At 38.9% G+C, this 121896-nt stretch overlaps 10 protein-coding genes across 17 annotated transcripts in view; 4 read left to right on the top strand and 6 right to left on the bottom strand.

Moving 5' to 3' along the window:
• Positions 1 to 5480: 5480 nt before the first annotated feature.
• ass1 (argininosuccinate synthase 1) lies at positions 5481 to 23795 on the bottom strand. The gene is given in 16 exon segments (XM_055153831.1): positions 5481 to 5904; positions 5978 to 6043; positions 8148 to 8304; positions 10184 to 10315; positions 14203 to 14267; positions 14552 to 14636; positions 17035 to 17125; positions 20815 to 20845; positions 20940 to 21010; positions 21711 to 21785; positions 21875 to 21931; positions 22252 to 22440; positions 22570 to 22589; positions 22592 to 22637; positions 22806 to 22922; positions 23605 to 23795. Coding segments are annotated over 15 exon segments (1236 nt in total). The 5' UTR covers positions 22908 to 22922; positions 23605 to 23795; the 3' UTR covers positions 5481 to 5855.
• A 709-nt stretch (positions 23796 to 24504) lies between these two features.
• On the bottom strand, positions 24505 to 32809 carry surf4 (surfeit 4). Its single transcript, XM_055153833.1, has 6 exons — positions 32581 to 32809; positions 30792 to 30978; positions 28025 to 28101; positions 27861 to 27904; positions 27549 to 27735; positions 24505 to 25568 (listed from the first exon to the last, which is right to left on the bottom strand). Exons 1-6 carry the CDS (start codon positions 32626 to 32628, stop codon positions 25302 to 25304), a joined length of 810 nt encoding a protein of 269 aa, XP_055009808.1. The 5' UTR covers positions 32629 to 32809; the 3' UTR covers positions 24505 to 25301.
• A 303-nt stretch (positions 32810 to 33112) lies between these two features.
• On the bottom strand, positions 33113 to 36047 carry surf2 (surfeit 2). Its single transcript, XM_020925220.2, has 6 exons — positions 35802 to 36047; positions 35498 to 35649; positions 35106 to 35209; positions 34196 to 34381; positions 33998 to 34119; positions 33113 to 33925 (listed from the first exon to the last, which is right to left on the bottom strand). Exons 1-6 carry the CDS (start codon positions 35874 to 35876, stop codon positions 33833 to 33835), a joined length of 732 nt encoding a protein of 243 aa, XP_020780879.1. The 5' UTR covers positions 35877 to 36047; the 3' UTR covers positions 33113 to 33832.
• A 38-nt stretch (positions 36048 to 36085) lies between these two features.
• On the top strand, positions 36086 to 37169 carry bbln (bublin coiled coil protein). The gene is made up of 2 exons (XM_020925249.2): positions 36086 to 36411; positions 36520 to 37169. Exons 1-2 carry the CDS (start codon positions 36324 to 36326, stop codon positions 36759 to 36761), a joined length of 330 nt encoding a protein of 109 aa, XP_020780908.1. The 5' UTR covers positions 36086 to 36323; the 3' UTR covers positions 36762 to 37169.
• Positions 37170 to 37187: 18 nt separating this feature from the next.
• On the bottom strand, positions 37188 to 43493 carry ciz1a (cdkn1a interacting zinc finger protein 1a). 4 transcript variants are annotated; one of them, XM_055153830.1, is made up of 16 exons: positions 43377 to 43493; positions 42755 to 42977; positions 42010 to 42137; positions 41712 to 41929; positions 41533 to 41641; positions 41368 to 41461; positions 41050 to 41138; positions 40904 to 40965; positions 40640 to 40819; positions 40417 to 40547; positions 40237 to 40330; positions 40042 to 40155; positions 39834 to 39971; positions 39366 to 39441; positions 39122 to 39243; positions 37188 to 39047 (listed from the first exon to the last, which is right to left on the bottom strand). In XM_055153830.1, exons 2-16 carry the CDS (start codon positions 42907 to 42909, stop codon positions 38619 to 38621), a joined length of 2139 nt encoding a protein of 712 aa, XP_055009805.1. In that variant the 5' UTR covers positions 42910 to 42977; positions 43377 to 43493; the 3' UTR covers positions 37188 to 38618. The 4 variants fall into 4 exon arrangements, with proteins under 4 accessions (XP_055009805.1, XP_020780820.1, XP_020780822.1 ...); XM_020925161.2 differs by having other exon boundaries at positions 43342 to 43482; XM_020925163.2 differs by having other exon boundaries at positions 40904 to 40941; positions 43342 to 43482.
• Positions 43494 to 43897: 404 nt separating this feature from the next.
• Positions 43898 to 72483, top strand: dnm1a (dynamin 1a). 2 transcript variants are annotated; one of them, XM_055153457.1, is made up of 22 exons: positions 43898 to 44091; positions 47226 to 47299; positions 47520 to 47669; positions 47742 to 47945; positions 48381 to 48479; positions 49709 to 49869; positions 49944 to 50086; positions 50165 to 50300; positions 50910 to 50977; positions 52592 to 52730; positions 54440 to 54526; positions 54802 to 54872; positions 54994 to 55045; positions 55621 to 55632; positions 56632 to 56745; positions 67347 to 67456; positions 67562 to 67673; positions 67924 to 67938; positions 68048 to 68218; positions 68292 to 68533; positions 69209 to 69412; positions 71585 to 72483. In XM_055153457.1, exons 1-22 carry the CDS (start codon positions 43931 to 43933, stop codon positions 71643 to 71645), a joined length of 2586 nt encoding a protein of 861 aa, XP_055009432.1. In that variant the 5' UTR covers positions 43898 to 43930; the 3' UTR covers positions 71646 to 72483. The 2 variants fall into 2 exon arrangements, with proteins under 2 accessions (XP_055009432.1, XP_055009431.1); XM_055153456.1 differs by lacking the exon at positions 52592 to 52730 and adding an exon at positions 51474 to 51612.
• A 3488-nt stretch (positions 72484 to 75971) lies between these two features.
• Positions 75972 to 87879, bottom strand: golga2 (golgin A2). Of its 3 annotated transcripts, XM_020925116.2 has the most exons (27): positions 87767 to 87879; positions 86806 to 86952; positions 85502 to 85570; positions 84978 to 85127; positions 84703 to 84749; positions 84551 to 84614; positions 83538 to 83597; positions 83185 to 83265; positions 82894 to 82932; positions 82747 to 82809; positions 82570 to 82663; positions 82377 to 82483; positions 82244 to 82302; positions 81982 to 82123; positions 81794 to 81883; positions 81575 to 81682; positions 81412 to 81499; positions 81187 to 81329; positions 80547 to 80765; positions 80303 to 80416; positions 79582 to 79806; positions 79325 to 79516; positions 79038 to 79233; positions 78795 to 78956; positions 78614 to 78720; positions 78339 to 78519; positions 75972 to 78265 (listed from the first exon to the last, which is right to left on the bottom strand). In XM_020925116.2, the coding sequence occupies exons 1-27, from the start codon at positions 87812 to 87814 to the stop codon at positions 77997 to 77999; spliced, it is 3264 nt and encodes a 1087-aa protein (XP_020780775.2). In that variant the 5' UTR covers positions 87815 to 87879; the 3' UTR covers positions 75972 to 77996. The 3 variants fall into 3 exon arrangements, with proteins under 3 accessions (XP_020780775.2, XP_055009575.1, XP_055009576.1); XM_055153600.1 differs by lacking the exon at positions 85502 to 85570 and having other exon boundaries at positions 87767 to 87829; XM_055153601.1 differs by lacking the exons at positions 84978 to 85127; positions 85502 to 85570 and having other exon boundaries at positions 87767 to 87829.
• Positions 87880 to 91355: 3476 nt separating this feature from the next.
• Positions 91356 to 94856, top strand: hspa5 (heat shock protein 5). Its single transcript, XM_020925086.2, has 9 exons — positions 91356 to 91510; positions 91903 to 92055; positions 92144 to 92375; positions 92453 to 92590; positions 92673 to 92785; positions 92868 to 93258; positions 93348 to 93585; positions 93666 to 93833; positions 93911 to 94856. The coding sequence occupies exons 2-9, from the start codon at positions 91940 to 91942 to the stop codon at positions 94468 to 94470; spliced, it is 1956 nt and encodes a 651-aa protein (XP_020780745.1). The 5' UTR covers positions 91356 to 91510; positions 91903 to 91939; the 3' UTR covers positions 94471 to 94856.
• Positions 94857 to 95300: 444 nt separating this feature from the next.
• rabepk (Rab9 effector protein with kelch motifs) lies at positions 95301 to 97974 on the bottom strand. Of its 2 annotated transcripts, none has more exons than XM_055153245.1 (8): positions 97764 to 97974; positions 97324 to 97441; positions 97104 to 97258; positions 96869 to 97024; positions 96631 to 96795; positions 95985 to 96110; positions 95762 to 95911; positions 95301 to 95692 (listed from the first exon to the last, which is right to left on the bottom strand). In XM_055153245.1, exons 2-8 carry the CDS (start codon positions 97374 to 97376, stop codon positions 95484 to 95486), a joined length of 1014 nt encoding a protein of 337 aa, XP_055009220.1. In that variant the 5' UTR covers positions 97377 to 97441; positions 97764 to 97974; the 3' UTR covers positions 95301 to 95483. The 2 variants fall into 2 exon arrangements, with proteins under 2 accessions (XP_055009220.1, XP_020780746.1); XM_020925087.2 differs by having other exon boundaries at positions 95985 to 96134; positions 97764 to 97968.
• A 1510-nt stretch (positions 97975 to 99484) lies between these two features.
• The window catches only part of rgs3a (regulator of G protein signaling 3a), a 56068-nt gene continuing 33656 nt past the window's right edge, over positions 99485 to 121896 (top strand). Inside the window, exons 1-15 of the mRNA XM_055154192.1 lie at positions 99485 to 99577; positions 100325 to 100375; positions 100540 to 100596; positions 100674 to 100770; positions 100912 to 100980; positions 101949 to 102009; positions 103235 to 103315; positions 108710 to 108784; positions 115605 to 115686; positions 115805 to 115910; positions 116038 to 116461; positions 117661 to 117700; positions 117908 to 118215; positions 118548 to 118625; positions 119914 to 120025. Of these exons, the coding sequence (XP_055010167.1) occupies positions 99499 to 99577; positions 100325 to 100375; positions 100540 to 100596; positions 100674 to 100770; positions 100912 to 100980; positions 101949 to 102009; positions 103235 to 103315; positions 108710 to 108784; positions 115605 to 115686; positions 115805 to 115910; positions 116038 to 116461; positions 117661 to 117700; positions 117908 to 118215; positions 118548 to 118625; positions 119914 to 120025 (1720 nt within the window). The 5' untranslated portion in view covers positions 99485 to 99498. The remainder of the gene's footprint in view (positions 99578 to 100324; positions 100376 to 100539; positions 100597 to 100673; positions 100771 to 100911; positions 100981 to 101948; positions 102010 to 103234; positions 103316 to 108709; positions 108785 to 115604; positions 115687 to 115804; positions 115911 to 116037; positions 116462 to 117660; positions 117701 to 117907; positions 118216 to 118547; positions 118626 to 119913; positions 120026 to 121896) is intronic.

The following is a 121896-nucleotide window of genomic DNA, read 5'->3' as shown; positions in this document are numbered from 1 at the left end:
TCCACAGTGTGTTTACATAAATAGTTGGGAATTTATAATAATAGAAGTTGTACACCACCACTTTGTCCCACTGAGAAAGTGATTGCATTATAATTGCCACAGTTTTGCTATGGGCAAAACATTTCTAAAGGCAGGATAAGAGACCAGGATAAAGTTTCATTGTTAAATCTCTGGGGTGTTCCAGCATAAGTTTTCACACAGGAATAAATTAGCAGCAGCATAAGAAGAATAAGTGGTCACCATCTGAGGACATATATTTTGCAATAGGGGTGTACCGTCAAGCTCACAAAAAAAAAAAAAAAAAAAGTTTCAACAGAAACAAGGAGTAACAATGTTTTAGTCTTGCTTATTGCTGGGTTTCAGATGACATCAAAGCAATCTATAGGGAAATATTAATACAAATGGGGGAAAGCAAAACATTTATATTGCTAAATCATGTTGTAATACAGTGAGTTCTTGGGTTTAGACAATAACTGAAAATTCCAGGGTTTGCATTTGTGAATTTACCTTTTGGATATTTCATGGCAAAGTACAATGCCATTAATAGGGAAATCTAGCCCTTGTCCCCCATCTGAGAGTATGACATTGTCACATTTTAAAATCTGAAAACCACCAATATAATGACACATCAAGTTCTTTTTAATGTTTATATTATGCATATTATATTACGCCTTACCTGCTCAAAAACATACATACCTGGATTTGTATTTTGTTTCACTCACACATGTTTGAGTAACCCTTTATTATTAGTCTGTACCTTTAGTTCAGTAGAGATTGCCAATTCCAGGGCTGAAGCGATCCAAATGATTGTAGTAAAATGGTACAGAGTATTACAACATGGCATCACCAACTCACACCATGATAACAGAGATCAGAAAATACTATAATATAGGCCCTTAAAGTATATGATATGATTGGGAAAAAGTAGTCAGTATTCTAATGTAATGCTAGAAATGATCATTCACTTATGATTACTTATTATTACCTATGAAATGTGCTGTGAGAGGCTAACACAAGCATTGTATGCATTAAAAGACCGTGACGGACAACAAACAAACAGAATAGTACAAAAATAGTGTACTTGTTTTTACCTCCTCCTTTACTTCCTTATACTCACTCCCCCTTTTGGGGCCACTTTTCTTCAGAACGGTATCTGTATTTTAAATGATACAATTACAAAGCATCCTGTGGTGACAATTACGGATGTTTTCCACTGTTTCACTCCACTGGGACACTATGACCCCTCCTAGCCTCTTGTATGCCACTCCTGGCTTCTTTCTACACCTGTCCCATTTTCCTCAAGATGTTTTTTTCTTTCTTTTCTTGATAAATGCTTGCTTTGGGGTGTGATGTATCTGCGACTGAGAGGAAATAATAGCTAAATGGTCTTGTTTGCGACACCTTGCACAAAGAGTGTTTTGACGGTAATTCTTCTGCAGTCACCACACGACAAAAAGACAGAGATAGTCAAGAATGACATAAAGGGCTTGTGGAACACCAGACTTGACAGAAATAAAAGCACATCAGCAGGCAGAGGTGGACTCAAATGCAGTTTTTTTATTCATCTAAAAGCAAAACATTGTTGTGATTCTGTGCAGTTCCTTTAAACAACAACCTCTGGGGGTCTAGAGAGTGGGAGCTATCTCCAGACACAAACATACTTTCAAAATACATCCTTTACCCACTGCTGTGTAGCTTGTACAAGTGCAAGGCGCCAAGTAATGCTCAACCAAACTCAGACCACCTTAAGTCTCAAGGAAAAACATGTACTCCTTACTTCATGCATTCACAATAGATACTTCAGCAGTAGTATGTTTTATTTACTATGATATTTTTCAAATCTGTTCCAGTGTTTCTGAAAATGTTTGGTGTTTTTCTTACAACTTTGCATCTGGGTTTGCACTAAGAAAAACGTAGTAGTAGTGCAAAAACATAATTGTTTTTAATTCTATTGTGGCGTGTGACTTCCTAAGTAGATACAGGTGGTTTAAAAAATCAAAATGTCATTTATTTGTATGAGAGGTTCATCATTATATATAAAAAAAAAAAATTAGATGTCTGTGAGATGAGTTAAACCCTCTGTTAAAAGCAACTGTACCCAGTGGTGAAATAATACAGCTGTTATCAGAGGCATTACATTAGCATCAATCATTAGTTATAACACACACCATGGCAGCTAAATAACCAATGGCTTTAACCTTTTAGATCAACCTGCTGTGACTGAGTGAAAGTGGGGCTGACACAACTGCACCTTGAACCAGCGAAAGATCGAAGAGCATAAAGAGCCAAAAAACAAACCCCAGGACAGAGTGGGAATAGGGTAGACCATTGGCAATGGGGGGGGGGGGGGGGGGGGGGGGGGGGGGGGGAGAGAAAGAGTCAGGTGTATTATGAAGCCATGGTAGAAACTGTTTATAAAACTATTTTTAAGACATACATATGGTGTATCAATTTAATTAAAAATATGTGTCTGTGTGTCTTTGCTGAAGGAATCTGATCAAGGAGTGAATAAGGCCAAGAAGAGAAATGTTTAGCAAAATTACAATGTTGGTTCTTACATATTTAAGTTTACATTACAACTCTTTTTTGTTAGAGTGAAATATAATAATATGATGGGAGTACTGACAAAGCAGACATGTGTCAGTCAATTTTAAAAGCTCACGCAATCAAAAGAGTCAACATCCAGGCCTGAAAAGATTATCGATTCCTGTGAGTGACTAGTCAATGTCAGGGGGTAGGTGGCTACTTTTTGTGGTAATACGAGACAGGAAAGTCTTCACACTCATTAACCCTTTTAGATTATCACTGAGCAGCAGGCAAAATATTTCTATTTTTACATCAATATTTCATCACTTTCACATGCCAAACAAAGCCAGAGGATTTGGCCCTAATGGTCCCATCTGTCTATAGATCTCCAGGACATCACCGTATGTCCTTTGACACCAGAAAAGGCTTTAACATCAAGGGAAACACAGCCATCTCTGTGAGTGAGAGCGGCCTGGGAGGCAAAGTGTATCCTGCTTGGTTTTCATGGTTGTTCACAGATGGTCTCAGTGTTCAACAAGAGATCAAGTTTCTCTCATGTGAGTGCCTCCGTGTTCTGGACAAATAAGAAGGGGGTAAAAGTATATACTATTTGTATTATTGCATGACATTATTATTATATATTACTATCATTATTATTACTGCATAAAACGAACCCAAATAATTGTTCATGACATGGCTAAAGAAGAATACAAACTAAATACGGTCATTACATGTGCGTATATCCTGATGTAATCTCCTTCTTATCTTTCTAGGGGCACGAATGATCTCATCTCTGCCAGGCCCATTAGCTTTATGCATGAACCTCAAGGGGCCAGTCCAACAAACATTTACCTGATTAGTAAATTGGCATTAAGTGAGTTTAATAAAATAAAAACCTACTGAGGATTAAGTGTTAAAAAAGTACATACAGTATTAGAGCGAGTCGATAGCCAACGTCTCTTTGCCTGTATTTAAATACAGATTATATGGTAACATTGGAAGGTTCAACCCCCTGATACACCCACAGACCTAAAGCAGGTGACAAGGCATAATAACAATAGAGCTGCACACTGTGGGCTCAAGCTTAGGTTACATACAAGCCACACTAATGTGAGGCACCATAGACATTTAATTGATGGTAATTAGGTCCCCGTCGTCATTGTTCCAGCTTCATTGTGTGGAGAGCTGCCTTAAAAGATTAATAAATAAGACAGAAGTATCTATAGGACCCCTCTGACTTCCTTCATTAAAATTTTGAACATTCTAAAACTGAAATGGGAAATTTACACAACTAATAGATATTGTGCAGCTTTTATTAATACATAATACTGAATAGTGTAAATGGCTATAGCCTTTCCTTATACAATAATATAATTACAAATTAGTCAGATTTAGAGATTATTCAAGAGTGAACAGATGCTTGAGAATCAACAAGTATTGATGAATGGAGCTTTTCGAGCATGGCTGCATTGCTAGTGGCTCTGTGCACTTGAGGTCACAGGCCTTGATCATGGACAATAGGCTCTTTGTACATGTGCCCCTGGAGTGACAAGGTTGTGCAGGTTGGCAGACCTGGGACTCCTGAAGAGCCACATACACTAAAGAATGTCCATTAGGACTTATCCTGCATCCCGGCCCACTTTCATGTCGCACTATTGTTACAGCTCGCTCCCCTGAGAGTGGGTAATGAGGGGTAATTGGCCCAGGGTCAAGGATGATTAATTTCCTCGGTCAGGTGTCAGCCATTTCATACCTGACTGAGTGCACAGACAGGTAGAAGAGGATGGCGGCAGAGGATATAAGTTTATGAGTTAATCCAGGTGAGCTCAAAGGTAGAAAAGGAAGTAAGAAGACATCCTTATAAATATTAGGCGATATGGTATAAAATTGTCAGTAGTGAATGAAGGTCTTAATTTTAGAACAAATCTAGCACTACCGAAACATTTTTTCCAACTTTCTGCATCTATAAAACAACCACCAAGTACAAAAATACTCATTTACATATTTTTTTTTCATATTTTCCCAGAAGTATTTAGAAGGTCACTGCAGCCCCCCTTGATACACAGAAACCTGGCCCCTTCTCCTCTACCTTCCTTCAGCTCGACTGACTAATCTGAATACTATCCATCCTTTCATTTGAAACATGCAATTTTGGACACTGATTATTTTACGACGGGTGTGTGCACGACAGTATAAGTGCACGGGTTGACTGGTAATTGGCCGGGCAAAGACTGAGACGCCTGCCGTGTAATTGAGCGGAGGTCAGAGGGGCTCTTGTGGGACTGAAAGGGTCCGAGGAGCGCTCCTAACCCATTAGACCTGGCAGGGGGTCCACGTGTGGACTTCAGCAAAAGCAGGCTTATACAGCACATTGACACCTTTGACAGGGGGAAGGAGGGGTAAAAAAGGTCTGCAGCTGGTGTGCATATGATTTCAGATTCCATTTTATCTATTTGCCCATGGGTTTAAGAAGTTTAAGTTTTAAACATGTCAAAATGCTTCATATTTGTTATGGTATGCTTGTTGTGACCCTGTAATTTAGCCCTGCCCAAGTTTGACATGTTGTGATAAGCCAATAATTAAGAAAAACTGCTGATATAACGATAAATAACATAAAATCTGATTCAAAAATATTTGAACTCTCATCTACAATTCATTTGTATAGGTAAAAAAAAGAACTGCTTTACTGACTGCCACTTCTTTGTTGCTAAATGCTTCTACTTTTCTTCTATTCTTTGAGCCTAAAGACCGCATGTGGAGCAGGCAAATATATATACGTGACCAATTGGTTTTCTTTCCATCTGACTTGTGCCATTTGAGCTCAAAATGGCCTTGTTACTTATGCTTCAGTGATTATCAGCAAGCAGCCACCTTCACTTTTGCCTGTGGACAGCAACCGTTGTATGATTAAGGCATTATGATATACAAAAAAACTTTTATAATGACACAGAATATAATTTCTTTGAACTTTTTAATAATGGCACAAAGACATTTTCTTATTCTAACAAAATAATCTCAGCAATATTTGTGTTTGTGTCAATGAATCATGATAAATACATTACAGCATTAATTCTACAGTTTCATCATCTCACCTTCACCAACCGCAATAAGACATAACAATTTTAATACTGCAACCTGTTGTCATTATAAAAGTCTAAAGTAACGGCGGCTCCAATTTGACCTTTTTACATCAAAATATGAAGGCATCCTGCAGTATAGCTGACTAAATACAATGCACTTTATGACACCATGGAGTAACATCGAACCTTCTAAAATACAAATTACTCTGAACCGTTTAGACTACTACCACTTGAAGAATAAGATGTTTGTTACTTCTTGCTGTATGAAAAACCCTGCATTCGACGGTGCTCCCTCAGCCTGTAAAATGAAAAGCAAAACATAAGTCACAGATAAAAAACAATATCATTGTATTGTTTACAGAAATACAGACCTAACAGCATTTATTTTGATGAACCCTGACGCATCACACGGATCATAGTCTCCTTGTACATCCATGCTGGGGGGAGAAGAAAAAATATTATGCTGCCAAACTAACTCCAAATGAAAAAGAGAAAAACATAAAATAAATATTTGGTGTCAGTTGTGAAGAGACATGCAGGGATAATTGTATTACCAATAATCTGCTCTTTTGTAATAATTTCCTGGTCTACTTTCTTTCCCGTGCTCCCTTTGGTTTTGTTTGTCCTGAATAACAAAATCAATACTAACGACTGAAAACACAATTGTGTACGCACAATAGTAGTAGATACACATAAAGTACATTTAATTCCCATTATATCAAATGTTACATGTGATAAGTCTAAGTAGTGGAGATTATGTAGTAGACATTTTCGTTCTTCAAGTTTAGTCTTTTCAAATCTGTCATATCCGTGCTATTTAGGACTGTGGAGTGGTCCACTTTTCCTCAAGTGTGCCGGTCTTTCACAAAGAACGTCTATGTGCTATATAATTACAGCAGTTTCTACCTGCAGTGCTTAATACACTCCCTGACTGAGCCTTCTCCTGTGCTCAACACCCCCAACTTGAATGTACAGCCTGCACTTATTCTTCACAAGCACTTAGCAAAGGAGGAAATTGCCAACAAATGATAGGATAAACACTATAAAAAGAAAAGACCGACAACTAAATCATCAACTCTCAATACACGACTCCCTCCCAGCACCTGAGCACCATTATGAGCGAGTGGCTCCAAAGAATATGGTCCTCTTTGTGTGTGTGCAAGCATGTAATATTCAGTGTCTCCTCTTCAGAAGTCCTGTGGTGGAGAGAGCCGTCATGGAGCAGGGTGACATTTGTGTCTCAGGTGGGTGCAGTGATGGGCTGTAATACTACTGTGTTAATGATGCCGTTTACTGATGCCTGTAGAGGCCAAACAGGATGTCAGCAGGGACAAATATGTTCTGTGTATTCATCATTAAGGATCATCCCCAAGCCTCTAGCTAAAAAGTTAAATTCATGTTTCTTATCAAAATAAATAAAATAAAAACTGAATATTTGATTGTTTTTTTCACAATGAAGCAAAGCTACTCACACCGCCGGGACAATGTGTTCTGAATGAAAGAAAAACCTTTAACAAAACAAACAACTGTTATTTTTTTCTATCTACACACTCTCCCCTTATGTTTGGTCAGTGGATAAAATGCTTACAAACGGATAAAATTCCAGCATCATGCATGTTAAAGCTGCCTGCACCTCGACTGATCATCAAAATTACATTTGGAAGGGACTTTCCATTTGTGAACCCTGGAGGTTATGAGGAAAGTGGCCTTTGTGTGACAATCTGTATCCAGTGCCACATCTAAAGTAGCATTTCTATGGAGTTTTTGTATTGGACCCATTTAGTGGAAGAATCAAGTCCATCTGTCAATGCCCTGAGGAGTTTGTGGTGAACACACAACACCTCTGTCAAAATGAGCTGCCTTCAATCATGGATTAAACCAACTAGATAATCAAAATTGCCTTAGTAATCACTTATTAAATATTAATGAGTGTGACACAGTCTTGGTAGAAAATCTGACTAAAAGAAGGGGTACCGGTGATGGGATTAGTATGTTCTTTTCAGTACTTCTTTTTAATATTTTCCATTTGTTGCTGTGAGTGCAGTCTGCTCTGGTCTTACTCTTTCTGACCTGCCTAACAAGCATAACTGCCTAGTAGTTTGCTGTTAAAAGCCCAGTAAAATCACTTCTCTCTTCTGGCTGAAAACTCCATTAGTTGTATGACTCTGGGGTATGAGTAAGGAGAGGGACTCAAGTGGATGTGGAGAGGCATATGGAGGGTTTTGCTTTGGTCAGTGCTCAGCCTGCCCAGAGGGCAGAAGGGGTCAGCCCCCTTGAACAAACCTACTGTTACCACAGCTTGGAGGGGGCGGGTATGGTGGGGTTGGGGTGCTGCCCTCCAGGAATTGAGCTTGACACCCCTCTGATGTCTTTGTGAAGGAGGGTCACTTAGTGTGTTGATGGTCGCAGAAGTTGGGCAACAGACCGACCAAGAACATGTGCAAGAGTTGAACTGTGCCCAGTGCAGCTAAATACAGCTGTCAATTGAACCAGAGGCCTTCATACACACAGTGCGTGCATTTAATTTTAGCCTATACATACCTGACCAGCTCTTCATTGTACAGAGACTTGGGTGACTCACGGCCCAGGATGTAGACATGGCCCTTGTAGACAGATAGCTGTACTTTGCCCTCCACATTCTCTTGAGACTTTGCTATGCAGTGGCGCACAAACTCACACTCTGGACTATACCAGAAACCTAAAAATAGACAATTTGGAGTGTAGTTACTGGTCTATTAAACAGGGACATTAATTAAAAAGGAAATTAAACAGTTAATTGCACCAACATTTAAATATTTGATCACAAAAAACCCTCCTGTTAACAAGGGCTGTTTTTTGCATCTTCCAGACCTCCCCACAATCTCTACTCTCTCATTTTCCTTAGACGGGCTGTCAGTCTCCTGGACAGATGGGCCCGGGACAGTATTTGTTCAGAGGTCAGGAACGCCCCACTCAGCAGGGGTCCTCGTCTCATCAGCAGCCGACCTCCACCTCATTGTCTGGTCATGTTCACAGACACAATCCTAATCGCTATACTGTTCTGGCACAAGAAGAGACCAAGCTTTTACTTATCATTTATTGCCATTGTTTGAGAATATTTTACTTGTACCTGTTCACAAAAATGACTAATTGGTGTTGTGTTTCTCCACAGTGTATAATAATGACTTTTAATTTACAAGTGAAATTGAATACTGTATTGATGCAAAGTAGATACAGGACAGGTGGGTAGTTAACATAAACTAATGTGCATGGAGGGTGCAGAGTTTAATCTGTGCCCCCGTCCTGAAGGTAGCAACATAATGCATGCATGCGCTCGCTTCAGTCTCCAGAGGGTAGGACTGAAGTGGCCTAGTACTAGGGCTCTAATGGCACTGATCCTATTATGTGGATAAAGGTAGCGGGGCTGGACACCGAGCAGAAGGGAGGATTAAGACACCTGAGCTTACGTGCGCACACACAGACACACAGACACACACATAGCAAATATATAGGCCCTGGTCGACAGAAATAAATGACAGTTCTTTTATTCAGTGATTATGCCAGTGTATTCTCAACATTTCAAATGTAACAAAGATATTATGATGAAATGTATCTATTTGAGATAACTAGGACTCTATGTGATGTATGCTAGGACACTTAATCCAAAACAGTACTCCAGTCAGAGAGTGAATGAGAACACTTGAATAGATTTATGGAGGTTTAATGTCCTTCCTTGTAGTTTTCTGTCAGGTTATTTATAAGTACATTTAAATAATATTACCAACAAAAATAAGTGTATCAGAATAGTGACGGCATATATAATCATTAGCATATGAATAACTGTTAAACAATCACCTGAACTATTGCATACCCATAACCGCTATGTAAATTAGCATTAGAACATTTAACAACAATTAAATAAACAAACAAATTTACAAACCCACCTCTATCATAGAGGCAGACTTAGACAGGTTAAAGGGAATGAAATTAAGCTACAGCAGCAAGACGAGCAGATGCAGCATTTCCATGGTAACTACACTTTAGTTGCCCAAGAAAGTTACTGAACAGTTATACTCAGGAATCTATTCATGTTGCTGGGAGAAGAAACATCTGCATACACAATAGTATAACCAAAATCATAACCAAGATTGCTGCACTGTGTAACTTTTCTAGTAGAAGGTTAGCTGCCTGCTTGTCTCCATGGAGAGGTTGTTGCTATGAATGTTCCACAGTATGGCAGCCAGTGGTGTAAACTCTACCAGAAAAAGTTATAGTGCATGTTAAAAAGTGCACTATGTTACCATGAGGGGAGGTGGTCTGCCACCTGCTTATCTCCATGGAGATTTTACTGCTTTGCCTGGAATGTTCCACGGTATGACATTAAACAGGCCAAGTTACAGGTAATAGAAAAGTGACTGTGTCTTTGAAGATACTTCTAGCCATAAGCGTAAAGCACTGTACAGCATTCTAGGTAATGCAATTAAAATCTCAATGGAGACAAGCAGGTGACAGACTCACCACCAGAGAAAATACATAGTGCACCTTTAAGGCTTAAATGATCACATTTTCAGAGATCAGCTGATGATGCAGTAACTTACCATTGTAGACAAGTTCCGAGAACTTGATACCAAGTCCCTGTTTGATTCTGCGAACTTCTTTGTCCATGGTAAAGGTTTCAATGTCCAGGTGAGCACTCAACAGAATGGTACCTCCTGGAGTTTCATATATTCCTAAAAGCATTCACAAAACATTTATTACATCCAAGTTCATTGTTTTGAATAACTTCCACCAACAGTGCTACCTTCCATTACGGTATATGCATTTGGGTTTGAGAACAAAGAGTATTTTACTATGACTAATCCATCCAATTTATAGCAGAATCAAACATTGATAAAAGATAGGGTAAAAGTTCTTTTCATTTAAAATACTCCAGTTCTATTAGTCATGTGCCTGACAGCTTTTTGATGGACAGGTCTTCAGAAAGCTCAGAAACACGGACAAGCGTGTCCCTGATAAATGACAGGGTAGCAGGCCCCTGCCAGCTTGGAGTCCAGACCAGGGCTCTGTCTACCCTGTAATTTACCCCCTCTGGACCCATACTGAGGGTGGGGGCAGAAAAGATGAGGTAGATGTGAGGAGAAATGAAGCTGTCCCTCAAACGTCAACTAAAGCAATTGGAAAAAAAAAATGCTACGAGACATATCTAACAGAAATAGAAATTTCTTATAAGACCTGTAATTTGCATTTGATTACTAGAATTCTGCATTGTTTCTGTAACTGCACAGTATTCACACTGTTGAAGAACTGCAGTATTAAAACAAAAGTGTATTTCCTGACTGCTGTTTTTCTGGACACATTTTTTGTGTTATTTTAACAGATAGATGCTGCTGCTCAATCTGATGAACACTGCAGCACAAATCTGTAAAACCTGTAGTCTTGCTACAAAACAGAAGTGCTCACTTTCTGCTGCTGGCCAAAACCTGAGCTTAGCAATGTGGGTAAATGACTAAAGCCTCAAAGCTATAAGAGAGCTTTTGACATTCAGGTAATCCAAAGCCATAAAGGGGCATGTAGGGACATTGCTGCTGGTTCAATCAGATAAATAAGTTAAAACTGCCCTCCAACTCAACTTGGCTTAAAAGCTCAAAAAGAGGTAGCTTAGGTGACACACACAAACAATGAAATGCAATCTCTGTAAACTCTAATGGAGCTAGTTTTGTTAAGCTCTCAGCTAAAACAGCAATAAATGTGAGTCTTTTCTACCATCAGAGTGGCTATGCTAACCTGCCTATGGTGTTTAACTGATATGGGTTGGCTTTATTTCATTAGGGCAAAATGTAAGTGCAATTAATTTATGTAAACATGACATTTTGTTTTACAGAGGTAGAAAATAAATGCTTAGCTTAAATCATATCCCATAGCCTTATACTCTATATTAAAACAGTTATTACCTCTTGATTGTATCTATAACAACAAATCCTGAAATGACAGAGTATTGAGTTAATCCAGGGTGAAAAAATGCATAGAACACTCGGTTGGTTGAGTTAATGCCATCCCTGCCTCTTTTATTGAAAATGTCATAAGATCCACACACCACCACCATGGACACAACTACATTCTTTTTGACTGAAGTAATAATCACACGAGGGTTTACCCAATAAAGTTGCAATCTAATTGCAATGTATTTTTTATACATATAATAAACTGGTCTTTATTTACTTGTTTTCTCTTAAAGCAGGGTTTAGTTATGAGCTAAATACTGATGGGCCCAGTCAAGCAGAAGTATACAGCAAGGCCAAAAATTCTAGTTGATGTATTTCATCATATCTTGTGTTATTCGATCTTTGAACTGTTGATGAAGGTACATGATTTAAAAAAAAAAAAAAAGTATTTAAAATGACAAGAAATTGCTTGGAAGGACTGACATATTTTATAGAAATAGTTTCCTTTCATTTTGAAGTAATATTAAAGTATTCGGAAGAAAAAAACTGACAAATTATGCAAAATCATGCACCTTCTACTTGCTTGCACAATTTAGTTACTTTTCCCTCCGTTACCATGACCTTTCTTAATAAAAAATCTCATTACTCAAAAAGTAAGAGTTTTTCAACCTAATCTTGTGCCATATGGTAGAAAACTATATTAAACAAATATTCAAACCAGTTTGATAAGGATATGTAAGTGAGAACCGCTAGTTATCACTGTTTGGATTTATTGCCCAAAAAGTGCTGCATATTTCATTCCCTCCGTTACCAACATGAGTTTAAAAAATTTTTGTCAACAACTTGAAAGAATATCGCAGGGTTAACTTTACCCTGTTGGAGTGCTAACTCTTTCCTACATTCTAATACCATACTTATTTCAATAGTCCCTCTAGTTTCTGAATAAGAGCTATTTGAATGTAAAAAATCTGCCCGTTTCCCTCCGTTACCGCTTGACCAGACCCTGATGTAAATGTAAATAGCAAATTTAATCAGTACTGGAATCAAAGTGGGCAAAAATCCCTGGCTGATACAAACATTTCAACAATCAAGTTCCAAGCCATCAGACTGAGAGGTGGAACTGTTCCTCTTGCACACTGTTTTTTCAGCACAGAGTGACAACATCCTTGACAAACCATTACAATTGTCCGCCGCCTCCCTGACCCAGCACAAACAAATATGACCCATGACAAACGCGTATGACACGTCTCCATTCAATCTGGCTGACTGTCTATTGTGCAACCAGACTGCCAATCCAGAGGAAGCCCATGTGTACAGTGAACGGTAGTTACAGGAGCGCTTGGACATCTCATGCTCCACCTCTTTTTTCAGCGCTAGCAGAGGAGAAAGCTTTGATCTTTTGTTCGTAGAGGGGAGAGAAAAGTGGGCTTCCTATTTTCCAATTTCTACCTGCCAAGATGAGCTATATCCGCAGTCAGTCGGCCAGTCAATTTCTCAATCAAAACACATCAAGGCCTCTATCCATCGTGTGTGCGGCAAAGAACAGGGCCTATAAAGCATTCCTACAATTGACGATTGAGATTTACAGAAAAAGTAAAAGATTTTGTATACCATCAGTGATAGAAAATTATTACTACTGATTAAATTCAATATTTTTTTATCATGTGTAATACTTTTTAAATGATGAGTCAGGACTAAAGCACGAATCACAGCAGGATACATGTTTCAATTATCAACTTTTGACGAATGGAAATTATGGTAAAATGTTTTGTTAGTTTGGAGTCCCTATTAGTAGTTAATTAAGTAAAGGTAGGCAATATTGAAGCCTTTTTTGATTATTGCAATAACATTAATCAGATAAGAAATAAAAAATTCTACCCATTAGAAAAGTGTCTCTAAATATCTTAGTTGAGGGTCAAGTATTAACAGCCAATAGACTGTAAATAGAAAAATGCAATATTGCTTCATACCCTTGTTTTGGGAAATCTCATCCTTTTTATTATTATTTATCAAATTCTTCTTGCATACTTTCAAAGCATCAATTTCAATATGATCTTGAAGACAATATGCATACACCCATCTCTACAATTACAATAATACTTTTTTGTACTTTAGTCTAAAACAGACGACTAGTAGACTATAGATTTTACTTTAATTTCAAGAAATTCCCTTGATGTAGCCACCACTATTACTAGATGCCACACAAAAGTTACTAAAAAATAAGAATCAGAAAAAAAAAAAACATGTTTCCTTTCCCGTAGAAATGACAGATTGGTGATTGAATTCAGTCAGACGTGAAGTGTTATTTTGCTCACAGTGTGTGTTTTCAATACTGGAGTGCATGTAAATAACTTGGGTTTCTATGACTTCAGGTAAATCACCAGGAAAGAAAATGCTTCCTTTGACGAGGAAGACGTGTTTGGTGCTCAGTCCACTTTTACAGAGTGGAATAGGAAGAATGACACTTAAAGGACTCATGTCAAATAACTGCAAATTACATGAAAGCTTTTGGTTCTAAAAGGATTTGAGACATATTTCAGAATGGTGAAAATATGACTGCCTGTCTGTCTGGAATAGTTATTTCTATGTGGAAATGATGCCACCTGTCAGAATCAAATAGCACAGATTCAAAAAAAAAAAAGAAACGGATAAATGCACTTACAATAATTACTCACCTCTGGACTTCATACCAATGAATCGGTTCTCTACTATATCAATTCTCCCCACACCATGTTTACCTCTGAAAAAAGACAGGAAGAAAACAGAGTGAGTGCATGCTTACTGCAGCTATAAAACTTACTTATTCTACACTACAAGATACAAGTTTTAGCTCTCAACTTTATTTATTTGACTTTCTGGACCCCTCGAAAGTGCAGTAAATGGAAAACACAGGAGGAGAGGACACTGGTGAGATTGAACTGTGATCCAACAGTGATGGACAAAGATAAACCCCAAGGTGGTGAACTTAACCAGCGCTTTAGTCAAAAAAATACTTACATATTTGTGACATGAGCACAGGCTTACCCAATTTGATTGAGGTAAGAGAAGATCTCCAATGGTGAAGTCTTGGAAGTAGTGTCTTTCAAGTTGGCCACTTTAACAGGCACTCCTATAAGTCAACAACATAAGTGGAGAAGATAGAATACACTTCATTTCAAGAAAAAAAATTACTACAAAATGCTACTAGTCTAATTGTTACTTACAAAATGTAATTTAAGTGAATTTAAATTTAACTGACAAGACAATGTTCAAAATGCAGCAGTTTACAGTTAAGAGGAAATCGTAAGAAGGATACAAATAAAAAGAAAAGGTAAACTAAAATCTGCTGACAACTACTCATTAGTTGAGTCACTGACAATACAATAGCATTCATCAGAGAGTGAAAGGCAATACAAAAGGCGTTGGTGTGAACAGCTAATAAATTCAAAGGCTGAGCTCATTTGAAAACTGTGAAATCGTGGGCAGGCCTTTACCTAATGCAATTACACACAAAGCTTTGTTACCCCACAACTCTTTTTTTACGCTCAGAGTTTTTTGCAGTACCGCTTGTTTGTGTGTACTTGCTTGGGTAGATTCATCATCCGTCCAATCAGCACCACATCTCCAAGACACAAACGCCATGTTCACAAAATGCACTTCCTCCTATGGCCAACTAAACCAAGGATGCATCAATCACTGTCCTGGACTTGCTTATTCATGGCCTTCAATGAGCTTAACAGGCCAAAGGTGGAAGCAAGAAAAACAAAAACTTCGGGGAAAGGCACAGATTCCAATACAAGCATAAAAATTAGCATGTTGTACGTTCAAAGGGTAGATTAAAAATGCATTTTGAAAGGACAAAATAAAAATGGCTCTTTACAAACTTTTATGTGCATTTTAGTTGGCATTTAAAAAACCCTCCATCAAAATGACACAAGAGATTTGACAAATTTTCTTAGACAAGGCCATTGTGGCCATCCCATTCTCATATCACGGGAACCTTGCTGGCTCCCATGGTAGAAGTAAGTAGCTAGTATGGACTGGCATTATTGAAAACTACGCCCCTCCCAGACAGCTAATAATTAGATTAAAAGTTCAAACAAATTAAGTGAGTGTCTGAACGTGGGAGTGTAGTGCCTGGCTATTAGTTCTTATTCTTCCTCTCTCCATTTTGCAGGTTCTAATCATTCATAGAAGGGCCTTTTTCTCCTCATGATCCCTTTCTTCACTTATTTGGAGCCTAACAGTGTGGACAATGGCAGCGCAGACACAGTTGTAGGAAAAATTACTGCTCTACATTTTTCCTCTCTGTCTCCTGTTCGTCTCTAGTCCTTTGGCATGAAAAGAGGGAGGGATGATTTTTCAAGGGAGAAAACCAGAGAACAGGGTATTTGACGGGGAAAAGGTTCCTGTTGTTAAATATTCTTTTTTAATCAGTGAGAAAACTTTGGTGAGAATGGCAGGGATGAAAAGGTGGGAGGGGTAATGAAATGAAACATTCTTGTGCTGATCTTGTGCTCAGAGGGAGGAGCAGACTCCGGCCTTTGTATGGACAACTAAAACAGCTTTTGTCGTAGGGTGCTCAATAAAGGCAGAGAGAATATGTGTGAAAACAGAGCGAGGCCAGCAAAGAGCCCGCGAATCCACACCAGCCCTAAACTGCCTGGAAGTTATAGTGTACAAAAGCATATTTCTTCTCCTGCTGATCTGGCACCAACCCCCTGGTTTGGAGACTATAGAAGAAAGTCAAATTCCATAGCCACTTCAGCCCATTTGTATAACTGGACTAAATGTAACCTTCTAGACTTGCCTTAAATTTCTCTTAGAGTCCATTAAAGGGTCTGCCAGGCTTGAGCCATCAGAGAAGCTAGAGTCTGTCTGTCAATTGATATTAGTAGTCTTCAGCATTTACTGGTGACCAGGAATGAGGGACATCTGGGCCAAGTGCCCCAGGCTGGGATGTTTCTTGTCATTGTGTGTTGTCATTTAGTCATTTAGTCTTTATGCAAACATGTGACACTTTCTACTACAGAGGCCAAATCTCATGGCATCATATATAATGAATGTTACTATGGCCCTCAGGGCCCAGGGTATTAAACAGACTTAAAACTTCCGGTCCATGTGTGCCCCAGGGCTAAACATGGCAGCTTTAGACCATGCTGTGCTGTGAAGGTTTGTGGAGAAGTCTGGGTGGTCAGGAATGGTGACAGAGAGCAGCTGGGTGTAGCTATTGCCTGTGCCTTGAACAAGCTTATCAATGATAAGGAAAATGTCCAGCTGAGGTGTCACAAACCGCACATAAAATACAGATCAAATCATGTGACAACACATATTGGAACTGTACAATCAAATGGAAGGCTAAAACAGAGGAACATTTACTACATATAAGTAAAAACTGTAAAATATTATGCAGTTGATCATGGCCTGACATGGCAGATAGAATTTCATTTTCATTTAACATGAAATCTGACATGTTAAAAAAAATTGGATGCGAGCAGAATCAACTGGTGACCTAAACATACACTAACCATTTCTAAACTCAATTTCAAGATCATCAGGGGTGTCTGGGGAGTCCTGTGGGTTCTTGGTCATCAGGTACAGGTCAGCCGGAGCGTGGCTCTGAAAACACAACACACACAGTAATTTTCTCCTTTGCACTCATTTTGTTCCCATTTGGTGAAAAACAGAGACCTTTCCAGACCTCATCACAAGCAGCAGCACTGAGTGGAAGACTACAGTGTTAGATGATAAAGGGTGAAGTGGGACGTGGAAGACAAGAAAGAAACCTGAAAAGGCTGTCATGAAATTAAATAGAACAAAATCAATGTTTTATTTTTCTCCTCAATTGGGTTTGATAATCTTTGTCCTATCTCTTCCACACAAAGGCAGAGGGACACAAGGGGCTGAAGGGAGAAGACACTGGTCACATTTTAACATTACAACTTGATTCACTCCTGGAAATATATTTTCTCTGTATTTAATGTATTCATAAACCTTAAAATCTCACACCTCTGTGTGTACAAAACATAAAACATTAAAAATAAAAATTAAATGGCCATCCTTCTGGCCATCTGCTGCTTTGTTCCAGTCGGGATGAGCTGGAAGCAATTTCAGTAAGTCAAGGCAGCCGCCAAAGAGCTACAGCTCTGATGTATCCATCTAGCAATATACCCCACCAACAATTACACAGCATTAGGAAAAGACGATGGCCAATGTCTTCTGAGCTGGGACAAATTGCAGGGGGACTATGCAAAATAACTACCGGGTGCATTTAAATGGAAAGCTTTACTAGACACTAAATCATACAATAACTAATCGGCATCCGCTTGCAGCCTGTCACCAAGGAGAAAACGAGCAATCACTTTCCTTCCTTTTAACTAAACACCAAAATTGACTTGGAGGCATCTGTCTCTCTTTTATTTTCTGCCTCAGTACACTGAAAGATGCCAAATGAGAGCAAACAGAAGAGGGGTAAAATGTCTACTCTAAAAGCCTATTGATGCAAACTCTAAAATGGGGATGGGGGGGCAAACTGAATTTTAAATATTTGTGTTTTTACTTGGGTTGATGTTGTACTGAATATAACCAATTTATCTCTACATAGGTAATTTGGCTTACTTTTTTACAGCATGTTGTTAAACCCATAAACAATTCTCTCAAGGTATTTCTAATATATTCAGAAAATGTAAACTGATGCATTTTCATGTAAAATCAAACTTCCAGGCTGTCAAAATGGAGCATGCAGCAATAGGCTTGTTTCCTGTGTGAAAGATCAATGCATTTCAATTCTAACCCCCTGCAGGTGGACCTGTCCCAAAGCCATGGCCCTGAAAGAGAGGAAAAGGTGGGCAGGGGGTATTGGTGGGAAATGGGGCGTGAAGCGAACCATCATGCAGCGTAGAACAGGTCTTTGGTCGCCTTTTCTCTTTTCAGATTGTTGTGCTAAAGTAAATCTTACAGCAAACGCAAAGTTTGCCACACGAACAATAAATTTCTATCTTTCCAAATATTAGTTGCCTCATTGGTTTTCAATTGTAGCCAGTAAAGGCCTAAAGAGGCAGAGCAAGTCAAACTCAAATATGTATCTTATTAATAAAAGATACAAAAATATTTGCTGCAATGGGATAATTATTTTTTTCAGTACATCAAAATATCATTGTTGATGGGACGGAAAAATTATAATATTTTGCAGAGACTCTTAAGTGATGACAAGACACAAAAGGCTGGCGCTTAAAGGTCAAACAAATCAGTGCTGGGGGTACAGAGGGGACATGGCATTCTCTGACCTCTCTGCTCCAAAGCACACATTCACAGTGGCATGCACACACACCTACAAGATCACTTCCTTCCCCTACAGGCACAAGTCTGTCTCCTGAGCTCCACACACAGGAGAAAACAAGGGTTTATTTCCTCTAGGTGAGCAGAGACGGTCACGCTTCTTTAGTCCTAGTCAACACAAAATGTGCCCCATCAACACCATGATCAAAGGCCAGACTGGGCTCAAGGAAGTCTCCTGACAAACCATAATTAAGATTCAGGTGATGTTGTGATGAGTCGAGATGAGTGTTGGACTATTTCAGGGAGGGCTTGGTTTCATGCAGGACACAATGCAACAGCAGTCAGTCAAAGTTTACCCCTTGCACATGAAACTTTTCCATTAATTTCTAACAAATACCACAAACACATTTTGTTTAAGTGTGTGAAAACATAATTCTGTAAAGAGGACTGATATTGTTTTGGATAAGTTCTCCCATATACCAAATATCTGATTGCTGAAGTTCTAAATGTGATATTTCTGCTTACGATTGATAAAGAGTATGCATAGACAGAAACACAGCACACACATAGTTAATGCCTCCCAATAGGCCTTAGGGGTAAGTACATCAGGTCTTTAGGGCTTTGTAGAGGCTGGGGGTTATCAGGAAGGATACATTGTTAAAATCATAAGAGTAACTCGAACTCCAGTGGGTCTTATCAGTAAAAGAACATATGAGCAACCATTTGGACATTTCCTGATGTGATGGCGTGAGCAAAGAGAGACTATTGTACTACAGGTGGGGGAAGACAGGAGGCTTTAATAGCTGAGGTCCACAGTGAGCCTTTAGGGCTGTAACAGGAGGAGAAAGGACAGCTGATACACAGAACAAGATGACCCCTTTCAGATGACCCCCGAATCTGTCATTTTACTTAAAGCATTCAGGTGAACCTATTACTTTAGCATGGAGTAAATAACTTGTATTCATTAGGCTATGCTTGTTCTTTTAAAATGTATGGTTAAAAAAAAACAAAAAAACAGTCAATTTGAATTGTCTTTGCTTAAGGTTTAAAGCATACTTTTGTGCCTCAATAATGTATTCAAATCATTTTATTTCTCTGGAATTATACAGTACTCTATAAAAAATATGGTGAATGAAGGGTATTTAATGCTATTAATACAATCAATTTTAGGGCAAAACCCTCAGTCAATAACACAATACAGTCAACATGCATCGCTATGCCACTGAGCAGGACTAGCCTTCTTTTCAAAGGTCTCTGAACAGGCCAACCACTATAGCACCAGTGAAGGGGTGGGAAAGTGTCTGAAAGAGTGAGGAAGATGGAGCGCTGTGAGTTACATTTGCCATTCCCCAACATCTTTGCTGCAACAGTAGCCTCACTTTGACACCCTGTCTATTCGGGCTCATCTGTCTGCTGCACACTCTTTGTACTTTACTGTTACTGGTGACATTTTGGTCGGTGTCACCCTGAAATGGCTCCCCTCCCACGTCGCAGCCCGCGGCGGCGCAATCAGTTGAACAATAAAGTCCCGAGAAGTAGTGGCTGGAACCAAGGAGGCCCCAGCTGGGCGCAACGCCCTAACCCTTCCCCCTCCCTGGCTCCCATGAAATCGGGAATTAGCCAAAGCGTTGCTGACGACAAGTCAGTGTCTGTGTGTCCCGGGCTCTTCCCAGGGCCCAGCAGGACCCAGGGTGAGCAGAGAAAGACACAGACAGAGCCACCAAGAGATGGGAGCTTTGGGGGTCACAAGGGGCAACCTGTATGTACAATTATGACCCTTGACCCCTGGCATTGCTTAGGCCTCTCACACATAGGACCGTGGGAGCTAGGTCCAGCCAGACCTGGCAATTTACAATGCCAAAATGAGTTGTGTTATTTTCATGACAAAGTTAAGTTCCCAACTTGCTGTAGTGATATATATTAAACTGGCTCTAATATAATTATTTTACCAATATAATATAATAAAAATTTACCAATATTTTACCAAAGCATTAGGAAGACAATAGACAGATATTAATCTCAGTTCTCACCTTTGGATTCTCAAGTATTCCGGATTCATAGCTAAAGAAAAACAGAAATACAAATATTCAATATATATGTGAATATTTTCAATGTTTACAGAAGATAAATCACCAGAGACAACACAACTACCAACCTTATATGCATGAGGTTGGCATCCATGCTCCATGGAGCCTTGGGAGAGACAGGAACAGGAATGCCATGTTTCTGAAGATGCAAAAAGTAGATCACATTTTACTACTTATTTCATATAGATGAAATACATTAATAAGAAGACCAAAATTACAGTCAAAATTTGAGCAATCAGTTTAGAGAGCCCAACTAAAATACCTTCACACGTACTGCATTCATTTAGTCTTTCTGGAAGAGCAAGATCGCCCTCTGGAATTGTTCTGCATCTGTTTCATGAACTGATTTATCAAGCAATTAAGTAAAATAATAATTGATTTAATACAAATATTTCATGCCACTGCTTTGTATGTATGTTTTAACACATTTGAAAATGCTTGTTTATTAGCTAATCTTTGTACTTGTCTAAATATATATATAACAGGTGAACTATGTAACTTCTGGTAGTACTTCACCTGCTTTTCTACTTGGAGATGGACCTTGCTTTGCCTAGAATATTCCACATGATAGTATTACATTCATCTGTCTCCATAAAGGCAAGCATGGAGCCCTACCAGGTCAAGTTACAGATGAGAATTGTGGCAAGGTGACCCCTTCTACATGAAGAATGCATTATTTTCAAGGTATCTTGGGGAAAAAAAGATTTTACTGAAACAACACTAGCTAAGTAAGTTTAATACCATAGTGAGGGACAAACCAAACAATGCAGTAACATTTTGGAGACAAGCAAGTGCCAGACCCCCTGCCAGAAATGTTTCATTGTGCACCTTTAAGCTACCTGTGCAAATTCCATAAGGTCTGTTCGTCCTTTGAAGCGGTTGTAAAACTCTGGAATCCTCCATGGAGCAATGATCTGAACACAGGAATAAAACACAAACTTTGTTCTTTGTCACATTAATGCTTCCAGGTATTGCATTTGGTCTGGAAAAGAAATGCACTCACCTTGACCTCAGGGTAGAGAGCATAGCAAGTCAGTTCAAACCGAATTTGATCGTTTCCCTAAAATGTAAAAAAAAAATTTTGTTACATAGTTACTGGATGGCTCATTATTTCCATCTAGTGGTCAGCAAAGGGCAGAACATAAACAGGCCAATGTGATACAAACCATTGTTGAGCCAGTGAAGTGGAAATGCATGTAATACAAGCATCTATGTAATATATGTAATACAAGCATCTAAGAAGCCTTTTATTCTGTTCAGCTCATCATGTTACATACCTGTAACTTGAATTATCTATAAAAGATTCTAATAACTTTACAGATTATCTACTTAGTTACAGTTCTGATAATAGTCTCCTGATGTATAAATGTAATTTTTTACCTTTCCTGTAGCACCGTGAGAGATATACTCTGCACCCTCTTTACGCGCAATCTCAACCTGGCGCTGGGCAATGCAAGGCCGAGCTACTGAAGTGCCTAACAGATAACGATCCTCGTAAACAGCATTTGCTTGTACAGCAGGCCAGATAAAATCTTGTACAAATTCTTCCCGAAGATCTTCAATGTAAACCTACAACAGATAAAGTGAAATGAGTCATGTAACTTACATCAATAATAGAATACAAAATATGGCAGTAGGGGATCATGCCATTTTAATACTGTATCTTCTAAAAAGTAAAAAAAAAAATGTGAGAATGACCTTTTTTGCACCAAGTTTTGTGCTTTTTCCCGAGCAGCCTCGAAGTTTTCATCTTGTCCAATGTCAGCCTGAAACAAACAAGTCAAACAAGTGCCGTCATAAACTCAATCTCTAGACTAGGATTAACTATGAGAAGTTGTATGACTGACTGTAGAATGCTACACACAGCTGTACAGCCAGCTGGATAGTTGTTTCTCAAAAAAAGGTGGATGTACTCATGTTAATTTTTTTCTTACCAAAAATGTGATGACATCATAGCCCTGTTCCTTCAGCCACACCAGGATACAAGAGGTGTCCAGACCACCACTGTAAGCCAAGACTACAGAACCTTTGGACATTTTGAGCTCTCTTCACTGTAAATGGTCAACATAATAGACATAGTTGAAAATTATTCACAGTTTACCAGTAAGTATTGTATTTATTTTTATAACTGAGCCATTCTGTCTTTTGATATATTATAACACCCAGTAATTTCTAACAGCAACTGTTTATTAACTAAAAAGAAAATGATAACATGGTCTGATGAAATCTATCCATGTTGTTTCCTCACTCCTTGATATTGTGACGTTGATAGTCTGACTCAACACTCAGCATAATGAAATGCTCAATTCTGGAGTAAAAAAAAAAAATCTGTGTGACCATGCAACTGTTGGGTGTGCTATACAATGCCGTTTATATGGCTTGCCAAAGGAATTCGCTTACAGCTGCCTATTCCCGGTGACAGCCACATTATCCAAACTCTCAATGGTTCATTAACCTCATCATTCATTCTTACAAATCCCCGCGTAGCCTCATACAATGTACAATTTCATAGATTTTAACTTTGAAAAAGCTTATCATTAGATAAAATAGTAGGCTAAAAAAAGACACAGGTCTCTTCGCGGCACAAGATATTTTTTCCATCGCAGCAAGCAACTTAGACTGCAGGGGCTACGGACTACATAGGCTAACGATACAATTTGGCAACAAAACAAGGAAAAAATCAACACGTTGAGGAAATTGTAAATTATAACAGGTAATTACATAGTTAATTACCAATAAGCAGCCTTTTCCTGAGGTATATACACCGTTTGTCGTCTGTCCGCTAGAGATGCGTTCCCGTGAAGCGAGCGCGAGCTGTGGGTCTAGGGCCTGGCTCCACTGCACGTGTATTTCGCCCTACGCGAGCGTAAAAACTGCAGCTTTTGGACGCGTAACTTTTATAAACCACGACCACGCGGCCACGACGCAACCGCGGCCGCGTCTCATTTCTCTCTTCTCGCTTCCTTCTCCTTGATTCCTCTCCTCGATCCTCCATTTTTAGCCGTCAATCAAATGTCATATTAAGTGGTGTCCCAAAGAAATCCACTTAAGGTAGGAATAAACATGAGGAAGACTTCAGGAGGCAAACATCAGAGAAAATAATCAAACTTTATTGGTCTCAGTGAGGAGTTTATATCCTCTATCCTTTCTGTGTCTCCTCTGTGGGTGGGACTTCCTCAACGATTTCCTGCAGAATCGAGGAGAGGAATCAAGGAGAAGGAAGCGAGGAAAGAGAAATGAGACGCGGCCCACGGTTGATAAAATGACGGACTGTAAAGGGACTGGTTTATATGAATGAGAAACTGCGCCATACATAAAATCCACACGCTCTGAAAGATAAGGAAAAGGTTAGTCTACATCTAATTCTCTAAATGGCCATTTGAAATTAGTTTATTACATATTTAAACTTTAATATTCTAGCAGATGATTATGCCATTCTCTCAGAGGCAATTTACCCTGTTAACTGTATTCTGAAAACGCAGTAACTATCTATTGCACTCAACCGAGATAACATTTGACATTTTCTTTATTTCATTGCCATAAACGTTGAGAAAGAAAAAAAAAAAAAAAAAAAAAAAAAGAAAGAAAAGAAAAGAAAACTGTTGGTCGAAAATACAATATAAACCTCTGAAATTAATACACGTATCTTGTTTTATTTTATACATAGCAAAAAAGCACTGAGCAAAGACAAAGTGGCTGGTGACTAGTCCTCTTTGCTACTCCAGATGATGGCAAAATGCTGTGTTACAGGTTGAGCCCCACCCCTTTTTAAACCAAATTGCACACAAGTTTTTACATTTGCCAAAGATAACCATTAAGTAGAAAATGTCCATCACAAGTCCTGGAACTAACATGTATTTATGCAACATCTAATTATTAAGCATGACATCACTTCACCACCCATTGAATTACAATAAACTCCTGATACATCTCTCCCACACCAACAACAGAAATGAGGAGGAACAGGCTAAAGTCTGTAGAGTCAGGATGTTGATATGATCATATCTTCACTCTACAAGATCGATGAGGGTGCATGAGGGGGCAGTAGGCATGTTTCCATTTGGTTCATTCATGATCACCAAAAAGGCTCCTCGTCAACAAATAAACAACAACACAAATACATCTCTGTGGCACAAAGAGCATAAATTTCTTATTTTAATATGTATAGCATCCTTTCTTTGACTAGCCACAATTCAATCAATGGGCTCCCATTTTTGTTAAAATTATATAGAACAAAGCTGTCAAAATATGGCATGTTAACTTAAACAACTTTGGGTGTAAAACAGAAAAATGCAATCTATTGTTGAGGTGGTCTATGGACATAGAAAAAGGTGTACCCTGATGGGGGAAAAGGGGGTCCTTTGTCCTTGGCAGTGGGGGGGGGGGGGGGGATACCTAGTGGTGCTGTGAAGTCCACCCCACCTTGAAATTTACCACTCTTTCTTTTTCTCATCCATGGACACTCCACCAGGTCCAAGTGCCACCACTAACAGCAGCCCGCCAATAACTGAGGTGGTCTGAAAGAAGTCATACTTGAGGAAGTCATGCATGGGCTTGTAGGCGGGGATGGTCCAGAAAGCATTGAAGTAGACGTTAATTGCCAGAAGCCAAACAACAAGTGTCAAGGCTGCAAGTTTGGTTTTGAAGCCAATGGCAACGAGGATGATCAAGGCAGTTCCAACCATGTTCTGCAAGATCTGAAAAGAAATGTGAAAAGAAAGAAAACAATTTAAATAAATAAGGACAATATGTAATGAGGAAGAGGTTTAGTCTGTTCCAAAATTAATATACATTTAAAAGGGTAATTAATCCTTTAATGCTAAAAGTATATATCGGTTTGTCCTCTACACTCCTAGATAATTGTCCAAGTTTAGATAAATTTGATAAATTAGCAGAAATTTGGGCTTCGACATTCAGCTGCAGTTCCAGTCCTTTTGATGCTGTTTTCGTGCAGAGTCAGATGTATTAGATTAAACCTGGGTTGGACATGATTTAGTTGTGCCTTAAGGCCTGTTGAGACCGGGGCGTCAAGGCGTCCAGTTTATATGCAAAGTCTATGAGGACGCGTGTCTAGGGTGTCTGGCATTTTTGTGGCGTGACTTAGGGCGTCAGCACAGTACAAATTTGAATGCTCAAGATGTGAATCCAGGGTGTCGCGGTCAGAAGTAAAAATGCTGAACTTTTTGCGTCAGACGCACCGAATCAACCAATCAGGGATGACAGTCCAGAGATGTAGCGACATTATTATCCGGAAGAAAGAGAAAGACCCAGGAACCGGGGTGGGAGCCACAGACATTACTGGAGTATAAATATATACACTGCAACCACTGAGCCGATTAGCCGATTCCGGGAGCAAACATGGACTATACCAGAAACCAGGGTCATTAGCGGAGTATAAATATATACACCCTGCAGTTGCTGAGTTGATTTCGTGTGTGTGTGTGTGTGTGTGTGTGTGTGTGTGTGTGTGTGTGTGTGTGTGTGTGTGTGTGTGTGTGTGTGTGTGTGTGTGTGTGTATATATATATATATAAATCATATATATATTTATTATGGGTGGCACGGTTCATGAAAAAAACAACGAAACAAAAAAACGAACGTTTGGTTCGCTTGTCACGGTTCGGGACGTGTGCGTACCATACAGTTTCCATGGTTCCCAGCTGGCGCATTGTAGCCTTGTGCCCGTATGTGACCTGTTTCGCCTTGGCACAAAAGGAGAGGTGTGGAGGGTGGGTGCTGCATATCACGTGTAGAAATGGCAAGTAGGGGGGAAGAGGGCCGCCTGGAGATGGAGGATGCGCCTGTGTCGTTGCCTCGTGGGGCCACAGCTGCGCGTCGGCGCGGGGGCGGCTCCACCGACAGCTGCGGCAGGACGTGCACGCGCTCTGTGGCTCTGTTTGTTCATGGGGGGGCCGATCGGGCTTGACTGGGCGCATTTAGCCAGGTCCTAAGGGCCTGGCATGTGTATTTCGCGCTACACAAGCAGAAAAACTGCAACTTTTGGAAAGTGAAGGAGACCGAAGCCACTGTACGTGCTAGATTGAGAAAATAGAGATTTCAGAAAATAGGATCCATCCTATTTTTTGATGCACGTATCCCCATCAAAATACACAGAGAACATGAAGTTTTGGTTGTATTTGTGCGTTTACCATCAGCACAACGTACTCCTGGGGCTGTTCTGTGTTGTGTGAAAGAGCCCAGGTCCAGAAAGACTGTTAATATGTGCTTTAAAATTATTTGCCGTGGTGCACCTGTACAGAAGGTAAATACAAGTCTTTTCAGCTGTTAGTTTCACTGTGGAGGTGATACAAGCGGCTAAATGCGCCTCAGTCAAATTTGATCATCTTTCCCACTGATAAACACAGAGCCTGTGCTGCACGTGTACGTCCTGCTGCGGCTGCTCGTGGACCCGCCTTTGCAATAACGCACGTGGTTTCGCGAGGTTATGCATGTAAACGCTGAGACGTCAGTGGATGGACTAAATGATGCGAAAAGCCTGGGCCATGTTTGAACAGCGAGGAGATAATGTATTAGGACAGTAAAGCCCCTGCCAGTTTCTGATGGAGGGCAAACACACTGTCCCACCTGGCCATGCTCATTGAAACATAGTCACTATAACTCATTGGTTCATAGTATTCTATTTGTTTGTAAATAATAGTTCATACTGTGCATACTCACAGAGAAGAAGTTGGAGTCAAAGTGAAGCAGGGTCATGAACATGAGCACCAGGAGAACTCGGCCTCCCAGCTGCATGTACTGCTTTGGTGAACTCTCACCCATTGAGGGAACACCAGCAAACATGCTCTTTCCTTCTGAACGAGACTCAGCTAGCAGCAAAAGCAGACCGCCTCCCAGGGCAAGGTTTCTAAATGTGGGAACATGGATCACAAAATTTCTTGTCAATTCAATATTTCAGATTCTTTGGATTTATAATAATCTATGTAGATGATATTGACCAAATTAAAATGACTAAAATAAAATGACACCTACCTCATCAAGAACTTGAGGTCCCATAAAATGCTGTATGCTACAGTCTATAAAATATATATATATATATTTATAATATTATAACATTATATATATATAAAATATAAACATTTTTTTTAAATTATGTTCTCAATAATTACATGAAAAAAATAAAATATAAAATTCACCTGTAGCGCAATGATACCAAATAATCCAAAACAGGCATACTGTACAAAATTTCTACTGAGGATAAGGACACAGCCACCTGCAAAAGAAAGGCAAAACTTTTATTTAGTTATTAATATACATACACACACACACACACACACAGATATACACACATACATACATATATATATACACATATATATATATATATATATATATATATATACACACACACATATACATACACACATGCCAATTTACACCTTTCCCATAATTTTCAAGTGATTACTCTACATAAAGCTTCTTCCCTCAGCACATTGCATGTTTTTGCAGACAAGATAACTATGCCCTAAATTAGTTAGTCACAACTAATCACTGATTAAAGTAACTATTTCACTGAAGTTCAGGAGGTCTTTGAACTCTCCTCACACATTTTAAAGTTTCAGCCTTGCTTAAACAGCTTCATTTCCACAGTGGCAAAAAAAGGCATCCGTACCCCCTGCTGGAAATTTTTAGACAGACTTTTAAAGTTGTATGGAAAAAAAAGAAAAAAGAAATTCTGGCAACCCATCCCACGCTTCAAGGAGGGGGAAGCAGTGCTTCACCAACACTGTTTACAGTGCAAGTGGAGCTTGATGAGGATGTTGTTGGAACGGTGGAAGGAATACTTTGAGGAGCTCCTCAATCCCACAGTCACATCTTCTGAGGAGAAAGCAGAGGCTGGGAACTTGAAGGCAGACTCGTCCATCACCCTGGCTGAAGTCACTGAGGTGGTTGGCAAGCTCCTCAGTGGCAAGGCTCTGGGGATAGATGAGATCCATCCTGAGTATCTTAAGTCTCTGGATGGTGTGGGGCTTTCTTAGCCGACACATCTCTGCAACATCGAATGGCGTTCGGGGACAGTACCTCTGGACTGGCAGACTGGGGTTGTGGTTCCACTGCTTAAGAAGGGGGACTGGAGGGTGTGTTCAAACTACAAGGAAATCACACTCCTAGCCTCCCCGGTAAGGTCTATTCCAGGGTACTGGAGAGGAGAATCCGACCGATAGTCGAACCTTGGATCCAGGGGGAGCAGTGTGTCTTTTGTCCTGGCCACTAAACGCTGGATCAGCTCTATACTCTCTATCAAGCTCGAGGGTTCATGTTTGCCCAACCAGTCCACATCTGCTTTGTGGATCTGGAGAAGGCATTCGACCATGTCCCTTGTGGGGTCCTGTGAGGGGTGATCTGGGAATATGGGGTACGGAGCCCTTTGATAAGGGCTGTCTGGTCCCAATATGACTGGAGCAGGAGCTGTGTTCGCATTGCTGGCAGTAAGTCAGACCTGTTCCCGGTGCATACTGGTCTCCGCCAGGGCTGCCCTTTGTCACCGGGTCTGTTCATTGTATTTATGGATAGAATTTCCAGCCGCAGTCAGGGCCCAGAGGGGGTCTGGTTTGGGGACCACAGAATCTCTTCTCTGCTGTTTGCAGATAATGTTATCCTGTTGGCTTCATCAGGCCAGGACCTGCAATGTGCACTGGGGCGGTCTGCAGCCAAGTGTGAAGCGGCTGGGATGAAGATGAAGCTCCTCCTAATTCGAGGCCGTGGTTCTGGACTGGAAAAAAGGTGGTTTGCTCTCTGGTGGGTGGGAAGTCCCTGCCTCAGGTGGAGGAGTTCAAGTATCTCGGTTCTTGTTCATGAGTGAGGGGAGGATGGAGCGTGAGATTGACAGGCGGGTCAGTGCAGCAACAGCAGTGATGTGGACCATTGTGATGAAGAAGGAGCTGAGCCGAAAGGCAAAGCTCTCGATTCACCGGTCAATATATATTTCTACCCTCACCTGAGGAATGATCGAAAGAACAAGATTTGCAGATATAAGCAGTCGAAATGAGTTTCCTCTGCAGGATGGCTGGGCTCTCCATTAGAGATGGGGTGAAGAGCTCAGTTTTCAAAGTCTTCTCCTCCCTCATATGGGAAGAGCTCAGAGTAAAGCTGCTGCTGCTCCTCCATAATCGAGAGGAGCCAGCTGAGGTGTCTCAGGCATCCGTTCCAGATGCCTCCGGTGCGTCTCCCTCAGGAGGTGTTCCGGGCATGTCCCACCATAAGGAGGCCACGGGGAAGACCCGAGTCATGCTGAAGAGAGTATGTCTCTTGGCTGGACTGGGAAATCCTTGGGGTCCCCCCGGAGGAGCTGGAGGAAGTATGCGGGTTAAAGGTAGTCTGGGAGTTCCATCTTAGACTGCTGCCCCCGCGACCCAGCTCCGGATAAGCGGAAGAAAATGGATGAATGGATCTATCCATCAAAGTACATGAGATTTCGACATTTTTAAAAAAATAATCTGTTAAATGAACTTGAGTATTATGCCTGAGGGTAGAGAGAAAAGTCTTACCAGGGTCTTTTAGTAGAAAATGCTGTGGAAGATGTATTCACTGGATTATTACCTAGACTACAACAAATATAGATACACACCAGGTGTGAGCCTGCACTACAGCCTGCACTACAGCCTGCACTACAGCCTGCACTACAGCCTGCACTACAGCCTGCACTACAGCCTGCACTACAGCCTGCACTACAGCCTGCACTACAGCCTGCACTACAGCCTGCACTACAGCCTGCACTACAGCCTGCACTACAGCCTGCACTACAAGTGGAACTTGTTGATTTCGAATTCCAAGGATAAAGTGTGCTTTTTGTAGTGTTCAATGTGTGCCGATTAGTGAGGCACATTCTCTGGAGTGTATTGGCCTTTAGTCCATCTCCACTCATTGTTTCAACACCAAAAATGTATATCTGTTGTTACTCACCGAGCTGTCCTACAAGATTAAGTAGAACAAAACATGTTGCCAGGAAATAACCACAGCTCCAGGTTGCCTCAATGTAATCTCTTTGCTCATTCCACTGGAACCACATGCGGATGCCATCTTCAAGAAAGGTGCTGATAAGACAGAGACGTGCCACATGGGGAAGGTACTGCTTTGTGACCCGAAGGAACTGTGGATGTAAAGACAGCAAAACATGAAAAGGAAAACATACTAATATAATAATGACACATATAATAAGACATAATACTTATAAGACACTTCATATAGTTCAAAACACACAAAAGACAAATAAAAGAGACAGATAAAAAAGGGCATGCAGTTATTTGAAGGCAGTTTTGAACAGGTTTTCGGGGCTTTATTGAAGATTCTGAGAGCAGACAAGCCTCCAGTGTATTTGGGAGGGGGTTCCAGAGGGTGGAGGCAGTAGTGGAAGGCCTGTCCCCCCCAGGTTGGCATCAGCTGATCGGAGAGCAAGGTGGTTTTATTCTGCATTTATTCTACATTTTGTAGAATTAAGTACCAAGTAAGAAGACATCCTTGTAAAACTTAAATATTTTAAATTACAATTTCACATGAGTCATTTAGATCAATTGGAAATATGCCTCTTTACTGTAATATTTTTATCAGTGGAGAGCACTTGGTGTTACATAGGGTAACCAAGTCACTGATTTACACTTTTAACCAGTAATACCCATATCACATCATGTTCCTTAGTAAAGTATGAAGCAGAGTAGGCCAGCCTTAACCTGCCCATTTCCCCACCCCCTTGGCAGTCCACATCAGCACAGTCAGCTCAGCAGCCAATCAGCATTTCCCAACTCCAACTAAACTGCTGTGCAGAGCATGAATGAGAGGAGAGCAGGCCAATCCCACACGAGCTTGAGGTTGCCACAGCCTAGAAATAGACTACTGAGTCTACTAGTCTACTGAGATGTTATGGAAAAGTTTTAAACCAAAATGGTTTCGTAATGTTTAACAAAAGCTCTTTTACATAAAACATAAATACAATTGCATGAAAATGCAACTGAAACAGTTACATTAGAATGTGACGTAGTAAAAGTAAGGAAGCAGAAATATTTTAAAAGGGGAGCTTCCTTAGCATTGCCCTTAAACAGCTAACTAATGTAAAGAGAAGTTAAGACCATGATTGTCACATGTTTGTATGATCTTTTAGTATGTACAACATGCGAAACAGGTTCCACAAATGCTAGATGAATTAGAAGAATTTGTCAATGATACTGTAATGTAACAATCTCTTCCAATTTATAATCACAAAAGATGCAAAATATTTATAGTTCTAGTAGACCATATGACTAATCAGCAATTACCCACAATTAAGAAGGAGAGATGTGTGATTTCACAACTGCTGACTGGCTCTGTCTGGCTGGAATTAACTGTGCTGTTGCAAACCGGATGGCTATGGCTAGCATCTGAGTATATCTGGACAGTTAACTTTTAGCTGCATTTCTGAACCGCTCTCGTTGTATAATGTTAGGACTTTGAGTTGATAGCACTGAGAAGATCCTGTATTTATAAATATATAGCACATTTGACAACTCTTGCCAAGTTCTAACTACCTCTGTCACGGAGAAATTAATTCGTCACCAACTCATGTTGCCATAAAGCCAGAAAGAACACCCCAGCAAACATATATAAGAGGCTAACAAGTAAAACTGAAACGGGTCAACGTGACAGATAGTAAAAAAGCATGTTAGCAGCTAACGTGCTATCAGCCGCTAGCGCTAACAACTGTATGCTAAAATGAAGTTACCTGGTCTGCCACGTCTTCGGCTGTGTTCATTAGATCCTCTTGTCCCATATTTCTGAAATATGGTACCGTGTAATAACACAGGCTCGGTGCAGCACAGTTTTAGTGTGTTGTTTTCTCCTCGCACGCAGTACCCAGTTCACTCCCTGTAAACGTTATTTACTTGAAGATTTCCCGATCAGAGAGCACCGTGAAAGGCCGCCTCCGCCCCACAATGCCCCGCGAGTTTGACGAAAGCCCCCCTAATGGTACTGCAACCACTGCCTGCCACGTATACCGACTGTTCATAAACTAAACGCGTCCCTGTGTCCATATATTATTATTTTATTTGTGCTAGGAAATGTTTTTCACCAATTATCAGTTAATGATATTTGTGAACCACGCTTATATGCAAGTGCTAGTTTGCATCTACAGCATATCCTACATAGGCAGGCCTAACCCACAGATCCATGGGGCTACCTCAAAAGCCCCAAAACAAGTCGACTTAAAATAATAATAAAATAAAATAAATGTCTACTCGGTTTTACTTGTCAAGTTAAATTAGACATTCACAAGTTTATTTGTTTTTTTTATAGCAAATAACCAAATTATTACACTTCTAGCAATCCTTTTAACGCCATATAGCCTAGGCCCTACATGATAGTTGAACAACTCCCTTGCGCCAGGGGTGCCCCAACTTTAGTCACCAAGAGCCACATATTCATTCAGATGGTCGCCATATCTTTAACATGGGTTGGAACAACAATAAAAGTCTGAATCACAATGTGATGCTGATGTTAAAGCGGTAGAATTACTAACATCTGATATAAAAAGTACTGCCTATGATCAACTGGGCCAGTTTAGGAGGACTGAGGGCCAATAAAAAAAAAAAAGTCTGAGGGCTTCATTTGACCCAAGGCCATAGTTTGGACTTCTCTGCTCTAAGCAAATTAAGGTTTATTTTTTCATATAGCCACAATTGCTTCACAATGTGGAGGAACGGAAGTGGCTCTTCACACCCTAGGGAGCACCTGTGGGAGAAACTAATTTTTGTCTCTTGTCATCTGGGATCTTGCCCTTAATGATCATGAGTTCGTGTGCATATGAAAATAGGTGCAATAAATACATGTTACAAGATTTAAAAAAAAAAGAGACTCAAGACTGAATTACTGCATTAAATGTTCAGTCTTTGAGCAAGAACCTGAAAATTTGTACTGGTATAATAAGGACTTTTTCCCCATCTTATTTTGAAAAACATTCTGTATTGATGTAGGAATTATTTTACATGTGGCACTTTTTTCTGCTTCTTAGAACACGGTGCTTTCCAGTTGTTATTCCTGAATTTCTTCTGAAAGCCTGTACTCTGAGCCTGTAAAATACATGAATTTCAATATGGGAATAAATTGTTTTATGTCATGTTATATATTCAAAGTTAACTAACCTTTTTACGCTTTGATATCTCTGTGTTTTCCATTTGCTCATCTTCATCTGTCATAAAATCATCTTCCTCATCACAATCCCCTTCTTTTTGTTCAGTCGTATTTTTCAAAGTAAACATGGACGCTGTAGAGAAACCAAGCTGGGCTGACACAATTTAACTGAAGAACAAGAAATAGAGTTGTGTGCCAAAAATACTCACATGGATAAAGGTCACTCATGCTGTCCTCAGAATCTGAGTGCTCCCCTTCACTGGAGGTAGGTTCCCACATTCCATTTGCATATTTCGAAGAGTGTCCATGTCTGAAGTCCTCCTCAGTGTCTTTTGGTCTTTTTTGTTTCAGTCTGGCTGGAACAAATTCAATGCCTTGTTTCTGGCACTCCTCATCTACAGTAGCAGATGTCATTAGAAGAGGTATAACTTAATACTTGACTAGAACAAATGAACTTTAAATACTGTTCTCAAAATTTTATTTGAGGCCTTTGATGCTTAAAAATTTAATCCTCTAAAAGTTTTTTACTTTTGGGTATTCACTACTTGGACAACGCTTTGCTCAGCTTGGCAGCCATAGGAAAGCAGGGACGAGAGAAAGAATAACACAACTGGTATAGCTAGACAAATACTGAAGTTTGTACTCTATTATTACTCTATTTTACTCTACAACTACTGTGTGGTGAAGTGTAAATATAAAAGGCATGGTGACCCCATCTCAAGTTACCCTTATCCCAAAGGTGTGAAAATAGAGCCTCAAAAGAGAATATACTTTGGCAACCCAAAGTAGGACTAACACCATTATTCTCACAGAAACTCATCACTGGTAACTTTGAATGGCTTCATTTATACCAGCACTACATATTTGAAACACTGATAGGTAGTCTACTCATAGGCTACTCCTATGGAAAGTTTTCCCCTGATCCAATAAGTGTGGCCACTTTAGAGAAAAAAATAATTAATCAGGCAATGGAGGAATCTTGGCGATTCCTGCTCTTTTGATCTGTTCTAGTCATTTGGAGTAATTTGTGGCATTATTTTTGGAGAATATGATGTGTAGAGTGAAGTTGCTCTTTACCTTCTACTGTCATGAGAATGTCAGTGATGACAAGCTACTCACATTTTGCAAGAGCCTTCTTGAATCGTTTGCCACTGACATGTCTAGTGACATGATGTGGCTTCCGATTTAGGTGCCTCAAAGTCAGCTTACAGAAGAGCTGGTTTCTGGAAAAACAAGCAACATTAAGTAATTAAAAACTCAATAATAAAAAAAACAACAACACACAAATCTTAAAAATTAAAAAAAGCAGTCTTTTAATATTTTCCAGATTTAACATAGGCTGTATATAAACATCTTTATACAGTCTATTGACCTAAGTTGAAAGATCATATTCAGACGTTCACTGTATAGATAATAGAAACACAAAACACAATCTCCCCAGAAAGCTGTTTTTTACACTGTGGGTTTGAATGTCAGTCTGAGATAGCACTGACAGTTTGGTACATGCTTACGGCTGCTTGGAGCTTGGTACAATGTGTGGCTCATACTGGCTGTAGTTGAATTCCGCAGCAGCAGACAAAGTTTTGTACTTCTTTGCCTGGGTAAATTTTCGTAGCTCTGTCACACTACACGGAAATTCGTGACCATTCAGAGTACATTTCACCTGAAATGACAAACATTTAAATAAAGTGGAGCAACAAAAGTGCGATAAATAGAACACCTTACTGTTTATTATAATTAGCACCTATAGTATGAAAATAGCACCAGCTAGCAAGAGTGATTTTCGAACCGCATTCATAAAACTTGTGCACGAACCTTTCTGTCCTCGGTCAGTTGAAAACATGGATGGATTCGAAGAAAGGTTTTGAGTTCGGCAGATAATTCATCCATGACTTAAACATACACCAAACAGAGAGCTTACAGTTGTGATGCTAACTAAACACCAATCAAGGAAACCTCTACACACGTGGGTTCGTGACATGCCCACCGCAATAATATTGGAGCGCCCTCTATTGCCCACTGCACCAGCACCAGGTCCACACTCCTGCGCAGTAGGGGGCGGTAAATGAACCTGCGCTACAACTGAAAAAACATCAAGAAGGTAAGATAATCACATGGGATAATCGTTCGCAACAATAGAGTGCATTTCCCCCATGTCCTTCTGATAAAAGAAGGGACATATGGACATATAAACTACAAAACAACAAAGACTCTTCTGGATTTTGTATTTGTAAATATGTGACATTGAAAATCGTATAGATTAGTTAGCCTAACCCCAGCTAGCTTTGGTCATCTTTCCAGCCAACATCTATTTTTACTGTACACAACTAACACTGTATGAGCATGTCGGGTGGTCCAAATGGAGATCCCAACATGTCAGCAGAGGAAGGCATCATCGACGACGACGATGAGTTTGATGATGAAGGTACGTAAGAGAGTCAAGACTGCAGACCATACAGTCTATGCTGTAGACTGGCAGGCTTCTAGTTACTTGGCGTTGACAAACATTCACGTGATGTTTTTTTCTCTCTAGAATACGCTGCTGTCAATTCAATGCTGGATCAAATCAACTCTTATCTGGATGACCTAGAGGAGAGAAATGATGCACTCAATGGCAAATTACATGAACTACTCGAGTCAAACAGGCAGGCACGATTGGAGTTCAGGGCCCAGTTGAATGGATCCACTTTACCTGACATGAGTAGCTCATCACCTGGACAGGATTTTAACGAGGAGTCCAATGAACCGCAGACCATTGAGAAAGAGAAGACTTAGATGAATTTGTCTCCAACTGTACCTATTAAATTGTCGGTGTACTGTTGTGTTGCGCTTCCCCATTTCCAAATACCATATGTGATCATAGTTTTCTATTTCATTCTATTAATTTTGTGCATATTTTACAAAATAATGTTTGGTCGAAGGGAATCAGTTTCAAAGATGTCAAAATCTGACTGAATACTGTAATGCCAATATATGGCAAAGTAAATACATTCTTCCTGTTGTGACAAAAAAAAACAGTTGGAAAAAGTCGACAAGCATGTCAATCCCATGGTTAGTCCTCAGAAATGATATATTTATGAACAGCTTATCTAAGAATCTAGATGCATGCAGAATAAAATAATTATGGCAAGCCATTCTATTATGTTTGTTCATGTGTGTTCAATAAAAGTCATGGCAAATTAATGGTATATTACTTGTAAATTAAGTATGGAAATTGTAATTTTATTAAAACAATTAAACTAACATTCAAAAAATACATTACATTTTATAAAGTAAGTAAGAAGAAGTTACAACTTGCTCATCTTTAAATTGTCAGTAGCTGGAAAAAAAAAACACACACACAAAAAACCACAAAAAATATACAACATCATCTGAGAATATAAATGTCATCTTCTGAAACTGTCAACTTTTGCCACTTATGTCATGTGACAGTCACTCATGACTAAATATAGGTCAGACAAGCTAGGGCCTTTCAATACAATTGAGTTTCAGAGGATAAAACTTGTTAGGTAGCAGGTCATACATTAGTCCAATGTATGACAGCATCAAGCTCAACACTCAAAATACTACAACGTTTGCCTGAAAATACTAAACTCAAACAAGTGTTTTAGCCATTGAAGTAACTATAAATTCAAGTTTTCTGCACCCTAAGAGAGGATAATTTTTTAACCATCAAATATTCAAGTCTACATCAAATGTTAAATCATTAAAAAAGTGTTTATCAGCAAAATTGAGGAATTGTACATTCCCTAAGTGGAACTAAACACCCAAACTCTGCTCACAACCACATTTGAAATAAGAGTTGCTAAACTGGGCAGTACCTGGAGGACTAAAGGAGCGCGTAAGGGGAGAGGAGGGGCAGAGTCTGAACATATAAGAAACTGTGTGTTTGGTCAAACATCTACACTTCAAATTCCTACCCTTGCACACACACCCCTGCTGTAATTAGGGAAGTCTTTTGTAATGTCACTGACAACCAAAAATTGCAAAAGCCAATGGAGTCAGCACAAACTTGCTGTAGATTTAGGTGTATTTAACCAGAAAGCTGCAAATGTATCTTGTTTACACTAAAGTTGCCAAAAATGACTAGAAATAGTAGATAATGCTACTAAAACACCATATACACAGTTCAGTAGCAAAAAAGTGGATTCAGTGTTTCCACTTTAAATTGTTTTATGATAATACTTTGAAGTACCTTAGTGATTTACCTGATTACATATTACTTTTGAATACGCTACAGTCCAGCTACATTGTTAGAAATGTAATTTCACTTCATAATCAAACTTCCCATATAAAGCAGCTGCAAATAATTTCATTCAGTACCTGGAGTAATGGGTAAAAGTGTAGTGTAATCTGAAGTCAGCTGTTGCACTTTTCACTGTATTTCTTGATTTATCTGCATTCAAAAAATTTAATCTTGGACATGGAACAATGTTCAAGCAACATTATTATCTGAAATATGCAACACAATGGCCAACATCAGTGCCTTGCAACTGTGTAAACTTTATGTCCTCCCCTGTACAGTAATTCTATTTTTATCAGTCTACCAATTGTACTCACTGTATCTCACACATGATTATAAAGACAGTATGAACTACTGTATAATTTGTTACTCTTACCAGATTCATAGATTTAGCGCCTGTTTGAGACTCTCACTGTCCTCCGCCTTGTAGTTGTGGTCGCCTTATTTTTTTTTTTCCCAACCACTCCTTTTTGCTCATCTACATTTCCTTCATTAGAAACACTAGGTGCAGTCTCTATGGTCACTGCTGGGACAGTCTCGCTACTGTCCTGATGTCCAACAGTCAGGGAAGTAGCTGCCTCCTCCATCCCGGTGTGTTCTAAGCCTGGGCCGCTGGCGCAAGGTGTTGAAATGGTGACATCTTCACGAGACACGTTTGGTTCAGCTGTCTGCCCATTTGTCTCCATTTGTATACGGCAGACTGAAACAAATGGCTGCTTGGAGCTCAATTCGCAGGTGGGATGTGAAGAACATGTATTTGATTCTTCCTCAGCAACACATTTTCTGCTTGCTGCATATTTTTGGTCAGTTTTGTAATTCTAAAAACAAAAGAATTTGGTGTGAATAAAAACAACATTGTAACATTTTAATATCAAACTTTTATCTAAACAACCTTTAGTTTTGCAAAGTGCTCAGAGGATTTGCAGTGCAAGTGCAGCTCTGGTGATTCAAAATGGTAAAATTTATTGCAAAGTCTGCAGATAAACCCAGCAACTGGAACAAAAAAACTTCCACCTGCGTGAAAACATAAAAAGCGTAACATGGAGGATGTACTATGTACTAATTTCAGTAGTTATCCTAATAAAAAAAACAGCATGTATTGAAAGGATTTGCTAGTACAAAGAGTCGTCACTAACCATAGAGTACTTCAGGGTCATATTGGACACTGTCATCCATATCCTCCAGGGTCACTTCTTTAGACATTCCTCCATCCTAATATGGTAGATTATACTGTTACTTGTTTAAATATATAATATTACCTGAGTTAATCTACTTAACACCCCTAAAGACCAATAAGAGTTCATGCAGATTTGTTTTAGACCAATGCAACTGATGGCTGATAAGCTCTGCCAATATTCTTAGGCCAATAAGTAGGTCTAATTTTGATCATCATCATAATTTTTAGACATTTACAGTTAAACTGCCCTACATACCAATTAGAAAGCAGTGCATTTTATGCTGCTCCCTCTTCGTCTTATCAACTTAAGCAATGTTGCACAATGTGGAAATACAGCTTCATATGCCTTTTAGTCAGACTGATCTTAAAGGCCAATAGCCGATAGATGATTAAAAGTGAAAATATTGAGATTACAACACCCCCATACCTGTTTATCCAAGTTATCTTGTTCTTCTGCACTGCTTAGATTTATATTTTCATCATCCTCCGACACAGCACCCTCCTCTTCAACCAAAAAGCCATCTGGGATTTTTGTCGGTTCTTCACAGCCTTCAATTTCCTGGACCTAAAAGAAAAAGACATGTCAAGCAAATGTATGTAAAGGTAAGTCTGTAAAATTAGGGAGAAAAAAATACCATTTCCACTTTTTTTCTGTGTTCAATGGTCTGCAAGTGCTGTATAAAAATCTGAGAAGACCTGAAGTGTTTCTTACAGATTGTGCAGGAGAATATTGCAGTTTTTCTAGCAAGCTGGAGAAGAGACGAGAGACCCAGTTATATAAAAGTGAAATGAATACAAATAAAAACGTTTCAGACAGAATGAGATTGTACTTTGTGCTCCTTTGTTTGGCGGTGCTCTAGAACGCTGCTGGTGAAATGTGTTTGGCAGGTTGCACACCAACGCTTCAACTCATCCTTTTTCTCACTATAAAAAAGGGGGCAATCATTTTGCTCTACAATGAGAAAAACACTAAGCACACCAATGGTTTTTATCAAATTCTGTAAACTGACTCATCCTTGGTGTTTCCCTGAAGAGAGTCCTGTAATCGTGGAAGCAGAGTAACGAGGCAAGCGTTGCTCATATGTTGAATTTCCATCATCCTCTGCTGGTGGGAAATGCTATTCATATGACTTCTAAAGTTCTACAAAAATAAACAAAACAAACCCCCCCCCCCCAGAAATTACACAATTGTGTAAAAATTGCAATAAATTACTGTGTGTCTAATGAACTTACTTGTTGGTTATGGCATGTGATACTGCAAAGATAGCAGTAAAATTTGTTGGTACCCTCTTCCACATCCTCTTCTCCCTCCCCGTGGCTTTCTGCAGTCAGTAAACAATCTTCTTCCTGTGGCATATCCACCACTGGCATATCAACATGCGGATCCTCAGGTACAGTTAAAGAGCCTTGGGCCTTGACAAACAGTTAAAAAAAAATGTTCACACACATGAACCCATTTCTTATAATATTATATTATACACTGTGAATGCAGCTCACCTCTGCTGCTGAGCTTTCATTTTCTGATTCAAGAACCTCTGAACCCACAATAGAAGCAGTCTCTTTTAGAAAATCACAATACATGCTTGTTAAGAGTAAAAAAAAAAAAAAAAAAAAAGTCTGAATTTAGTGTTAGAGTGTTATACCTTCAGGTTGACTATCGTTGTCTGAAGAGATGATTTCACAATCGGCATCAGCTACACAGACAACAGTCTCCTCTCTTCTCACCTCAAACCTAAAAAGCACGTTTTAAAATGAACAAAAATAATATCAAGAATCTTCATAGCAGGAAGTAAAAAGAGTTTGTGCAAGCATCTTGTTAAACCACCAGCTAATTTATTCTACACAGCTTGTTAAAAGAGACAGTAAACAACAGAGTGTTTCATTCAGAGTGTACCTTCATAAATAAAGGCAACTTTCAATTCACATTCTTTGAAACCTGAAATAATCAAAAGTATACCTACCCCTGTGTTTTCTGCTTCTTTATTACAGGTTCTTCAAGTTGTTCCTCAGATAATGTACAGCATCCATCACAATCATTAGGATTTGCAGTATGGCCTATGAAGCAAACACAATATCTTACAGTCATACACATCCTAGATTAAATATGAGGAAAAACAGTGCTTTACCAGCTTCGTTGGCTTCAGTAGCAGTGCTAGGGCCTGGCTGGTCTTCACTAAGATCTTGTGTAACCTGCTCAATGTCTCTCTTTTTCTCTGCCTGACGAGCAACAGCATCCTACACACAGGGTCCATTAAACTTTTGTAAAAACATCTAGTTGGAAGTGAACAAGTCTTGTTATAATTACCGTGGCACTTGAGCTGGCAGAGGAGGATCCAGGAACACCACTGCTGTTATTGTTATAGTACCGAACATGAGGATAAACTGGCCTTGCAGGTGGGAATCCCATCATGGGGGATTTGATGGCCACACCCATGGGGACTGGGCCAAGCAGAGAAGAACGTGCTCCAGCAGCGAAGAACTGACGAAACTGTTGTCCACCCATTCCAAATCCTCGCATACTACCTAAAGAATGAAGGCAAAGAATGAACATACTAATAAACGAAGACACATGTCTCAGTATATTTTACATAAATACAATATACCCTGCATCTGCTGCATCAGGAGGGCCCCCTGAAGCATGGGGTTGGGAGCAATGATAGTAGTTTGAGTGGTCTGGCATAAATTGACCATCCTAGGAGGGGGTGCAGGTTGAGGAGGCACAGGAATAGCTCTGGACAGAAAAGATAGAAGTGAATATGTAGTTTGTAAATTACCTACAATTACTGATGTATTACTTTATATGATTCAATCCACATTGATTAGGCTGTATGCACTGAAGACAACAATGAATTTAGAGTTAACTCATTCATCACAATAAAGTCCAAGTTCACAGTGCACAATTCAAGACACCCAGAATCCTTTTTAAGAGATTCATTAGATATTTCTTGTAGAACACTAAATTGGATATTGGACCATTCCTGGTAATTATGAATATTACAAGAATAGTCGGATCACGTTAATGTTAGTGTAACAGAATCTCTGATTGGGCAAGTTTACACATACCTATGGGAAATGCTTTTAATTTAAGGGAAAAAAACATGTCAATATTACACAAAGAGTACACAGTTTTCACGTTTTTCTAATTATTATAGGTTTGGTAGGATAGTACATATTCATCACAGCTTTACATCAGTTAAGTGGCAGTTAGTGGAAAAAGGCTGAGGCAAGGTTTTGTGCCTTAACCAAGGTCTCCACCAAGAAAACCCACGATTCTCCCCAGAGGCACTATCTCAAAGGCCCCAGTTTCTAGTGTGCAATGGTGGCTTAAAAATAAAATCTGTCTCTTACCGCGGTGGATGGGGAACATGATGCCCCGCAGAGGGCTGAGGTGGCGGAGGTGGAGGTTGCTGCTGGAAAAGCTGTTGTAGTTGCCGTAGATGCTGGTGAAACTGCTGTTGCTGCTGCTGCTGATGTTGGTGGTGGTGAATGTGCGGGTTAAACATCACGCTCGCCTTTGTTTCAAGGAGCAGTAGCCGCTAAGTAAACAATAGGTTTGGACCTTTTATGACGCCTGAAGAGAAAGAAAAAAACACATTCTTGTCAGAAAACATAAAACTACTCTGGGCCCCATCATGTGCACCTGCTGACAACAGGTCGTTTTTCACGCGTTGAAAACATTAGCTGTCACATTCTATGACCTTAGCCACATTTGACTGTTAACCGAACTTTGTTTTAAATTAAGCGATTGCGTTTTTTTAGTCAATCGTGAAAATGTATTACGAAAAGACCCAGCAATACTTGCTACAAACAAATGTTAGCTTCTTTAGCTACTGTTAGCTTAACATCACATTCAGCGGGGGTAGGCCAGCTAGGTCAGTTCGCTTGGGAACTTGCTATTTTGCTATTCCTGTTATCTCGTGGCTCATAAAACCTACCCCTAACACTGCAAGATCCGATTAAGTATAACTACATCGTTAGCTCCACGTTACTTGGAAACTGTGGTAGCTCGTATCCTTCACCCGGTGCCGTGATGCAACTCAGCACAAAATGAACCCCAAACAAATAAGACGCCTGCAGTATTCATGCCATGTGGCGCCCTCTAGTGTTTATGATAACGAACTACTCTTTATCTACCTTGAATGTGCATACATTCTTTGGAGAATCTACTTGCAAAAAAATCGAACTGTATCTCAGTCTATGATTTGTACACACTTTTGAATTTAATGCCTTAAATTCATAGTGGTTCACAGAATGTGGTAGCCACCGCGCGGTGTTTTGGCGTAACTACATGGATCCATTTCCAAGCGAAAAACTATAGCGCGTCCTCCTCATCCCCGCGGTCCCTGGTACTAGAGGAGACGGGAGCTGAGGTGATCGGACACGCCGGGAAAGAGCTTTAGATGGAGAATCTGAGCATCTGCCACGATCATTAGCGCTCTGATTACGAGGTCTTGTGTGGCAGATAACTAATCCATCCAATTTAGATTTTTCAAGGAAACCATCAACCGATAGCTCTAATCGAAAATGGGGAACCGGGGAATGGAGGATCTTATTCCTCTGGTGAACCGCCTGCAGGATGCCTTTTCATCCATCGGCCAAAATGCGACTCTGGATCTACCTCAGATTGCTGTGGTCGGCGGGCAGAGCGCCGGGAAGAGCTCGGTTCTGGAGAACTTCGTTGGGAAGTAAGTCGCATTAAACAGGCTTCCCTCGACCACTACAAGAAGCGGCCGCGGTAGCTTTCATTTAGTATCGTTAACCATTCAACCCATAAGCCCACAGCTTTGACTATGGGGCACGAACAGAAACACAGTCGCTGTGATGGTTGGTCACTATTTGGTCAATTGTATTTTGTTTTTGTTTCTCAGACAGACGCGCCCATGCTTGTTTGGCTTGATCTGTCCCAAGATTTCGAGTTAGTATCGGATTTGATAAGCAAGTTGACAGCTAGCATTTTCATAGTCATTCTACTTTCTATAGATTATGTCTGTGTAAAGTAGCCTATAATGACCGTATTCTTGGTTGGCCAGGCAATAGCCATGTAGCCTCCCTAGGCTACTGTTTAGTAGTTTTGATCGCAGTAAATATCCTGTCCTTCTATAAACTCAACAATCACACCTTCACGGTTTACCCTGACCCACCGCATTAGTTTTGATGGACTGGAGATAGGGAAGAATAGTGACCAGTTACTGCAGTATGACCTTGTTGTGAAGGGAGATAGAGGCAGGCTCCACCTGAGCTTTGAGCCGCATCCATCTGTCCAGTACTTAGACTGAGGTGAAGCTTATGAAAATGCTACAATAAATAGCGCCATAGTTGTGGGTTAGTTCCTAAAAAAAGCACTTTTATGTAGGACTATCTTTCAATATCCATTCCAAACATGATTCAGCAGTGTTGTCTGCATTGACAAGGTCAGAGTATGGCTTTATGCCAGAGCTCAATCACCTCCCCCTTCACTGCACAGGATTTGTGCAAAATTTAATACATGCATTTTTAGTACACTGGACTTGATGATGCACCAATTGCTTTTCTTGTCTGAAAGAGTTCATCACTCTATTTGCATACCTTTCATCTCATACTTGATGCAACTAATATATTAAACTAGTTTGACACATGGCCACTGTACTAATCCCATAACCGGTAATAAGTCAGACTCTCCCAATGTTTAAACATGTGAGAACAACATATGTTGTAGAGTCCAATGCTGAGAAAGCAAATTGAACACTTCAGTATAAGGTGTACAGCTGCCAGCCACTACTTTAGTATGTATATGTTGACTGGGACAGAGGCAAAATGAGTAAAAAGTGTGTGTCGTGGGACTGGCCTCTCTCTTGTGTAAGTCGTGACGTAGCTTGGGTCCCCGTCTATGAAAGCTGTTTACAGAGTATTCATACGTGTTATTCTTATCAGTGGTGGCCAGGATGCTTTCTGTGTGGTGCCTTTCGTTGTGGTGCCTTTCTTTACTTACAGTGATAATTTAATTTGCCTGTGGAATGTTAGCACTCATTAAACTACTATTATATTTGTTGTGTCCCATATTTTATATTTATGCAAACAGCAAGCATTTATTTGGCATGGTTACTTTATTGTCACTATATATTTATGGCACCATATAGCTTATAACTACTAAATCCATGCTATTATTTTCCTTCTTCTTCTATGCTTTTGGTTGTATCCTTTCATCCCAAGTGTTTAATTATCTCCCAGATTTACAGGTCCCCAGAGCCTAAAGGCTTCTAGTGTCAGCACAGAATAAGTCAGGTGGAAGTGGAGTTGGGTCAAGTAACAAAGCATCTAAATTAGTAGTGATTTTCAAAATAAGTCATACATAAACTAAAAAAGACACATGCACAGCACTGTTACTGGAGGCCTTAAGTGTTTTCAGCACCATGGAGAGCTCTTTGCTTTTTAACACTAAGGTTACTCACCATTTTAAATATTGGTTAATTAAGAAATTTAAATACTTTACTGCACTACTATGAGATGTATACAACACACAGTAAAATGGTTACAGCTGAGCAAGAGTCTTTTTTGTTTGTTTAGTGGTGGCCAAAAAAATCACTCATGTTATATAATATAATACATTATTATTATATAATATATAATAAATAAATACATATATTTTTTGTACTTTAATTAAACTACATAAACTTACAAACTAGATGTATTCTTGGGTGGTCAAAGTGCATGGGTCCATTATGTTTTATTAAAATCCACTGTCTGATTTAGCCATATGGTAGCACTGCGTGAGTGCACTGTACTGTATATGTGAAGATCTTTGAAAGTGCCACTGCTTTCTGAAATTGAACCCTTCCCCCACAAGGATTAAGTGTATGATATAGGGCTAGTGTCACACTGGCGTTACATAACACTGTGAATGCCTGAAGTATACCCACTCTTGTAGAAATACAATACAATACTTTTTATGGAATTATTGAGACATTATTTATGTAATTTATTGTACTTTCTTTTATGATTCATGTGCACAACAGCCATGTTTTTAAAAATTACTTTTATGAGGCTTCCTGGTTACCTTATTCTAAAAGTATTTTAGTTATTGATACATTCTGTTTGATTGTCATGTTTTGTTTTTTGTTTTTTTTTGTTGTTGGTTTATTTATTTATTTATTTTTAATTTTTTTTAAATACTTCAAACAGGGATGTTTTTAAAGGAAAATAGCTGGATGTTTGTCCTTCCCCTGCTACAGATTAACTCTAATCCGTGTTTGGGCCACTCCATATCACCTCTTCCTATTGGCTCTGCCCTAATCTGGACATCTACTCCCAAGCAACAATTCACCTCATTGGCTATTCACCACTGCAAGGAACACACACTGTGTTATCATACAGAATCAGTGCAAAGGCAACTGCTTCAATTCACTAACTTTACAACAAACAACATTGCTTCTTAAGTTAACAACCTGTAGTTTCTGTTTATCATGCAATTTAAAGCCAGTCTTGTGCATATGCTTCAAATATTTTAGAAAAATTCAGAGTTAATGCTCATTGCATACAACATCTGGCACCTTGTAGAATGTGTACCTAGACTGAATGAACCAGTCAATGTCTCACTGCATTTTTTCCTGTCTTTTGTTGTTTGCATGATGAGAGGATCTTTGACATTTGACCTGTCATTTGATTGTCTTACCTACTGATTGTAAAACACATATAGAAATGTGTGTGTACATATATATATGTGTGTGTGTGTGTGTGTGTGTGTTATATATGTGTATATATATATATATATATATATATATATATATATATATATATATATATATATATATATATATATATATATTTCTAACGTATGTTTCAGAGACTTCCTACCACGTGGGTCTGGTATTGTGACCCGTCGCCCCCTTGTGCTGCAGCTCATGAACTGTCCCACAGGTGAAAATAACTTTCACTTACATTTTTTTATCTAGCTTGTTTGCATAGATTTTCTATTGAATTTTTTGGGGATTCAGTTTGGGATTACTCCAGTTTTTAAAGGTTACCTCATTAAATGGAGAAGGGTGATTTACTAATGCACAGTATTTGTTTGAAAAGCCTGTAAATTCATCATCTAAAATGATCTATCATTTTACTGATAAATATATTTCTCTTTCAGAGTATGCGGAGTTCCTCCATTGCAAGGGCAAGAAATTTACAGATTTTGATGAGGTGCGGCAGGAGATTGAAGCAGAAACTGATCGTGTAACTGGAGCTAACAAAGGGATTTCTCCTGTACCCATTAACCTGCGAGTTTATTCTCCTCATGGTGAGAGGCTAACTACAAATTAACAGTCATACATTTTTGCTTCTTCTTATTTTTCACTTGTCATTCATGTAGTGCTTAACCTAACACTGGTGGATCTACCGGGTATGACCAAGGTACCAGTGGGAGATCAACCTGCAGACATCGAGTTTCAGATTCGTGAGATGTTGATGCAGTTTGTCACCAAAGAGAATTGTTTGATGCTCGCTGTGTCTCCAGCAAATTCAGATTTAGCCAACTCTGATGCTTTGAAGATTGCCAAAGAGGTCGACCCTCAGGGTAAGTAAAATTGGGTTCATGCACACACTTCTATTTAGTAAGCAAGTCTTGTATGTCTTCTTTATTGTCAATGGGGACTTTTTTAGAGTAAAGTTAAAAAAAAAAAAAAAAAAAAAGCAGTAAATGAATCATTACTTAAATATATTCAGGTCACACAATAAAAGCTTGAATAATTGGAATATACTGTGAGTATAAGAGAAATATCATAAAGATAAGATACTACATAATTTGATAAAACAATTGAGTTACAATGCAATTGTTTAGTTTCTTTAGATGTACTGTCTGTAGCTCTCCTCAGACATGCAGTGTGATGGAAAAGTAGAAAACAGAATAAACCTTAACTATCTTTCAAAACTTATCTCAAAATGATCCATGCAAAATTCTTCATACTCTTATTTGATAAAGGTAATATATTCTTATATTATTTGTATCTAGGCATGAGGACCATAGGCGTGATTACCAAGCTGGACTTGATGGATGAGGGCACAGATGCCAAGGACATTCTTGAGAATAAGCTGCTTCCCCTCAGAAGAGGTAAGTACTAGTGCTCGTCATGCAATGACACACTGTTTCCCTCTTGTGGTCACACCACCTTCCAACTGTAGCTGCTTAAAAAGAAAAGTATTTGGAGGGTGGGATTTGGTGCAGCGGGAGTAGAAGAACAGAGTTTAAAAGGTGAAAGGGGATGGAGTGTAGGATGGTAAAAAGGGGGTGATGAGAAAGTCTTGGAAAAGAGTTTGCTTGCCTTCTGTGGGTAGTCTTCTTTGCAATGTGCTGATACAGGGCTTTCTGTTGTTTCCATTTGCACTTAGTATAACCCAAAAGGCATGAGTATACTTTCCATGGCTCTTTGCTTCTCTCAGTTTTTACACCAGAAAATGCCCCCCTGTCTCAGCCTTAGTTGTGTATTTACAAGGCTTCTGGCCCACAGTTGCTGTAGGTTATAGTGCATGAAACAGCCTTTAACGGAGTGATGCATGAGGAACTTTAATGGGAGGTGAAACACATATAAAAGTCATGATTTATCTTTGCTTTCTTTACTTTGTCTCTGTATTTGCATATCATCTCGGATTCATGAAACTGTTCATATTATTCCTTTTGTTACGACCCAGCAAGTTTGGGGTGAGGGAAGTAACAAAAATAAAACCAAGATGTAAAATGGAATAAATTAAATAATGTTTAATTAACAGGAATGTAAAGGTAAATTAACAAAAGACTAAAAATATACAGAAAGCAACCTAAACTAAGAAACAGAACAACAGAATAAACAGAGTTTTGTGCCAGAAAAGGGGTCACGCAGGCTTACAAAAGGAGTGGTAAAACTTAAGGACACACACTAAACTAAAACACAAGTTCCCCAAATTAAACCACATAAACCCACAAACAGAATCGAGTGACCAAATCAAAAAAGGCACAAAACAGAACTAAACTAAACACACAAACAAACACTAAATGGCAGACTGGCCACCAAGGCCAGCAGCCCTGAACAGGTGCTGGCAATCTCCTTAAATAGGAGGCAGTGGCTGCAGGTGAGGTGGGCGTTGACTTGCCCCACCAATCACAGACCAGGGCTTGTGCAGCAGGAATCAAGAGAACTCTGCAGAAATATTAGAACTAAGGCCTGGGGCCGTAACACCTTTATTCACATCTGTATCTTTTGTTCTAGATTTCTGGCTAAATGAAAGTGGACAGTTTTAAAATTAACTCTTTTACTGAATGCCAGAACAACTGTTCAGCTTGACCCCCCCCCCTATTATTTTCAGGTTACATCGGTGTGGTGAACAGAAGCCAGAAAGACATTGATGGTAAAAAGGATATTAATGCTGCTATGGCTGCAGAAAGGAAGTTCTTTCTGTCTCATCCTGCATACAGGCACCTGGCTGACCGCATGGGCACTCCCTACCTCCAGAAAGTCCTCAATCAGGTATGTGAAAAGTGCTTATACTTCACTACTTCCAAATGAATAACATTCCTTGGTTTCATGATTTTCTTGTTCAGCAACTGACCAACCACATTCGAGACACACTACCAAATTTACGGGCTAAGCTACAGAGTCAACTGCTCTCTATCGAGAAAGAAGTGGAAGAGTACAAGAACTTCAGGCCTGATGATCCGTCACGTAAAACCAAGGCTCTGCTTCAGTACGTGCATTGATTATTTTCGCAAGACCCCATAGATGCATGTTATACTGATGTACATTGTATCTTCATTGCCTGTAGAATGGTACAGCAGTTCTCTGTGGACTTTGATAAATGTATAGAAGGGTCTGGAGATCAGATCGACACAGCCGAGCTCTCTGGTGGTGCAAGGATCAACCGTATATTTCACGAGCGCTTTCCCTTCGAACTAGTCAAGGTGCGATTCCACTGCTCTGTTTTTTCCCAGTTTGAAATAGTCAAACAGACCTACATGTGTATACATTTTCATTTTAAGCCACAACTGAAAAGCTTTTCATAGCCCACATTTTATAATACACAATATTTTAAGTGACATTTATTTTATCCATATAATCTTCCCTTCTGTCAGTTCCCATTTGACTCTCCCTCTGAGGCTGTAAAACTCATAGCTGTTGTCTGAGGCCAGTGGTTTTCTACAGGTTGCTTACAAAACATAGCCTTCCCTTATATACAGGAAATCTCAGCATCTGCCAGAGACATTATCTGAGAAGTCCCTTAATCATAATGTTTTATATGTTTCTAATGTAGCCTTGAAAAAAGTATGGACATTTATTGGGGAAATTGGAAATGACTGCAATAGTAAGCATATAGGAAAGCACAACACACCCCTATCTTAGAAAGCTGTAATCTTAGTTAAGTGAAGGGGTAAATGATTTGGGTTTAGTCAAGCTTGCTATGTGAAATATTTCCTTCATAAAAGCAAGTGTGGCTCACTATAATAAAGATGTTTTGCTCAACATTTCGTCAGTATTTTGCAATTTCTCAGTGCACGTTTTTATTCTTTCAGATGGAGTTTAATGAGAAAGAACTCCGCAAAGAAATCAGCTACGCCATTAAGAACATCCATGGCATCAGGCACGTCTTCCTTTCATTTTAACCCTATTGTGTCCTCTTGCTATGTCCTTTTCTGTTTACAGTATATAGTACTATAAGAAGTCAGACAACTGAGAAACATTAACAGATGGATAAAATATTAATTTTTATGATGGTGGAGTCCTGTTGGTCTGCTGCTGCTGCTTTTGTTTTATATAAATCAACAACTTCTAGGCCACCGTTATCATCTATAGAATCTATTTATTCCAGAGATTTTTTGTTAGTTTGTTGGTTAGTATATAAGTTACTTTACTCATTTTCAACATATGAAACAAGAAACATTTAGAGTAGCACAAGGAAAAAACACAATAGCCAATGGCCATTCAGCTACATATATATGATATATTTATAACTTCACTACATTATAAGACACAACACTGACAGAACTTGTTCTTATTCACAAATTAACACTTTCTTTCTTCATTCACTCCTTTTTCTTCCATTGTGGCCCATTGGCTGTTTTCTCTCTGGGATGCAGAACGGGCCTCTTCACTCCGGACATGGCCTTTGAGACCATTGTAAAAAGGCAGATTGGGAAGATTAAAGAACCTTGCACCAAATGTGTGGACATGGTCATATCTGAGCTAGTCAATACGGTTAGACAGTGTACAAAGAAGGTAAAGAGAACAAAGCTAATGATGGATAGCTCTTTGAACCTAGTGCCCCTTGATGTATACTCCCTGGTGCTGTTGTCATCTGCCTGCCCACCTCTTCTGCTTTGGATAGGTTTGGATGGATAGGCTGGCTGTAGTGGAGCTGAGCAGAAAATTGTGTGAAAACTGAGCAGTCATCAAAACGTGGTTGCCTATGGACAATGTAGTAAATAAGCTATAGTCCCTTAACTAATTTCCAACTAGCTTTAGGCACAGTACTGTTTTGAGTCGGTACTGCTTCAACAAAGCCACATCTCATTCACCATAAAACTGCTTAGCCAACTTTTACTGCCAAAAGGTCACATGTGAAGTTGATTTATAGTTTTTAATGTATACACAGACATGATATAAATTCACGTGCCAATCATTTGAGTATACTGGCAGCTACATTAGATGACCTCAGTTTACAGACGGTTCTTATGTGGAGGTTTGCAGCTGTGCACCTGCCGCAGAAACAGACCACATTTATTATGGGTCTTCATTGCAGATCTCTACCTGTATTCAAAGTATTATTACTATTACTATTATTATTACTATATTATTGGGGGTGGACAATAGGAAGTGATAGCAATATTTGGTGGAGTGGACAACTGCTTAGGTGTACAGCTGCTACCTCAGTGTGGCTTTGAGTTGTTGGCTGTTAATTATCCAGGTTTTTTGAGAGAGAGACTCGAACACAATCTTGTTTGAAGAATGACTACTGGAGAAACCAACTGCACTTTCCACCTTCTATACTGCTGACCCCCACTCTAGTCCATCTTCATCTTCTTGTCACTACTCAATCCTCTATTTCACCTGTTTCTAAAACTGCCCTTCTGTGACTGCCTTGGTGGTGTATTCATCTACACTTATGACTGTGTCCTCTTTATTTTGAATTTTTATTTCTTCCCACACTATTTGTGGCTTTGTCCCTTCTCTCCCGTGCCCTTGCCTATCCCTACAGAACGGGGCTCTTCACCCCTGATCTGGCTTTTGAAGCTATAGTGAAAAAGCTGATCCTTAAGCTGAAGGGGCCTTGCCTGAAGTGTATAGATATGGTAGTGAGCGAACTGACCTCCACCATTCGAAAGTGTAGCCTAAAGGTAAAATATCTCCAATTTGGGTAAGGCAGGGTTAGACCGATACAATTACACATTTGTTACAATGTTTCCACAAAAGTAGAAATTCAATTAGTAAAGTAAAAAAAAAATGTTGTTGGATATGTTGTGTATATGTCTGATCCGTGCTAGAAGATGTATATCGGTCTATCCCCTTTTGCGCATATAACAGTATAAGTGGCATACTTAAAATACTTTAATCTGCCAAATTGAATGAGCTGTAACCTGACTGTATTGACAATAGAATGCATGCTAGATAGTTAACATTTATACAAATCATCTTATTTTTATTTTAAATTATGAACCAGTATGTTTCTGTTTTGTGATTTTAATTTACTTAAGTGGTGTGGCTGATGGTGTAGTTCTACTCACTGACCACTAATTGACTAGCGTGTCTTTATTTTCTCAGTCATTCCTCTTCTCCATCTTTTCATCCTCTAACCTCTTGCTTTTATCTCAGCAAGTGACAAAAAATAGCATGGCCTCTTTTGGATTTCTTAAATGCAGAATTTTTCAGCCTAAAGGCAATATATATCATTGTATTTTTTTTTTTAAAATACTGTACATAGTATTTGGGAAATCAAGGAGCCAGATAACAGTCTCCCTGCCTCCTGACCCTCACCACCCCCCATGGCTTCAGAGCTTCGCATGTCACTATATCAGTGTTCATCATCTGCCTGCTGCCCAAGTCAAATTTGGACTAATAATTCATATGGGATTTTAAAACAAACGTACAACTTCAAGTTGCAATGCACCTTTTGTTTAAATATTTTCAGAACTAAATTCAGTATATACAGGCAAAATATATTTACAAAGTGCTTTCGATGGGAAAATAATGCCATTCTGCATTCACGGCCACCACAAAAATGTAGGAAATGATGGGGAGTGCTTTGCTCAAGAAAACAATTACAGTATTCAATTTGGTAGTCAACAACTATCTACTATCTATATTATTCTATCTTTATATTTGTTTCCTTACTTTGCATATAATGATGTTTTAAGTCATGTTTTAGCATTTTTATACTCTGGTATCTCAGTGGCATACCCTTTAAATATGAGTGCTCTTGTTATAAAGCTCCTATTCTTTATGGATGTCATGGAGTCGCGCCAGGAAGCTGTAAATCATGAAACCAGAAAGTAGTCTATTGATATGAGCTGACTCTGAAAACCACACCAAAGCTGCATTGTAACTTGCAAGAAAACAGTGTAGAGTATATTTTTCTTCTTCTGTCATTTGGACGTTTTTCCTCTTTCCTTTACACTTTTCCAAATGTGTTTGGGTCTCACTGGAAACCCACCAATGTCTGCATTTGTGGATTTGCAATGAGCTCATGGAAAAAGGCCCACAGTGTGCTGGGAAAGGGAAGCTTTTCTGCCAGAAACATTGTTCTGATTTTGTGCTGTAATATCACAGACTCTGCTCTATTCTTCTTCATTAGTTCCACATTGGACATTTCACAAATCGCTCTCATGAAAATCCATCTATTGTATTTGCGGGTATACTAATACAAATGCAGAGTCTGGGATTCACTGTACCTATTTATTTATGTTTTGCTTGTATTAGTGGATCTGTGTGTTGTGATTGAGTGAGAAGTGGTTGAGTGATTTCACATTGATGCTGTGGTGTAGACCTGTGAAGTCTATGTGTGATAAGTTGTCTTGTTCTACCTACCCACTGCTGTCTATGCTCACAGCTGGCTCAGTATCCAATGCTCCGAGAAGAGATGGAAAGAATTGTCACTCAGCATATTCGGGACAGAGAGAGCCGCACTAAGGAACAGGTAATCAAAATTATTTACCATATACATTCAAGTACCAAATTATAAACAAACCCATTTAAAAAAGAAAAGCAGGTACACTATATACACATTTTATTTCTAACCATTCATACCAAAACAGCAAATTTGGCATCTATTTCTTTATATATACTTATATAAAGAAATAGATAGACTTATAAATACAAAAGTGAAAGAAAATGGATGGATGGATAGTAATAATAATTTGAAAGAATTTTATGATGATGAGTGAAACACTTCTGTATGCCGATTTTTTTTAGGTGTTATTATTGATTGACATTGAGCTATCCTACATGAATACCAATCATGAAGACTTTATTGGTTTTGCCAAGTAAGTTTCTGTTTTGAAATTCCCACCATTTACAGTAGTTTATGATTTAGTGGTTTCTATATTGCTGCCAGATGTGTCAGCGGACATTTGAAGATAAAGTTTGTGGATGCTTTTGTTGCAGCGCTCAGCAGAGGATTAATCAAATGAACAAGAAGAAGGCCGCCGGTAATCAGGTACAGAGTAAACAGACAATTTCTGTATATGAACTGCCGTTGCATGTATTGGGTTCAGTGTTTAAGAGAGTGAACATGGACTCTGTTTAAAGCCATTCAATCCTTTCATTTGAAGTCTTTACAAATGTTTCTTCTGTCAGGTTTTGTTTTCCATGTTAAATGTAGTACAGCTTTATAGTGCTTTGTCTCCCTGGGCAACACACTATATCGTTCACAACACAACACTGTACATCTTGCATGCATTCAGCAGCCAGTTACTAATGGCCAACAGTTGTTTGATCATGAAGCAGTCATGCTGTTCTCTACTAAATCTGCACAGCTCATACAAGAAAAAGCTGGACAAGTAGAAGTCTTCATCGGACTGGATCGATCATAAAATATAACTTCATCCAATCTAATAGGTGGTTAAACAAAGCTTTTTGACAAAGCCAGAGTTGTATACAACAATAGAACATTATTTGTGTCTCTTTCATATGAAAATATGCCTTTCAAAAGTATAGATTTTTTATTTTTTTTTCTTATGAATAATTTCTGTCTTTTTCTTTTTTGGTACATTTGGGCTTCTATTTCTTCAGGATGAGATCATGGTAAGTATTGATAGTGTGTCTAATGCTTTTTATACTAAAAAACAAGTAATGTTTGCTACGAGATCTGCAAGTCCAGACTACCCATATAGATAGATAAAACAAGAAACACTTATCAAATATGACTAATCCATCAAGTAGCAGACAAAGTAGTAGTAATCAGTTGTCATAACAACCATCCAGCCTGAAGGTCAAAGGTCAGGTTCTTGTTGTAAACACGGGGTTGAGCTATATTTCCTGTTTAAAGATGGGTGTAGCTGTGCCTTCTTTAAGAGCATGCAGCCTCTGATGCTAGCACTGCCCTGACTGTGATGGTGAGCACTACAGGGCTTAAAAAAAAAAACTAAGTGATTTTGCTTCTTAAGTGCTTTTGATTTTTTGGCTTAAAGGTTGCTAAGATGTAGCATAACTAAAAAAAAATTAGGATGGAAAAATTTTGATATTATTGTATAAGGATACTTTATTGATCCACAAGGGGAAATATCTTAAAACTATTCTGCACATTGAACAGAGCACACTCAGAGTCATAAAGAGCTTCCAAACAATAACAAATGAATAATGCAATAATAATATAATTATAACCCCCATAAAACTATTTTAGTTATTAGATTAAAATAGACTATTCAGTGTATGCCCTGAAAGCACCTTGTTTCCATGTAATATTTCCCCTCCCTGCTTGTTGTCCCCTGCTGGCTGAAAATAAGCAAGAATGGCCCAGATTCCCATTTAGCCCTCATTTTTTAACATACTTTTGATCCTTATTCAGCCTGAGAGAGGAGTTAACGATCGCTTCAAGGTAAACAACTGGACTCAAAATGATCAGTAGTTTAGGTTGCGAATAATCTAGATGGAAAGTTGATAATCTAGAGTGCTAATGTGTTTTGTTGGTGTCTTGTAGTTATTAACACATAATATGGAAATGAAATAATAAATGTGTTTAAAATATATAAAATAAAAAGGTATTATACAGTTGTACCTCCTCCTATGTTTCTATCTGTATAGGTGATCAGGAAGGGCTGGCTCACCATCAACAACATTGGCATTATGAAGGGTGGGGCCAAAGAGTATTGGTTCGTTCTCACTGCTGAGTCCCTGTCCTGGTACAAGGATGATGAGGTAAGCACAAGCCTGGATTGGGTTGTAAATACATTTTCTGTACTCGCTGTTCATGGTTACAATGTGAAGAGCAGCAGCAGCAGCAGAGCCTGATAGTGTGAATCATCTGCTGGAAAGCTGCCAGACAAACAAACGCCAATTGACAAAAAGCTTTTAGTCATTCACTTTACAGGGTCAGGCAGATTAAAGACTGATGTAACAAACACAATAAATATATTGTTTTTAGATGCTACGGTTTGCTGGCTTGTGATTGCATTAACAAGAACCAAATAGGTTGTACCAATATTTAACTTTTTTTTTTTTCCCGCTATCTCTGTCTTTACATTCACAACCTCTGCAATGCACACACTCAGATTTTACATTTTATATGAGTAATAGATAATTTTAACTCCACTGAGTGTCTAGATTTGTGGCCTGTGTCAATTTACAATTATGTTCCAGCTGGTCATGGTGGTGTCCCATGATGCTTTGCAGAACTCCTGGACATAGCCACAGTCTCGGTGTCTCCGGGTAGTAGCCAAAGCCGCTCTCTCACTCACTCCAAGATATCTGTTTGTATGTGCCTGTATCATTGAGGAGAATGGCCTCTCCAAAGACCCCCCAGACTGTCAGACCCTGAAGCTGGCACCCACATGTGCATACCAGAGCCCCCTGCCCTGCCCTGTTACCAATTATGCACACACTCTCTCTCACACACAAGCTGCTTCTAATAAACCTGGTTGGTTTCAAAGAAAGGGCACAGAACTGCAAGTGAGAGGAGGAAAATCTGTTAGTTGTAGCAGTTACAAAGAACATGAGAATGTAGGGAAAACTGGAGGACAAATGGAAACAAGGGAGGAGGTGAAGGAGAAACTGCTGGTGAAATATTAGCTTAAAAATGTATACAGCTAATCATGCATTGCCACATTCTTATCCACTCGGGTGCAAACCCACTGTTTAATCCTTTCCAATAATAAACATTAGTCAAAAATCATTCTTGTAATTTGTTTCACATGTGGTCTTGTGTTTTAGTTGTATCTAGGCTCCAGTTGTCCAGACACATAACATAAACCCATTTAAATTTGATAAGTTTCTATTTGCCCTATTGTTATATGGGAGAAAGTCACACAAAGGTAGTGCCAAAGCTTGCGCCAAGGCATTGCAAGTTGTTGAAAGACCAAAAACTGTAGAAAAGTTGAAACTTTCCATGATGTTTTCTTTCCAAACAGAATGTTTAATGTAGCCTTCTCACACACGTTGACACAGGGGGTTACACTACTCAAGTGAGCATACTTAAACGTGCACCTGGGTGGACTTTTGCCAATGTACACACCGTTGATCAAAAGTTGGAAGTAGTAAAATGTTTAGATTTACGGCTCACATGTTGGAAAATTACATGCGCAGATTTCTGCACATCCTGCACATTTACATACACTTACTGTTAGATATTTTTTTAAACTCGCAAAACAGTGCGGCAAACTTTTTATTGGCTGCCACCTGGGGAAAACCCTTGCCGTAGTCTGGCACTTGGAGAAATACTCACCACCCCCAGACACTAATAATAACTTTTAAGGCGAGGAACGGTGCCAGGATGTTTTGGTTTAAACGCATGGGAGTGTGTGTGAGTAGAGACGTGTGCGTGTGTGTGTGTCAACCTCTGGTCTTTATTACCACAGGACATGCCAGATCTTTGAATCAGGCAGAGCTGTAGCTGAATGAGAGGAAGAAGGGCTGTGTATTTGGAAAGAGGTGGTTACTACAACATGATTCATAAAAGTCTGTTTTTTGTGGTAGCATTGCAGATGAGAGAAGGTTTCTGTGATCATTTCAAATTATTTGCAACCAAAAAACATTTTATTTACACAATCTTTGTGAGAGATAGTAATCAAACGAACGATACAGAAAAAGTTTATTTTAAATAATTACAAATAAAAAAAGTTTATTTTAAATAATTACAAATAACATTTTGGCTCCTACAATCTGTGCATTTAATACTAACTTTCAGTTATTGGTTTCAGTAGTTATTCATTCATTAGTTTTGTGAAATGGTTTCTTAATAATAAATATGTAAAATAGCATCAAGAATTAAACTCTAATAGTTTCCAGATTTAGTCAAACTAAACAGAGTGGTTGCACATCCCTGAGGCTCATCATAAATTAGGGTTAATTTTGTCACAAGTACTTGCGCGGTGTTACTGGCATTATGATCTAATGACCATTGAAGTTTTTAATGTGTTTGGGGTTCCCTTCTTGGCCAGTAAAAAGTCCAGAATGCCAGACTGGCCCGGTGATCCCAGCTGTAAACATCCTGGGGGTTAGGCAGACTCTGGGTCCGCTTGTGTGTGAGTGCTGTTGAGCTTAAGTCTTGCATGTATATATATAAAAAACACTCAGGCACAGCTTTAAATGGAAACAGGTTGGTTTGTGGTTTCCCATTCCTGCAGACAACTTTGCGAGATGTCAACACCGTGTGAATGTTCAAGGCTGTTGTTTGAGAAAAATGTTGCTTTGTGGGATTTCTTTATGAAAGACATACTTGCTTCAGAAGACAACAAAACAAAGCAGGGGGTCTAAGTGAACTTTTCTCATGACGTCACCTACAACCACAATTTCTAGTTACTTTTTTAGATGAAGCTATACAGAGACTCGTAAAAATGGGGTGCAGACAATGACAGACGGGCTGGGCTTTTAAATATATTTTTTTGCAGTCGCTTCCTGTTACTCTGCATATTACATGGTCATTTGAGGTAAAAGAGCCACAAGTGGTTTTAGTGAAGGCGGAGATGTATTTGTGAATTTTGGTAATGAGTGCTATGTTGTGATGTGAAATGATTCCTTTTATGTAGAGAGTAAGTCAGTCTGAATTTCATTTCAGTCTGAATGCATGCAACCAAAACCATAACATAAAGTCACAAATTACAGATTAGACAAACATCGTAACATTTATGTAAAACTTTATTAAAATGATTGCAATGTATTATCACACGTAATAAATAAAACTTCATCTTTGTCGCTCAGAATCTAGTCCAAGCCCTCTGCGGTGGGGCCTTTCGGTGCTTTTTTTAGCCTCGTGCCCATGTTTATCCAGATGGGCGAAGGGTGGTGCTCCCTCACGCCGGGTGTGTGCTCTCTGCTTGTCCCATCCAGCGCTGTAGTAGTCTTTTCCCTGGGCCAGCCTAACCAATGTGCAGACTACTGTACAACCACTACTTCCTGAACAGGTAGTCTGAACACTGGGCAGGCGGGCTGGGCTTAAAGATGTTGCCAAGGCAGTTTTTATTAACAAGCTTTACACATCTCTTTTAGCATGTCTTTACATTGTTGACTATGCTAAAAAGAGTATTTGAGCTGTACAGATTAAAGAGATAAATTAAGGTGGTTGAGAGGTTATGCAGAGGTGATGCCTGTTGATTGGCAAATATAAAACTAACAGAGGCATCCTGCTGAGTTGAGTAGCATTGCAGACCTGACTTCCAGAAGCAAAAAACAGACATGACTTTAATATCCCCTGGGGGTATACGTTATTGTTAAAAAAACGCAATTATTTAAACTATGTAAGAATGAAAGTGAATTAGTCTGTACGTAATAATACTAGACAGTGTAAACCCGTGATAAAATTCAAATATGGATACAGATGTGACAATGTAACAGGGCTGTATATTCAAAGTGAAGCTAGCGCATCCAAGAATGACAGAATATATATCCAAATTACAGATTAACATTTTTGAGGGCAACTATTTCCTGGTACATACATTTGAATAGCTGTTATCGCAATAAATAAAAAACAAATCTTTTCAATTTTATGTATAAGCAAAAACTTTTACCAAGATGAATACCTGAATGGTTTGATCCTTTTATCTTGGCTTCTCTGTCCATCTTGGTCTCCATTGTTGATTACTCTTCCATGGCTGGGCATCCTTGGGTTTTTCATCCCACTTTTGGTACACTACCGCTGGTTAGATTTGTATAATTTCTTGATGTTTCAGCCTTTACCCCAAAGTTGTAGTAGCTTGACGTGGCAAAGCAAAAGACTGTCCACTAAGTTTCTCCTTGAGCAGACAGCAGAAGAAAAGGGTTCAAAGTAGTGGAGTGGAGATAGGGAGAGCGCTGTGGGCGGAGCTCCAGTGCTCCCCCATTTTTCCTTTCCTCACTTCCCCTCCCTCAGTCTGGACACTTTTGCACTGCCTTTTCCCCTCTTTGCCTTTTGGGAGAGAAAGTGCAAGGTCAAAGGTGAACAGGAAGTGAGTTACTTTTATTTGTTTGTTGTAAAGTTTGGGGAAGGGTTAAACTGCAAGTAGGAAAGAAGGTTTAAATTGCACACACAGGTATCGGTATCTACGTAAAAACTTTGTAAAATAATTGTATTCAAGAAGAAAATCATTCAAATAATATTATTTGTTGCTTCACCTGTCGGACAAAAATGTTTTTTTGCAAGTGTAGAAAAAAATAACCGCTTCTAATTTTCAAATGTATTCTAAAGCTTTCTTAATATTAATCATAACTGTGTATGCTTGTGAGTGTATTGAGAGATATGAGTACTTTAGCTCGCAGTATATGTAAGTGCACTGTCACCGTGGTTCCCAGTGATGGATGTGCCTGTGTAGGAGTGGGATTGGACCTGAGCTCCGGCTCCGTGGTCTTTGTAGCAAGGGTAAGGAATGTCTGCGTCGTCTTGGCAAACGGGAGGAAGCCTTGTAATAACTCCAGATGTGCAGCCCTGTGGTCTCCATCGCTCTCCTCTGGTCCCTCTGTTTTTACTTCCAAAGCTGATTTCCTCTCCCTGTCCGACTGGAATAAAGAACCCTTTATGCAGTGCACAGACTTCCCAACACACGCACACACAAAGGGGGTGGAGAGGTGGGGAGGTGGGGGTATTTGGAGGGTGACATATACTGGTAAATCAGAAACAGGGCCTATAGAAGCAGGGAGCAACTTTCACTCTCTTCATTTCACACACATTCACATCAGGTTTTAGTTTCACAATCTTAGACTCCCGACAGTAGACAGACCTTAAATTCTTCAGTCATGCTTTTGATCTGGCCAGAAAAAGAAATTAAAAGAAAAATGTAAAGATTTGGCCTAAGAGTGTGCAAAGGTTACATGAACCATTGTAAGCCTTAAAATTTATCTCTATAAACTAAGTCTGAATTACCCTATGGATGTAGATTACCATTACCAAATAAATACATGTAAACATATATTTTAAAAAATATATGCAATACACATTTATATATAAGCCATATATTTTGTTGTGGATTTAACTGTAAAGTCTGGTTAACACACCTCCAGATTTTTCTTACACAGCTGACACTCAAAGTTGCATGCAGAACTTTCATTTATATATATTTAAAGACCAACAGTTATTTTTTTGGATGATACAGTTTCAAGACTACTTGTAACTTTTTTCTCCATTGCCTCACACCATTTCATGCTATACTCTTGTTACTCGTGCTAATTAATGCTAGTGTTTCCAGGTCTACGGTGGCCTAGTGTTGTGTTTGCTTTAGCTACAGTTTCTGAGCCCTGAATCAAAGCAGAGCTGATCTCTAGCGAGACGACTCAGCAGAACTGGCACACAGGGAGGGAAAATGAGCACACGAGACGGTGAAATGGAAATGAAAGATAGAAAGCCCATGAAGAATTAAATAATCTTCAAGAAACACTGAATCAAATGGCACAATTTATGACTTACACTGGTACAATATGAGAGACTTGGGGTATTGTTGCTGTTAAGTTTGGGGTTAAGGATTGGAAGAAGTGAATTTTAATGGCTGGGCGGGGGGAAAGCTGCGGTTGCCCCAACATTGTTTCCACTGTTTGGATGACCAGGCAGCAGCTTCAAACTCTTAGTCAGAAAAGGCAGAAATAGTGAAAAAGTATGTACGCTCACAATGAAGGCACGGTAATGGCTAATGAGTTACTGCTGTCGAATATCATCATGAAACAACTTAAGAAGCTTGACTGGGCTTTTCCTGTCTTTGTATTTCGATGCCGCACCAAACTGAACCTTTGTGTGAGTTCACATGGAACACATTCTTGTGTTTTACATAAATGTGCAGATGATTGGGGAAACAGTCTATAAAGAGAAAAGGCCCAAGCAAGCAAAATGTGAACCCCAATATTTAATTTGAGCGAAATACAGGAGGTCAGTGTTTCAACAGTGAAATGTCAGAAAGTACCAGTGACAGTGATCGGATTGATTTATATAAACCACTCTCTTCACCCTCCTATTTAATCTAAACATTAAACAATAGTTCACATGTGAATCTCTAGATGAATAAAAATAAAGCTAATGTTTAACTTTTATATGTTTTTTTTTTTCATGTTTGGAATATACTGCTTTTGAGTTCTGGTCAGACCTTGGTCATTATGACAAATGTCAATGAACCAAATGCCCTGATACCCAAATCATCACACATTATGCTGTTTAAAGGCAATTCATTTAAATGTTGACTTTCTACATTACCATTGATATTGTCTTGAATTGAGTTCTATTTGGGTTTTAGTTGATTTGTCTGCAGCCAATCACAGGTTAAACTGAGTATTTCCCCTTCTTCAGACAGAAGTCATTAAACATGTACAGATTTTCACATGTGTTTATGTGGTTAGGTTCCAGCCCTCCCCCATTTCTCCGTCTCTTGGTGGTCACTGGTGATTGATTACTTGTCCAGGCAGTTTCAGGTTGTAACACTGAACCAAGCAAGTGAAGTCTGCTAATTAACTTTTTAGCAATTAGCTGCTAAACAGGAAGGTATCACTGTAGTGCTAGGCCAAAACTGTCAAATTTTTCTTTTTTACAAGTGTATTTTTGTTTGTTCTGTTTTCCACATAAGGAGCTGTGAAATGCAGGATGCCACTTTTTTAAAGAGAAAGGTTAAGACAGTGTAAAGATAAGCCATTTGTTGAAGCTAACCATAACATATGAGGTGCTAAAGTCAGAGGTTTATCTAACATCAGAAAATGTGAGATTTAATGTGCTCCTTGTGTATGTGGGATTAGATTTCCATTCATCAAACTATTTGTCTGACTAAATCACCCTTTTACTCTTATCAAATAGCACGTATGATGATACATACACTTTTAATGGTGACAAAACCCATTTACAAAGAGTATTATCACACATGAGATAAGGCAAATTTATGAGAAGTTTTTTCACATTTGCACATGTGCACAATTGCTAGGATTTAACAGCATCTAATTTTAAACTATTTCACTTTTCTGCAAGCAAAACCTGATAACACTGTTAGCACCAGACAATATTAACTAATTTTTTACATTATACTTGGCATGCACCTTGAAGTAGCTATAGTAATTATGATGCACATTAGTAGTAATGCTTTGGGGACTGCATTACGCCAAACAACTCTCAAAATATTTGTGTTGCACTTTGACAAAGTCTATGCTGGCCTTGATGTTGTGATATCAGTTTGGAGCTTTGTTCTGTCAAATACAGGTAAAATATTTTCTGTACGTCTGACTAAATAGACATTCTTTGCAATTGCTTTTTTGTGTCGGTTCTTTCTTACGTATTCTTTCTTACTTAAAAATGTCAAAAAATGTCATATAATTTTTTAATTTAAACTGGATGTAAAATAGTGATCCTAATGACCAAACTCAATTGGGGCAAGGGGTAAAGAATGGAGGGAAAGAGAGTAGGAGGGAGGTGAGGAGCAGGATTGTGAAAATTGCCGTTGGCTGCCACCCAGGGCCCGGTCTTTGTGGTAATGAAGGGTTAGAGGCAACATTATTGCTCCCAGATGCCGTGCGGGTTCTCTGCAGTGCTTTGATGCATAGTCCGAGTCCCCAGCTCTGTTCTATCAGACTCTCATCAACATGCGCTCCACCACACACACCAAAACCTCTTAAAACAACAACAGTGCCATAAACGGTTGTCTTTTCGAGGTTTTCGCACACCAAACAGCCCTGATTTGTTTCGCAGTGTTAATTAGTATTTTTTTGAGGGCCCCCTGTGTTTTTTTGGAGTATTTGTACATGTGGTGGTGTTTCCGTTTGTTGGTCCCATGTAAGAACGATTATATTTCAGCAAAAAATTGTGTGTATGTCATTTAATGGCAAAGTTCTTTTATGAATTCTAAAGTGAACTTCCTCTGGCTTCTTCTAATGAGCTCACTATTACTCACAAGCAAAACAAAAACATGGAAAGTCCTCTTCTCGCATGCACGGGCTAAACAGCAGACTGAACTGAACTGGACTAACTGTTAAAGAAACAATATGTGGCTGCAGATCAAATATGAAATGGGAGTTGTGTTGGCAGTTAGTAAGAAGGATTCAGTTTCGAGGACTGTAGAATGTCAAACCATAATAGGTGGTTAGAGTAAAAAAAAATACTCAAGTAGGAGTAAAAGTATGTATTCCTATAACTGCTCAGAGATTTGCAGTTTCTTTAAAAGGTTAGGTTTGAGCAGAAGAATTACAGTTGAATTAATATTGACAAATAGCAATGGAGAAATTCTGTTCTGTCAACAGGATAAAAGTTTTTTTTTTAACATTTCTATTTTTCGCACACATAGTGCAATCTAATCCAATAAATAGGTAACAGTAATACTGAAACATACAAAGAAATAAAAACTGATAAAAATCTAGTAGTAGTACTAGTAATCTGACATATACTACCAGAAATTCTCAACATGATGCTACATTTCATAGTCCACTATATGATCAGTTTCAGAGCCAATGCAGTAATATTAATGACATACAATTTAAACTTTTTACAACATTGAAATGTGCCCACATTTGGATGTTACCTACCAGCCAATGTAGCGCTTGCCAGAACACGAATGACACAGCTGCAAATTGGATGTAGGGTTGACATGAAACACTTAATAACTCAAAATAATAATAACTCAATAAAACAAGTCATGCTGGCGATCAGTTAAATGTTGCCAACTGGCTGAGTAAAAGCATGGAAACATGGAGTCACCAGTATCGCTCAAGACTTCCAAACAGTGTGTTGGAATAATGTTTTTGAGGACATGGTGGTATGTTTGGGCCCATCCGGAAGCTAAAACGCTGTAGTTGTTTAAATAAATTACCCGAAATGAAACATTAGAAATGTGTTCTTTGCTCTATTAACTGTAAGTACCAAAGAAACTCCATTAAAAGGGTTTATTGTTAGGACATGGTCATATTAAACCCAATAAAAGCAATCTGACGCATTGTAGAACCAAGGCTTCATCAGGGAGTCAACTCTCGACAACAATAAAAGCTTTTTAAGAGGCTAAACCAGAGGGCAATAGACTTTCCTGGATCTACATAACTTCTATTTATTAAAAACTCTACAACACTTCTTTCATCTCACTGTTGTGTTTTGAAACATTTCATTTCTTGTAATCTGAGAATCTGAAATTTACAATATATAATAAGCACTGAGATAATTAAACAACAGAATGGAATAAAGTCAGAATCTAGCCCTTTTTGTATTATTCCTTTCTGTTGTTGTGAAACTGGGACTTTTAAACATAAAAAAAATTCTTAAAGATTACAGCCATTACACTGCATTTATCTCTTTGGTATAATAAACTATTACATCGCTCCTCATTTCTTGTGATAGAATATACTGACTAGACTGAAGGGAAATATGAATCATCATCAAGGGTGCTCACTCTTAACAAGGGGTCATCAGAGGAGAGCCAGTGTAAAAAGACAAATAAGGCCTCTCATTTATAGAGGAACCTCTTTGCCCGCAGCAAAAATGATGATGTCAGCATTGTGGGCCAAGGCAGAAGGGGACACCTGGGCGTGTGCTTCTTGTGTTTTATTTTTTCTATAACATGCTTTTATGGGATATGACCATTTGGCTCCATGGCCCATAAATCCTTTGATGAAGGAGCTTGGTCACCCCACTCCTCCCCGTTCCCCTGAGTCTGTGACTGGGCAGGGCTGGGTCGGTGGTTAGCATACCAGATGCGTTTTTAAGGTTAGTTACAGACTTGGCTTAAAGGTGCTGTTTGCAAAGACAAGTGCGTTGCATGTTCACAGCAGGTTTATACAGAAAAAACAGTTGCTATTTTTGGTAATCAGTAATTTCACAATTTTAGCAGCCAGTTGTAGGGAAAAAAAATGAATGTACCCACCACAAACAACATAGTCCAAAGAACATAGCACAATGGAGTGAGTGGATGTGTCAGGTTTATTGTAGAGATATATATATAGATGTCCTGTATGCATTTATAGGGGCCTTACTGCAGAGTGACCCCCCTTTTCATTGCTCTGTACAGTTTGTGGTGTGTGTTTCTCATTTGTTGCGAGGAGTATTTTTTTAAACTCCGCTCAACTGTAATCAAAACCACAGGCCCAAAGACTTTGTGCAACTTTTCCATTTAACTTTTTTTAGTTTTTTTTCTTTTGGTCTTTCATTAAATGTATTAATTTATGGATGATTTTTGCATTGTGTTGCAACTGTCACTGTTCATAATGTACATATTTTAATTCCATCACATTCTACGTTCTATTATGTAATATAATTAGTTGACTCTTTTTCTTTTACAATAATTGGAGTACATTTAATTTTGTTTTTTTTGTTTTTTACACATTTTAGTAAAAAAAAAGGTTAGGGTGAATCTGGCTTCCTAAATTTGCTCTGTTTCTGTCACCCCCTGCAGGAGAAAGAGAAGAAGTTCATGCTGCCTGTGGACAACCTGAGACTGAAGGATGTGGAGAAAGGCTTCATGTCCAGCAAACATATTTTTGCCCTCTTCAACACTGAACACAGGTTACAAATCTATTTTCAGATTTTCTAACTGTTTACTTTTGTCAGGACACTGTGAGAGGCAAAATGCTGTGTGTATTGTTCAGTGATTTCCTGCCTTCTCCATAGAAACGTGTACAAAGATTACCGTCAGCTGGAGCTTGCCTGTGAGAGTCAGGAGGATGTTGATGCTTGGAAGGCATCATTCCTCAGAGCTGGAGTTTATCCTGAACGAGTCACGGTAAAGTATCCATCTTTGATTTTTAAATATTTATATTGCATATTCTTAATTAATTTTGATGACTTATTATGGCACTCCTTTATTCTAAAATAAAATAAATGTAAAAATATTTCAGTTGAAAATAGACAAAAATTTCTGTGTCTTCAAATGTAAACCTGTTTGTGCTGTTTGAAAATTAAAATGAAAAACTTGTCTACCTTGTCTTATTTGACTTTTGTCTTTTTAATTATACGTTTTCCATGGCCTGTAGGAGAAGGAAGGAAAGGTATTAATTAATGACCTGCATAATCATTCTAAGTAATAATAATAATAATAATAATAATAATAATGATAATCCAATTAACCAGATAAACCTTTTTGATCTGTCTGTGCAGAGTGATGGAGGAGATGAAAATGGCTCAGACAGTTTTGGTCACAGCATGGACCCTCAGCTGGAGCGACAGGTAGAGACCATTCGTAATCTGGTCGACTCTTACATGGCCATCGTCAACAAGACTGTGCGTGACTTAATGCCCAAGACAATCATGCACCTTATGATCAACAGTGTGAGTTTTTAAATCAATCACTGTTCAATAACTGGTTTAACAACTAATTAACTTACCCATACTCTAAACCCAGACCAAGGAATTTATCAATGCAGAGCTGCTGGCACACCTGTACTCCTGTGGGGACCAGAACAGTTTAATGGAGGAGTCCCAGGAGCAGGCCCAGCACAGAGATGAGATGCTGCGAATGTACTTCGCTCTGAAGGAGGGGCTCGGTATCATTGGAGACATTAGCACTTCCACAGTGTCCACCGCCATGCCCCCACCTGTCGATGACTCCTGGCTACAGGTGCAGCGTGGAGGCTCTGGAGGAAGGTAAGACCAGAGATAAGACTGTGAAATAAATATAATAAGAACTGTGTATGAATTATACAAGCAGCCAAAATAGCCTCCATCTGGACATTAAGGGTTAATAAACACATGTTTTTTGTTTTTGGCACAATTTAGATAAAAATAGCTTTTACATCTATAGCTTAACGGATGAGATGGAGTAGGTGAACAATGTAACTTTCCTGTAGGAGAGTCGGCCAACTCCTTCTCTCCATAGAGATGTTATTGCTTTGCCTGGAATGTTCCACAGTACGGCATGAAATTTATCTTTGTCCATGGAGATAAATGGTAAATGGTAAATGGTCACATTTTCTATAGCGCTTTTCCACCTTCAAGGCACTCAAAGCGCTTTAATTAAAGGTCAGATCTGTGGAGAGGCAACCCTGCCACATCAAGAATATCTGTGTTTCGAGATATTTTATAGTTATAAAAACACTTGTAATTGAATAAATGCAAGATAGCTATGTTTAATGCTAGGCTGTGGAAAACAACCACTGGAAACATTACATATTGTTTGTATAAAGTATTGTTTTATTGTATTGTTAATATTTATAGTCCTTTCTTGCATTTTATTGCACACACACTTTTATTATATTTTATTATACTCCACTATGCGATCAGTTAAGTTCTATATCTATAATGAAGTTTATATCATCTCAGGTCTCCAGCTACCAGTCCAACTCCCAACCGCCGAGCTCCACCCGGACCCCCTGCTCGGCCTGGCTCTCGTGGCCCTCCCCCTGGTCCTCCTCCTGCAGGTGGCCCCCCTGTGCCCTCTCGCCCTGGAGCCTCTCCAGACCCCGGCAGTGGGCCTCCTCCAGCTGTGCCCTCCAGGCCCAACCGTGCACCCCCCAGTGTGCCCAGGTCAGTGAAATCCATAATTATTGTAGGTATTGTATAGTTAGAGGCAACATGGAATAATGACATCAAGCAAGTCATTATTTATATAGTGATTAGTTTACAAGTGTGGATGCTCTCTGTTGCAAAGGGGGATGTGAAGACTCCTGGATGATGGGATGAAAGAGGTAATTAAAAGATAGCATAATAGAGAAGTAGTCCGGTAGAAAAATGTATAGATCCACCTTAATTCAAATGTAATCATAGATAGAAAGATAAATGCAGGATTGTGTGAACTCCGGTGGGCAAGGTAACCAAGGTAAGTAAGTGTTGGGTAAAATTCTTTTCAGATAACAGACGTAATTCACTAATACAAGAATAGTCATTTGCCTCATGCTTGCTTGTGTTTGCGAACTAGCTAATCTTTCAAATTAGCACTGACCCAGTATGAAAGCTTGCCTCTTAAAAACCTGACGTCACTGATCTCACCTCTCACCCTCAAGTGCAGTTATATTTTCACATAAATTCTGATGCATTGTGGGTAAGAGCTGAGCACATATGATGTCCGCCCTGTCCCGTAACATCTCTCTTCTTTGTCCTGGCCCCTCACCTCACCTCTGTCCTACACATACTTACCTCTTTACAGAATCACTGTTTCTGACCAGTGAGGAGTAACGCTTCTGGTATGTCTGGTACTATCCCCACAACCATCATCATGACCACAAGACCACATTCCTTTCTCTCTAAAAGGCATTCTTCCATTGCATGTTCTATTTTGTCTCTTATTGAACTGCATGAGTAGCACCAGTGTTTTGACCATAGCTTCAGTGGATGTGTGTTTCCGCTACACTGAGACGCAGACAGAGTATATGATCGTATGGGCATTGTTATTGTAGCAGTTATATGTGTTGTGTATTGGGTAAAATAATAGAAGGTATTGGGTAAAATAATAGAAGCCAGGGATTAGGCAAACCAAAACCAGAATTTCAAACAAACTCCATTCAAGTATTATGCTTTAAAATACATTGTAAAATAAATATGATTATACTCAAGCTCTAAAGATAGCATTTTTTTAATTAACATAATTGTTATTAAATAATTGTCTCTCACTCATTTATTAGAATTTCTGTACTGACTATGGATAATGTACAAATTGTACCTGTGGTGTGAATGCATGATTTTTCCAAAAACATGCAAGTTTACATTGAGCTTGCATTGAGTACATACATTGACATTGTGTGAACATTCTGTTGAAAAGGTGAGTATTCAAATATTTACCTGATATATATATATATATATATATATATATATATATATATATATATATATATATATATATATATATATATATATATATATATATAGTATGTATGTATGTATGTATGTATGTCCAACCTCAAACCTCCCCTTTGTCTCTGTGTTTGTTTGTGGCAGTCGAAGACCCCCTCCTTCTCCAACCCACTAGACCAGCTGAGCTCCTACCCACCCTCTGTCCTATATGATCATCCCACGGCTAGATATCGCCTGCTGCAGACCATGGACAACAGCGCCACCTACTGTACCTGCTCCTCCTAAACCTGAGCTGCCTCCTATATTCACCCACTGTCATGTTCCCTTTTTACTCAATGAATACTTGAAACATACATGCATGAGATAAAATATTGCTCCCACCAAATAATATAATCAACCTATATATAGAAATCTAAAAACTGCACACTCAAAGAATATGGATGGAAAACAAACTCATGGGAACTCAGTCTGCTTACAATTGTACTTTATATTTATTATGATTTTCAAAGAGTTTACTGTTCTCTTTATTGTATTAGATACTTCCAATGTTGCTTGTGATATGTTAGTACTTTAGTTCAAGAATGTATTGTATTCAAATCTACAGGAAACTTGCACTAGAAAGAATAATATGACTTGATAGGCTTAGGCTACAAGCATTGCCTTATACTGTAAATAGTCTCAATACATACTACTGCTTGATTGAAAAACAACAACACTTTGAAGTATTCGTTTGAGGAAAATCATGGAATCATGGATATGAGCAAGGCAGACTAGTTTATTACTTCTCTATGTTTTAGTCCACATTGAAAGATGCCCAAAACCACCAATGAATGAACAAATCTGTCTTTACTGTTCAAATTCCCCTCTTTGTGAGATAAATGTTATTATCTGATGTTTTTTATCAAACAGCCGCCCAACCAGAGGCAGTCCCACTCGACCTGAGAGCCCCCTGCCACCATTCGACTCCTAGAAGAAACTTTTCCCCTTTTTTGTCATAATTCTGCATCATCTTTTCACCTCTTCCATCTCCACCTGGCCACCATATCCAACCTCTGCTCTGTGAAATATAAGGAGTACAATACAATTCTTCAAATTATTTTATGGATGAACAGTTCAAGACTTTCTTAACATATCTCTTTAAATGTTGTCTGTACTTTCTCAGAAGCTATGCAACAAAAATGTTTGTTTTGATTTTCTTTCACAAGTTATTCCCATGCTATATTACCCAGTTATTAACCTGCTGTTTCCAAGGATTAATTCATATTTCAAAACATTGATTTAAAGTCTAAGAAGAGCATCAGTGACTGTTGTAGATTCTTTACACAATTTTTTTAGATGCCCAGACAAAAAGTGTTTTGACATTGTATTGCTTTTCTCTGTTTTCTTCTTCCTATCGTAGTGGTCATGGGGGTGAGTGACAACTTGAAGTCACAATACACAACTTCCTTTTGTTCTACCCATACATCTGTGTGAGATACTGTGAATTGTACCAGTGAGTTTTGTGTTTGAACCCTTCACGTATTTTTCTGTTTAAAATTATACCATAAAAAACACTGAGTAGTATGTACTCCATAACTGTTTCATATCCTTCATATTCATCTACAATTGTGTTGTTTATGTGTCTCACGTTGGATGGGCATTTTACTTTGCTCCCTTATTGTGCAATGTACAACCATGTACCTAGGATGTATTTAAATTAAATTATTATGAAGATGTGTATAAATGTAATACAAGTTTAAATGATATATTTATTGCAGTGACGTTGTTTTAATACTGTAGCTTGAAACACATTTTTGTTTTATTAATTGGTCTGGAGAAGAATGGATGGTGTAAATGTGTTCCCGGATTATTTATAATGCGTTTATCCTGTCATTGTTGTGCTTTGTTGACACAATAAAAGTTTAGTGTCTGGAAACATGTTTTTGTAAATCTCTTTTTAAAATACATGAATTGCATTCACTTGATCACAATTATGGCTACACTATACATGATTAGTGTTTCAGTCTTAAGGAAAAGACCAGTTTAGATACCACAATGGTTGTTACAATGTTTTATACAATAGAAAGAAAGTCCTTTCCAACTGAATGTCAGAGTGGCTTCTTCAATATTATTATGTGGTCTAATTAAGACTATTGTAACTAATAAGGAAGGTTCAACCATGTCTTGCTAATGTATTTTTTAATTATCAGTACCTGTTTAAATGAAAAAAAAATTAACTACTTCTAGTCTATCCATCCATTTTCTTCCGCTTATCCGGGGCCGGGTCGCGGGGGCAGCAGTCTAACCAGGGACTCCCAAACTTCCTTCACCCCAGACACGTCCTCCAGCTCCTCCGGGGGAACCCCGAGGCGTTCCCAGGCCAGCCGAGAGACATAGTCCCTCCAGCGTGTCCTGGGTCTTCCTCGGGGCCTCCTCCCGGCGGGAAATGCCCGGAACACCTCTCGAGGGAGGCGTCCAGGAGGCATCCGGAACAGATGCCCGAGCCACCTCAACTGACTCCTCTCGACGTGGAGGAGCAGCGGCTCTACTCCGAGCTCCTCCCGTCTGACTAAGCTCCTCACCCTATCTCTAAGGGAGCGCCCAGCCACCCTGTGAAGGAAACTCATTTCGAGCGCTTGTATCCGCAATCTCGTCCTTTCGGTCATTACCCAGAGCTTATGACCATAGGTGAGAGAAGGAACGAAGACTGACCGGTAAATCTTCACCACAACGGTCCGATACAGCGACTGCATCACTGCAGACGCTGCACCGATCCGCCTGTCAATCTCACGCTCCAGCCTCCCCTCACTCGTGAACAAGACCCCGAGATACTTGAACTCCTCCACTTGAGGCAATGACTCCCCACCCACCCGGCGAGGGCAAGCCACCTTTTTCCGGTCGAGAACCATGGCCTCGGACTTAAAAGAGCTGATCCTCATCCCAACCGCTTCACACTCGGCTGCAAACCACCCCAGTGCACACTGCAGGTCCTGGTTCGATGGAGCCAACAGGACAACATCATCTGCGAACAACAGAGATGAAATCCTGTGGTCCCCAAACCGGACCCCCTCCGGCCCCACTCTGCGCCTAGAAATTCTGTCCATAAATACAATGAACAGAACTGGTGACAAAGGGCAGCCCTGGCGGAGTCCAACATGCACCGGGAACAGGTCTGACTTACTGCCGGCAATGCGAACACAGCTCCTGCTCCCTTCATACAGGGACCGGACAGCCCTTAGCAAAGGGCCCCGAACCCCATACTCCCAGAGCACTCCCCACAGGACACCACGAGGGACACGGTCGAATGCCTTCTCCAAGTCCACAAAGCACATGTGGACTGGTTGGGCAAACTCCCATGAACTCTCGAGCACCCGATGGAGAGTGTAGAGCTGGTCCAGTGTTCCACGGCCAGGAAGAAAACCACACTGCTCTTCCTGGATCTGAGGTTCGACTATCGGCCGGATTCTCCTCTCCAGTACCCTGGCATAGACCTTACCGGGAAGGCTGAGGAGTGTGATCCCCCTGTAGTTGGAACACACCCTCCGGTCCCCCTTCTTATACAGAGGGACCACCACCCCGGTTTGCCAGTCCAGAGGTACTGTCCCTGACCGCCACGCGATGTTGAAGAGGCGTGTCAGCCAAGACAGCCCCACAACATCCAGAGACTCAAGGTACTCAGGACGGATCTCGTCCACCCCCGGAGCCTTGCCACCATGGAGCTTGCCAACCACCTCAGTAACTTCAGTCAGGGTGATGGACGAGTCCGCCTCCGAGTCCCCAGCCTCGGCTTCCTCCTCGGAAGACGTGACGGTGGGATTGAGGAGATCCTCAAAGTATTCCTTCCACCGCCGGACAACGTCCCCAGTCGAGGTCAGCAGCTCTCCCCCCTCACTGTAAACAGTGTTGGTGAAGAACTGCTTCCCCCTCCTGAGGCGCCGGACGGTTTGCCAGAATCTCTTTGAGGCCGTCCGATAGTCCTCCTCCATGGCCTCCCCGAACTCCTCCCAGCTCCGAGTTTTTGCCTCCGCAACCGCACGGGCTGCAGTAGGCTTGGCCCGCCGGTACCCGTCAGCTGCCTCAGGAGTCCCCCGAGCCAGCAAGGCCCGATAGGACTCCTTCAGCTTGACGGCATCCCTTACTTCCGGTGTCCACCACCGGGTTCGGGGATTGCCGCCGCGACAGGCACCACAGATCTTACGCCCACAGCTACGAGCGGCCGCATTGACAATAGAGGCCGATAACGAAGCCCACTCGGACTCCATATCTCCAGCCTCCCCCGGAATCCGGGAGAAGTCCTCCCGGAGGTGCGAGTTGAAAGCCCGACGTTCCCAACAGACCCTCACTACACGCTTGGGTCTGCCAGGTCTTTCCGGCTTCCTCCTCCGCCAGCGAACCCAACTCACAACCAGGTGGTGATCAGTTGACAGCTCAGCCCCTCTCTTCACCCGAGTGTCCAAGACACGCGGCCAGAGGTCAGATGACACGACTACAAAGTCGATCATCGACCTACGACCTAGGGTGTCCTGGTGCCACGTGCACTTATGGACACCCTTGTGCTCGAACATGGTGTTTGTTATGGACAAACTGTGACTAGCACAGAAGTCCAATAACAAAACACCACTCGGGTTCAGATCAGGGAGGCCGTTCCTCCCAATGACCCCTCTCCAAGTGTCACTGTCGTTGCCCACGTGGGCGTTGAAGTCCCCCAGTAGAACAACGGAGTCCCCGGTTGGTGCACAGTCTAGTACCCCTCCCAGGGACTCCAAGAAGGCCGGGTACTCAGCACTGCTGTTCGGCCCGTAGGCCGACACCACAGTGAGAGACCTGTCCACGACCCGGAGGCGCAGGGACGCGACCCTTTCGTTCACCGGGGTGAATTCCAACACACAGCGGCTGAGCTGTGGGGCAATGAGCAGGCCCACACCAGCCCGCCGCCGCTCCCCGCGGCTAATGCCAGAGAAATGGAGAGTCCAGCCCCTCTCAAGGAGTTGGGTTCCAGAGCCCAAACTGTGCGTGGAGATGAGGCCGACTATATCTAGTCGGTAACGCTCAACCTCCCGCACAAGCTCAGGCTCCTTCCCCCCAGCGAGGTGACATTCCGTGTCCCCAGAGCTAGTCTCCATGTCCGGAGATCCGGTCGTCGAGGCCCCCGCCTTCGACTGCCGCCCAGATGTCTTTGCATCGGCCCCAATACTACTTCTAGTATTGGAGTAAAGATGTTTTGATAAGCTTATGCTTGATTAACGTTCATAACATAAATACAATAATTGAATGAGATATGTTTTATCTTCTGTATCTAAAGTAAAAATAAAAAACATTCCAGTTGCTCAATCAGTTTTATTCTGGGGAAGAGCAGAAAACAAAACAAACATTTCAATCATACTCTCAATATTTATTCCTTCATTTTCATCCAATCATTATTTCAACATAAAACTGATTAGTCTCAAGAAAAACAAATAAATAATTTCTCTATTTTTGTCAATCATTACATTGATAAATCATAGCAGTAAGCACTTTCTCCCAATTATGCATCAACAGACATACTGTACCCACACACCAAGCAATATTAATGTACAATATGTTACACAATATACACCAGCGCTTTACAGTAGAACAATAAATGCTCTCATTGGTTTTGTCTATCTACAGTAAATATGTAAATCATTAATAAGCCCCATCTCACTTAAAAAAAAAAATTTAACTTATCCACTCTCCCCGAAAAATAATATAAAAAGTGACAGAATAAAGAAATCATTTAAGAAATCTTATAAAATGTGACCACCTGTTTGAGCCAAAGTGCTAAGACAATATCCACTTTCCAGCGTATAGCTTCTTTTATTTTCACAGCCGCATTTTACACTTTGTTTTGAATATAAAGCGTGCAAGTTATTCATTTCACAGGTGTACATTAATTTAATCATTGTAAAGCCTCTATCGTATGTATATATGACAATAAGCCTGCTATCTGACAGTGAGTATTCAAATGCCTCATTATTTGAATATACTGAGGTTGTTTTCTAAAAATACCAGATAAATGTTAAATGGTCAAAGGGGTATTGCAATTGTAACACATTTAAGTGTTTACATGCTTAAAACTAAGCCCAATATGAGCTTGTAAACAACCAATTCTCACTCTTTTTTATGGTTGGTCCGGCATTAAATGGTGTATAACCATAATCATATTTACATTTCAGTTTAAATAAATCTGGATCAGGCCAAACCCTCAGCACAAAGTATTTCCACTGCTCTGGCTTCATAAGATTTGTTAATTCTCTATCAAACAGCTGTGCCATTGGGCTGAGAACCAAATAAATAAACCACTGTTCAACTCAACAATTGAGATGTGAGACTAAGAGATTGTACAGTTTTAGTGCAATCATTCTTGTAGGGATAAATCTCTACAGATGCAGCTCTGGCCAAAAAAGATAAACTGTTTGGTTTTCATGGAATGCACACATATTGCAGCGATATGGTTACTATTGCATTTGTTAAACAATGAGAAAAATGTAACATAAAATATCAAACTTAGTGTAGAGACCTCTAAACCCATTTTCATATGAAAAATATAACACTAGATTCTGGTTAAGCCAGCCAAACGATTCTGAACAAGATGTAAAAATTTTGTAATAAACATTTGTGTCCTTCCTTTCAACTTCCTATGCCACTTTCATATTCATACTAAAATATTGCTCAAACAGTAGACACAACAAGACTTATCATAATATAGCTGAGGTCTAGGAGTCTCGTCTTCATGGTCTAGCAGGTCTAGCATGCCATCAAAATAAAGCTCTTCTGTGTAAGTAGTATGAGACTTCATTGTTGGCTCTAAACAACCCGTTTCCATACCATATATCACACCAATGTGAAACCATTGCCTGAATTTGAGCTGTAATACCTTAATAAATACTTCCAGCTCTGCCTACTTTCATCCACTCATGCAATCACATTAGCCAGCATTTCCTAATTACACTACATACAGTTACTACAATGGTACATTCAATACATTCAAACACAATGCTCATTTTTGCATGTGGACAGTAAAATTGTTGTTAGCAGACAAGTTTCCATGCGCTGCATATGTGAAGGACCCTATTAAGGCCCTTTATTGCACTTGTGTTTTAAATGATGGAGTATGTAGTAGAGAAATCTAATAATAATTTTTAAAAAAAGAAAAAAAAAGAAAGACTACTCCCTCCAAAAAAAATTGAGAAATAATTTCACTTATCTTTCAAAGAAAAAAAAATATCTCTGAACAGTTTTGTGCAGTTATGTTTTTGTGAACAGTACTGTAATATCTCTCCAATTTCAAGTTACGTTCAAGATCAGACACATAAAACACATCTCACACCACAAGGATCTTTACTTCATCTTGTTCATCAGGCCTGTAAAAGAATGGGATGCAAGGATTTTCACCCAAGAAAGGGGGTGCACGTGGTACTCCCTGGGGATTCTGGATCTCTTGGAGCAGCTGCATAATCTGCTGTGCTGTCCCGTCTTCTTTTGGCACTAAAGGTTTGGGTTCAGTCTGCGATGGCCCAGGTGGAACAGTTTGTGTCAAAGGGCCATCAACAGCTGTGGCTGATTCTGATAAAGGAATGACCTCCATGGCTTCTGCGATTATAGACAAAAGTGTAACTGTTTTGTAAAATTATAATTCAAACAATTACAATAATGTCATCTTTACCTTCTCCACTGATGGCATTTAACTCTGCTTGAGAATGGTCTTCTGAGTGGAAGTGGTCTTGGCCAAGAGGGAGAAGATCAGGGTTTACTTTGCCTGCAGCAGTGCTGTTGTAACGGTTGTACCACTCGTTTCTTTCAGATACTAGTCTCATAACCAGATCCTGTAGCTCTGCTAACTTCGCCTTATCGATAAATACAATAAAGACGAATCAAACAAGTGGAACTAAAAAATAACAAAGACAAAAAACTATATACACCATTATCATTTACACATACCTTCATCTCCTCCTTGTCCTGGGCCAGCATACTAATGTACTGCTCCTTTTCTTGGTGCTTTTGCTTCATGATGGCACGTTGGCTCTGATACAACGCGATATACTCTCCTAAACAAGACATTTTGTTTACAATAACTTGCACTATTCTGTGCTTATTGTTCTCTTATTGCCTGTTCCCTCACCAATGGTATCGGTCTCGCCTGACAGCTGGATGCATCTGTGCTCAAGCTCTTCCACCCTCTCCTTCAGGTCAGCCTTTTCTTGCATCAGGGAAGTGAAACGCTGCTGAAGTTTGTCCATTGCAGCTTGCAGAGCCTGATGGACCTCCACTGGCACACCATATTCTAAAAATAAGAAATTGAATAAGAAGAAATTCAGTTTGCATCCATGGCTACTTTGAAAATAGTGCTGGTTAGTGTAGATACCGGAGTTGTCATGACTATGTTGACAGTAGCTGTGTTCCTCCCGAGAGTCAGCTTTGTGAGTGTGATGTTCAAAGCTGAGGGCCATAGACGCCTGATGCCGCGCCGCCATGTGCAGTCTGTGCTCCTCCTCCAGCCGCCTTCGGGCCTCATCCCGCTCGGCCTCCACCTGAGCCAAGGCCCTGCGAATAAAGTCCTCCTACAGGCCAGCAAAAGGAACAACAAATAAGATGCCTTTATCATTATATGGCCCACCACCAACAGTTAATGAAAATAATTATCAGCCATACCATCTCTTTCTGGCTTTCAAAATCTTCTGGAATAACTACTGAGGAAGACATTTGTTGACTTTCTTCTGGTTCCTGACTCTCAATCCCATCACCTTGAACTCTGGGTGGAGTGGCCAGCACTGAGCTGTTGAGCAGTTCTGTCACTTCAGCTTTCAACTGTTCATTGTCCCTCACCAGTTTCTCCAGGTGGTCCTGTAGTGAAAAAAGCATTGCTGAAACGTTTTTTCATCAGATGTGAGTGCAGTAGACATACAGACCTGTGCTTCTTTGAGCTGACTGTGGCTGAGTTCGAGCTGCACGCGGCCTTGGCTCTCATCATGTTGGAGTCTGTCCATGATCTGGCACTGCTGCAGATACTGACGGTGAAGCTGTTCTCGCTCTGAGGCCAGGGTCTGGTACCCAGCAGCATACTGCTGCAGGTGAGCAGCCAACTGCTCCCTCTGCTCAAGCAGACCTTGGACCTCTTTACCCTTTTCTTCTAACTGGAGCAACAAAATCAATTCAATTCGACCATTATTAGACTGGTGTGGAAGTGAGCAGTAATAAAAACACAAAAAAAATACATGTTGTGGCTAAACCTCCTTGTCAAAAACCTGATCTTGTCAGAAGATAAGAGGGCTGGGTCTAGATAGTATTTGCATGGCATACCACTGGAAATTCCAGGTGCCACAGTGGGGTGCCAAAGACAGTTCTTGTATCCTTAGGCAAGACACTTCATCCACATTGCCTATTATGAAAGCGGTGTGTGCCTTAGTTTTGGTGGTTGGAGGGACTGAAGTGCAATGAATTTTTACATCACTAAATATATCGAATATTATAATGGTTATCCCAATGGGTAAGCCCGTTTTATCGATATCATATTGGATTCAAAAAAAGGTTGGCCAGACCCTACTTTTGATATTATGATTCATAATTATGATCCATTCCAAACTAGGAATCCGTAACTTGAATGAAAAAAACAAAATGAGTATCAAATACCTGCTCTTTCACATTGTGCAGTTCCTCCTGTATTTCACCCATTCTTCGAGCCAACTCCTTTTTCACATGTTGCTCTGACTGGATGGCTGTAGTCAATTCCATGTTCTCATTGGTCTATTGAAATAAAATTGCCATAGTATTAGAATAGAATAGAATAATTATTATACATATTACCTGACTAGAATTAATCAAATTTCTTAGCATGCAGTTCATGACATTTGATGACCAAGTCGAAATTACTCACAAGTTTGACAAAACCATTTTGCAGCTCTGCCAGCTGGTCTTTGAGAGTGCGGTTTTGGGTGAGTGCACGGCTAATGGTGGCCTTGTCAGACTGAACATCCTCTAGCATGCGCCGGCGGTCCTCTGCCTCCTGAGTCTGACTCTCCACCTGCCGCTCCAGCTCTCCCAGACGCGCCTCCTGCTCTGCACACAGGCGACTCAGCTGCTCATTGTCCCGCAACTAGAACACATTTTACAAAGCAATTAGGACTAAGTGATAAAGCAAAGATACATCAACATACGTATGGACACAATATAAAGGAAGCTATATTGAATTTATCCATATATTTATAACTGTATTAACTGAATTATTGCCTTTCTGTTTTCCACATCCAGCTAAGTTCCAACATTCCCACCTACCTCCACTCAACTTCCCCATGTTGCATTTCATGTATGCTACATTTTATTGCTTAATGGAACTACAGGAGAGGACAGAAATGTGTGGGCTGCTAGGCATACATCATCATACCACTTTCTGTTAGATAGTTTTATGCTGCAATAGTGCATATAAACTAGCCTAACTGCAGACACTGTAATTTCTGACCAATAGTGTACAGTCAGTTACAGATGAATCGTCACTCCAGACAGGAACTTGGCATTACCTGTGCCTGGTATTGTGCACTTAAGGCTTCATTTTGTTGCTGTATGTTGTTGAGAGCCTCCTGAAGAGCTACTTCATTCTCTGATGGGCCAGAGAACTGTACGTCTGCTTCATTTGGGGTCTCCTTTTCTTGGGAAAATGATGCTGCAAAAAACAAACGTTTTTCATTCTGTATTACATGTCATATTTAAAAAGGATATAAACAAAAGTTAGCCTGTGCACTTACCTATAGACTCTTTTAGCTCTTTTACGCTTGCCTCCAGTTCTTGAACTCGGCTAATATTCAAGTCTCTCTCCTCAGCCACTAAGGCAACCTGCACAAACATGCACAATTACTTCTCATGATGTAAAACATGAAAATAAAATAGTCTGAAATATGACTTCTTTACCTGGGTGAGAAGCTGTTCCGTTTTGTCCTTCCATACACGGCCCTCTTCTTGGATTTGCTCTACATAGCGGTCTCTTTCTGCTTTTAGTTGCGCAATAGACTCCATCAGCTATAAAAGTAATGAAAATAAGGGATTCTTCTAATTGATTTACTTTGCCACAAATACTTTTTTTTTCTTTTCAACTTCATTTTCTGAAGAATGTCATAATAAAGAATATACCTGGTGGCTCTGAGATTCTAGTTGCTGTTTTTCTTCCAATATTATCTGAAGCTGCTGATTAGCGCTGGTTGGATCAGACTGAGAAGAGCACTAAGAGGAAGAAATAAAAATTGTATTATAACAACCTTCAGCCCTATAAGCTGATGGAACTCTTAATTTCTTTCATTTCAACTCTATACCACACATACTTGTTGCAACATCAGGTCTGCAAGCTCAAGCCTCTTGTGAAGATCCTCCAGCTCCAGTTTCATAGATGCATTTTCCTGGGTTATGAGTTTAATTTGTTCAGACATCTCTGAGCTTTGTTGCTTTGATTCTTCACTTGCATTGCTTTTCCAAAAACAAAAGATAAAGAGTTAGAGTATAAGACATTTCACTAGCTATAGTGCAGTAAAACGTGTGAGAGATGCTATATCTCTAGAACATAACAGCAAATCGGAGTCTGCTTACTTGATTCTTAACACTTCTAATCTCAGGTTGTCCCTCTCCTTTTCAAGCTCTTTGTTATGCTGAAAAATACATAATATACCTTTATATAAAAACTAACAAACCAATTCCATGTATCAGTCCAGTCATATCAAACCTTCTCCAAGATTTTCTGTTGCGATGAAACAGTGGAAAGTGTCCTCTCCAGCTCGGCTACTCTCTGCTTTGTTGATTGTAGTCTATTGTTTAATTCTTCTGCCTCAGCTTTGCACAAAAAATAGAATCAATTTATGATCATCCAAGGCCTGCCGTATAACAAATATTGGATTAAAAAAAGACACTCGATTTACCCGATTTTTGCCGTGCAGCTTGTTGAGTATACTGCAGGGCAGTCTGCAGCTCTGACTTTTCTGATACTAATATACCAATAGTCTGGATATGAACCTTATGTGAAGAAAATACAACAGTTGGTTTTAAGCAATTAACAAAAAAGTACAAAGCATATTTAAAAAGAAAAGAAAGCTTACCTGTAACTGCTCTCGCATGGCTGACTGTTCTTTTGCAAACTTTTGTTCAAATTCTTTGCGCTCCTGAAGTGGGGAAAAGAGTACAATGTTACTATAAAACAGACTAAAAACAAAGAGGAGGCAGAAAACATATTGCATTAAAATCACCTTTTGTAACTGATCAGAAAGGTCTTGGGACTGCTGCGTCTTTAAAGCAAAAAAAGCAACACTTCAGGCATTAAAGCTTCAGTGTTATTTGATGTGTTGTTCAATGGTCAGAGATTCACTTTAAAAGCAGCCTGATTCTTACAGTATGCCAATGTATGTAGTAGAAAGATGAGAAATAAGTAATATAGCCAAATTGTGTGGGAAACAGTAGAAGCATGCAAGGCTTCTTAAGCATCTAATGCAGATGTACAATGAGGGGATACATAGTGGATGGCGAGTGCAGCTTCTTACCAGCTGGTTGACTTTGGTATTGAGCTCAGAATTTGTGGTGTTGCTGGACTCCAAAGCAGCTGCCAGCTCCTGATTGCGATTCTGTCACATGCACACATGCATCAAAGATAGAAAAATTATAGAAAACAGTACAATAACAACAAACTTGGAGCTCAACTCTAAATAATTTAATGGCATTTGAGGTAGTAGAATATCTATTTTACTTTTGTGTCATGAACCTATGGTCCTTGCCTACATGTGCAAATCATATACACGTTATTGAAAAAATTTATTTAAAACAAAGAAATGAATGACGGAACATTAATCAAATTTAAGATAATTCAAGAATAGAATAAACTCTGACTACAATGTACCTCCAGTTCTCTTTCGCCAACAGAAAGCATAACATCCCCATTCACATATGTAGTGGATGCCTGAAAACAAAGAAAAAAACATGCATTTAATCAATAGCTTGCTTGCTCCAAGACTAGGATGACAATGCTAATACGCATGAACACACTATTCAATATTCATTAATAGGGATGTATCGTTATCCAAGTCTCACGATATGATACCGTCACGGTATGAACCTCACGGTACAATATTTATTGCACTATCATGGGAAAGCTCACGATATGGTGAGGAGGCTCACGATTAGGGATGTAACGATATCCAAATCTCTCTGTACGATATTTTCATGATATACATCTCACGGTACGATATTTATTGCAATTTTTATGGAGGCTGACAAAATTGTTAATATGCTACATTTTCCTCTTAAAATACCTTGACAAGACTTAATCCAAAGAACTAAGACTTAAAAGTGCTTAGAACTGTTATTTCTTCATGTAGTCTACACTGAAATGGAGCAAAGGATCATGGCCTATGTACTTCACTCTGTCTTTTTTTTTTAAACTATTGCTGCACCATAACTCTTAATTTAAAAAAGAGGCTTGTGATTCGATATATTGTGAGGATCCACGACATTATTGTGAGAACTTTGACGATACGATATCATGATATTTCGGTTATTGTTATATCCCTATTCATTAAACTAAAACCATTCATGACAGATGCAATACATCTTAAGGAAGCTGGATGTACATCCAGCATGGGAAGGATGGGTTTCAACTTTGGTGAAATGTGCTCAGAACGGTGCCATTAAACATATTCAAAAGATATAGTTATACATAATATATTCTGTTTTTTGCTTTGGCAGTCAGGGATAATATTTTCATTGCAGCTGGTGGAATGAGGGATTTTTTAAATCCCAATCTCAATAGGTTAATTTAGCATGTAGAAAGCTAGCTATGATAATTCCACAGTTGTTTTGTATGTTCATTATTTGCACAGAGTTAACCCTTTTAACATGTTTTCCTCGTCTTACCTCAGATACCAGGCCATTGAGCTGCTGTGAAAGCTGGCGCAAACTCTCAGTAGAAGACAAGGGTCTGTAGAAAATACAGAATACACAAGGAAAGCGCTTACTGATAGTTCATAAGTCAAACACTAAAAACTATAAGAAGGTCAGGTACTCACTGCAATTCTTCTGTTAAACCTCCATTACTATTTGCATCTGTATATGCCTGCAGAAACACAGAGTGAAAAGAATGAGAGAAGTAGGGACAACAAAGATGACACTGTTTGGAATCGCTAAACATTTCATAAAGAAGAAGTCTTGCTGTATGAGTAGAGCTCTGAGTGGATACCATTTACTTGGTACAACAAAAGGTACAGTTTAGAACTTAAGACCAGTTTCTATTCAAATCTTGAACCATATCAACTGTATAAAATTAAGAAAACAAGACACACACCTGCAGTTCACTGCTGTTACTGACAAACTCATTGTTAGTATTATTAGTGTTAGCGGAGTTAGACACTGCTGAGCTCTGGGCCGACTCCAGACTTGAGTCCTTGTGCATAGGAAGAACTGAGGGCACCAACGGCTCCGCATCAGAAAAGGTCTAGACACATAAATACACATCTTAAGCTCAAAAACATTACAGCTTAGAAGATTTAAAAAGAGAGTTCAGGAAAGTATAGTAGTATCAGTAAGATACAACACAGTTAGTAAAGGTTGGTCCTAAACAATCACTGCAGGAGTCATTTCAGTTATTGCATGCATCCAAATCATGTGACTTGTTGATGCTTTAAATAGAAAGTATGTATTTACATTAGGAGCATAGATTGATAATACAAACATAGCACATACAAACACATATGACCAGTGAGTTGAACAGATACATGCCCAGAATACAGTATAATGAGCTGAGAAGAGGAAGAATGCAGGAATGTGGAAATGCTAGGACAGGACTGTAAAGGAAAACACACAGCTCACCTGGCTGTGTTCAAATGGAGGGAGTACTAGTCCATTGCTTTGACTGAGAGATTTTAATATATTATCAAACTACAGAGAAAAGATAAGAATAGAGAGAAAGCAAGAAGAGGTTATATAAAACAGACATACAGGATACACGGCAGTTACTAGGTACTTTGAAATAACTATTATATATATATATATATATATATATATATATATATATATATATATATATATTCAAGGAGAAGGCTGTGAAATGGGAGAAAATAAAAGAAAAAGCTCAGACCTAACAATGGTTGCAGGGAATCATATACATTTCATTTGTTCATCAGTGTAAAGAACTTTGTTATTTAACCAAAAGCAGTCCAATAAATACGACAATTAGCAGGCTTTAACACTGCAGAAATGTTAAAGTTTGGTAAGCATGGCGAAGAGTTACTGAGGCTTGTATTAGGATCACATGCAGTCACATGACGCTATCCAAATCCATTGCATCAGTCTTACTTAACATACTGTCCAGCTGTACAGCGTACACTATATCATTTTGGACAATTTCCGCCAATCCTAAAACTGAAGGTCATAACTCAAAAACATTCTAGTGAAACAAGGGCAAATCTTAATATCAAAACAGTCTCATGACCAAAGGCAAACTGTGACAGATAATCCCTGTCAGGCCGTGACAGAAATAAACTTATTCCAGAGGCAGGGTAAGCATTTGAGCCTAACTACACAGGACCACATGTTTAATTCTAATTGATTTAATCATTCTTACCCCATAGACATATACACTGCTAGTAAACAGTGGTAACTTTGGCTAACATGCATCACGTAACAAACACACAGGTCAAGTAGCAGCCAAGAAGTGGAGACAGATTAGTGGGGAAGATTAAACGCCTTTTGGCTAAACTGCATCTGTATCAGTAAAATGCTGAAAAATGTTGTGATATTAAGCATCATTATTTTTGTCCCAGTCTCATTCTCACTTTGTTCTTTGTGCATCTAGTGTTTTTAACAAACTAGTAAGTTAAAACAGAAATATAAGAGCAATGAAGCTAAAAGGTGGCTGATTATTGGGCTGTAGTGACTGTCCCTTTTCACTCAAATACTTTTCCTCCACTTACTGTCACATATGGTCACTGTGTCCTAGAATTTCAAATGATTAAAATTAAGCTCATATTTACCTGTGACCTAAACAGACCACCTCTAATTTGTGATCGACTATGATTGTGAATGTTTCCTTTATACATTTGGAATGTGTTTTGTGTTGTCATACCACCGTAATTTCCCTAATTGTAGGTGAACATTTAGAAATGACAGCTTACATTAACATCATCAGGATAGCTTCTTTCTTCAGAGGATAGATCAAGCTGATTTCCTTTAACTTTTCTTTTCTTCTTTGCCCCTGCAACAACCGCTCCTTTTTCTCCCCCAGCGCTGGCAGGAGAGCCTTTCTGCTGAAACTCCTTTAGCTGATGACCAAAGAATAAAGCACATTAGACAATTACACCAAACTTGCCTACACGACTACCTGTAATTCACAACATGCTACATCTAATCAGCAATCGATCCTGTACAAACAAAATCAATAATGCAAATCATATGCACTTATTTATTTGTCATCATGTCGCTGTCAAGTGTAAATGCTGACGAGTCATTTCCTGCGTATGCTCCATGCTCCAGCTGATGGGCCAAACAACCCACCCAGCGCAAGCACACATCAGAATCAGAAACACGGGGTCAGCTGTCAAAACAGTGTCCTGGCACACTGGCGTTACCCCAAACCTGTTTCCGTAATTGACAACTCATTGTACCCGCTGGTGCTAGCTTTGCAGACAAACCAAAAAGCTAAACCGCACTGATATGCAACGACTATACTCATGTACACAATCCATTAATTTAGTTAGCGTGAGAGGCTAGTTAGCTTTAGCAGTTGAGAAAAACTAATTTCAAAAAACCTTAAAGAGACACACTGAGATACGCGCAACTATGATAAATGTGACATTAAATAAGAACTGCATGTATTGTCCTGTTGGCTAACTATAAACAACACATTTGTGAAAGTTAATGCTATCAAGAGAGGCCCTGACAAAGCACCGTGCTCTCCTGCGTTGTAGACCTTCAAAAGTAGCACCAGAGTCTGGACAAGCGGCAGCTCAGAGCTCGGACAACGTGTAATGTCAACAGTCTAGCTCCCGGAAGCAGCTTTCTCTAATTCAAACACATGTCTGAAACACACGCTTATCGTATCAACAATAAAATGAAGAAAACCAATTACTATTTTACCTTTTTCTTAGCTGCAGCGAGTTTTATTTGCCTACTCTGGTCGGCCATCCTGCTGCTGTGAACAACCACCGACCGAACCACGTCACCAGTCTGGAATCTGCCCCCGACAGGGGGCGCAAGAGTGCCCTGTGATATTCACAATTCACAATGTTATAAATCTGTTGACCTGGAGCCTGCACTCAGATGACCGCACTCTCAGATGACCCTTCATTTTGACTTTTTGGTTAGTGATTGTTTCTCAGATGAACAAACATGTGCTACAGGATGAGTTTAATAACATACGCAAAAAAGTAAATAAAAAATAAAACACGCACGCACGCGCACACACGCACGCACGCACGCACACACACACACGCACACGCACACACACACACACACACACACACACACACACACACGCACACGCACACGCACACACACACACACACACACACACACACACATATATATGGTCTATATGGGGTCCTATTTGCTATTCCAACGACAATGTCCATGACTACATTTACCTTTCTTTATTACATTGTTTTGAGCTAATAATCATACTGACAAATCATCATGAATAAACATACAAATAGGCTAATTAAATTTCAAGTTGGAAAAGTATGTTAAAGGCTGTGGTAATAAAGACATGTGGGTTTAGTGTTGCTATCAAATAATATAATAAAAGTTCCATCCATCCATAAATCATCATTATTCACCATAAAAATAGCAATAATTCTTATTGCCTAAATAGTATCCTACATGTTAAGCGACAGACCCAGATACAACCAACATGGTAAAGTTATTCCCAGTTTCAGTGAATACTTAATTCATTCATTTCAATTTGCAAAAAATCTAAAAATGTGAAAATTCCTCTTTTACAACTAGTGTAACGTCCCAACATGAGGAAATGAGGGTCAAAATAACAATATCCACAAAATTTGCAATCAGTGTCCTGTACTCCTGCTTCTATTCATCTTCACCCTACCACCATCAAACAAATTCTGCAGAGGGCAGGACCCAGAGCTGTACTGGAAATCAAATGTGTACACAGTAAACAGAAACTGAGACAGGACTGTACCCTGGGGAGCTCCTACATTATGACCACGATATCAGACAGGGTGCTCACCAGTCGCCTGTACTAAGGCCTGCTTGACAAGTAGTCTGTAATCCATTAGACAATGGAGGAACTGACACTCTTTCTGAGCAATTTCTCACTTATCAGAAATGGCTGGATTGTATCAAAGGCACTGAAGGTGTTGCAGTCTGATTTAACAACTTTTGTTGGTGCCCATTTCCATGTAATATTTTGTAATGTAGGCCTGCTGTTCATATATATCTACAGCAACTGATTCAAAGAAATACAGTGTGGGTATCTTTATTGACCTTAAGAAGGCTTTTGATACCCTCGATCATAATATATTATTGCAAAAATTAGAAAGATATGGACTGCGAGGACCTGTGCATGCCTGGCTACAAAGCTATCTACAAAACCGATACCAGTATGTTGAAATAAATAATAAAAAATCTGTATTGTTGAAAGTAAATTGTGGAATTCCACAGGGCTCGACGCTTGGGCCAAAACTATTTATTATGTATATAAATGATTTATGTTCGGCATCAAAAATGTTCAATTATGTGCTCTTCGCAGATGATACCACCCTCTACTGCTCAGGTGAAGACCAAAGGCAGCTTTTTCAAATGGTGGAGAGGGAGCTGCAGAAAATTAAAGTTTGGTTTGATATTAATAAATTATCGCTAAACATAGAAAAAACTAAATTTATGATATTTGCAAAGCGAAAAGTACAAAATCAGGTACAAATTATGCTCAATAATACACCACTAGAAAGAGTCTTTCAAAATAAATTTTTAGGAATAACCATAGATCATAATTTAAACTGGAAATCACACATAAATACAATTAGGAACAAACTATCCAAAGTGATCGCAATTATATATAAATATAGATATACCCTAGATAAAAACAGTCTTTTTATTATATATAACTCGCTGGTAATGCCCTACATAACCTACGGTATTGAGATTTGGGGCAATACATATAAGACGAATACAAAGCCAATCTTTACCCTACAAAAAAAGGCAATAAGAGCATTATCATTACATTCATAACATTATCAACTTATAACGAACCAACCAATGCATTATTTATAAACCTTCAAACGCTGAAATTTTATGATTTAGTCGACCTTTACACTCTTAAAATCATGTTCAAAGTAAACAACAATCTCCTGTCGAAATCGTTACAGAACATGTTCAAAATCCGAAAGAGCCAATATGAGCTCAGAGGCACGACCATGTTTATTAAAAAGAAAATCAGAACAAACATTATGAAATTTTGTATATCTGTTAAAGGGGTGGAGCTCTGGAACAACTGTACAGAAAACCTAAAATTGTGCACCACTTTCTTTCACTTCATAAAGAAGTTTAAATGTGTAACTCTGGACAGATACATGAAATATGAGACTTAGTTTGTGCTGTAATACTTTGTTGTTCTGTTACTGATTAGCTTGTTTCTTCCTGCTGTATTTATGAAGATGAACTGGTGTCAAGATGAAGCTCTGACAAAGGAATAAAGGGTAGGCATAATAAGCTTAAGCTTCAGCCTGCACCTTTTCGGTCTGTATATGTTAAATATGACTGTTTATGAATTAAAGTCAAAATATACCTGTGACCGAAATAAATAAATAAATAAATAAATATACTGTACATCAAGCTAACCAAGCCTACTGTAGTCTTTATTGCCTCCATGTGGTTGCCAGGCTGCTTCACATTGCATAGTGGGAAGCTGCAGAAATACCAAGTTGAATCTCTTTATACATTAGCTATAGTCAAGTGGAAATAAGATATAGTTCCAAGATCAACTAGCAGCCTTTAGCTGAGAAGGAGAGAGCATTGGTTATTCATCATTATGTAGATCAGAGAAATAGACCACAAGATTGGGTCACCCCTAACAAGTTATAGTTATTGGGCTCTTAATGGGAATGTGTGTTGGAGTGATTAACTTCAGTGTTCGTTTGTTTATCATTTGGCCAGCTTTTACCAACCATAGCCTAGATGTTCATAGTGCATTCTAGAAGTTTCCAATAGACAAGGAGGGGAAATCTTAACCCATTTAGGCTACTTGTCTGAGTTATTCCAATGCGTTATTCTTTGAGAATGTATTCCATTCATTCATTTAACCCAAAGAACATGATCAGTATTGTTGTTGTGTTACATAGCCTGTAAGAGGCCTACACGTTTCGTGGATCTCAGTGACTTTCACTGTCTGTTAGACAATGAAACGGAGATTGTGTGACTAAATAAAACATTCGTGTATTGCTGTTTTAGAGTCTAACAAGGCCATGATAAAGAAATGTATGAGATTATTGAACCACTCTTCCTTGTGTAACAGAGTGGCGTGTCGTTGCACCAACTGTAATCATGCTTGCAGTAGACACGTGGTGGACGCACAGCTAATCAGCGTGGCGCATTGGCCAAGCGCACTGACGTCGCCTCGGACTGAATTTTGCAAATCAGCGACGGCCAGCGTGCTGGCGGTAACCAATCAGAACCTTCCAACGAGCCTCAGCGCAGCCAATCACAGCCCTCCACGACGGGACAGAAGTGAAGGCTTATATATGGACTGAGCCTGGCCCATTGAGTATCAGTTTATTCAAGAACAAGGCAAGAACGTAGGCAACGCTGGGACATTTTGCGGCTTGCGTTTAGGCTACGTAGAGGCCTTTGTACAAAGTAATATTTGAGGTAAGCAGATGTTTATTACTCAATTGTATGTTGTAATTTTGTTTTTCAGCTTAGTATTTTAAGGGCGACTGAACATGTAAGCTAGCCGACGTGCAGCAAATTAATTAATTCTGTCTCAATACGTTCATAGAAGAATACTAAGAAGAATACTATGAACACATAAATATAAGCTGTTGATTCACTTTGACTTTAAATGTGGCCGACAGTGCCCAACGTGGATGCCTCTACCTACCGGCAAAAGAATATGGCGCTCCACCCATTATATTGCTCGACTTTTTTGTAAATGACTTGATGGAAATTTAAGTTTTTAAACATATTATTACTCAGTATGTCTTCTCCTTGTATACGAACATCTTGCTGATATATGCTGTTGTTTTTGGCATCGTTTGCAGGCTTTTTCCCCCATCAATTTTAAGAGAACTAGAAGAGATGAAGCTGGTTTGGGTTATGTTTTTGGTGGTCGGCACAGCATTTGCCGATGACGACGACAAAAAGGAGAATGTGGGCACTGTCGTTGGAATTGACCTGGGAACCACCTACTCATGGTAAATGACCTTTCTTTGAATGAAAATGCTCCTAATATACATTTATCTCACACAACATATTCAAAATATCATAAAAATTTGTCCTTAGTGTTGGCGTGTTCAAGAATGGCCGTGTAGAGATCATTGCCAATGACCAGGGAAACCGCATAACGCCATCATATGTAGCCTTCACTAGTGAGGGTGAGCGTCTGATTGGTGATGCTGCCAAGAACCAGTTAACTTCTAACCCTGAGAACACAGTCTTTGATGCCAAGAGGCTCATTGGACGTATCTGGGGTGATCCTTCTGTCCAGCAGGATATCAAGTACCTGCCATTCAAGGTATAGTTTAAGCTGAAAAGTGCACATGTAGAGCTATATTCTGTGTAAATGTTATAATAAATGTTAATATTCTTCAGGTGTTGGACAAAAAGAGCAAACCTCATATCCAAATAGACATTGGAGGTGGCACCATCAAGACCTTTGCGCCTGAGGAGATTTCTGCCATGGTCCTGACTAAGATGAAGGAGACTGCTGAAGCCTACTTGGGAAAGAAGGTAATGAATAAGTCACATAGATTTGGTAAATATAATTGTCCCACAAACACTGGTATAATAATCAGTTTGTTTTTTTTTAAAGGTCACACATGCAGTTGTCACAGTTCCTGCCTACTTCAATGATGCTCAGCGTCAGGCAACCAAGGATGCTGGTACCATTGCCGGTCTCAATGTAATGAGAATCATTAATGAGCCGTAAGTATCTGGAATAGGAAAATACTTTATATTGGTAGTACAAGTAGAAAAGTAAAATGACCAATATTATTCAATATTTTAGAACGGCGGCTGCTATTGCTTATGGCTTGGATAAGAAGGATGGAGAGAAGAATATTCTTGTGTTTGATTTGGGTGGTGGCACATTTGACGTCTCTCTTCTGACCATTGACAATGGTGTATTTGAAGTGGTCGCAACCAATGGGGATACCCATCTAGGAGGAGAAGATTTCGATCAGCGTGTCATGGAGCACTTTATTAAGCTTTACAAGAAGAAGACTGGCAAAGATGTTCGTAAAGACAATCGTGCTGTCCAAAAACTGCGCCGTGAAGTTGAAAAGGCCAAGAGGGCACTTTCTGCTCAACATCAGGCACGCATTGAGATTGAGTCTTTCTTTGAAGGAGAAGACTTCTCTGAAACTCTAACTCGAGCCAAATTTGAAGAGCTTAACATGGTAAGTTGTAAATTGTTGCCAATAACCACTTGAATTCAATACTTTTTGATGGCAAGAATCTTAAATTATGCTTCTTATGACTCTTACAGGACCTGTTCCGTTCCACCATGAAGCCTGTTCAGAAGGTGCTGGAAGATGCCGACTTGAAGAAATCTGACATTGATGAGATTGTGCTAGTTGGTGGTTCAACTCGTATCCCCAAAATTCAGCAGCTAGTGAAGGAATTTTTCAATGGCAAGGAACCCTCAAGAGGCATCAACCCAGATGAGGCTGTGGCTTATGGGGCTGCTGTGCAGGCAGGAGTGCTTTCTGGCGAAGAAGATACCGGTAGGAGAACTGTGCTTTTAAATGTTAATAGGTGGTAGAAGTGGTCAGAAAAGTAAACTTATTCATGTCATCTTTTGCAGGTGATGTGGTTCTTCTTGATGTGTGCCCCCTAACCCTTGGTATTGAGACTGTTGGAGGAGTAATGACCAAGCTGATTCCCAGAAATACTGTGGTCCCTACAAAGAAATCTCAGATCTTCTCTACAGCATCTGACAACCAGCCAACTGTCACTATCAAAGTTTATGAAGGTAAAAGAATTTGGTGCAGTTTACCGCAATATACAAATCTTTCTAGTGTGAGTTTTCTAAATTGTTTTTCAATTTAGGTGAGCGTCCCTTGACAAAAGACAACCATCTGCTGGGTACCTTCGACCTAACTGGCATTCCTCCTGCCCCTCGTGGTGTACCCCAAATCGAGGTTACCTTTGAAATAGATGTCAATGGCATTTTGCGTGTGACTGCTGAGGACAAGGGCACAGGCAACAAGAATAAAATTACAATCACAAATGACCAGAACCGTCTAACTCCTGAGGACATTGAACGTATGGTGAATGATGCAGAACGCTTTGCTGATGAAGATAAGAAACTAAAGGAGAGAATTGATGCCCGAAATGAGCTTGAAAGCTATGCATATTCTCTGAAGAACCAGATTGGTGATAAGGAAAAGCTTGGTGGTAAGCTGTCAGATGATGACAAGGAAGCCATTGAGAAGGCAGTAGAAGAGAAAATTGAATGGATGGAGTCTCATCAAGATGCTGATCTGGAGGACTTTCAAGCTAAGAAGAAAGAATTGGAAGAGGTTGTTCAGCCAATCATCAGCAAACTTTATGGCAGTGCGGGTAGTCCACCACCTGAGGGTGAGCAGGATGAGAAGGATGAATTATAGGCAGGTTTAAACTTAAATCACTGTCATCCCTTCCCTTGTACTGGATTTTGTTGCTCAACTGACTCTAAAAGTGAGAGGGATGATTGTGAAGGGGGCAGGAAACCACAACCACCAACACCATGCATCATACTGAAAGACTTTAAAGTTTAGATATGTGAAACGGAGTTCTCTTCGCTGGAAGGCGGAGATATTTGTCAGCCTACATTTTGAGGCTTGCTGCTGTTCTCAGGCAGTTCTGATGGGAGGTGGGGAGGGGGGGGTCTGCGGTGGGATGGGTTCAAGAGTAGTGTCTGTGTGTTAGTGTTTTTGTTTTTTCACAGGCAATGTTAAAACTTATTTATTAAATCTGGACATGGATGCTGAAATAAATATTTGATACAAAATTATATTTTGCCTCTTGTATCGCTCATTTAAATTATACCAAGCTATAGACCTTTTATGTCATATGTGAATGTTCAAAATTCTTTAACTGAAGCTAATAGCAAGACAAGTGCTGAAAACATTTTTATTAACCAATTTGTACCAGCCCCAAAATGCCGGTGATTTTAAATCATAACATAATATGAAGGAAATTTGAGTAAAATTCAGTTTACACGAAGAAAAATATTTTCACACAAAACAGTATGGGCTTTACAAAAAGTATAATTTGTGATTAATGCATAAAATGTTCATACAAACTAGTGTTAGGGTTAACCCTAATTTTTTTTTTACTGGACAGTACTTTAACATCTATCAAATGTTATGTTTTCTAACCATGCACCAAGATTACCTGCATTTAGCTGAATGGTTAAAGGCAAAATCAGAGTGACTTGATATTCTGTGACTTATCATTCTGTTCAATACAATTTTCCACCATTTATTAAGTATGAATGTACATGTTTAATACAGTCATGTGATCATAATGTGGTCCAAAGGAAGAAAAATGATGTGATGAAACTAATTTACATATTGATAATTTTAAACATTTAAATTTTAAGAACTTTGGTTTATGTTTTTTGTTTCATTTAATACAGTCATGTTACCAGTGTCACAATACAGTCATCATGGATAACTCCTTGAGTGTCCATTCCTCCGAAAACAAATGCCAAGTGTTTTGTCTTAATATCTTGTTGCCCATCTTCAGTCTTCTCAGAAACTTTCCAAGGTACCAAGCACATTGAGTGATCTAAACGATTTGGTGGCAAATCTCCGTCAAATATCATTTTTGTCCAGTGGTTATTATCTGAAAAAAGTTTTAGAATATTTATGAATCATATAAAGAGAAACCAAATGTCATATGTGACGAACGTACCTGTGTCAAATCTGTACATGAAGTTGCTGGCGCCGCCTGCAGTCATTCCACCAAAGACATAAATGTTCCTGTTTAATACCACAGCAGAGTGTGCAGCTACTGCTGGAGGAATGTCTCCTTTTGTATGGATTTGCTCCCATGTCATTGGCCCTTTAAACAGAAATGCTGTTTTTCTTTTCTGAATTACAATAATTATACATTTTATACAATATTTTGAGAGTACCTGTGTTAAGTGCAAACATATCACTGAAGAATTTTTCACCAGCCATCCCACCATGAATGAAAATCCTGGATCCCACTGCTGAAACTATGTGGCCATGCCTCACAGGTGGGGGTGTACCCTGAGTTTCTGGTTGTGACCATGTAAGAGACACTGGTAAAAAGGACATTGTTTCATGTATAAATACTTGATTATTATAACACTGGGTAGATGGCTAGTAAAATCTGAATAATAAGAAAAGCAATAATAAGATCAGAGTTTTGGTGTGTGTTGAAATCTGGTGACAAGGTTTTTTGTAACTACTAGATTTTGAAGACAACATACAATGGAATTTCAAATAACTTTTCATCTTCAGCATTTTCTCTTTCATATGATGTACATCTTTGCCACATTAGACTGCCATGTTTGCATAATATATATATATATATAAGAAATACAATGAATGGCATCAAATGTAACTGTTTACATGAAACCTCAATAATCTGATATTTCAACAATCAATGCTGAGATTTTTGGTGAGCAGAGTAAGCCTAGCCTGTGATGACAATGACACTGACTCAAACATGAATGAAACAAATTTATCACATGCATAAAATATGTGAAATGTACAAGTCATTGTTGTATTGCAATTGTCCTTTTTGATACAAACCTGTATCAAAGACGTAAAGTTGAGAGTCTAACACAGGCATAGTTCCTGCTGCTCCCCCAGAAAAGACAAAAAGTCTGTCCCCAAGGCAGGCTGAGTTCGTGTGGTATGTCCTTGCACTCGGTGGTTTTCCATTAACTGAAACCATTTTCCAGGAAGGTTTATTTTCTATGAAAAAAAAAATCTATTTAATTATTTATTGCTATAAAAATTATAACAATTCAGCCACGTTTAGACGCACCCTTTAGTTGTATATTTTGAATGCATTGAAGATTACCACTCTGCTGTGCACCACCAAACAACCACAGGCTGTGCGGGCAACTCTCTGGCACAAAGCTGCAGTGCTCATACCTGGCATTCAAACCGTTCCATTTGGGGATGTCCCACTCATAATTATCTGATGGGAGTATAAACAGCATACATAGTAATGGTTGTGTTATTAAGGAAGTAAAGTAAAATGAATGAAAAATACATACCTAAATTTATTATATACGTATAAGAGAAACTGCCGCTAGGGTTGGCGCCACCAACAATGAGTATTTTTCCTTTCTCTCCATTTCCAGATGAATAGAAAGTACATGTGTGACCAACGCTAACACCTGGTGCACTGCCTCTTGGTATTAAAGAATACCTGTTCAAGAAAGAGTTTCATAACATTAAGATCAAAACACAGCTGTAAGATTATTAAAAACTCACCATATGCCCTCTGTTGGTGTGTCGAGTGGATCAAGAACTGGAAGAAGTTCCATATGTAACTGAGTTTAGATAACAGTTGTGAATTACTCAGTGTTCATCAATGAAGAATGGTGGACACCTGCAAAAGAATGAAAGTGGGTGGGGAGGGTCATTTATCAATACATTTGTTGTTTATTAAAGGCGTACTATGTAACTTTTAGTGTATATGGTTTGCTGTCTGCATCGTCTCAAATGGAAATTGCTTCGAGTATAATGTTCCACATTAGGGCATTAAACATCGTATCACCATGGAGAAAAGCAGGTGAAGCCACCAGACCAAATTACAGGTCAGATCAGATTATTACTATAATTGACTCCAGAGTACATAGTGCATCTTTAACTGCTAAAACAATTTCATACACTCGGTCAAGAAGCTGATGCCATTGAAAGTTATTTCTTACCTATGAGAACGATTACTTATTAGTCTGAATGTAGCTGCAGTACCGTTGCATTTCGGTCTCGTGAATGCGAGCTACACCAAAAGACCAACCATCAGTTGAATCACAGTGGTGTTCAATATTTTTGACTGACGTTAGCTAGCTAGCTTCTTTTCTGAATTGCAATTCTTTTTTACGTAAACTACTCGTGGATATGGGACTGCTTAACAAATGCGCACAGAACGTGCGTGCGCGCAATTGCCGTGGCTGCATTGTGTAGCGCATGCCCAGTGTGGTTCTTTAATGAGACACGTGAGCACTTCATAGATTATAGTTATACCATATAATACATTTTTATTAGAGATTCATGAGTTATAATTTTATGAACTTGGACAAACCTAACCATACTGCTGTGCAATTTTTATTAGTTTGTCTTAGAATGGGTTTAAACCTTATTCAGTTAAATGCAACCCAGTATTAGCAAAGAGAGCTTTAGCCAATGTAAGCGAAACAATATACAAGTTAGATATTTTGGAGTTCACAGAAAGGTGACCAACTATGGAGGTGAGGTGACTGATCTTTGCTCATTTACTTAAATGTCCAAATTGCAGCTAGGTCTATCACAATAATTATACTATGCTATATCAACTTATCATTCAATATATGAAAGATGGAGCTTGGAACTCAATATTTATGGGTACTTTTTCTTTGCACAGTTGAAAAGATTTTTGTTATTTATGTTGTAATATGCTGACATAATGATACACTGACATGCTGATATACTGTATATTTTAAAAGTGTTTTATTTGGAGGTATCTAGCTTTATTTTAAATGTGGCATAAAATTTAATTATATCGCAATATATCTCCGTAGCATGTATCGTGCTTCAAAATCGTGTTAAATTAATCAGCCTACATTTTTATTTTCCGAACCCGATGGCTTGGATTGCTTCACTGTAATGCATTACTGACATTTCACAACAGCTTTTCTATCTCCGTGGTGACAAGAAAGTGTATCTTTTTGGTTATAAAAACGACTCATATTGAATACATAAAACAGTCTAATGTGTATATATTTGATTTAGTAGTTTATGTGTTCACTTTCTCACTTGATGCCACTAGATGGCACTAGATGACACTAGTAGAGTACAATTAACATCATACAGCAATGTACTTTAACAGTTGAAGGAAGAAGTGTCAGTTTCAGAGAAAGAAAGCCATTGTTTTCATTCGTTGATAAGGAAAAATGAATCAGGTTCTTTTGCTGGGGGGCAGGCAAAGAGTCAAATGTATTAGGACAATTTAAACTGTAAAAATAAAGAGAGAGAAAGAAAAACATTTGACACATAGGCCTGTAGTTTTTAAGAATTAGTGGTCTTCTCCCTTAGCTAATTAATGCTTAAATTGGAGGATCATTTCATCAGGATCAGCAACAAGTTCACTTCAGTGAGAAGGTTCATCTAATCTTTAGTAGCACAAAATCATAAGGCTGGATATGAGAATCTGCTTTAATTTTTGTTAACAGTGCGTGAGAGGTGTGTTAATTTATCTGGTTTACATGTTCAGACAAAACAATTGCTTTGTCTTTGGTTGATGAAAATTGAAATTGTTAATGAACAAAACTAATAACCTAACCATGGCATGTTCCAGTATCCTACACACATGCAAACACAGACTCACACACACACACACACACACACACAAAATAGTAGCATCAAGTTACCCTTCTTCTCTTCTGCTGTGGAAGCCTCATTTTCAAAATGACGTGCTTCAGAGCTTATCTTCGAAATCTTCCAACAAATTCATCAGCAACAGCATCATTTCTTCTCAATACTTATGGTAAGGATGTTTGTATTTCATTTCCATATAATGTCTGTGTTGATAAAAAGCTCTGATACAATATAAGTTATTTAAACCTTGAATAACTGGTTAATACAGCAAAAATGAAATTAACTTGTTGAAGTATCAGGGAATAGAGATTTTTTATTAGCCTACACTAGATGGTCAGTGATACTGGGTCCCAGCAACATGTGGGCTCATATGTTCTGTAATACTTGTGTAGTAATGAGCCTGACCTTATAAATTAATAAAAAGTGTGGAAGGGCTCAAGGGATTCTTTATTCTATTCCTCAGTGCAGTATCTGTTTTTTTATTATTGTTTATTTTTAGCATGACCCCGAGGAGTACAAATGTTGAGTCAAAACAGCATAATGTTATTTGCCAGTTGTCTTTTCAAATGCTTTTGTGTTAAGCTTGCCTTGTCTCAACAGAGTTTCCAGAGCAGTCGCTTTACCCAGGCCAGCAGTACAAAGCTTAGACAAGTTTAATGTGGGAACGACAAATATCACTTCTACCCAGGGTGAAAGTGCCAGCCGTGTTATTATAGAATGGATTCTATATAGCTGGATTAATCAAAAAAGAACAAAGCCAATGTTAGCAGTAGCCATGTCAACTACAGCAAGTTTCATGACACTCTTAGAAATAGAAGGTTGAGAAAGACTATTAAACATACTGTTTAACCATTTCTTAAAATCTGTAGCACTGAACATAACAGACATATTAAAATTATATTGTTTTAACTTTCAGGTCAGCTGAAATTGTCCATAATTCAGGATCAAAACATACTTTTAGTCAGTGGTAAGTTGCAATTTTCAGATCAGATTTGATGTTATAAAATATGTCTTAGATATCATATTATAACACATTTTCATAAGTAATTGTATAAGGCCTACATTAGTGATTTGGTCTTGTTGGATAAATGTATATATTTTATGATTATTGTGTTTTTTGTTCATTGTCAGTTCTGGAGGCAAGAGGGATTTGGAAACAGTATGAGGGACGATGCGATTCTTATGTGAAGGAAAGATGACACAGCAGTCTAAAATACTTCTCTAAAGTTTTTCTGTTGATTTTAAATAACTTCTGTTCTGCACACAGGTGGGGATGGTCCCACCGACTGGACCAAAAGATAAACAGAAAACTCAAATGGTTCCTCACTGTGGAAATCCAATTTTCTTACAAACTTTTAACTTGTAAGGCTATATATATATATATATATATATATATATATATATATATATATATATATATATATATATATATATATATATATATATATATATATATATCATCACTGTTATGCTTTAACGCATGTCTTTACTACTTACACACAGTGCTGTCAATGATGATGTGCTTCCCAAGAGATTGCTCTTCACAATGTGGAACTCCGATATCAAAACAAGGTTCTCAAAAAAATCTGCTGATTACACAGCTAATAGCACATTAATAATAAGAGCATTCCATATTCAAACCTTGCAGTAGCAGAATATCATTTTATAGTGGTTGTTGTTAGTGTCTGTGAATTGCCACTTGTGCAGTATTTAAATATGTCTGAATGAAGCCTAAAAGTTTAAAATCAAGGTCATCTAGAGAAGGAGGACATATGGGTCAATGAATTATGTGTTTGTTAACTACAATATGTCAAATTTAGAAAACATAAATGTGTTAGGAAATCTCAAAACTCCCTGTATTACTTAGGGGCACAGAGTTAATGTCATTTATTTATCATTGGTAAACAATTAAGCCACAATTTCGTCAAATGCATTGACATCAAAGGGGAAAAAACACCAGATAAATAATCCCATATTTGTGGCAATGACAAGTAGCCTAAAGTAGTGACGAAGAAAATGGTAATTTAGTCCACTGTCTATTGGAGAGCAATTTACTTGATATACATTTCGTATGTCATTGAGTTCAATCCCAAGTCAATTGTTCTCATTTTATAATGTAAGCTCAACCAATATTGATTATAGCTGGATCTGGGTCACAGAAGATCTATTGATTCTACTCAAAAGTTTGGTGAATTTTTCATTGGCTCTTTTTACAGGGTAAAACCTGGAAAGTTAGTTAATTCGTTTTTACACAGGATATTGCATCAGCAGCTACATGATTCCAGTCATGAGTTCCAGTCAAGAGTAGTTTTTTCATGTATGAATAATTAAACACTGCAACTGCTACCAGCTTCTCCAATTATAACTTTAATGCTCTGATGTCCTATGTTACAAATTACTCCACTGACAGGTGTTATGACTCTTTTTACATAACATGTATGGAAATACCATGAGTCCATTAGGATACCTTGAGTATCAGGATAACATACACACTAGTCTTTATCTTATGTTCATGTGTTATTTATTTTTATTTTTTTCAGGGTCAGCTTGTTTTTGGGATGTATGAGCTTCGGTGTGCGTTCCCTTATGAACCCAGAAAAAGTCAGTTTTAGCCCTCCTTTCACTACATATGTGTGCACATGCAGTAGAGCAGGGATTTCAGTTCAGTGTGAATGAATTGGTGACCTTAATAGTTTGGAGTAACACTTCGGGGTTACCAGTGTTACAGCAGCACATCAGTGCTGCCTCCAGGACATGTGAGTCATTTCCTCCACTGAAATGTTAGAGGTCATTATTTGGTTAATAAATTATTATTCAATTTCATTATCTTATTATATTCTGTTAAGTAGCATATGTCATTATTTATTTTAAATAAAACTTAATTGTTGATTACTAAGCCTGAAAAAATAAGATTTCTGGCTAATCTTTTGTATATGTTAGCTTTTCATGTTCAAAACCTGCATATCCAGCGACCTCCTATTTTGCTTTATGCAGAAGGAGTTTTATCAGTTAGTTGTTATTTCTTGTATTTTTAGTTTCTCTTACTTGCACAAAGTATCAGTATGTCTTGTCATTTACACACATGCAGTTAGTTTACCTGCCTAATGCTTTTCCTATGCCACATCATCCAATTGAACTATAAACCAAGAGAGCTTTTTTCACATGCACAGGGTAATATTGAATGATAGTGTAAATCCCTTTCTGACTTTCAGGACATATTCCCGCCCCTCCCCCTTCTTCTATTCAAGCCCTGCCCATCCCTGCATGTGTCCCACAGCCTGCAGAAATCTGTCCACTCACATAAGATGCTTTTAAATGGAGATTATTGTCACTGTCCATAGCGTCACATAATTTAGTACAAAAGACGGGGAGGTATTTCTTTCTCGTCCTGCTGCTTTTCTGTAATAAAAGTGAGATGAAGATACATGAGTGTCACAACCAGTGGCAGGCAGTTTTTTTGTCCACATCAACAGGATTACAGGTCAGGTTGTCTCTGCTGTCACACTGGAGTGCTTACTCCAATGCACATACACTAGAAATAAAGATGTGTGCATAGAAATCATTCCAGTTAAGTTATTTGCCATCTGGCTCTGAAGTCAGAGGTGCAGAACAGAGCTGGAGTTACATTGTAAGCAGTGTACGTATGTCATGCAAGCCCTGGGGGTCTGTCCAGTGGTTGTTAGCATAGATTTTTGCCTCAGTGGTGCCCTGGCGTCCCACAATCATTTCAAATATCACTCTCATTAAGGGACTATTTACACATCTTAAATTTACATTAGATTTACTTTTACGTAACAGGGACATAACAATGTTTTGTATGTTGTAGGTATTTGAAGGATGGTACTACTTACTTGGAGAAGACCTAGGATGCAAGAAGCATCTCAAAGTGCCCACACCACACAGCAAAATAGGTTAGTGTGTGACTATTACATTTACATCAAATGGAGTACTTTGTTAACATTTTAAGAGAAAAAATCTAACATATTTTTAAAACGTGCAAAAAATAAAATAAAATAAATAAATAAATATATATATATATATATATATATATATATATATATATATATATATATATATATATATATGCTACTGGTTTAAGGGGAAAAGTCTTTTTTAATTTGAAATAACATGACGAAATTGATATTGATGAATATTTATTATACAAGACACCATGCGATCATAACAGTTGTTTATGTGCCAATGGTGAATGAGGCTGTGCCAGGCATGTGCCCGTAAGTCCTTATTAGTCGAGAGATGATTGCATTTGGAGCAAAGGAAGGATTAAAGAAAGATGGAGGGATTGAAGAGAGCAAATGAGGAAAAACAGAGAGAGTTGGAAAGAGGGAGGGGTCAGGATGAAAGCCCAGGACGTCACACAGACACAAGAGAGTGAGAGAGGGAGCGCTGTGCTGTACCGTCCGCTGCCCCCCCACACACACCTCACATACTGACACAATTGTTTGGAAACCTACTTCTCTTCTATGAACCTCTGAGAGTCTGCTCTGTTTCTTCTCTGCCCATGTGTGCTTTCTGTCCTGGTGGATGCTGTTGTTGGAGGATTGTGTGCTGGAGTTATGCCTCTCTGTGCCTCTCATAAGGGCAGCCTAGTTTAGGTGAGTGCTTTTCTCCACATTTTGTCTGGAGTAGATATTATGACACTCTTCCCTTTTCAAATGACTGAATTCTATGCAGTTAAATTACTTCCAAATGTGATTCATTGAAGTAAGTCTAATTTTGAATTAAAGTAGTTTTGCTGTTGTTATTTTTTTATTGTATGTATTAGATTTTTTTCCCACTAAAACAAATATTTAGATTAACCTAAATGGGCTGTATTTTTTAAATCCCATGACAGTGTGGTAAACAACACATTATCCAACCCGCAAGCAGTTAAAGATGCTCATCTGAACCACACTAACCTGCTTCATGCAACTTTAAAATTTGTTTTATGCTCTTATAGATGGGCTTGAGAGAAGAGCATCATATTTAATGAGACACTGCAAGCTCAGAAGCTTTCCATATCTCAATAATAGAAGTTTGACTTGTTATCTTTGTTCAAAGAGTTTGTAGTAATTCTGTGGAATTGAAGGTAAACTAAACCCTAACAAATACTATGAAATGTATCAATTCGGAACTCAGCACACAATCAGTATGAATGGCTTTTTAGTGTTTTTACATTTCCCAGTGGCAACAGTGGCCCACTCCTGTCCCATCTGATACATGTGTGTTAGCGTGTGGATGTGGGAGGGGGCGGCTGAGTACTCGTGCATGCACTTCTGTGTTGCCAGCTGGCTGAATGTAGGCCATGAAGCACTGCTGTACTGTGGCATGTACTAACGAGGCAATGGCCAAAATCCCATCCATAACCCAGTGCCCATCTTGGAACAGTTTGTCTGGCTGCAGACCCTGTTTGTTTGGCAGTTTTATTTGTAAAATATAATTTTTATTTATAATATATTTTTTCTCCTATATTTTAACATCTTAGAAGTCTAAGATACTTCTTCATACTTCTTTAATATTCTGTGGTATATTTGAGAGATATTTACCAGGACATCTCGTGCCAGTAATACATTTATACAACTTGCTGATGATTGACACCCTAAGCACAAAGCAGCTGTGTATGTTTAGAGATGTGAGTCATAACAAAATATGTGTATAAAAATTATATTTTGTTATAAAAATGCATGTGGTGTGAGAACTCATCTCGTAGCAAATAGCTGTAACATGTACTCTCATGGACTGGGTCCCAAACAGCAATTGAAGCCTGAACCAACAGAACTCATAGAGGCCATTACCTGGTTTATTGCATAGTATCTAGAAAGTATGATAACATTCTGCTATGAAACTGAAGAATCAAATTGAAAACCAAAACCCAAAATGTAAACATAAACATATTTTGTATAATGTCAGTTGTTTTGGAATTAACAATAAACACTATTTTGCATTATAGTGGCTGGCTAAGAGTAACATTTGATTATAACATGTTTATCTGAGAAAACCCCCACATAAATTACCTTTAAATAACATTTATTAATAATTATGTTGTCATCAACCTTGATTGTTAAATGATAGTTTTTGTACCCTCGAGCCCTATTGTTACTTTGACAGAGATGGCTCTCTTTTTTTTTTCATGATTCCCTGCCTCTATAACAAACCCTATCAACCAAACACTGACAGCTAATTACACTGTTGGACAAAAAGGCTGCTGTCTTAACTTGGCTTAACGTGAGTTGAGAGGCTGAAATTGAAATGCAGCGTTGACTGACAGCCAAACATCGTTTCTAAGATGGAGTGACAGAGCAATTAGTAAAATTCTTTATACTACACATTTTGTATAAAGTCCATGAAGTGATTGTGCAGACTGCTGTAATCGTGGTATTTTCGAGATGATAGTTGCATTTTTTTCATCAATTAAACAGATTTCAGGAGTCAGAAAGAACTCATCTGTGCTTACATTGACAAATGCCTGACCCGTTATGACATGTACGTGTGTGTGCCATCACCATGCCTAATGCATACCCCTCTCAATGTGGGTCAGGTAGTATGCATGTGAGCCAAAGCAAAAATAGACAGACCTGTATGTCTCATCTGCATAAAATCAGTGTTTACTAGTGTTTACTTTTATGCAGAATGCTTCATACTGAATACACTACTGTAAACTGTCAGCTTTTCCAGATGGCAAGCTGCCTTTTCAAAACACCAGATTAAAATGTAGTGATTAACTTATAGACAAAGGGGGGTTGGGAATTGTTACTGTCAAAGCTCTATCTATGCTCACACAAAGCAAAAATTGTACAATCATGTGACATAGTTTTCTGGTTAGTCTAAATATGCATAGTCATAGTGAAGGGTAGCTCTGACTCCAGGCCGGTGTCTTCTTGATTTGAAGAGAAATCTTTGACCCAACAGCTTCCACTCTAGGTTGTTCTTAAGCTGTTCTGACACAATTCTTTGACATTATCAGATATGTCAGGTCAGTATGGCACTAAAAGCCACAGAAATAGGAAAGAAATCTTCACAGTGTAACCAGGAACATTTCTATTCTATATTTGAAATAGAACTGGTAAAGTAAGAGTGAATAACAATAATAATAATAATAATAATAATAATAACTTTGAATAATTTAAGTTAATTGCAAAATCAAAAGAGTATTTTTATGGACATTACTTAATAGTAATTTTGGTGTTGCCCTTCTTTATATAAAAGAAAATGATATTCCATGTCTGTTTATGTTGACTTTAGAAGTGTGTCTGTTCACATTATTGTCGGTTTATGTATATCCCTTATTTGCCTTGCATACCTTTTGCCATTCAAATACTATTTTTGTTGCAACCAATCTGCTCTCATTTCTAAGTGCAGGCTTTTCATATACTACTCAAATCCCCTTTACAAATCATTACGGACAGGCATGCAACACTTGGACAACAGAGAGCAGACAATCCTTCTTGGTTGTCATGCCATTTTACCATGTACTAAGCTGTCAAAGCAAATGAACTCCATCCCTATGGTTGCTTCTGGCCCCCAGTGTCTGGGAATCAAACCCAGGACTTTCTTTCTATGGCAAGAGTGCTAACCAATAAGCCATCATGCCAATCATGTCAAGAAAGTGCCCATATTAGTTCACTGAACACTGTCAGGGAAGCTGCAACTGCAATAATTAAGCTTCCTCACAGCTATAATTTTATATACCTAACAAATACACATTCTAAATTCCAAATGTCACTGATATTGCCAAATTTACTATATTAAAAACAGGGAAGTTGTCCTTGCCTTCCTGACTATTGCTGTATCTCCATCAAATGTTTATTTGTGTGTGGGTGACAGTGGAAGAAAGGAGCAAGTGCTGCCATGAGGGACTTTGGCAAAGTCAAGGGTTTTTTTATGTTCTGGAAGTCTTTAACAAGTTTGACTAATTCAGCTTCTGAAAAGCTGGTCCTACAGAGTCTTTTTGCACATTTTCATTTCAAGTGTTTCTTTAATTTTGCAATGTTCCTGATCACTCTTCTTCTACAGCCTACTTGTGTATACTTTTCCCACTGTTTGTGCTGACTCCGCCTTTCTTTCCCCCGCTTGTGTGTCACTCATGTTTTTCCTCTTTCTCCTGCGTTACTGATGTCCTCCCTGGACAAAAGGCTCCTCTCCTGGGCTTGATGCCAGCCAGGTTAGCTCCTCCATTATGTGGACCCCCTGGAGCTCTCAGATTCACAAATTGACAGGTTTGAAAAAGCCTTAAGGTTACCCTGGTAGCTGCGAGGCTGGGAATAAGCTGTGTAACTTCAGACAAATAGAAGGCCTGAATTAATAAGAGCGGACAAGTTCTTGTGTCCTGTGGGCCCTTTATATTTTGTGCATTTTGCCAAACTCATTTTAAGATTTTTCACCAAGAACAACACTTATATGTATTTTTTGCAGCAGAATGTTTTGATGTAATAGTTTTATCAAATTAAAATCTTTAAAAATATGTTGTGTCTAAAATAATGATTGATCGACAGCAACTTTATGTTCAAAATGTATCCTGCCTTATAATTGCTTTGATTACAACTTGTTTATATTCCTTTAATAAGACACTTCAGGAGAAATATCTTCATATATTGTGAACATTATGTCTTCCTGAAGGTCTGCAGAAGGTTACTGATCCAGCTGCACTTGTTCAAGTCACACTTGCCTGGTGGGTAGGTTTGGAAAATGACATTCCTCACACTTGATTTAGAGTGATGGCAGAGAGATTTCTCTCCTGTGGTGATGGGAGCGGGATTGTGATGATGAGTATAAAAAGGGAGGGGACAGTAAAAGACAACTCTGAAATGGAAAGCCAAAACTAAAATGGACAGATGCAAACAGAGGGAAGAGGACAAAGCCGAATGAAATCTGTGGCCCAAAGCTGAATGCTGCCTTTATGAGCTATAGTTAAAAGGACTCTGAGGCGTGAGTCCCAGTAACCATAGTAACCTGTGAGGAGCCCTGTGACGGACGGATAATAGAGTGAGAGAGGAGTTCCTTCTCCCTCCTCCTCTCTTGTTCCCACTCCACTCCTCTGTCGGCCAGTTTGGTGAATTCTCACATCTTATGGGATTTTCCTTGACTGGGCTGGCATGTTTTTGCCTTTTATCTACAAGTTTGAAACACAGCCTGCAGATCACTGCTCCAAACAACTCTTGCTATAATTGTATTTTTGTTTTTGTACAGTTTATGGACTCCAAAACTTATTTAAAGACTATTTTGTACATTTTGAAAGCTGTTTTTTGTTGGCACAGAAAAAATGTGCTCCAAAGGCACTGTCTCAGCCCGTGATTCTTTTGTCTACATTTCAGAGGCTGTGCTGTCAAACCATGGTGCTGCCTACGAGACTATCGACCCAGAGAATATGCAATGCTTAACAGTAAGTAATATAATTATTTTCCAATTCTATTTAATCAAGAAGATCATTATATTATATTCATACTTTTTATGTGAAGCTTAATATTGCTTGTTACAATTGTAAAACTTCTGCAGAAATGCATTCGTATTCAGTAAGTACTAAAATGATAAAAGAATGTTTAAATATTGGGTTATTATTATCTTGTTTGTTGTGTTCTTTTTTATTCTATTGTGTGCATTAGTAGATACCAAGATTCTTTAAAATAACTACAATTGACCCATGACATTCGACAAACTCATCATGCAGAAACATGCCTTCAGAAAGAGTTACATGTTACATTCTCAGTAACCATAGCAGCTAATTGAATCATGCTTTTGAGCTTTGAGCTGTGAATGGTCAAAGATGTAACTTCTACAGAAACCATGTCAAATTGCTTATTCATCTGTGGTCAGTGTTGCATGTTGCTTTGGTTTTTTTTGACCCTTAGTCGAGTGATATTAGCTGTTAGCTAGTTATTCAAATAAACAGTTACCACTTATGTCTATTCTAGGGTTTAGAGCCAGACAAATTATGGAACAATTGCTTTTATAGTGAAAATGAGACACTACAAACAAAACAGTTTGCTCACTGTATATCCAAACTTTCATATGGGAAGAGATTAAAAAGAAATAACCCAATTTGCACGTAAAATTTTGGAATCAGCAATAACAGTTATAAGGCACTTTTCCGTTTTCCCCCCTCACACTGTAACCCAAAGCTTGCCCTTTAAAAGTACGACATACAGACCCTCCACTCTTGTGCTTAACAATATTTTGAATTTTTCTTCAGAATAATTAATATTATAGTTTCCTGCCAGAAAAGTTAAAAATGATTACATTTTAGTTATTACCTGTGTATTTATTATGTTAGGAGAAGAGTACCAAAGTAGTGGTATACTTAAACTAGTATTGAATGTCTTCTGACTGTAATTTTGTATGTTCGGCTATTTTAGTCTTGATTATGTTATTATCAAATAGAACTGGTTATTGAATGTCAATTGGGTTAGTGTGACAAGTTGACTTACAGAATCCTGATATACTTCCAGATTTTTAATACCATTTTAAAATATTATTTCTTATGTGCCTTATTGGACACGTATTCTAACACTAATTTTCCCTTTGTTCTATACTTTATCACAAAAACATATTTAAGTATTTATAAATGCCTTTACACTGTGGTGTGGCGGTGACACTGCCTATTTATTGTTTAAGTTGATTAAACAACCACGTGCGATGTGCTAAACTGTTTTAAAGCTCTGCTCTGAGTTGTCTGATCCATTTATACCATTGTCCCACCACTTCACTTTTAAATCTGACAACACTTTGGCCGTCTGTGGATGTTCAAAGCATTAGTTATTTTCGTTTGAGGTGAAGCTAGTCCTAACAGTAGATTATTTGTTTGCCAGTTGCAATTGTGATGCTGACAGCATTTTGATATAGAACAGTTGCTTGAACTACCTGTATATTGAACAATAAGTCAATATAGTAATTATCGTGACAGGCTTGATACCAAAAATGTTTCAGTATCTGTAGTACCTTAAATTATTTCTCCAGTAACAGTACCTTTTTACAGTACCCAACCTCAAAGAGCAAACATTTACTGAAGACTTTTACTCAAGTCTTATTTATTTAGTTCGCCTGACCCAACCCTCACATTGGTCATACATGTAGTGAGTAAACAACCTCATTCTGAGTTATCCACTTCTATACCATACAATTAGTTAAAGGCTGTTTTCCTCCATACTTCCGCCACCTCTTGCTCCCCCCCCCCCCCCCCTTTTTTTTTTTTCTCTTTATCTGTGTCTGAATCGGAGGAATGGGGATTGTGAGTTTGTGTGGCACTGTCTCAGGGGAGCCTTCAGCGAGGGAGAGAGGGGCACATTCACAGACTAAATTAGTGGAGAATTGAAACCTTTTAGACTTTCTCCTCTGTCCTCTGTTGGTTTTCTGTTGCCTTGTCCTTGCTCCTTTACAGACCACTGCCTCTTCCTTTTACAGCTGTGAGTCCGCCTGTTTTCCTCTTTCTCTACCCTGTGACCATGGGCCTCTTTATGCAGAAACCTTGTGCCCCCGAATAATACTTTTAATCATGTCCTTGTGCACATTTGAATGTTTTCATGGAGATTTGGGACACTGTATTATGAAAGGTTGTTTGAAGTTCAGCATGTGTTTTTTTTAGTTCAACTTTTGTAAAAAAAAAAAAAAAAAAAAGTAAGTGAAATATATAACTTCCTAGACCTGGTATAAAAGTATTGATTGTAGGAAAAAGTGATGATTAATGCTAATTGCAGCCCTGATTTTATATCATAATAATACAAATTTTATGTATAATATTTGTAGAGGCAAATTGTGAGTACACAAGTCTGAAACGCTGAAAGATGTTAGTCTTGTATGTGCTTCAAGACTATAAGGCATAAGAATAAAAGGTTGAATAGTTCTTTGGCAGGAGTTGTGTTTTCAAGAGCCTTTTGTTGAAGATGTTATGATTATTTTGTGTGTATATGTTCAAGATTCACTAACACATTTATTAAAGACACAGCATGTAACTTTGTGGAGGTGGCATGTGCACATGAACATTTTCTATTGAGATAGATATTTCATAACATATAGTGGAATATTATTCCCGAAGGAAAACCATTTCTTGAGAAACAAACACAAAGGAGACCCTCCTACAAGCCAAATAAGAGTCAGGTTTGTGGAGATACAATCCCACTCACAGAAAAGGTAGTAAGGAGTTTTTTAGTGCCATAAAAACTACATACTACAATCATTTTTAACACACTTTCATTTTAATCTATTTCTTAGCACAAAAGTTACATATGGCATCTTTAAGTAAGTATGTTATGAGTGAGTACATGAATGTAAGTAGCAGTTTGTTTCAGTCAGGACAAAGTGCCCTGCATCTCTTTGCCTGTCACTTATCATTAGGTCCAAACTGAGCTCTGTGCAAATGGGCCTGACACTTGTGTCTGATTATAAAGATGGGAAGGAAGGGTGAGGTGAGCCAAACAGAGGAGAGAGGTTAGTTTTTTTTTTTTTTGGCTGATGTTCCAGGAAGAATGAAGAATGGTTATGGCTTTATAGGCACAAATATCCCTTTGTGAAGATTTAGGCCTGTTGATGCCCGTGTTGCCCTATTTCTGCCCTGTTTCCTGCTTTGTGCAAAATGTATGATCCTTGGCCTTTGCTGAGCTGCACTTTCCCTCTTTTTTAAGATGCACAAAGCTGTACAGTTGTCTGTGGTTCAGGTGTGTTAGTGGGTCATCTTTTAATCATGCCCTTAAGCTAAGCAGAGAAGCCAGAATTACTCACAAGTCAGACTAAAATACTGCCATCTAACGTTGTGGTAAATGCAAAAATACTACATGGCTTTTGTATTATATCAGTCCCATATATTACAGTTGTTCTTTATTATTGAAATAAATTAAGTTAGTGATTTAGAAAACACTTGATGATGATAGAGGTGCAATTAATAAATACATTTCATTTCACTGTGTTTATATTTCTGAACAATTACTTAAATAACCATGAACTTCCGATAAACACATTCTTTCCTTTTCATTGGCTTTGTGAAAATGTTTAGTCTGTTCAGTTGCAAGAGAAAGATTGGTAAAGAGCAGAGACCCCATGCTACTAAACACCAGATTGGCCTCGTCTGGCTCTGAGACAAGCTTTTGAAACTCGTCTTTCACTCCTCTCCCCAAGACAGGCTTTATACTCCCCCTTTCTTTGGTTACTCTAATCCGTTCCTCTGCTTATTTAGAGGTGAACAGCGCTGCATGAATGAGGCAGAAAGTGTTTTTTGTAAGTTTGACGGGTAACCCTCGCCCCTTTGAAAAGACAAACAAGAAAAAGCCACCATTACCAGTATAAAAGGCATCTTGAGACAACAACCGTTTCTGGGACTTTATTAGTATTGTTTAGTCTAGTGTGGTGTCACCTTCCCCCTTTCCCTTATTTCTTAGCATGAGCCAATGAGCCAAAAACCCAGCAGTAAATAAGAGAGGCGGGCTGGGAATTCATGGGGTTGTCAAGGATTAGATTGGCCGCAGTTGTACCTCTAAATTAACTAGCTTTTTCTACATTGCTCTTGAGGTGCTTGAAGTTGTATAGTAAAATTACCACCACACAGCTATAGCTAAATGAAAACACAAATTAAAAGTCATGTTTTGATAAGAGAAAGAGGAGTGTAGATTGTCAGGGTTCACAGACCTGTGAGTTTCCGTGCACTGTGAGAGCGGTGGAAATGGAGGGGGAGGCCGCTGAAAGGAAAAGCAGAGGAAATATGGAAGTACAAATCATAATAAACAAGTATAATGTTTGGATGGAGACCTGGGACTATGGGAACTGAGGTATAGTTTGGCTGATGAAGTATGTGATGCATTCTAATTATGTCTACCAAAACAATGGCATTGTTTTGTAGTGGATCAGTTTCATTCAAAATATGTGGTCTTGAATTGCATCTGAAGTTTGTGGCTGTATTAGTTTCTGCCAATGTAAACCTGTCCCACTCATTCACACACGTCCCGCTCATGCCACCTGCATTAGTCACATAATCGCTACTGAGTAAGAACAGGAGGACCTCTTCCAACCTCATAGTGTGGACTCAGGAAGCAAACTGGTCTTATCGGGAATAGACACACAAAGCTGTCCTGGCCGTGTGATGGCGAAGTCTCCCATAGTGCTTGTGTGTATGTGCGCGGCGGTGGGAGGCACTTCCTCCTATTCTTCTGCTGTTTGAGAGTTCCCATGAGCGCCCTGCCAGGAGCGACACTGTGGCCTGAGCAGGCCAGACTAGCACTAGTCTCGCCCAAACGACGCCGGAGCACCACCGTAAACAGCTGATGAGGTGGGCTATTTCATCTTATGTTTGAAGAATACAGAGATATCGGACACAAATTCAAACGGATTAACCTTATGCAAGTAATCGAATTTAACTTGGAAACTATCGAAGAATGGATGCTTAACAAGACCACATATAAACAAAAGGCTCCAAAAAGTGCATTTCTACTCTTGGAGAACTTTACGACATCTGAATGGACTTGAGTGCTACGCTTAATGGAAAAAACAATTTTGCATAAGAATTGAATTTTGAAGAAAGAAATAATCAAGAATTGGAGAAATCTTCAGACACATCTGTTAACCAGTTATCCGGACATTATACACTGTTGTACTGCATGTACTGCAAAGCTAGTTTAGTTTCCTGGGTTTAGTTGCAATGATCCATAACACGCTGAAGTCCTCTGGGACACCTGAACACAGTCCAAAAGTGTCCCACTCGGCTGCCCGGAGGAGGCTCTGGAGGTACTCAGGCTGCAGGGGGGCCGGCCCCGGAGAGACCCAGCGGCACAGCGTCTGTGTCCTGTCTGCCGACCTGAACGGTGCAGGAGGAGGAAGAGGAGGTGTACTGCACACGATTCATGGGCTGTGCCACCTCTGCATCGGCTGTAGACTGCCTCAGGTGTGTCAGTGCTACCAAAATGGGGTCACAAGGAGGGTAAAGGAAGTATTAAAAATTAAAGATGACAGTTATATCTCTGCAATCTTCTATATTTTATTTACAAGCAATAAACCCGAGCCTATTATTTATATATGGCCATCTATTTATTACAAGTTTGTAACTACAGTACATCCTTGTTTTGAAGTGTAGCCACTGACACATTGCATTTTTAAAAAGTCGTTGCAACACATTTAAAAAGCAAAACCTCTTGAAGCAAGTCTAGCAGTTCTAAAGGAAGCAGAATTTCTTGAGCACCAGACCTTGTTTTTACATTATTTATATTTTGCCCGACAAGAAAAGAATCTGATGGAAAGCAAAGTCGACAGTGCAAGGCAGACTATATGAACCAATATTTTAAATTAACATAGCACATTATGACCTATTTTTTGTAAGTTAAACAAGTTTCTTAATTATACCTGAATCACATACCAAAGCTTAAAATTTGATCAAGAACATTGCATTTGACATGATAAACATGTTAGGCAAATCTCATCATAGACGTAAGCATTTACAATGTATCTCTCTGTGTAGCTGTGTAGTGTCTTATGCAGTACAGACTGACCACATTTGTGTTCATGACTGCATGCAACTGCAGTCATGTTGAAGCTGATCACAGGGCAGCATGCGGGAAAATGTGAAAGACGTGTGCAAACATACAGAAGATGCAGAAGTCTATATTTAGATTCAAACAATATTTATTTCAGTCATGCCACTTTCTCATGATTGAAAATCTAGTAATTCATCAGTGCTCTCATCTTATGTTGTTCTCTGGGCATTGCAATGACATTTTTTTCTGTAGTGTGAGTCTTATCACTCTGTCAACATTAAAATATGTAGCCAAGGAAAGATATGATTTAGTGGGATGTAGTTTGCTATTTCCTTTTTTGTTCAGACAATTGTTTCTTGTTTTTAAAACAGTTAATAACTCTAATAACTAATTGTGGCACAGGACACTTTAAATTTGGGGACAAAAAGAAGTCGAAAGTGTAGCAGACATTTTAGGGCCATCACCCACTTGAGACCTGTGAATATCACCGGATCTGATGCATCTTGGTCATGTACCCTGTGATCCCACTGCACATGTACAGTTTTGGTCATGTCTTCTTCATCCAATATTCACCACATTAGATGGAAATTAGAGGTTCCGAATGAAACTATATTGACTTTGGTTTTTCACATACAGTGTATGAAGAGTGACTTATATACTGACATACTGTATATATTCTCATTCATGAATATATTCCAGTTAAAGAATACTCCTGACTGTTCAAATTAAAGTTCCTACATTTACCTTGTTTTGTAGGTGACCATCCATCGAGGAAAGGATGGATACGGCTTCACCATCTGCTCAGACTCGCCTGTAAGGGTGCAGGCTGTTGATCCAGGTAAGTCAGATTTTTGTATTATTCATATTTTATTATAATACATTATTAGGTTTAAGCTTAAAGTTTCAGAGTTGCAGTAGCTCTAAATGACTACTGTTTTATCTGTTTTCACCAACAGGGGGTCCAGCAGATCTAGCAGGTCTACAGCAGCTGGATACTCTCCTGCAGCTTAATGGTCAGCCAGTGGAACAGTGGAAATGTGTAGATTTAGCACATGCCATCAGGTATTAGCTCTGATGTTAAAACAATTAATCATTTTGGTATGCTTCGAGAATGTATTAATAGTCCCCCAAGTAATTTTTATAATACCAAGTATAGTATACTTTATATATGCATTTTTTTTCTTTACAGAAACAGTGCTAGTGAAATCACACTAGTCGTGTGGCGCACGGGGCCTTCATCAAAGCCTAACTTTGAGGGCCTGATCCACCGGCCCACTTATAAATCCTCCACTTCAAACTACGATGCACCGTCACCGCCAACTCGCCGACGCGATGCCAGCGCCAGTAAAACACCTCCAGCTGTACCCCCCCTCCCGGCTCATCACAGAGCCACCGCTGCTCGCAGGCTGCTGGTCAATGGCTCGGATGGAGGGAACAGCAGTACTTTAGGGATGGGGACATTGGCCTGGGGGACCCAGGGAGGCTCATCTGAAGAACTGGATGGGAAGCCCCGCCTCCTTCATCATCCCACAGCCACACTGAAGGGGACCAGGGTGAAGGCATCTAACGGAGACAACTACATCATCCTGTCCCCCATCACTTCTGGAGGCCAGGTACCACAGAGTGCTGGTGGACTCCATTTCCATCATCTTCTTCGTCCTCCCCCTTATCATCATCAGAATCATTTGGGGGCTCATCCTAGATATGTCTCTTTACCTTACATCCCTGGTGCAGATAGATAGAAGTACAGGAATTGTCTGTCTGAACTACTTGCCATCATTTCAGCAATTTCAGATTTAAGTATTTCCATATTGTTCACTATTGTTTTATTGTGTTTGTAGAGGAGATCAATTTTGGCGAAGAAACATATAATGTGATATTACTCAATATCATAATCCAAATATTTGTAATGTACCAGTATTTGTATAATTTGTAAATGTTAAAATAACTTACAAAATATAAAAAATAGGTTTTGTAGTAAACACTTATGTAAAATGTTTTTCATGCTTAAAATGAATTATATATCAGAATACATAATAAAGTGAATACATTAAATTTAAAGACTTTTTTCCTCAGCTAACAGTGATGCAGCATCAGATACTAACCTTTTCTACATCCACAAATATGGGAACTAGTTTGTATTTTTAACAATTTATAGTTTGGAGTGCAGTCATGGCTTTTATAATATTGATAAACCTTCTGTTTTACTTACTAGTTGTTTGTCTGGTGTGACTTTTGTGTGCTGTGCATGTGATTATCTCAGTCTGCTACATATTCTTTCAAGATGGTCATTATTTACAGTAAGCTTTTAATCTTGAAATAACACTTAGATGTAAAAAATAACAAGGTTATTTAATAATGTGTAAGATGCCATGACTTATAATGTATATAGTGAGTATACAAATGATGTTCTTGCTTGATATTTAAAATAGTCATATGTTATAAAATCTCCACATCCTGCTGGTGATTTTGAATTATGTCACTCTTTAGTGTGCCTCACATGCTGGCCTTGTGAAGCACGGACAGCATTCTATCTTTATTCAGTTGATACTAATCTGTCATGACAGGTGAACTACGTCACTGTCTAAGATTGGCACTGTGCAAATGGGCTCCAAGTTAAAACTGAACTCTACTAGGCACAAAAACATTTTTATTGTCATTACTATTTCATACACACTCTCACACTATTTCTTCACTATTTTGTGTTTACATACAGAAGCATTTCATCCCAATTAGACATTCATAAGCCAAAATAGGTTTAAAATAAGTAGCAATCAAATGTTGTTAATGAGTTCAAATGTGTATGTTTCAGGTGATGCGACCAGTTTACCAAGATAACCAGGGTACTTTAGGTAAGATACACTATTTTGTTTTCTTAAGTAAAGTGTCCGCATAACTCCTCAGTTATCCAGGCCTGCTCTGTGGGGACAAAGGCTTGTCCAGTTGACAAAATTTTTTTTACTCTTCTGTATTATACCGTTTTTAATAGTTGAATAAAAGTTATCATAGTTAATTATTAATCACGTATATATGTTGTTTTTTTTTTATATATATTTTAGCCGCTAGGTTGTATCCCACTCAACAGGCGCCTGGTCCGGCCTCACAATCACAGAGTGGAGGGGGTTTCTCTGGTGGCACGACAAGTGGGGGAGGTTTTTCAAGTCGCACCGGCTTCCTTCGGAGATCCAATAACTCTAAAACTACTAAGACAGCGTCCACATCTACTAACTCAGCCCACTACCAGCAGCCAAGTGCCAACTTCGCCAATTACCAGAACTGTACAATTGTCCGTTCCCACACACCACACGGCAACTATGGATATGTGAAAGTGGCACCTAAGATTCTTATATTCCCCATCTTTGTTCAGGTGGGTCACTTCTGCATTGTGTTAGTGCAACAATAAAATTACACCTTTTTTTTTTTTTTTTTTTTTTTTTTTTTTTACATCTATGCACAAAAGGAAGTCCCCCAGAGTGTCTTGTCAGTCGGAAACCACACATCAACTGCAGTTTACCTTGTGTCTGTACTACTGACATCCAGTCTCTCCACTCTTATAGAAAACTCTTAACCTATTATCAGATATTTGGAATAGAATGGCATTGGTAAATATGGTATAAGTTATTTGTTGTTGTCATCTATGACAAAGTTAACTAGTAACATTGAACTGTGATTTAAAAAAAAATCCTATTTCTCCTGCAGCCTATTGATCTGTGCAGCCGAAATCTGATCATATCTGAGGAAATGATACTGCATGAAAGCAAGCATCACGCTCTGAAGGTAATTTTATTTATTTTTTTACCTTAGACAAAAAATATACTAATTTTAATCTTTGTGTTATGAACAAATAGCTTCCTGTATGTCACAAAAAAATCATCAACATTTACAATCGTCAATTCAAACTCAAAATGAAAGCTCTTTGCCTGAGTGCGCATCTCGTGTCACAATGTGTGTGTTTGCTTAAGTAAACATTTGACCAGAAAAAACTACAGAGAAGTGACTTTAGGGGAACACATAAACCAGATGTCAGAAAATTTCCGGTAATATCCCTGTTTTGGGGTTACCTAGGAATAAATATTGTCCACACAATAACTACAAACAAACTGAGCCACAAAGAGGAGTTACTGGCTCTTTAAATGATAAAATATTTTTAAGCAGAACTGTGATGTGCACTGACTTGAAATACTGGCATATCTGTGTGATCACTTGTAATCCAAATGTTTATCAATGTAACTGTGTGATTAGAGGGGAGTTTCTACCTAATGTGTTGTTTTTAATGGCCAATCTATTATTCCAGCTTTACACACTGGAGGAGTCCACCTCTGGGCAAAGCTAATACAATTTGGTGGTCACAAAATTAGGTTTCAACTATGCTATATAAAACACTTCTGTGACATTTTGAGTCAAATTGCTGTCATATGCCAGTATACCAAGAACAATGTATTTATTATTTTATAATGTTTATACATTTTAATAATTAAGCAGTTTTGTTAAACATTATATTTTTTAGTCATTTTTAACTAAAATCCTTCACATTTGACAATTAAGCAATTTTAAGCAACATTTATTCACACATTTAAAATGCATTCACATGATATTTTACTTACATCCTCTTTCACCCACTCTTAACCTAAGTTGCACATGAACATTCACACACACAGAGTCTAACCACATACTGGCTACAGAAATACCCTGCCTGCTGTCTCAGGATGCAGAGGAAGCCACTGCAGCTAATGCATTGTCTTTAAACAGTGCCCCTAAGCTAGATGAAAGACACATCATAATAAGTGCTATGTGACTCTGTCTAGGTAACAAATATATTTATACATTCAGTGGTTTCTCTTGGAGCATTGTTTGTTCCTATTTCCTTTTTGCATTAATTTTCTCCTTGAATGAACATAACATTTTCATTGTATATCAAATAGTTTACCCTCTCTTCATGGAGTATACAGATGCCTACATTAGATTACTTCTACAGCGTGTACTTCAATCTTGCTTAAATTTGTAGAAATTTGTTTTGTCTCAGGTTTCTCTTCATCTAATCCTTGTCGTTACCTCTCATCTTCAGGTCACAGTGTTTGTCTACAATGACCTGATGTTAGTGACAAGAGAAGATGAGCCTGGCAGGTGCAATGTCCTCCAGAGTCCACTATACCTGCGACACCTGCGCTTACAAGATGGTGAGTGTCTCAAAATATATCTAAAGAGCTACAGTTTGCACTCAACATCAGTAGAAAAGCATTCTGCAAATACCCATTTGCATAAATGTTGGGACAAGTATTTATGGCGTTTTTACTATTTTAATGGGAGAACTGTCTTTTTCTCCTTTGGAACGATGATATGTAATGATATACCTAAATAAAAACCTAACTTTTGTAGAACAAAAATGACAACCTATCTATGGCCTTAACTTTGAAAATAATACATATAAATGAAGGCCTACATCTAAAAAGCATTACTGTCAAGCATTGCAGTCACAGGATCCTGTACATGTGGGATTCAAATATTTACCACTGTAATTAGAACTACTTTAAACTAAGCTTCCTTAACTTAAAACCAATTGCTAATATATTATATATATATATATATATATATATATATATATATATATATATATATATATATATATATTATATATTATATATTATTAAATATTATTAAAAAATGAACAGTGATGCCATTAGCATACCATTAACCTGCTAGCATTTTTGAAGTTTGTCTAGGAATTTGAAAAATAAACTGCAGCTACAAGTCAACACGATGACTTAGGATGACTTTTGAACAAAAAAATCTTTCTGACTGGCTGAGAAAGTAGTATGTTGCAAATGACATTGACAGATTCAGCCATTATTTGCCAAAAAAATAACTTATGCATATTCAGGAAATACATTTTACCTTTTCTCTCACCACAGAGTAAATACTGACCTCCTGTTAGATGCACTGAGAGAATGGTTTGGCAGAGAAAAGCACACAGCCTGAGGAAACTGAAAAACTGTAAACATCTTTGTTTGGATGGGCTGGCAAAGGCATGGCATGGGTCTGGAGTCAAGGGTGGAGTACACACACAGTTTGCACCATTAGAGACCTGCAATTAAATAGCAATCTATTCATCTTGATGGGACGTAAATGATTACAGCTGGATGTGTATAATTGCTCACATGTAACAAGTGATTATCAACAACCCACTTACATCTACTTAAGTAACAGAATGGCATATTTCTGCTTGGCAACGGGTTACAGAGGACCTTTTCACTTGGCTTGCTGCATTAATAATTTAGTCTTCCATTACTTCTTGTCTTTTTGTGTAGCTTTTCAGAGTGGTGCATAATGTCTTTCTAAAAACATCATTTTGTCCAGTCAGGCTTCTATAATACTATTATACTAGTGATTCTCCTATATCAAACTGTAATAGCATATTTGGCCTCTTCTTGACCACTTGAACCTCCGCCCCTCACCCTTTATATCAGAGGGAGTGGATGGAGCTGAGCTTGTGTGTGCTTTTCTGTTCTGTCACACAGTCACAGAGGCGTCCTGCTGCCTGTCATTGTTATTAGGCTTCAGCAGCGTCAGTCAGGAAAGAGGCGCCGGGGGATTGTGTTTGTTTCAGCGTGTGAATGTGTGTGTGTATGTATGGGGTGTGTGCTGGGTGCATAAATGACAAAGTGCATGTCCATTGCAAGGGCTTTCCTGTCTTCTATCCTGAAAACCGTGGGAATTGGGGAATAGTGAGTTAAACCAGACTCCAAACCAGCTCAACAATTTTTTACTATTGTTGGAATGTCAAGTATTTTCTTGGCCCAGGATGTTCATTACATTACATGATGAATAATATTATATAAAAATTTCAAGGGTCAAACATTTTTGTGAAAATGTCCATAAACACCGGTGCAGAGAACTACAATGATACAACAGTGACATCTGCTGATCAACTTAAAAACTGAAACTTTGTAAAAATAACTGAAAATTGACATTTAAATGTCTACTTAAAAACTTAAGTGGACATTTACTACATTTTACTATTTTCCCCAACAAATTAAACAGTTGTTTATTT

This window comes from Boleophthalmus pectinirostris, unplaced genomic scaffold (genome assembly GCF_026225935.1).
Source record: "Boleophthalmus pectinirostris isolate CB_2022bp ecotype Guang Dong unplaced genomic scaffold, ASM2622593v1 HiC_scaffold_18, whole genome shotgun sequence".
Taxonomy (NCBI): domain Eukaryota; kingdom Metazoa; phylum Chordata; class Actinopteri; order Gobiiformes; family Gobiidae; genus Boleophthalmus; species Boleophthalmus pectinirostris.
This window is presented reverse-complemented; position numbering and strand designations above follow the sequence as displayed.

Excerpts from the sequence above, each read along its gene's own strand:
- golga2 (XM_020925116.2), bottom strand. The coding sequence starts at position 87,814 with ATGGCCGACCAGAGTAGGCAAATAAAACTCGCTGCAGCTAAGAAAAAG. Across the intron at positions 81,683-81,793 it reads TAGAATCTCAGAGCCACCAG|CTGATGGAGTCTATTGCGCA; the intron begins GTATATTCTTTA and ends TTACTTTTATAG. Across the intron at positions 80,766-81,186 it reads GTGCACAATACCAGGCACAG|TTGCGGGACAATGAGCAGCT; the intron begins GTAATGCCAAGT and ends AATGTGTTCTAG.
- dnm1a (XM_055153457.1), top strand. The coding sequence starts at position 43,931 with ATGGGGAACCGGGGAATGGAGGATCTTATTCCTCTGGTGAACCGCCTG. Across the intron at positions 47,670-47,741 it reads GCGAGTTTATTCTCCTCATG|TGCTTAACCTAACACTGGTG; the intron begins GTGAGAGGCTAA and ends TCATTCATGTAG. Across the intron at positions 54,527-54,801 it reads AGAGCCGCACTAAGGAACAG|GTGTTATTATTGATTGACAT; the intron begins GTAATCAAAATT and ends GATTTTTTTTAG.
- bbln (XM_020925249.2), top strand. The coding sequence starts at position 36,324 with ATGAGCATGTCGGGTGGTCCAAATGGAGATCCCAACATGTCAGCAGAG. Across the intron at positions 36,412-36,519 it reads CGATGAGTTTGATGATGAAG|AATACGCTGCTGTCAATTCA; the intron begins GTACGTAAGAGA and ends TTTTCTCTCTAG.
- surf4 (XM_055153833.1), bottom strand. The coding sequence starts at position 32,628 with ATGGGACAAGAGGATCTAATGAACACAGCCGAAGACGTGGCAGACCAG. Across the intron at positions 30,979-32,580 it reads CCGAAGACGTGGCAGACCAG|TTCCTTCGGGTCACAAAGCA; the intron begins GTAACTTCATTT and ends TTACATCCACAG. Across the intron at positions 27,905-28,024 it reads TTGGTATCATTGCGCTACAG|ACTGTAGCATACAGCATTTT; the intron begins GTGAATTTTATA and ends TATATTTTATAG.
- hspa5 (XM_020925086.2), top strand. The coding sequence starts at position 91,940 with ATGAAGCTGGTTTGGGTTATGTTTTTGGTGGTCGGCACAGCATTTGCC. Across the intron at positions 92,591-92,672 it reads AAGCCTACTTGGGAAAGAAG|GTCACACATGCAGTTGTCAC; the intron begins GTAATGAATAAG and ends TTTTTTTTAAAG. Across the intron at positions 92,786-92,867 it reads ATGAGAATCATTAATGAGCC|AACGGCGGCTGCTATTGCTT; the intron begins GTAAGTATCTGG and ends TCAATATTTTAG.
- rabepk (XM_020925087.2), bottom strand. The coding sequence starts at position 97,376 with ATGGAACTTCTTCCAGTTCTTGATCCACTCGACACACCAACAGAGGGC. Across the intron at positions 97,259-97,323 it reads ACACCAACAGAGGGCATATG|GTATTCTTTAATACCAAGAG; the intron begins GTGAGTTTTTAA and ends TTTCTTGAACAG. Across the intron at positions 97,025-97,103 it reads TACGTATATAATAAATTTAG|ATAATTATGAGTGGGACATC; the intron begins GTATGTATTTTT and ends TACTCCCATCAG.
- ciz1a (XM_055153830.1), bottom strand. The coding sequence starts at position 42,909 with ATGTTTAACCCGCACATTCACCACCACCAACATCAGCAGCAGCAGCAA. Across the intron at positions 42,138-42,754 it reads CATGTTCCCCATCCACCGCG|AGCTATTCCTGTGCCTCCTC; the intron begins GTAAGAGACAGA and ends TTTTCTGTCCAG. Across the intron at positions 41,930-42,009 it reads CCTGATGCAGCAGATGCAGG|GTAGTATGCGAGGATTTGGA; the intron begins GTATATTGTATT and ends TTCATTCTTTAG.
- surf2 (XM_020925220.2), bottom strand. The coding sequence starts at position 35,876 with ATGGATGAATTATCTGCCGAACTCAAAACCTTTCTTCGAATCCATCCA. Across the intron at positions 34,120-34,195 it reads CATGAGTGACCTTTATCCAT|CGTCCATGTTTACTTTGAAA; the intron begins GTGAGTATTTTT and ends GTTTCTCTACAG. Across the intron at positions 33,926-33,997 it reads AGATATCAAAGCGTAAAAAG|GCTCAGAGTACAGGCTTTCA; the intron begins GTTAGTTAACTT and ends TGTATTTTACAG.